Raw genomic sequence first — 144179 nt, forward strand, 5'->3', positions numbered from 1 at the left:
ACTTTTTTTTTTTCTCTTGTTTGGGGAAAAAAACTTTTTTTGCTCACTTTTCTGTGGACAGTCATAATGCTAAGGAGACTATTTAATTGTTTGCTGGTCATAAAGGAATCACTGAAAACCTTTATTCTCTTTAAAGTAAAATAGAAGTGTTTTTCTATCTAGAACTGAGCAGGTGGAAGAATAGAAATCCCAAGAATCAACGAGACTCTGATTTTTGGGGGTTTTTTTCCACCAACTCGATATTTGATCAGTAACATCACTGTTCCCCTTTTAATTCAGCAACATCTGAGATTTTGTTTGTTTTTCATAGTATTCACATGAAAGTACATGACTGCTTTTTGCTGTTAAAGGGGAACAGTCCTGTATTACTATCTTTTAACATTCCTTGTGGGGCCTGTGCCAGCTTTTTGTTAATACACTAGTATTTAATAATAAATAATTCTATTGCGATTTTATGGAAACATACACATTGAGACTAATAAATAACTGCATGTTGAATTGAAAAAGCAATTCCTTTTAGGATCTGCAATAGCTTTCACAGAAAATTAACATTTGCTGTACTGTGATGGGAGATATCCTTAAGGGATTGAACCTGTCTGACTTATTACATTCTTTTTTAATTCTTTTCTGTTTTCTTTTTTCCAGATTTTGTGTAATCAACGCAGGACTTGTATATCTTTACTTTAGCAGCTTCCAGCAAATAGATGAAGAAGAGTATGGAGGAACGTGGGAACTAACAAAAGAAGGATTCATGACTTCTTTTGCCCTGTTTTTGGTACTTGATATTTTTGTTCTTTCACATCTTTAAATTGTCTCTTATGCTTTAAAGCAGACGTTCCCAGTCATGGTTGTGGATGATTGGAGTTCACGCTCCTTGTTCTTGTTTCTTGTTCCTGTTTAATAAGAGGAATGTTTCAGCTTTCTGCAATCTCAGAAATTAATGTGTGTAGCTTTAACATAGTCAACAGCTACACAACCATTTCATTTGTATGTTTGTTATTAAATACTGTATATAATGTATGCTGTACACATACTGTATATGTATAATTTTAAGACATCTTTGACTGTGACACGCTACTCAGAATTTTTATTTTTGATGTTGTAAAGTTATTTATTGATGCTTTAGTCTCTTGCTTGTGTGTCAGCATCACTCTTATATGTTCAGGCCAGTAATTTCCTTTTTGTTCTGCCAAGAATGGTGATTGCCAGACATAATTCAGCTTTGTGAAGAGGCTTATAAACTTGGCTAGCATGATATTTCGCAGGACTCCCTTTTTTGTCTCCTGTTAGCACAGCCTCCGACTCTCTTGGGGATAGGTTTAGTGCTGAAAGGCTGTGACACAATAGTTCTCTTTGCTGTTCCAGAGTTCTGAGATAGTAGTACTTCATTCCCTAAGGAGGTAGCATCTGTTGGACACCTCAGACCTGGGGGCTTAATGGCTGTGGCTGGTGTGTATCTCCTGTCCTGCTGTTGTCTTCTGCTGTGACCCACCTGTCTCTTCCTTTCTGCACTAGAATATTCCCCCATTATCACTACTGGGTGCACATCCTCTCTTTAAGGAACATATGGTTGAACTGCTCATACTGTGGATGTTTAGACCAACTACAGACCACCTGTACTCCATTCTCAAGTTCAGCAGCTTTCATCTTGCATGTGTTTTTTTTTCCTTCTTCAAATGGCACCATGTTAATAAAATAAAAAAAAAAAAATTCTAAAATAATAGGACTTAATTTGTCTTGTGCATTTGTGTTTGTTCTGCTGTGGTCGGTTTAGTCTATGTAATGTAACAGGACTCCCATAGCAAGATGTTCAGAAGGTAATTTGATGTGCGGTGTTAAAATCATCGGTCAATAATGGCTTTTTCTTTTTAACAGTTTTCATGATTTCCAATAGAAACATTTGAAACGAGGCTCCTGATCTATACAACTGCCACCCTAAATTGATTTAGTATTCATTTATTTGCCTGCAGTGCAATTAATTTAATTATTTTAACAGTTGTACCAGGCTGATTGTAACTTGTAGTTGGCATGGAATTTTACCAATTCGACAAAGGCTGGCATGAGCCAATTAAGACCCTACATATTTATGTTAGGAAATCGCATAAGTTAGTAGCATGAGCAACTGGAGTATTTCTTTACAAAATTGTAAAGAACATTTTAAACATAAGTGATGTAAAGTTAAAACCTGATATTGAAATTAAACTGTCTATTCCTTCCTTTAAAAACAGCTAGAAGAAGTCAAGCAAAATGACACTAAAAAGATTACAATATGCAAGTTTTCGAAGCAACTCGGGGCCCCTACATCTTGCCTGAAGAAGAGGCCCAAGCTTCCTCGAAAGCTTGCATATTGTAATCTTTTTAGTTAGCCAACAAAAGGTGTCATTTTGCTTGACTTCTAATTGTATTCATAATGGCTAACACGTTACAACACCCTAGTACTCTAAAAGCAGCTGAAGTGTTAAGTCAAGGGCAACCTGCAAAGATGCCATCACCTCTCTTATAGCATTTCTGACTACAAGAACCTTATGATGGTGGTTTAGAGTGAGGGAAAGGATTTGTTCTACACAGAGGTTTTACTATTCAGCTTTGTGTATTGTTATGAATTATATACACCGAGATTGCTGGTCAAATTGGGTTCAGGTGGGACTGGAATGACATGGTGGGGATAAAACCAGGGCTGTGAAGTTGGAGTCGGAGACAATTTTGGGCACCGGGAGTCGGAGTCTGCAAAAATGTACTGACTCCGACTCCTAATAAATTTAAAAATCCACTAAGTTCAAATGTCCCATTTCACAAACAATAGTCATAATTAAGTACTTCTCTGATGTAAGAATAAAGCCCAGTGCATAGATAGTTGTGTTACTACTAGTGTGAATTTCAGCTGAGCTATTATACACCCTGACATTCACATATTGTAATCTGGATTATGGTACATTACAAAAGGTGTTTAATTTTATTTCAGATATAATGTGTTTAACATTTCATTTGAGTGTACACAAGTGTAATGATGTAGGTGGAGGTGTGTGCTGTGGCCTGATGTCTGCTCAGGAGTTCATCTCTTTTGTTTAAACTGGCTAATGCGGTAGAGAGTCGGCTTCCTAGCCAGTATTTTTGTGGTTAAATGACATGTATGTTACCTTCCTTCAATCAACATGAACAATACATTAGCATATTAAATACAGAGGAGTCGAAAGGTTTATCTACCGACTCCACAGCCCTGGATAAAACGAATCATAAAGAGCATTTTAAAATGTCTCCTGTAATAAGTTGCGAATGGTGGATGCACGGCTTTAAAACAGTTATAAGCAAAGGACCCTGTCTTACAGGTTTTAAGATGCTAAAAAATGGTCAAATTTGATTCTACAGTTCTTCCACCATTTGTAAAGTCCGTGCTACTAACAATCACTGAGCCAGCACTCCAAAAGCAGAATACATAGATGCATTCTTGATTTTTAAATCATTTATCTTTAGAGGGACTGTGTAAAGGAGTCATACTCTATGTAATGTATATTATGTATGGAAAAATGCAATATTTAGAAAATGTGTGACTTTTTGCTTCCTTTGTTTGCAGGTGGTCTGGATAATATTTTATACTGCAATTCATTATGACTGAGCAAATGAGACCCCCGCACTCCAACCCTCTCCATTCCGAAAAGAAGCACGGACAATGAAATCAGTGTGAGATGCAGAAAATGAGGACGTTAAAAATATTTTTCTTTTTTTGTACCCAACAGTATTGCAGCATATTGGACTGGGAAAGAGTGAAGAAAAACTGTGTTCTGGAGATGGCCTTTCTAGGCTGAATTTTAGCATTGTTTTTTTTTTTAAACAACGTCTATGAACCATAAACTTTTACAATAAGCCATGGAGTTTTTTAAATAACATAGCGTCTAACTTCAGAATTTTGCCTACATTTGTCCAGTTTCATACCTTATTAAGGAGTACTTATTTAGGGTATGATTTAATTTGAATATTAGTGTGATAACTGTACAATTTTCATTCAAAGACTTATTAAAACTATTATTTCTACATGTTAAGCTGTGAAAGTTGTCTTACTTCACATTTCTTCCTCCACTTTGATTAGCGGACTGCCTCGTCTGTTATGGATGGATGCCATTTAGAGCTGACAGCCAGGATCAGTGGGCTATGTGAGTACTCTTTCAAAACTCCTACAATGATAATTGCAGAAGTTACCATTTTTATGACACAATTAAAGGCTGAGAAAATATACAAGTACAACCGCAATTCCAAAAATGTTGGGATGCTGTGTAAAATGTACATAAGAGCAGAATGCAATGAGTGACAAATCTCGTAAACTCATATTTTGTTCACAATAGAACAAAGAAAACATATCGAGTGTTTAAACTGAGAAAAGGTACAATTTTAAGAAAATAATAAGGTCTTTTTGAATTTGATGGCAGCAACACATCTCAAATAAAGTTGGGGTAGGGCCTTGTTTGCTACTGTGTAGCATCTGCTCTTGTGTAACAACACTCCGTAAATGCCTGGGAACCGAGGAGACCAGTTGGTGGACGTTTGGGTGAGAAATGTTGTCCCGTTCTTGTCTGATTGTAGGATTCTAGCCGCTGAACAGTCCTGGTTGTCTTTGTCGTATTTTTCGTTTCATGTTGCGTCAAATGCTTTCAGTTGGTGTAAGGTCTGGACTGCAGGCAGGCCAGTTCACCACTTGGACTCTTCTACTACGAGGCCAGGCTGTTGTAATAAGATGCATTATGGGGTTTAGCATTGTCTTCCTGAAATATGTAAAGCCTTCACTGAAAAAGACGTCACCTGGATGGAAGTGTACGTTGGTGTAAAACCTGTATATACCTTTCAACATTGGCGGTGCCTTTCCAGATGTGCAAGCTGCCAATTCGATAGGCACCCCCAGATCATCAGAGATGCAGACTTGTGAACTGAGTGCTGATAACAAGTCAGATGGTCTGTCTCCTCTTTATTCTGGAGGTTGTGCTGTCCATGTTTTCCAAAAAGAATTTTGATTTGTTTGACCACAAAACAGTTTTCCACTTTGCCTCAGGCCATTTTAAATGACCTTTGGCTCGGAGAAGACGGTGGTGTTTCTGGATCCTGTTCACATATGGCTTCATCTTTGCACGATAGAACTTTGACTTGCATTTCTGGATGGCACGGTGAACTGTGTTGACAGACAGTGATATCTGGAAGTGCTCCCGAGCCCATGCAGTGATTTCCACGTCAGAATCGGCCGTCTGAAGGACATTAGTATCCAATGTTGGTTTTCAGCCTTGTTCCTTGCGCACAGATTTCCCCAGTTTCTCAGAGTCTTTTGATGATACTGTGTACTGTAGATGATGAGATATATTCAAAGCCTTCCAAATCTGACATTGACGAACATCATTATGAAATTGTTCCACAGTTTTTGCAGATTGGTGAACCTCTGCCCATCTTTACTTCTGAAAGACTGTGCCTCTCCAAAATGCTCATTGTATACCCCATCATGTCCCTGACCTGTTGCACAATGTCCCTCCAGCTGTTTCTTTTTGGTACCACTTACTTTTCCAGTGTTTTCTTGCCACCGTCCCATCCTTTCTGAGACACGTTGCTGCCGTCCAATTGAAAATGAAATAGTGAAACGTTTCACTTTCAGCATTGGATATGTTTTCTATGTTTTAATGTGAATAAAATAAGGGTTTGAGATTTGCAAATGATTGGATTCTGTTTTTACTTACAATTTACACAGCGTCCCAAATTTTTTGGATTTGGGGTTGTAGACAGAGAAAGTAAAGTGGATTTTTCTGTCCAACAGAAAAGAAATGAATACCATATTAGCCTAAGGGAAGAAATAATTACTTCTAACATGCATTTGTTACGTAAACTTTTAGTGTATGCAAATAAAGCAATGATGACATGAATAACTTGTACTAATGAATGACAACGATTTAGTAATTACAAATAAAACAAAAACTCATAAGTCAAGCCTTTGGGAATAGTTCAGTTAAATTAGAAAGTCATTTTAGAGATGAGTAGGTTTGATTATGTGGGCGTTATTTCAAGTTGTTGACAGAAGTGATCATTCTGTCATTGAGTTCTATTGTAAAATGTTCATTTATAGAAAGTGCACTTGTAAGAATCAGCAGCTAAATGGTAACAGAGCCATACATCCATTAAGTAAGATGCAGAGGCATCACCATAGCACAATGCAGAGCATCCCAAGTGCCTGAAGACTCCCCGTAAATTGGACCCTCATCTCTAAACGTCTGAACCTGGGGGAGCAGCACCTCTGGTACAGCAGCCCACTTGTCCTGCTGCTTGAGGTAAGTTAACTGTTAAAGGTTAAAAAACCCAAAAAGGCCTCCTCTAGAAATGAATGTAAGAGGAAAGGAATTGTGTAAGTGTCGCTCTGTAAGAAAACATTTGTTTACAGTATGTTACCCCAAAAACAATGCCATGGCTGCCCTATCTGTACAATTGGATTCAACATTTGCCTGCGGCTCTAATTTTAGGGTAAAGCTCCAGATCTGTACTCAATGACTGTCTGAAGCAGTTGATAGTTTTGCCTGGAGACTTGAAACAGATATTAACTTTTCAGGTGTGTCTTTCAAAAACGTTATGTTTAAGAAATCTCAACAGTGGTTAATGCATTTGGGTTATGACTGATGTTTAAAACTATCTATTTAATGTAGCCTGCTAACACGCAGAACTCTGTTCTATTACAACTATTTCTGAATACGACTCATTTTTACAAAAATGTAATGTGGAAGTGCTGAAAAATTTTAATCGGTTAAGTCCCTGAATGCACCTAAATGTTTAGCCATCTGTGCATTTTCTACTTTGTTTTATTATATATTTGACGCTTTTATTCAAGCAGTTTTAAAGTCCAGCATCTTAACCACCACACTGCCTGCGTTTGCAGGAAGCACTGGGTTAGAAATAATCAAAGGTAGAAAGTGTAGATTTATACAAGTAGCTAGCTGTGCTACCCATCTAAGACAGGCTGAAATCGAAGTAATCAACGTAGACCTCCGCATTGACATTTGTAGTGCATCCATCCATCCATTATCCAACCCACTATATCCTAACTACAGGGTCACGGGGGTCTGCTGGAGCCAATCCCAGCCAACACAAGGTGCAAGGCAGGAACAAATCCCGGGCAGGGCGCCAACCCACCGCAGATTTGTAGTGCATATGTCTCTAAAATGTGCCATTTAGGACAAGCAGTGTTAATGTTTGTGGTGCACCATCTGTTGGAATGACAAATGTAATGCATTTTATTGCTAAAAATGTTTAGCGACTGACTAGCACCGGGATAAACACACACACACACACAGAGACAGACACTTGTCCTTTCATTAAGCTGGACTGCTGATAAATACAAAAGGATATAAATCCTCTCCCCATTTCTAGCAGTGTTGCTGTGAGCAGTGCATAAATTGTGGAGGTTATGTTGTACACATAATCAAGACATCCATCCATCCATCATCCAACCCGCTATATCCTAACTACAGGGTCTCGGTGGGGGGTCTGCTGGAGCCAATCCCAGCCAACACAGGGCGCAAGGCAGGAAACAAACCCCGGGCAGGGCTCCAGCCCACCACATTATCAAGGCCTGGTAAATGCAATTATTTTGCATTAGTGGCACTTTTACCTACAGTATGAGTTCAATATTTTATACAATAATTTCAAGTACATTTCAAATAAAAATGCATAGTGTAAAATAATACCAAAACATTAAAAACAACGTAACATCATGTAAATCTCCTTCACACTATATAGGATGACCCATCCACTCCGAGACAGGCCAAGTGCCACCAGACACAGAGAAGGGGAAGGAAATAAGAAACTAAGTTTGAGAAATGAAAACCAAATACTGTCATTAAAAAGACATTAAAAGAACCTTGGGAACAGCTCCAACCACCAGGTGTATTTCTAAAATAAAGAGTGTTAGCCTTGATTTAAATACCAGAAATGGCGCAGCTTTTCTAATGTTGGTACGTAGAACATTCCACAGCTCAGGTGTCCCGTAGCTCATTTTTATTTATCCAGAGGGCGTAATATCCAGTAAGTAATACAACTCTGGAGTAGACCAAGCAGATAATATAACATGGAAAAGGGTATAGCCACATTCTAGCGTAAATGTAGCGATCCCGGTATGAAGATGGGTGTTACAAACTCGAGCCATGTTAGCCTTCTGACTACACTAATAGCAATCAGGCAAAGACATTGCTTTAAGGTTTCACTTAAAAATGATATTTATTTGCATCAAAATCCATGGCATTAAGTGAGAGAGGCCTTTGTATTGTGTCAGTTGCGCTCCTAGCAAGCACCCTTCACAGATGAAAGACAACTGAAAGGTGTCTTCTTTTACAGTAATTAACGGTTTCAGCTCTCTTGGCTAAAATGAGCTTATAACCGGGGACACTGCTGGTCTTGTTTTCATCTAACATTTTACAGTTTCTCAAAACTGAGCTCAGGGTTATTTTCCATAGCAGTCTAAAGCTGCCTAATCTATATATACCCTGTTTCACCTTTCATCTTTACACCGCACCCTTGTTCAACATGACAGCATGACTTTCACATCTACCTATCCATTATATAGCACCTTTCATTTCTATCTATTTATTATACAGTGCATTTCACCTCTATCTATATATTATATAGTGCCTTTCATATTTACATATGCATTATACGAGGTGTGGCAGAAAAGTAATGAGACTGGCAACACTGCAAACGATCTGGCAACGCTGCACTGTTGTCCTTGATAGAGCCCGTGTATCAGTACCCTCCCATAGCTCAGTGCGAGTTTCAACTCCTTCCGTTAACTACGTGATTTTTGTGACTGCTATTAGCGAAGTTGTGTTTTTGGTTGTGCGTCACACAAAATGGAACAGCGGAATTTGGAGCAACGTTGTGCCATTAAACGGCAAGTGTGACGTTTGAAAAGTTAAAACAGGCCTATGGGGAACATTCTTTATCCCGAGCTCAAGTTTTTCAGGGAGGCCTTCAACTTCGAAAACCAATGAAAACATCGAACGTGTGAACACTCTTGTGAGATCAGACCGTCGTTTAACATTAAGAATGTTGAGTGAACAATTCAATTTGAACAGATTTACCGTTCATCAAATTTTGACTGAACATTTGCACATGCGAAAGGTCTGTGCCAAAATGGTGCCGAAAAACTGCCCTCCCCATAACAGAATTTTTGACCTCAAAATGCATTCCTGTGGTTCCCCAGCCCCCTTATTCACCTGACCTCAGTCCATGTGACTTTTTTCTTTTTCCTAAACTGAAAAATGTCCTCAAAGGACGTCATTTCGGGACTTTAGAAAACATCCAAAAGAGTGTAACGGACATGCTGAAGACCATACCGGTTGAAGACTTCCAGCGCTGCTACCAACAGTGGGAACAACGTCTCCATCGGTGTGTAGCTGCCCAAGGAAACTACTTTGAAGGGGATAACATTGATGTTTGAAAAAACTAAAAACTTTGGTAAATAAAAAATCAGTCTCATTACTTTTCTGCCACACCTCGTACAGTATCTATCTATTATATAGATGTTATACTTTGGTATATTGTCATTTGTGTCTGCTTATCTGTGTATTATACAGCACTTTTCACATCTGTTATTTCAAGATCAAGCACTTCATTGTTATTGTGTAACAATGAAATTACTTTTTGTGACAGCCCCAAGGTGCATTTAAAGAAAAGTCAAATAATTCCAATATGTCATATACAGTGTTAAGTGATCAAGTAACCAGAGCAAATTATTATTGCTCAAAGTACAGCAGCATAAATTGTTATTGCACCTGTTAATGAATAGCCCATTACATATTATATATTGTATTACATTAGTATATTGCACGTTACCAATATAGCTTATTGCACATGTTCAATTAAAAATGATGTCAGACTGAGGAGATTCAGAGTTCAGAAAGTTTATGGCAGATGGGAAAAAGCTATTTATTAGTCTGTTTGTGTGTACTCGGATTGACCTGAAGCGTCTGCCTGACGGGAGGAGCTCAAACAAAGAATTTCCAGGATGAGTTTTGTCCTTGAGAATGTTTTTGGCCCTTCTCACACAGCGAGTCTTATACGAGAGTTCGAGGGATGGCAGTTCAGTCCCAATAATGGCCTCTGCTGTTTTTACGACCCGCTGCAGTTAACATCTGTCTATCCATCCATCCCTCCATAATAGTATAATGCATTTCACATCAATCTAGCTATCTGTCTATTCATCCATTATACAATGCCTTTCACATCTGTATCTATCCGTTGTGGTGAATGGAAGGAACTGCAGGTTGGGGCCAACCCATTTGCCCCCTTTTAATTTAAACAAACGAGCAAACAAAAAGTACACTCATGGCAGCAGCACTGTGGATAAAACAAAGGAGAATAAGGTTAGTGGCAGTGCCCCCTCTTGACCTGGGGTGGAAGTGCATACCTCAGAAGAGCACTGTTGCGCATGCGTGACACTATTATATAGTGCCTTTTACGTCTATCGTAACTCTAATGCTTTATGCAGGTTGATCATTCAGTTTTAAAATTTTTAATATACTTTTCAATCACTAGGGGGACTCTGCCCCCTGCTCACTTCGCTCGCCAACCCCCAGGTGGGCACAACACGATAGGCACTTCACAGCTCTGCCGCTTGCGTACGGGGAAGCCAGTGTACAATTTAAACAGATTTTTATTTATATGGGAATTGTTACATATGCAGAATAGTCCTAACTATTTTACATTACAGCGAGTAATTAACCATATTAAAAAATAGAAAAACGTAATAAATGGAAAGAAATTTGTTTCATGTTGTGTTGAGGTGTTCATTAAGTTGAACGTTTTTGTTCTGTTTGACTTTGAAACTAACACACAAATACTTTTTAAACTTACACTTTACTGTAATACTTAAGTTAAAACAATATTTGGAATTAACTTTTTGTCAATATCTCACTGAATTTTGATTCCATGTTTGGACTGTCATGAACATGTTTATAACTGCCCATGAGTGAATATCGTTTCTTTCTCTCTAATAAATAAACCGACTTTTCGAATGTTTGTCTCTGTGATTTGTTAATTGTCACAGCAAAAGCTATTCTATTGGGAAACTGTAAACGTTTTAATACAAATGGCATATCAAGATCTCCTTTGGTGTCTAACGTTCTCTGCGGAAGATGTACTACATTACCTTTCTTGTTGTGTCACCTGTTAAAATTTCACGTTAGAATTGTTCGGCCAATTTTGAATACAACTAACCTTGTCCTATTGCATAGCCCATCACTCATACATAAATTACACAATCGCATTACAATACATCCTTCTTTCAACAGTAATTTGTGCGGTGGAAGAGCAGACGATGTTAACGGTTGTAGATATTCTACAGGATATTGTAAGTTGATGTTTTCATCTTCCATCACCAACTGTTTCAGCATAGTCTATTGATACGCATTTTACCAATTTGCCGTGTAACCGATCGACAGTTTTTGCGTTTAATTCATTTGAGTTCAATGTTTCTCAGTGCTAGGATTGCCCGTGTAACTCATTTCTTCTGTTGATAAGATTTGGACATAATAAGTCTTCTTGTATTGGGAACTTAAAGTGAGGAAAATGTAAAAATTTATAAGAGCTGAGAGCGCAGGAACTGTGTCTGACAAAAGCATTCACACGAAGGAGAGGTGAGAGGACGGTGGGCGTGGGCTGTTAACCGGAAATGGTTGAGAGGAGGGTGGGACTTGAAAAATCTAATGGCAATAGTCTCCTCTCAAGATTGTCTTTTATAGTAGAGATATGAGTTTTACGTTTGTAATAATTTCCTTGTTATGGCTGGTCCGTTGGGATGGTGAAGTAGTTAGCACTGATGACGTACACACTGGGTTTTAAAGCGCTCTCCATGACTGCATTAGTTTTCCTCTCACATCTCTTAAGACATGACATATACATTATCGTTTTTGTCAGCTTTGTCAAGATGATACCAGCTTTGGTCTTTAGGAAGTTGCAGTTAATTTAAACAAACGTAGCGTGCCAACATCTCCATCTACAAGCTCTTGGGCTTCCCCTAGTTTGCAATTTCAAACGCTAGAGGGCGTTGTGAAGCCACGCGTTAAAATAGCAATGCGGCTACGTGGCCGCTCACGGAGTCATTGCCTTCAGTCCTGACTTGTACCTGATGGTGTCAGGGTTGGCTCTGGCTTACAATAAACAGGTTTGGAAAATGGGTGGCGTTGCATTAGACACAGAAAAGGGAATCAATCGATCGATAGTGTGTGTTTATGCATACATTCTTTTGATTACTTTCCCTCTGTTGCCCGCATGAGCCTAACTTGGTTGCAGCAGACACAGGGCAGGATTCAACATTGACACTGTGCCAGTTCATCGCAAAAGCTCACTCACTGGCATTCAGTCTTTTCAGTGTCGATTTGTAAAGAACCAACATGGCTTTTTTGGGAGAAAACTAGATTATCCAGGAAAAAAATACATCTATAACGGGCGAATATGCAGATCGCTGCCTTAATTTTAGGAAAATGGAATTCTGCCTGTTGTAGTCAGGGTGAGGGCCGGGCAGACTCATCTTTATTTTAGTTGAAAGTTTTCTCATTTGACTAACTACAGCAGTAAAAGCGTATTCGGGTCCACCTCAATCCTGCTCTATGTCGTCTGATCGTGCCGATCAATCCCGTGTGTTGTATTGGATGTTGATTTTTGTTGTATAAATCGTCTTGGGTAAAGCAAGTGCCTAGATAAATAATAATCTCATATATAAGGATAGTGTGTTTTTGTTCTTTGTACATTCCCACACTCTCGGTTCAAGCTCACGTGTCGGGAAGAGACAACAGACTTGTTGGGAATCCAGACTTTTGACGGGGATGGGGATTTTTGGTTTCCTTTTCCCGGATTTTGAGCCCTGAAATAAATGACTTTAATTGAGTTTGTCTCTGGAAGGGTAAAAACTCAGTAAGAAACGCCATTTATTGCAGTTGGACAGCTCTGTCTTAAAGTTACTAACCCGGGTGCTGCTCGTTATTATTAAAAACATTAAGCAGCCTGCCCAGCCCGGGGTTTGTTTCCTGCCTTGCGCCCTGTGTCGGCTGGGAATGACTCCAGCAGGCCCTGGCGACCCTGTAGTTAGGATATAGCGGGTTGGATAATGGATGGATGGATGGATGGATTAAGCAGCCTTTAAAGTCATTGAGGCATCTTGAATATTTAATGAAAGGAGGTTCATGTACTCTCTGGAAGACTGAAGGTATGCCGATCACGACTGCATTTGTCAAAGCAACTGCTGTTTTGTAATCGGCGATAAACCTAACTGAATATAAAATGTTTCTGTAAGGTACAGCATGCTTTCTGTTGGATCATTGCTGATGTATTTTAACAGTACAGTAATTTGAGAACTAAATCATAATTTGGCCAGCCTGACCATAAACGATTGCTTAAATTAAAAGAATGAATTCGTTGCGTTTATATCGTCTATAGCCTATCAACAAACAGTTTTCATTCTGATACATTTTTAACGCGAATGGAAAGCAGATTTTAGTATTTTACTTTAATAACTGAGACATGGATGAATGACAAACAGCTCTTCAGTTTTTCATTCTCACAACCAGAAAACTGAACTATGCGTCGCAGGAAGAATGGGAGTCCTCGGCGTCAGGCGTCCCACTTAACCGGCATGTCTTCGGATTGCAGGATGAAAACACAAAGTTGGTAATACCCGAATGGACACGGGCAAAATAACGAACAGTTTTAAGCCGTGCGCCATCAAAAAAAAAAAAAAAAAAAAACCATCGCCCCAATTACTTTTTTGTTTTCTGCAATTAATTTGATCTTGAACTCTGAAAACTAATGTGTTTTGTACAACAAATATGGAAATTAAACTTTTTCTAGAGACAAGATCGAGACAGATGATATAGTTGGGATTCACAAAATGGATGACATTTCTTCGGCGTTCAGTTTTACATTGTAGCCAAGACCGTATATAATTGTGTTAGCGAGTCAGAGAATGTATGCTGTTTACTCTAATTATAAATCAATAATTAAATCGCCCGCGATCTCCAACATGCCTACTGTAACAAACAAAATGATGTAATTCTTCCTTGAAAAATGGAAACACTTAACCATTTTCTTAAACAGGGTAAGTTTCAAATTGATGCTCTAACTCTAAACCCCTTACATCACAGAAAGAACAAAACATTACAGGTAAAAACCGATCTACAGGTGAAAAGGAGACGTCCAATAGAATGAGCAAACCTTGTTTGCGTATAAATTCAAACTCCGAACCAATCCGCTATGGTGATGCTGCCACGCCTGTTATGGCTCAGCCAATCGGGAAGCACTGCGGGGGTTTGAAACTCCCCGTGGTTGAACTTCTTTTCTTGTCGCCTGATCTTTCAGAACAATCGTTCTCCAGGTGGATTATGCAGCATGGCTTTGTCACAATGTCTGGATGATCTCCCCTTCGCCTCCAGTCGTTTTGTGCAGACGCAGCCTGACCCCGGTCCGCTGGAGCTCTACAGCGAAGCGCAGCGACTAGCTCTGGAGGAGTTGATCCTCGGGGGAAGAGAAAGCTTTTTGAATTTTTTGCAGAAAGAGCGCATCCCAAATTTCCTGTCGGAAAAGGAGATCACTGAGATCCAGTGCTCGGTGGAAACGCTCCCCGGGGAGGACGGCGTAGCGGAACGCTCCAGTGTCTGCTCTGTGGATTGCTCTTCGCTCACCTACTTCCCCGATCAGTCGGATGTAGAACCACCGCTGCTGGAGCTCGGCTGGCCGGCGTTCACGAGCAGCTCGTACCGCGGGGTGACCCGAGCCGTGACTCACTTTCAGCCGAGTTACGGGGAGCACATCTACAGCTGTAAGGAAGCAGTGAGGAGGCTGATCAGAAGCGCTAAGGAGGTGAGCGAAACGGTTTGTTTTACTGCGCGTGATTAGGGGGTCCGTGTGTAGACAGGCAGAGTAACAGAGGTGTAGAGACACATTGCAGGGTTTTATGAAAATACGGAAAGCAAATCTAGATACCTACATTAGAGGACCTCTGCTTCCTGCCCGATCAAAGATTACCGGTGCTATTTTACAGACTTGACATTACTGATCCCTTTGCACTGATGGTGGCCTGGTATGACAGTGCCATGTTTGGATGCTGCAAACACGAGAATAAGGCATTTCACGTCTGTAGGTTATGTGTCGTTTAAAAAATGTCATTTTTTTACAGGCGGTTTCTCATGACAAGCTCACCAGGGCTTTCTTGGGGCTGTGCTCCATAGCATTACAAACCGCAGGTAAAACGAGCTCGACGGTCGTCTCCTCCTTTGCACATGATGCAATGTTCCCTAGACTTTTGAGCAATTTTCCATTTATTTTTTGGAGTGGTACAGTAGGCATACGTGTAGAATGTATGTTAATTCATACATTATTTGTCACTAGACCCTGAACTAATTGCACGATGGCGATTTATCAATTAATAGTTGTGTTCTGCTTAATTCGTAGCTCATTCCTTTATCCCATCAGGTTTTACTACTCCTAATACACTTCCAGATTTTCTTTCCCAGCCCTCCCACCTCCTGCCCAATGACTCGCATGTGACTTGCACATTTTGATATTTTACAAAACTGAAATATTCGGCTGCAGGCCAAAAAGGAACAGGAAAGAGATCATGTGAGAACAAGTCCAATAATGAGAAAAATATTGTACGGGATTGTCCCCAGTTTCAAGTGTGCAGTGTCCCCACACAACTACCAGGTGTGTGATGAGTTGTGCAAATATGTGCGGTGAGTCTGCTGAGAAGTAGGACAGGAAAAGATGTGTGCCAAATACTTCAACTAAGAGGTGGTCTGATGTAGGGTGGTCTCCAGATCCTATGAGGAATATGTTTTAAGCACAGCCGAGGGGTTGCTGCCCTCCCATATAAGAAGAACCCACTTATTAGCAGTTACAGGATTTTATCTTTCATTTTATTAATTTCTTTTTTGATGTTTCAGTTTACTCCTTGACGAATGTGGCAACAAATGAATATGTCTTGAGGCTGAGTGGTTGTGGCGTGGGACACTAAAGCATGAGTTTACTGTTTCAGGCCCTATGACTTTCTTTCCAAGCGTCTCTTAACCTGCCTACCCTCCAGGGCAAGCATACATGTGAACAATTGAGCTATGACTCAGAACATGTACAGTACAGCACAACACAACAGCAAGCTGCTATAGAAATTGAGTTTTTGAAACAGTATTTATTTTTGTTCATCTCATCATGGACTAAGAGGGCGGCACAGTGGTCAGCACTGCTACATTATGGGATCCGCATGTTGTGCTAGAGTTCTGTGCCGAGTGCTGGCTCTGCAGATTTGCATGTTCTCCCCATGCCCGTGTACAGTTTTCTTCGAGTAATTTTGGTTGTGTTCCCACATCTCCAAAGAGCAAGTCTGAACTTTGTGTGACTTTGGAGTGTGTGTGTGTGTGTGTGTATGTGTGTGTGTGTCAGTGGAGTCCTATAATGGACTGGATAGGCTTCAGCCCCCTGTGGCCCCGATTGAACACCATTACTGTACCAGTGTTCTGTTAGTTGTAACTGCCTGTTGTTTGTCCTTAACCAGTCATTACATGTATTTATGCTTGTTTACCTCTCTTTCAATACTGTTTTACCTGTCTAATCAGATATAGAAATGTTGGCATATATGTGCAGAGGAATTAAATCCTTAAACCATCTGTGGTATTTATATCCTATAACTCCTCAAATAACATTTTGTTTGGGTCAGCAATCACTTTTTCCGTGGCCGTGTCAGGTTTCACCCCTGCAGTCAGTCGTCTTCGTCGTCTAATTATTATTACATTCATTTACACTTCACTGTGTGTCCTTGGTACCTGACAAACAAACACAGAATAAAGGGTGTCCTTTTAGATTTCATTTTCTGGCTGCATGCTTTCTTACAGCTTTAGTGGGACACAATGTCTAAACCTGTATTTCATTTGGCAGCTTATATTGTTTTGAAATTTTGCAGGTCTCCAATGAGACCACCTTTAGATTGCTACTTTGTCACCTCCCCTCCCCACCATCTGTGCAGGTCCAGACTCCAAACAGTGGTTACTGGACTTGCGAGGGAGAACCTTTTGTTCCACCACTGCTACTAATACTACCACAACTACTAGTAGTGTTTGCTGAATTGACCTCTCGGAGGACGGCTTCGTACTTTTTGTTTTTATCATTGATGAAGTGCGGCTTACTTAACAGTTTGTACTTTGGCATACAGTATGTCCGATTGAAAATCACAAGCACTTCAGATGCGCTGTCTGTGATCTTCGGTGACTTCCTTCTCCATATATCATACACGCAGAGACACATTTTCTGAGAGATTTTCTTTGGGCTTTTCTTGTGTGCTATTGTTCTGCCATCTTCTCCCATATATGAGCACCCCATATACTGTACACTCTCTGTGTTTATTCACATAGTTTAAGTGGCTAGGAGAGAAGAAGGTGTGATGATGTGAGGTTCATGTAGAAGCTTATTTAAGTGCCATTTGGATGGAATATCTTTTTTAAAAGAGATCTGGGTCAATAACCACAGCTACAGTAGTTAGTTACTCATTAACAGAACAAAAGTCCTGAATAAACCTGGCTTTAACCTAACATTCTCAGCCCACTTGATTAAGTTTATGGTCCTGACAACTGCAGCCTGGCAGCATTGGGCACAAGACAGCAACCAAACGTGGCATGTGGCCAATTTTAGAATCTCCAGTTATCCCGGTATTCAAGTCTTTGAAAGGAAACCTGGAGTGCCAACAATGTGCCTCCGCAAAGGCCTGGGTGTAGGTCATGAATTGAACCCGGGTGTGAGGTGTGCCCCCATCAGTTGAAACAAACCTAGTGCTTCATTTATATACTATGGGAGCTTTTGGAGTTTCACTTGTGATGTCTCACCTTCCCACTTTCGTTGTGTTCACGGAGACCCACCCATTCTTATCATCCAACTCGACCTCCTCCTTGACCACATTCCCTCCACCTCCATCTTGGTGCACATTTTTACCCAGTCAGCCTTTGCCTTTCATGCCATATCATCTCGGATCTTTCACTGTTCCTATCTGGGGGTCCTCACCCGTTTGTACAGTATATGATACATGATCACAAAGTGAGTTGGATGCCAACCTTCAAACATTAAACCTCAATTTTCAACTTTTACATTTTTAGGCATGTGACAACTGTGGATTTTAGACCACAATGCTGCTGGCTGAGAATGAAGATCATAAGGAAGAAGAAAGTTACAAATGATCCATCTTTTTCCATCCATTTTGTAATCCCTCCACCCCCAAAACCCCCCAGCTGCTCAAGCAGACAGACTAATGTAGTAGCTAAGGCGAAGGACTAAACGCCCCAAGGCTGCTGGTTCAGTTCCCATCTCTGCGTCACTGTGTGACCTTTTATACGTTACTTCATTTTCCTGTGTGCCAATTGTAAACAAATCTCTACATAAGAAATCTGACAAGCGAGAGGAGACCATTCAGTTCATCAAGCGTGTTTGTTCAGCTAATAGCCAAGCTGTCTCAGACACTTCTTAAAGGTGTCAAGGTTCCAGACAGAAGCTACGTGGCTTGGGAGTTTGTTCTTGATTCCCACAACTCTTTGCATAAAGAAGTGCATCTTGGTTTCATTTCCTCTTAATTTCTATCCGTGGACATTTGTAATGTGTACTGAAGTTGTAAGTCATCTTGGGTAAAGGTGTTGGCCAAGCAAAAGTATTACGAGAAGAAGAATAATCCAATTTGGGGTCGTATGGAGACCGAATCCTTTAGTTTAGTGTATATAACTATGCTTGTAATATAATGACGGTAACTGATAATATAAAAGCTGATTTCTCAAATTCTGCCAAAGGTTTTTAAGTAGTTGCAAAAAAGGAGTAAATGAACAGAAAAAAGTAGAGTGTGTATGAATCAATCGTTTTGCTTTGTATGTAAAAGTGAACCAGTTGATGAGCCACCAGTTACAAATGAACTTCTCTGCAGCATTTTGATTTCCAGTGTATGGTCTTCAGGATGCCAGAGTCAACTCTGGCCACACTGACAGCAGGTTAGGGGCCATAGCTAGGCAGAGTATCTGTTCACCCCTCTGTGCCAGCCTGCATGGATTTGCTGACAGCGTGTCAGTTTAGCTAAAGTCATGTCTTTCAACTGTGAGAGAAATTTGAAGGTCTTACACTTAAGAACATCAGGAGAGGTTATACTTTTGAAGCTGTAGGCACTCTGGCTGGGAAATCAATTGTGTTCTTGATGCTACCCCCTTGGCACTACACTGGGTTGAAAGCTTGCTTTCTGATCATTTTCATTTTCGACTAGAAAAACATTTGTCCAAAATTGGGGGGGTTTGAGGGAGTAAATTTAGTTAAAATTTATTAATTAAATTAATAGGTTTTTACCTGAGGAACCATCCTGTGGTGAGCAGCTAGTTGTGTGTGTGTGTGTGTGTGTGTGTCTTGCAGCAACCTCTGCGTCTGTTTGCCTGGCAGACTTTGGTGATCTGCTTCTTGTGCCTGTATGGAAGTAACTTCTCTGAGTGTCTCACTGACCTTCTTCTGTGAATGGCATGGCTCCCTCATTCTTGAAGCACATACAAAATAACACTCTCCTGCTTTTTAGTGTGTGGCTTCCTCTCATTATCAGAGCTTTGGACTTGATTGACCCAATATCTGTGTAAAGAAAAAAAATACATTAAAAAAAGGCAATTTAATTTTGGTAGCGCTGCTGCCTCGCAGCAAGGAGACCTGGTTCTGGTCTAAACCGCACCGAAATCGGAATAAAAGTTAAAGAATTGGAAGAAATTATGCATAAAATTAATGGAAAGTATTGTGCATGTACATACAGTAAATTGATAAATTCCACCCCGAAACTAAATCCTGCCTTCGGCCTGTATGAGACGCAGTTACTCAAGATGACATGGTATCGGCTTTGTTTTTAGATCTAGTGACTACGATGCGATTCCACGGCAATGCACGTATAACAGTAAACGCAAGCGGTTTCTGTGAGGCAGAGTTACTGAAGACTAAATGGTGTCGGCGTTGTGCTTTCATCTAGTGACCAAAAGCTCAAACAGTGAAGAAGTAGAAGTTGACTTCCGCGAAACGGAATTATGGTAGCGTTAAATGAACTAAATACTGATTCGAATAATAGGTTTTATTTATTCAGATGACAAAATTTCACACCGCACGAAATTTGGGAATCCACGTATTATTGTATTTAAACCGTTTCATTGGTTTTTGCTCACAACAGGCTTGTCATAAAGGGTTTTGCACAGATAAATTAAATTTCAGGGACCGCGTTGCGTACCACAGTTTGGGAACCACTGATCTAACCCAAGTCCATTTGATCTGGTTTATAACATTGTGAAAAAGAGTGAAGAGCTTTCACTGATCCCCAGGTACAACTTGTGTAAGGTGTTCATTTGATGTCTGAATTGCTGCTTTGAAGGTGTCCTGTTGTCTTTACACCCCCCCTTCTCCCTTTTAATACTGGAGTTAACAACGCTATGCTGAAGAAGTGTGGTTTACAATATGCTTCCTCTGGTTAAGGCTTAACATTGAGAATGTTTCCTACCTTCTACTGTAAATTGATTGTGAAAAAAAGTACGAGAAAGGTGAGGGCTATTCCACTTGTTAAAACTAACCACATTTTACTGGCTATTGTAGGTTATTGCGCTGGTTACAGACTCCTTTACTGACCTGGACGTCTTCAGGGATCTTCAGGAAGCCTGTATTAAGCGCCGAGTTCCTGTTTACATTCTCTTGGACCAATCCTGCACCCGCTCCTTCCTGCAGATGTGCAAGAACCTTGGGGTGCAACTGGATGAACTACAGGTATGGCCACTCGTCTTGGAGAAAGCTGGAGAAAAAGACAATATGTGTTCATATTTAGCATTTTTATATTGCTGCTATAATTTGTCATTCGTATGATGCTTAGAATTATGTTCTTGTGGGTTTAGGAAACATTTTGAGATGGAGTGTACAATGAAATCACATTGGCTTTGGCAGATTGAGGCAACTTGCATTCAGCAACATGAACCTGAATGGAAAAACTGTTTTTGTGTCTGGGTTTCTGATTAGAGAGGCACTATATGATATTCTACCTCTCATACGTCTTCCACATTTAGATACCAATTCCTTCTTTATTTCTTCTTCTTCTTCTTCTTTTCCATTCACTTTTAAGTTCAGAGGTCAGTTCCAGCCATAGGGATAACTTTTCCTCAATTCCCAAAAATGAAATCCAAGTTTTGTTTCTCTGTGTGTGTGTGTGTATCTATCTATCTATCTATCTATCTATCTCTCTCTCTCTCTCTCTCTCTCTCTCTCTCTCTCTCTCTCTCTCTCTCTCTCTCTCTCTATATATATATATATATATATATATATATATATATATATATATATATATATATATATATATATATATATATATATAATTTATTTTGGATGGCAATTTTCTTCTTGCTGCCCACCATGCTCCTATAAAATGGACACCTCATTCTATCACTGTGTAACTCTGTACCACTTAAATAAAAAATGGTGGAGTTCAGGGGTATATTTAAATAGTAACATCTAAAGGTCCATACTGCTAGAGTTATTTATTTCCCTTTCATGCATTAAAACAGATTGTCAGTAATGGTGGTAGGTAACTTGAGTCCAGTGCAGACAGCATTTCTTTGTCAAGCAGCCATGTTTGAACTTGTAGGCTTAAAGACACTCCTTTTATAAATAAACCACCATCCTTGATGATAAGATTACTTTGAACAGTTTCTGAGCTATACATGTTTAACTTGTTCCATTCAGATTTACTCACAAAGTGCAGTAGAATTTTTGAATTTCTGTTGCTCTTCTGTTACTACCTCACATTGGTTTCAGAGGGCAAAGCACTCCCTTTCAATATTTCAATTTCACCTCCGTGCAGTGCGGATATGACTCAGTTGCGGCAGGTGAATCACCGCTCATTTTTCAGAGCTAGTGAATGTATGGTGGCACAGTTGCACAACCACCTGGGTTGGAATCCTGGTGTGGTTTCTTCTTGTGCCATGCTTGCATGCAGTGTTTTCTGCCTAGAACTCCAATTTCCTGCCTTTTTTGCTGATTTGTGATTATAAACTGGCTCTCCATGTCTGAGTACTGGGATAAGCAGATTAAGATCATGACTAAGTTATTCTGCATTGACAAATCCATCCATTTAATCAAAGAAAACTGCTTTCTATTTTACAAGTCCCTGTTCATTGCAGAAATGTGTACAAAAGCTGAGAATATTTTATTCACAATCATATTCATACATACACACATCCAACAATCTACATTGTGATACTGCTTCTTATTTATGCACAGTTTAATGTTTTAAACTTTACCTATGCTAAATACATTTAAAAAACTCTCCCAACAAATATTATTTTTTTATTTGTTGCTTATTTCATGTACAGTACTTTGTAGTGACAGCTGAGGATACATTTTAATCTCCTGTTTTCATGAAGAATGGAAATAAACAAGTTAATGATGTAATGCAGTGGTTCCTAAACTTTTCTATGACCCGCAATCCTAGAAAATTTTTGATTTCTGTTCACACCCCTTGCAAAAGTAATATCCCACATTAAGTCCTGTTTCTAATTTTTGAACCGCATACAGTACTTTGGGTGAACAAAGTTAGCTCATGAAATAAGCTTTTAATATGGTGTGAAAAATGTAAAATCTAAATTAAGCAATTTACCTTTATAAATCTCAGTGTTGTAAATGTGCCCGCCATGAAGCACAGACACTTGATTGACGATCTAGAGGTTGGGGTAACCTGCAAAACATCAAGCACCGTGAGAAAATGACACACGATCAACGATTGATGGGTTTGGGGGATTGGAAACCCCCTAATAACACCTGCACTGCAATTCAAAAACAGATGTGCCACACAGTAAAAACTGCAATGCTACTGTCAGGACCACCAGCAGGAGAGAATGGGGCTGAGTGTGGGCAGCAGGTTTCGCATCCAAGTCAGTCCCCCTTATCCATCACGGGCAAAAATGTCAATTAAACCTCGAAATTGGTAACTTTCTTGGTCAAGCCTTGCTCAGAAATCATTACTAGACCTCACCCTTCTGTACAGATCATTGCAAGGTCCAAATTCTGTGTTCTCAAAGTTATTTGCCTTTATGAACCATAGCAAGGAACCCAGAATACACATCTTCTGCGGCTCATTCACGTGTGACAGTTGCATGTGCAATATGTAAAACTTTTTATATCTGGTACACTAACTAATAAATGACCTAAGATGGCACCCTGCAAGACACTGATTGCACCGTGATAAAGTCAAAAAACGCACGTCACTTAAATTGGTGAATTGTTATACAGCCTTCCTTTGGGCACCCCTTGTGTTACTTGTATTGCATAATCCATTAGTTACCCGAGTCTTGTATTACATCAGACTTTTTTTTTCTCTCATTTTGCATGAAAACACAAGATCAAAAATTTTTCTCAGCCTTCACTACAAACTATATGGAGTAAGTAACATATAAGGGAATATTCCACCCAAAAATTATATTTTTTAACACAAGCTTGTATTTTTTTTTTTTTTTAATAACCATGAAATATGGCATTTAGAATTTTATTATGATGCATAAAGGAGTTGAGCAGATTTTAAATGTCTTGTCAGGGAATTGAGCAGATCTTAAAGCCGCTCTTTATTAATAATAGTATGCTCCACTACAAATGTCCATATCTTTAGAGGACAATGAGTGTGCTCACTTCTATTACACAGACTGAGGTCATTCTTTAGGAAGCTGAAAGAAAATCCATTTAATAGCCATGGTTTTAGCTACTTCTAAAAAGACCAACATTGGCACAGACTCCCTAAAGCAGGGGTGCCCACACTTTTTCGGCTTGCGAGCTACTTTTAAAATGATATTTATATATAATACACACACACACACACACACTGTGTATACTTTAGACATAAAATCTATGTTGTCGTACTTTGCATAACTGAATAACCTAGCGCAATAACAATTCAATACATTTGCGGTCACTACAGTACAGTATTTGGATTTAATAATCTTCTTGTGGGAAAAGGCTGACTCTCATAAATAAGTAGAGCCGAATAATGAAGTCAAAGAGCTTTTGAATTCAGCCGAGTGAAAAATGACGGCTGTCCGATTAACTGCGATTTTAGTTCCCTCTCCTTTGTCTTTCTCAGATCGCTTTTCAGAAAGAAGTCAGTTTCGTAGTTTTTATGAACAGTTCGAAAGTGCCTTTCCACATTTTCCTTCTTTGGAATAGCAATGACAGATCAGACAAACGCACTTCGACTGTGACATTGCCAGAAAAAAAATCCTCTTCTAATTCCACATAAAGCCCATACCCTCCCCAAACATTTGTTTTTTAAATCCCTTATTTAGTCGATTATAAATTGGAAGGCTAACGAGATCACAGCCGGAGTTTTGCAGTAGCTCGCGCGTTTGACCAGTGTGTTAGAAGAGAAGAGATCAGACTGGTCGCACTGTATGTCAATCAAGTGGCAAATGCCATAGGGAGGATATATGACAGACTAACGTTTAAAAATATTTTTTTTTGAATGCAACGCGATCTACCGGTCGATCGCGATTGACTCATTGGGCACCCCTGCCCTAAAGTAAGCACTAAATTGATTGACTGAAGTTTCCAGTGTTGGTGTTTAGGTCTGTGGCTGCACGTGCACCTGCACAAAACCTCATTTGAGGCTACTCTCTTCGTGTGTGTGCACGTTCTCTGCAATGACTATCAAATTCCCCACAGCTGTCATTTTGCTCAAGGCTTTTTTGGCATGTAGGCTCAGGTGTATTCAGGGCTTTTCACTTCTAGGATTGGGGGCGCCTAATCATTAGTCAACAACTAGAAGATTCATCTGCTTGAGGATACATTCCTTTGTTTTATATGGAATAGTTTGGGCAGGAAACTGGGGGTGGAGAAATCCAATGGAGCATGTTCACAGTTTAGTCGCAAGTTTTATAATTTAAAAAACTTATTTTGTAAATGGAAAATGAATTTTTTCCAGTACACCAGATAGAGGTACTATATACTGTGTTACAACTATTTACATTTTGAATCTGCTTAATCCAGTTCACAGTCAAAAAGGATTACAGTCGGCTCCTGCTGTGTGATGAGCAAGGCTAGAATGATCACTGGACAGGACAAAGAGTCTCACAAGGGGCACAAGTGCGCAAACCCCCCACACCCACTCACACAACTACACTTTGGGAAGAAAAAAAGGGTAGCTAGGGAACATTCTCATGTGACCCCCTGACTGAGATATGAGCCCAGGACTCTGGAGGTGTAAGGCAGAAGTACTGGTCACTGTGCTACAGTGTTGGCACATATCGTAAGTATGCCCCTGGGGTGGTGGTGGTGGTGGTGCTTAGAGCTTCTTTGCAGATTGAATCGGGTAACAAGGAGACCGGACTAAAACACATGATGTATTGTAATGGACATATGCTGCCAATTCAACGAGAAATTGGCATTCTCTTAACCTAGAACTTGTTTCCTTAGTAAACTGTAAAATGGAACCTTTAGAAGTTTGGTGTACAGATGTTGACTGGATCTACAATTACAAATATGCTTGTCAAATCCATTTTGTTTTGTAATCTCCTCCGTTACTTTTCTTTTACTTTTAAAAGCAAATGAGAGTGCGGACCATAACCGGAGGTATTTACTACACTCGATCTGGAGCAAAGATTGTTGGGAAAGTTCACGAAAGATTCATGCTGATTGATGGCAACAGGGTGGCTACTGGATCTTACAGGTAATGTTGAGGAAAAATGTCTTCTGATGGTACTTCATATTGGATAAGCAAGGTGGCTAGATTGGAGGGATTCATTCCTTTGCAAGATGGTGTGTTTTATTAAAAACAAAACTAAGTACTGCCTACAAGTTTTCAACTAGTTTAGTTCATCGGAGGCTTGCCACTGTGGTAATCTATTCATATATGCATTCTCAAATCTGCCTAATCCAATTCGGGGTCATGGGGCACCGGATTCTATCCCAGTAGTACTTGGCACATGGCAGAAAACAGCCCCAAAAAGGGTGCCAGTACTAGGAGAAAAATCCAGCTGACACAGGGAGATCATACAAACTCTGCATGGACAAGAACAAAGTATAGCAACTCAAAACCTGGATGCTGGATCTGTAAGGCAGGAATACTAACTGTTGGCTGCCATGGCATGAGTGTTTCAGCTAACTCGTATTCTATTTTAAGATGAACTTGTTCCCTCATTACACATTCATTCAACAAATATATAAATAAAACATCTGCGTAGTAATGTTCTGAAATTTGGTCCACAAACATTTTGTAAGCATTTAAAAAATGCCTGCAGCTGCTAATACGCTGCCTTATCAGGAAGGTTGTTAATTACATATCATTTAGTGCAGATGTTCTTAGGGGTGTTTTACACTTGACGCTCACTGTGCTTATGTGCACGCATAATGGCTGCCACGTGTTCCCAGCTTTCTTTTGACGCGTCTTCCGAGTATGTCGCCAGGAATTAATGCGACACATGCACGAGTTTCAGTACCAGCAAAAGTATGAGTGGCCTGTGTGTTCAAAGTTTTGGCACGTGACGTCCGCATCATTGTTTACTATCAAAATGAGAAGGCAAGCTGCATTGCAGCTCCAACAGGATAAATCTGCTCTCGGTTCAGTGCAATGAAACAAATCATCAAACTTAAATGCTGACATGTGAATGTATTTATGGTGCTTTTCTCCATCCATTTCTCACATAAGCAATACAAGCATTGCATATTCCCCATCGCAGTGACGCAATACATTTTAAGGTTTCGCGTACCATCTTCTGTGTCGCTGTGGTCATCATTTTTTTTTTTTTTCTTTCTTGTAACAGCATCAGAATGCAAAGAATTTGTATCTTTAGCCTTTTTCTTACCTCAACTCGCAACACGGCAAAACTGGAAATTTTCTCACCGTGATGATTTTTTGCTTTGCCACCTGGTGGAATTCTCTAGATTTACTTAAAGTATGCACCCCATTATAGTGTGTGCACTGCTTGCGTAGCAGCAGTGTCCTCAAGTACACATGTCGCATAGTGTTAAGTATAACCCCCGTCTTAGATTTGGTCTTGGAAGATCACTTTAGCCGTAGGCGTTCTCTATAAACTAAGCCAGCTGTTAAATGGAGTCCTTTGTCAAATAACGCATTAACGGCAACAGGTTTTGCCTTTGTGTGTGTCCAGAAATTGCATTTATATTTACAAGGATGCAACAAAAGTTAGTCATGGGGATAAATTCATTGCTCTGATTTCCTCCCATATTAAAATGGTGGCACAGTCCTCCAGAGAACTGGGCGTGTATCCCTATTGGGTTGCCACAGCTGTGGAAGTTTTGTGGTTTCTCAGTCGTTGCTTGGGTTTACTTATTTTCCAAAGTACATCAGGCTCCTGGGATGACCTTGTGCGGCGTTGAATGAGTGTGCTAGTGTTCTCTTGAAGAAGGGCTTTTGGTGCCTTCCCCCTAGTGCATAAAATATTCTGTGGTAATTAGGAAGGTCCCATTAGTGCTCCAGTGCTGGTTAAACACTAAAATCTGAATCTGGTAATGTACAATTTCAATTCTCTTTCACTGGTTTAATAAATGCTATCGGAGAGCATACAAGTATTTTCAATAGACAAAATCCATCATGCACCAGTGTACAGTCTACAAATAAGATCCACACCACCTTGTACTTCTGACCAGCATCACACAGAACAGCCAATTTCATGACACAAGCCCAGCTCTGTGTGAAAAAGCAGAAACGGACATCTTGCTTGCTGTAACAGTACTGATGGGTAAAAGTAGAAAAGCTTACTGTAGAAATTTCATTTTGGATGTTTTAATTGTTCTATTTTTTATTTAATTGAGTAACATTTATGATGGGAGAACTTTTATTTCTTTGTCTTGGTGTGAAGTTCAGCTAAATGAAATGTCATTACCTAAAATGGCTATTTTATCATGCGGATTGTGGTGACTACATGTGAGCCAATTGGCCACCCAGTCGTAGATCAGCATTTCAGGTCTAGATAGTTAAAAGCACAACATTAAAAAAATGAATCCGGCCAAAATAAAATGAAACCTTTTCTGAATTGACATATGGACACATTTTCTCACAAAACCAGTAATGAGTGACTTTTATTACTGCATAACATGTTTTTAAAATGTATCTTCAGAGACCTCCACAGTTTTGAATTGGAGGCTTTCTGGGCTGAAAGAATAATTTGGGGGTCCATGGATCCCTGTACTTCCCTCATTGGCCCTCCACAGATGTATTCTAAATCGTTCATTTTTCTGTCCCTCGGTGTGTGTTTTGAAACGTTTTCTTGGTTTAAAATGTTGCTTACTAATGACACCTTGATTTTTGTCCGATCAAATGTAGTTGCTTCTATTTAGCACTCCTGGTTATTTGTACCTTTTGTCTGATGAATTATTAGTTATCTAACACTACAGAAAAGAACATATAAGAAGAAAAAAATGACTGTTTACATTTTATGGCAAAAGATATACCTATTACAAAACTAGACTGCACTATACATTGTACCTCTGTGCGTTTTATAGCTGGCAATTATTCTGGTACTCTGCTCATTCTCCCCTTATCCAGAAAACAAGTTAAGTTAATTGCTGAATCTATAGTGACCCCATATATGTGTAAATGAGTAAACAATGAGAAGGTCATATTGCCTTGTAACACTGATTTTTGCGTTAAATTTGAGTGAGAAGACAGCCAGGCCACTAACGGACTTCATGTGTGTCATCTAATTTGATTTTCCTCCTTTGTCTTTCTATCAGATTTACATGGAGTGATGGGCGGCTGAACAGCAGCAACTTACTTGAGCTATCTGGGCAAGTCTCGGAGCACTTTGATGAACAGTTTCGTATTTTATATGCCCAGTCCAAACCTCTCAGCCCCAAGTCTAATTCCAGCTTTCGCAACAGTGGTATTTACGAGCATCTTGTCAACAATACCCTGCCATTGCAAGATAAATTAAAAGGCAACCTTCTTTCAGTAGAAGTAAACAGACTGTGCAGTACACCCAACAGGGTCCCAATAAAGGCAACAACACCTGGTAAAGAAGCTGAGGAACTGCACCCAGCATGCAGTAGAGTATCAGAAGCTTCCACAATAGGAGAAGAATCCCCTAAAATCGATGACCTGCTTCAGGAACAGGATGGATTAGATGAGGTTCATTTAGGAGAAAATCGACAGTCTACTGAGGTGACCACCAATGCTGAAGTTAATGGTTCCAGCACTCCTTGCTGCAGTAATGTAGCGACAGTTGCAAGTAAATTGGAAAACACTTGCCATGCTTTCACTCAAACCAATACACTGATGGTAGAAATAGGTTGCCAGACTGATGTGAACATTAAAGAAAATATTTGTGAGTCCACTGCCACACAAAAGAGCCAGGGAAGCTCAGAGGGCTCCAATCCATCATCCTGTTCTTCCCAACCTTACAGAGCTGGGGGCTACAGCCATGCCATCACCAGGATATCTGAAACTTCTCTGGGACCGGATTCCTCCCTGAGAGTCTGTTTCAGAAAGTTAACCAAGGAGCGCCAGTACCACTACTCGAGCATCCGGTCTAAGCTGGACCACATGGTTTCTCTTTTGTCTCATCGCAGAGAGCTGGTGAACCTCACCTATCTGGCATTTAATCATGGACCCTACAAGCTTAAGAAGATGCAAGACCAAAATGCACAGCCATCATGGTTAAGAGATGCGTCACTGAGGCAGGGGCTTCTTGTGCAGACTTGTTTAAAGTAAAATGGATACATTTTAAATGTAACTTTCTAAACACTGAATCAATAACGCACTGTCATTTGAGATTTTAGTGCAAGCTGTGAGCTGAAAAGAGGTTAGAATTTGCTTGTTTAAAAATACCTGACTTTTTTTTTTTTTTCTTTAAATAAATTCTGAGCTTTCTGATTAGCCAGATTTGTAATGGAAGAGTAATGTTCTCAAATTTGGGGACAATGATATTTTGTAAAATGGGACACACAAGATGTTTTACATTCTTACGTGGCCTTCTTTGTTTAGGAGGATACACAATCCAGAGCTGTGTGTGTATGTCAGAACACTAAATAATAACAATTATGAAAGGAAATTTAACGTGCTGCATTCAGCTAGGATGGGGTTGAACAAAGCTATTCTTATCATGGTTGGGTTTTTTGAGTTTACAGCTCGTGGATTTCACAATCGAAACTATAAACCCTTTTTAGTGCACTTTTGTTTTAAGACATCACTTATCTTTGAAGCTTGTCCCAGTACAAGTACGAGTTGTCCATTAGCTGTTTTTAAATATTTTAACTGTCATCCCTCCAGAGTTTATTCTCGCGTTCAAAACTGAATCCTGCAACTCCACAGGAAGCGAGAATGCATTCAGTGCAGATTCTGAGAATGGGAAGGTAGCCTACATGTTCTTAAGTGATGTGCCTTGTTTGTGAAAAGCGAACCTTGTTTAATTCTGGTGCCATATGCGGAGTTGGTGTCTTGCCAACACAAACCTGACCTGGTTGGCTTTGATTTTTTTTTTTTTTTTGTATCATGACTTTTTCTCCTATTTTTTAAAATCTAATACAATTTTACTATTTTGCCATTTTTTTTTCTTTCAGATGTCTGGGTTTCCCTTCTTTTTATACTACAATCCCACCATACCAAACCTAATTTAATAAAAGAGATGATATTTACTTTTAATACTTGATTTCTTCCCAGCTTGTGCCTTGATAAATACAAATTTTAGAGGTGTTTCTGAACTTCTCAATGTATCAAGCTATTTTTGAGAAAGTCTATATATTTAATGAATATTACATCTTTTTGCTGTCAAAAATGTGCTGTATCACTGTAAAAGCACTCATCTTATTACTGTCACATGCAGCATGGGCTGCAATTAGTGTCTTTTATTTTGGGATATATATTTATAAATTACACGTGTTGCCTTAAAATTTATTTAGCGTTGAATATCTTTTTCTCTTTTTTTGTTTTTTTAATAAAACACAGTAGATATTTGTGTAACCATATGTACCTACAGAGTAGTGCTGCAAATGCCTTTTTAAATGTGTAAATATAAAATTAGCACACACGGTTTTTTTTTTTTTTTTAAATATGCTTTAAGTATTTAGAATTACTGGTTCAGGAAAATTTTACTTTCTATTTCATTTTCTGTATGTGCCTTTTTTTGTGCTTGGTTTTTCTATCACTGGGCAATCTGATTAATGGTGTTCATCTGGGTATGTATTGTAATTTAAATAAAAAAAATTAAAATGAGTACTTCAGTGTACAAATATTTTCAAATGGATGGGTGTTTATTTTTGTAACTTCTAAGTGAAAAATGTGCCAGGCCGTCATGAAGGAATATCATTTTTGTGTAGTTTTGCACAAATGACAAAGGTTTCGGTTTCTCTTCTTGGGGAGGCACAAGCTTACAGTACATGTAAACCTTCTCTCTTTGGAGTTTATTCTTTCAGGTGCTCTGGCTTTTCAGGGTTTGTCTTGTCATGGCCTATTGTTGAATTTAGAGACGCCAGCTGATATTGCTGGAATAACTCTAGCTCCCAGCACCTATCAATAATGGTTTAAGTGCATTCAAAAATGGAAACTCTTATTTTTGCTTTTCATAGTGACTGATATTTGTCAATGGGCATTGAATTTGCTCCAACATCAGCCTAACCATTTAAAATCTAAAACAAAATTCTTGCATTATTGACGTGTCTAATTAGTAAACCCCATGCTTCATCTTGCCACAGTTTATATTCATAGAGGCAACCTGCCTAATGAGAAGTACACATTTAACATCTATCCATCTATAGGGTGGTCTAGATCTAATGATGTAATTTTCATTACGCTATAACTTATTAAGTTTATTACACAGAAAATCCCGGACCATCAAGAAGTGTGCGAACTGACGACATGAAGAATCATCTTTGCACCGAACTGGAATCGTCCCCGCATAAATCAAAGTTATCCAGACAATCTGGATCTGCATAATTAGATATGGGCCACCCTTGTCTATCTATCTAATCAGGAGGATAACCCGAAAACAAACTAAGAGACTTGGCCATTGTTCTCGTGTCAGTATACGATCTAAACGCTCTTGTCAAGGTAACATTGCACCATAATGGTGCATTACATGATTGCTTGAAAGAAAATCGTAACTGTAATAGAGGGATTTATGCGTTAATACTTTGATCACATAGAACACACTATTTAATAATATGCTCAAACAAGTGAGAGAATTGTATTTCATTACAATTACAAAATAAAGTATTTCTTTTTATAAATGAATCAGGTAAGCTGTTTTCATTGTGAACATTTTACAGAGTGTCTCAGAAAACAATATACTACACATAGAAAATGACATTAATAAATGGGATGAGCATTGAATTGTGTTTCACTACAAATACATAATAAAGGATTTCTCTGTATAAATGAATCAGGTAGGCCTTTTTCGTTGTGAATAATTTTACAGAATGCTTCTGAAAACAACAGTATACTGCTACTACTTAAAGGAATTCATGGGGCATCTTTGGAATGCGTACAATTTTTACAAATATTGTAAAGGAACACAAAAATGAGAAAATAGCTAGCAGCTTTGTGTAATAATAATATATGATTTTATACCTATTTCTTAAAAGGTCCAGTAGACAATGACCCCATTGTGAAGAAGGTCACGCAGTGGTTAGCACTGCTGATTTCCTACTCCAAGGCCCTGGGTTTTCTTCTAGGTCTTTAAATGCCAGTGTGGAGTTTGCATGTGCTCTGTGTGTCAATGTGGGGTTTTCCCAGGTGCTCTGGCTTTCTCCCATATTCCAATGACGGGCCAGTTAGATTGATGGGTGAATTTAAATTGCCCCAATCTAACTGCGTGTCTTGCTATATATATTTTTTTCCCCCATTTATGGAATGTTAAGGCATTATAGAAAGCTACAATTCCACTATAGAGCTAGACAATAAATAAGCCCAGTAAGGTCTCTGCAAATCCAGCTAATTTGTATCATCAGCCAATTACGTTATTAACTAAATTTGTGTAAATTATCAATGTACACTGCTTAAAAAATGAAGGGAACACTTAATCATCTAACACCAAGTCAGTTAAGCTTTAGGTATATCAATCTGTCCAGTTAGCAAGCATAAGCATTTGTGAATGAACTTCACCTCTTTTGGTGCAAATGAAAGTGACAGCAGGTGCACTGGGGAGGTAAAAGCAAGGCAACCCCAAAAAGGGAATGGTTTTGCAGGTAGGGGCCACAGACAACTGCTCTCTCCTTATCCTTTCTGACCGATTCTCCTCTAGTTTTTCATTTTGCTAGTGTCCTTGTCACAACTGGTAGCATGAGGTGGTACCTGTAGCTGATTCAGGTTGCACAGGTAGTCCAGCTCCTCCAGGATGGCACATCCATATGTGCTGTTGCAAGAAGGTTTGCCCTGTTTCCCAGTACAGCCTTGACAGCATGGAATGGATACTAGGAGATGGGTTATTACATGAGTGGAGCTGGTATCTGCTCCTTTGTGTGTGGAGGAACAGGAGGAGCACAGCCAGACCCCTACAAAATGACCACCAGCTGGCTACTGTTGTGCATATTTCTGACCCAACTGGGTTCAAAATTAAACAGCCTTTGAGAGAAATGGGTCACACAAAAGTGCCTATTACTGTCTTGAGTGATGAGGGCAAAATTTACCTAACCAGGACAGAAAAAGGAAGGTCCATATATACAACTGCAAAAGACAACAAGTATAGGTTGCTTTTCTAGTCATCTTCCATCCAATGTCTATGTTCCCATTTGCCAATTTTTAACTCTTCTTTTCATTTTCTAATTTCAGATATAGCTTTTATCCCCTGCCTCTAAAGCCAGCATGCTAGAATTGTCTTTTCACTGTTGCGGATGACACTGTTATTTGGCATGTATTTAAGAAAGAAGTCAACTGAGGACCTGCAAGGCATTTTTTCCTCAAACTACAGACTCTGTTGTCTGAATCATGGCTATCAAATGAAAATGCCATTAACAGACATTTGGACATGAACTCTGCATATGCAGGCTTAAAAAGAAAAATATCCAAATAACAAAAAAGACTTTAAGACACCCACTAAAGCCACCTTACTAATCCACCTCCCCTTCCTCATTTTCTATATATTGTCTTTGATTCCCATACATCTAATCATTTTTCTCTGACAATACCTGGTAGGAATAAAATACAATAAAATTTTCAGATACATGATTCATTTTTCCTCTTTGTGGATTTCTTGCTATCAGTTTGAATCACAGATCATATCACAGACCTTTGCTTCTATATATACATATTGTGGAAAACCAGCCCCAGGCACACGCACAGAGACACAGGTGCCAAAATATGTTCTTTTATTTTCCTTTTGTACACACTGTCCTCAATTATGACTCAGTTTCTTCCTTCTTCTACTATTACCGACTTTACTCCTTCACACAAGTTCTGTGCTCCACCTCCCAAAAGCGGTCCAGGTGCCTTCTGAAGATCATCTGGCAGCACTTCCTGGTGTGGTGTAAGTGCTGCAGTCCAGGGCTCTGCCACTGTCCAGGTGCCCCAGCAGGGTTGAGCTTCTAAGCTCCCAATCCTGTGGCCACGATACAAACCAGGGGGGCTGTCCTCTCGTGTCCCGGGGGAGGTATCGTCTCTCTCCCGGTCCTTCTATAAAGGTGTCCCAATCGGGCAAAGGCCTCAGCCATTCGTCACAATATATATATGCAGTATATATTGTGGCACTCTGCCTGTCTGTGTCCAGGCCGACACGCTAATGTCACCCAACACACATTTATTTAAGTCCATGATTATGTAAAGTGCAGCAACCGCAAAAGTCTCCCAAAGTCCTGGCCACAACACACTGCCTTCCTTTCTTCAGGCCACCTCTTTGCCTCCTCCTAAGACTTCATCCTCTACACTCCCGACTCCAGCCATCACATGAAGGGAGGCGGCCCCTTTTATAGCACCCGGATGTGCTCCATGTGTGTTCCGGCAATCTCCCACCAACATGCCCCAGTGTGGCGGAAGTGGCGGCTGCAGCCCCGGAAGCACTCCGGGTGTCCTTGCTCCTCTTCCCCCCAGCACTTCTGGGTGTGGCAGAAGTGCTGAGGTCCAGGGCTCTAAAGGCACAGGGGCGCTGTGACGATGTGGGTTCTGGCTCCACACTCCCTTTGCATTTTGGGAACCCTTGAACCCAACACCGTCGATAATGTTGCCGAGTGAGCTAGTCAGTGAAGGCAAATTGACAATTGAGCAAGGGGTGTTGCAAAAAGTGCAATAGTGCTTTTATTAAAAGCAGTCAACAAAAACAGTGTTCAAATAAATAGTGCAGTTTCAATGTTCATTAAATAAATAATCCATAAAAAGAACATGTGGAGGTTAAAAATCAATAAAAAAAACAATCATTTAAAACGTGAGGTTAAATCTTCTTATGGAAGCAGTCTTTAAAACAATAACAAATCCGGTGCCTATTTTCTGTATGCGTCTCACCTGCTTATCCCGTATGGGCTTAGCAGCAGGCAAGACGCTCTCTGCAGCTGCCCTCCTGAAACACACGCACGAGACTGGAGACCTCCCGATCCCTGGCTCCGGTATGGCACTCATCCCAGTCCCGGAGAACTTGGTTTCCCACAACGCCAGGTCGCTCACGTTGGGATTCCCACCACCAAGTCTCCCGACTTCCCCTGCCTTTCAATGGCCTCTCTGCGGCCAGTCGCCTTCCCTGGTCACTCCCGCTACCTGATCGCCAGCGGAGCGACATCAACACAAACACGTGGGTGTCGGCCTAACACCCAGCTTCTACGCAGCTGTCCACGAGCGCTCATTCGCTCGCCCGTCCGCTCGCTCTTCGCGGCTCTCTCTCACCGACCTGCTTCCTCTACTGCTCCCGATAACCTCCGTCCTCTCATTTCCTTTCACTCTCCGATCGTTTCTCCCCTAAAACCGACTCGCGCTTCTTTTTAAAATGACGAGGGCCACAGCAGCTGCAGCATTAGCCACGGGACAATCATGAATGTGGGCAGTTCCTCACCTGTGCACTAGGTGAGAAACGCCCACACCCTACGGATCGCCCCGCGCCCACTATGGCTAACGTCCCTCGCTAAGCCGCGAGCACATTGATTATTTATTAAAAATGGCCTTTTGCTCAACGAGCTGTGGACCCATAACACCACAGGCGCCCCCTGGCGGTGACCATGGGCCCCTACAGGATAGAGCTTCAAAGCTCTGTACCCGTGGCCCCCAAAGGAACCAGGACGGTCGCCCCCACATGGTCTGGCAAAGGCGTAAGCTGTCCTCCTGGGCATCCCGGCGGGTCGCCACCCCAGCCATCTCTGACAATATACGTATATATTTTATATATATATATATATATATATATGTAGGCCAAGGTTTGTCATACGGTTTGTATATTTGTAGCTGGAAATCCACAAAGGGAGCAAATGAGTCACATATCTTAAAAAAGTTTTTTATTCCTAAGCTTTCGATTCCTACCAGGAATCATCATCAGAGAAAATGATTAGACTTACAAGAATCCAAGGCAATATACAGCAAATACGATTTAGGGGGGAGGGGGGTTTGGAGGGTGCTAGTCACAAAATCTTATTTATTATTTGCATATTCTTCTTTACATACACACACACATTCACACACACACACACACAGTGCCACTCAAAGCCCTTGGTGTCCAGAGCATGCACGCCTTCAGAAACACAAATGGTGTGCCTTTGTGTACCTATCATGGACATTATTATCATAATTCTATGATCCTGCCCACTTGATGCCCCTTAATCTTCATAAATGATAGTGCCCCTCAGATGACAGAGCCTTAGGTAGCTGTCTGGATTGTCTAATGAATTGGCAGGCTCTGTATATATATACAATATATATATATATATATACTGTATATATATATACAGTGTTGTGAAAAACTATTTGCCCCCTTCCTGATTTCTTATTCTTTTGCATGTTTGTCACACAAAATGTTTCTGATCATCAAACACATTTAACCATTAGTCAAATATAACACAAGTAAACACAAAATGCAGTTTTTAAATGATGGTTTTATTATTTAGGGAGAAAAAATCCAAACCTACATGGCCCTGTGTGAAAAAGTAATTGCCCCCTGAACCTAATAACTGGTTGGGCCACCCTTAGCAGCAATAACTGCAATCAAGCGTTTGTGATAACTTGCAATGAGTCTTTTACAGCGCTCTGGAGGAATTTTGGCCCACTCATCTCAATTGGATTCAGGTCAGGACTTTGACTAGGCCACTCCAAAGTCTTCATTTTGTTTTTCTTCAGCCATTCAGAGGTGGATTTGCTGGTGTGTTTTGGGTCATTGTCCTGTTGCAGCACCCAAGATCGCTTCAGCTTGAGTTGACGAACAGATGGCGGACATTCTCCTTCAGGATTTTTGGTAGACAGTAGAATTCATGGTTCCATCTATCACAGCAAGCCTTCCAGGTCCTGAAGCAGCAAAACAACCCCAGACCATCACACTACCACCACCATATTTTACTGTTGGTATGATGTTCTTTTCTGAAATGCTGTGTTCCTTTTACGCCAGATGTAACGGGACATTTGCCTTCCAAAAAGTTCAACTTTTGTCTCATCAGTCCACAAGGTATTTTCCCTAAAGTCTTGGCAATCATTGAGATGTTTCTTAGCAAAATTGAGACGAGCCCTAATGTTCTTTTTGCTTAACAGTGGTTTGCGTCTTGGAAATCTGCCATGCAGGCCGTTTTTGCCCAGTCTCTTTCTTATGGTGGAGTCGTGAACACTGACCTTAATTGAGGCAAGTGAGGCCTGCAGTTCTTTAGACATTGTCCTGGGGTTTTTTGTGACCTCTCGGATGAGTCGTCTCTGCGCTCTTGGGGTAATTTTGGTCGGCTGGCCACTCCTGGGAAGGTTCACCACTGTTCCATGTTTTTGCCATTTGTGGATAATGGCTCTCACTGTGGTTCGCTGGAGTCCCAAAGCTTTAGAAATGGCTTTATAACCTTTATCAGACTGATAGATCTCAGTTACTTCTGTTCTCATTTGTTCCTGAATTTCTTTGGATCTTGGCATGATGTCTAGCTTTTGAGGTGCTTTTGGTCTACTTCTCTGTGTCAGGCAGCTCCTATTTAAGTGATTTCTTGATTGAAACAGGTGTGGCAGTAATCAGGCCTGGGGTGGCTACGGAAATTGAACTCAGGTGTGATACACCACAGTTAGGTTATTTTTAACAAGGGGCAATTACTTTTTCACACAGGGCCATGTAGGTTTGGATTTTTTTCTCCCTAAATAATAAAAACCATCATTTAAAAACTGCATTTTGTGTTTACTTGTGTTATATTTGACTAATGGTTAAATGTGTTTGATGACCAGAAACATTTTGTGTGACAAACATGCAAAAGAATAAGAAATCAGGAAGGGGGCAAATAGTTTTTAACACCACTGTATACTAGCAAAATACCCACGCTTCGCAGCGGAGAAGTAGTGTGTTAAAGAAGTAATGAAAAAGAGAAGGAAACATTTTGAAAATAACGTAACATGATTGTCAATGTAATTGTTTTGTCACTGTTGTGAGTGATGAGTGTTGCTGTCATATATATATACACACATACACATATAAACATATATGTATACATATCCATACATATATACATATACACATATATATACATACACACATATATACATACATATATATATACATATCTACATATACACACATACATATACAAACACACATACAGACATACACACACATATATACACACAAATACATATATATATATATATATATATATATATATATATATATACATAGACACACATATATAAACATATATATACATATACATACATATCTACATATATACATATACACACACATACATTGGGGTGCGAGCAACTGTTGCTGGGGGTGCCAGAATCCATCAAGGAAGAAAAATGAAAAACATTATTTGTACAAAATCTTTATTTATTTATCCATTCCTAAATAATTAAATGGGCAGGCTATTTCGTATCAGTCCAATACGCTGCTTGTTAAAACGGATGACTCCCGCTCTTACGCGCAAGTCTGCGTGGATATTATGAACTATCGTATATGTTCAAGTTCTATTTCAATTTTAAATAGAAGGGATTTTTATTTAGTCGACAGAAATATCTTTGGTAGGAATGTAAGTTAAATGTAGGCATCATTGGATACATTTTTCTTCACCATAGAAATGTAAAGAGTAAATTCGCCTTACATTCCAACCAAAGATATTTGTGTCGACTAAATAGAACTTGAAAAGATATATTTTTTCGAATGTGATCGCGCAATTCAGATCGAGTTGACGCAGACTACATCGAGCCCGCGTGCTATTGTGGTTTCGCCTGCGTGCCTCAATAAGTCACCCACCCCTCGCTCTTACTTTTTACCGTTCATCTAATGATTACACTGAGTATGGCTTTACCAAAACAATCATTGATGGCGAATAAAGTATCCATTATTCATAAAGCTTCAAGTGGTGATCTGTCTTTCTGCGTTAACCGCATATTTTTTCATACGTCTCAAACCAAGGGGATGCGAGGGTAAAATGAATCGGGAAGTGCTGATATATATGTATGTGTGTGTATATATATGTATGTATATATATATATATATTGAAATAGTTTTACTGTGAAATAATGCAAAGAGTACGCAACACGTGTTTCGCCCTAATTTTGGGGTCATCAGGCGTACATACTCAGTGCACCCCCTCTCGGGAATCGAACCTCGGACGTCGGCGCTAGAGGCAAAGCCTCCTCCATTGCTTCACGGCGTGTGGTTTGTCTATTTGAGAGTATATATATATATATATATATATATATATATATATATATATACCAGCCGCAGCGGAGAAGTAGTGTGTTAAAAAAGCTAGAAAAAGAAAAGGGAACATTTTAAAAATAATGTAACATGACTGTCAATATACAGTATTTGTTTTGGGAGTGTTACTGAGTGTTGCTGTCATCAATGATTTGATTATCATTATTTCTTTCAATCAGGTTCGTATTTGTAGGATGTGTTGTGTTCAAGTTACATTCTGTGTTTGTCAATCGTTGTAAAGATGACAGGTTTCATTCATCGATTTGTTTCTTACTGCATCAATAAACAGCTCGTCTTCTTCTTTATCTGAGATGTGACACACTGCATGCATGGGTTTTTTTTTTACACTGTCTTCCTTTAGCGGGACATTGACTTTTTCCACCGTGTGCTTTGTTTCCGCAGTAGCTGCACTTATGAATATGCTTGTATGTGTCAGACGCTTCATATTTTTTGGCTGCCTTCTCAATTGTGTAATTCGGTTTTTGTTCAGCACTCTGTAGAACTGTTGCTTTTTGTCTGTGCACTGCGTCAGTTCACGTGAGCCGCTCGGTGTACATGCATCGAAGGTTCCCAGCTGTGCTGGTGCCATCTCGTGTGATGTCCACGGCTGTATGTAATGTCAGCTAAGACCCGGCACTTAAAAGTTTCTCTCGCAGTTTCGCTGAGTTTGTGCCAAACACAACCCTGACCATCTCATCTTCCTCTGCATAAGCACAGTCCTTCACCCGTGAATATTTAGCGGCAGTGTTTCTATTGGATTGCCGCTGACAGATGGCCTTATATGGGCAGGCACTAAATTACGTGGGAGGCGTAACTCCGCCTCCCACGGGCATCGAGCAGAAGTCTATTATAGTATATGGACCAAAAAATAGGTTCCAGTTATGACCATTACGCGTAGAATTTCGAAATGAAACCTGCCCAACTTTTGTAAGTAAGCTGTAAAGAATGAGCCTGCCAAATTTCAGCCTTCTACCTACACGGGAAGTTGGAGAATTAGTGATGAGTCAGTGAGTGAGTGAGTGAGTGAGTCAGTGAGGGCTTTGCCTTTTATTAGTATAGATATATATACTGTACTGTATATGTGTGTGTGTGTGCAGAATATATGCAATGTGCAGCTTTATTTTGGCGTCATCCTTTTGCATTGATTTCTTTGCCTGTTTCTCTGCTCTTTATAAACACCAATCGTAAAATGAGTGTATTGTCTTCACTTTTTACAGCCATCTGCTTTCTAGTGCATATAAGGAAGAACATTTTACACTCCTTCACAGCTAACATTCATCACTGTGCTGTCACAGTCTTAAGAAGAGATATTATTTAGAGGATACTACTGGTAGAAGACGTTTTCAGAAGAACTACACAAGTCTAGAGCTATCTGTGCCCAAAAGTTGGTGACAGTTGTGAGGGAAGTGGTTGTTCCCATTGAAGCCAAAGAGGTTGAGCTGAACAGGCCAAGGTCAGTCAATTGGCATTGGTACTTAGTGACAGCTGTCCAGTTACTGGATTCTGAATAATTCTGTTTCAACATCGTACTTTTCAGGTTTGTCTACAAAACATTCCCATTTTTTTTTCTTCTTAAAAACATTTCACTAGTGTTCCAAGGTTGGGCAGTTACACTAAACAGTATGCCATTTTGGTGAAAACAAAACGTTTGCAGGCTGTCTTATTACTCTGGGCAAGTTTTGTGAAAACTCTCCATTCATTTTCAAACCCATTCGTCTATCACTGGATATGCCAAACACTCCCATGGGACTCGTTTATAGCCACCGTACTTTTATTCTGTTGGGATGTGGAAGGAAACCATGCAAAAACCAGACAGACAGTGACTGAGTTAGGATGCAAACACTCTCTGCCAGAAGTGGCAGGCAGCTGTGTGAACTTACTTACCATCGTGTGAATTTCTGCGTTTGGCCCATTCGCATGAAGTCTGCTTGACTTCTGCAGCACTTAAACCGAATTAAGGGAGTTCTAAAACTAGATAACTTGACGTTTGTATAGTTAAATTAATTAAATTTCTCATGCACTCTGATCAACCACGGCGTGACAAAATAGCTTCTCACCTAAAACTACGTGGGTATTTTTTTACCTTTGAAGCAGATGTACAAAGACAAAACAACATCTGTCATTTCCAGTACTAGCACGGGGTCTGTTCTTCCGTTGACGTTTAAATAAAGTTGGTTTGGTTGTTATTTGTGTACAAGATGGCGGCTCCCGTATCTGCGTTCAAGTTTTGGAAGCCTGGTAAGATTATCATAGCACAGATGTAAAATTGCAGCAGTTACCTACATTTATTGGCGTATCGATTGTTCGGAAGATATTCCGAATCGTAATAGTTTTGTTCCCTTTCTTTGGACTCATCACGTGCTCGTGCTTTCGTTAATTTTTTGTGCACTACCTTGTGTTGTAGCAGCCGGTGCTGTTGAGGTTCATGTATTCTATGTTCAGATTGTCCTCAGGTTTTCTGCTGTTCTGACAGCTCCTTTGAGGTGCACTATCTAAAGTGATCTAACGTCTCTGACTACGGTAAAGTTAGCTTGACGTGCAACAGTCGAGTGACAGCTAAAGCTTCAGTCTTACCTCATATCCATGAAGAAACACGGGAAAATGCGAAATTATTTACAAGCGTTCTTGTCTTTTTTTTTTTTTTTATAAATACTGTGTATGAAAGTCACACAATATAAGAAATCGCCTTTAAAGCGCAGTGAACTGCTGAAGCTATAAGAAATATTCAAAGATCGACTTCAAAATACAGTATGACTAGTGAATGTATTCATAGCCTTTGTTTTTGCCAGTAGGTTACACAGGTCTGCAAAATTGTAAATAGTTATTTGCATTAAATAACAAAGTAAGCAATATTATTGGAATGTTGCCATCACGTCACATTTAAGTACAAAAATTGAAAAATTAACTAATTGCACTCTTTATTAACATTTACAATATTGTTCCAAGTCAACTTAAACAAAAATATTTAGCCGATCTATTATGTTCAAACATATACAAAGAAAAAAAACAATCCACATTAATTGACATACATATAACTTCTCCAGTTTGTGTCATATCTTAGATTTTGATCCAAAACTTTGTTTGGTGGTCCCTTGTTTGTACACTTGTGCTGATACGTCCCTATGAATCATCTGGCAGTTGTCTGCCACCATTCTGACTGCTGTCCCAACAGCCCTGGTACTTTCTTTCCATATCCTTGATAGCTTGAATGACTCTTTCACCCCACTCTTCACTCACCGCACCAAGTTTTTCTGGGAAAAATTCCAAATACGAATCCAAAAAGTGAACTTTGAGAATCCTGTAGCAACCCAGCTCCTTAAACATAACTAATGCATGTTTCACATTTTCTTTATAATTTGAATCTTTATTGTTGCGTAAAAACTGAATGATACCCAAGCCTTTCGTTCTAAGTTATTTATTGCACCATTAAATTATGCATCAGAAATCGGTTTTCTAATATCAGGTTCTTGCAAAAGTGCCCTCTTTCAATTTAGCCTCAGACAAACATGGAAACATTTGGAACATATACATAAAACAAGCTCTCATCTTTTGATTGAGCTTTGACAAACAGCTTCATTAAACCAAACTTAATATGAAGTGGTGGTAGCAGCACTTTATATGGATACAATCCAATTTATTTTTGTCTTGCCCAAAATCACACAAGAAGTGTCACAATGGGCTTTAATGGGCTCTGCCTTTTGAAAGCCCCCCAGCCTTGACTGTCTAAGAAGACAAGGAAAAACTCCCAAAAAAAGACCCCTTTTCAGGTAGGCTGGATGTGCAGTGGGTGTCAAAAAAAGGTAGCCAATACAATACACAGAACAGAACACAAGTAATCCTCAATACAATGTAATAGTGCAAGATGCAAGTGCAGATCCACTAAGTCAGGTCTGGTGACATTTTTGGTACAAAAGTTCAGCTTTTTTTCTAGTTGGCCAATCCTTCTGGAGAAAAATGTTTTTTTTTTAAATTTTTTTAATTCATCACCCAAAAATTTATAAAAATCACAAAAATTTGTTCAATGCAAACCTGTGATTGCTATAATTATTTTTTATAACTGTACTAAAACTATTGAAGGTAATACTAATAAATTTATGTGTGGTATTAAAACAGAATTTTTAAGTATCATTGTTTACAAGATCATTTTAATGGTTAAATCATGTCAGAAATTATTTGTCTTGATTGTAGCCTTTCCTAAAAATAAAATTTCGGTGAGATTAGTGGTAGCGCTGCTGCCTTGCAGTTAGGAGACCTGGGTTCGCTTCCCAGGTCCTCCCTGCGTGGAGTTTGCATGTTCTCCCCGTGTCTGCGTGGGTTTCCTCCGGGCGCTCCGGTTTCCTCCCACAATCCAAAGACATGCAGGTTAGGTGGATTGGTGATTCTAAAATTGGCCCGTGTGTGTGCTTGGTGTGTTTGTGTGTGTCCTGCGGTGGGTTGGCACCCTGCCCAGGATTGGTTCCTGCCTTGTGCCCTGTGTTGGCTGGGATTGGCTCCAGCAGACCCCCGTGACCCTGTATTCGGATTCAGCGGGTTAGAAGATGGATGGATGGATGTTTAGACTGCATTTGTTTTCTTTCATGCTTATATGGACACTTTTCATTGTATGTTTCTGCAACAGTGAGTGTTGATCTATTAGAATTGTAATTTTGTAGTCCAACAACAAATGCTATGTTGAGCAAAAAAAACTGTATTAGTGTGCAATTTGTAATATATAGTTGTGCACTTTGCTTTGCTGTATGTCATGTCAGTTCTAGGAATGTGATTTGATGAAAGTAAAAGAAATTTAATAAAAGAGTTTGTTAGCCTGTCTAAAATAATCATACATGTTGATGATCAAATAGATACAGCCATATACACAAAGATCACAAAGACTGAGATGTTTTATTATTTTACTGAAGCTTCATGTCTGTCACTGGTTTTGTTTTTATCTATCTATCTATCTATCTATCTATCTATCTATCTATCTATCTATCTATCTATCTATCTATCTATCTATCTATCTATCTATCTATCTATCTATCTATCTATCTGTGATACTGTAATAGAAGTTTTAATAGAATCAAGTTTGAAAAGTGCATTGGTGAATTAAATGTGCTTAAGTAGTACATCGGTAGTGCCTATCTATCTAATTTTGGTTTTGAACCCATGTACAATATTAAGGAGTGTGGGATGAAGCCTATCCTGGCAGCATTGGGTACAAGGCAGGAGTCGGCCAATTAACCTAACTTTTAATTCTCGGAATGTTTGAGGATAAATATATATTATTTCATATTGAAAAGAAAATTACAGTTATATATATTTAGCTTCTTTTTAATCCACCCAATGTGAAAACCTTAACATTTTTATTGTTGTGATTTTTACAGAAATAATGTTATGCTCTAGACAATATAACACTTGTTACTGTTTTTGGTATGCACTGCTTAGGTACTGAAGGTCCCGGTGTCCATCTTTCAGAAGAGCGAGAATTGCCAGGGGAGACTGGGGGGTCTCCTGTGATTTTTAATCCTAATGCAGCTTTGTCCATTGAGAAACAAAGACAGAAACTTCCTGTATTTCAGGTATGAATTCCTGATGATGAAATATGTGGGACAGTTTATGAGTTAACACTAAAATATTAAACAAGACATTAGACAAAAGCAAGGTAAAAAAAAATCTATAATACTGTAGGCCATTTATTTTGAAATTACTTTTTATTACTGTCACATAAATGTGATAACAATATGTTTCATGTATATTTTCATATCCTTTGCAGCATTTTTTGCTTTTGAAAAATGCATTTGTTTGTAAAGGTTTAGCACTTTATATCCATATGGTACTGTAAAAATATTTTTTCCCTTTCTGTTTTTTATCCACTTAACCTTTTTATTAAACACTTGATTTTGTATGAAGTTCTGGTTATAGTCATCATGAAATATACTCAGCAAAAAAAGAAACGTCCCTTTTTCAGGACTGTGTATTTCAACAATAATGTTTTAAAAATCCCAATAACTTTACAGATCTTCATTGTAAAGGGTTTAAACAATGTTTTCCATGCATGTTCAATTACCCATAATCCATTAATTAACATGCACCTGTGGAATGGTCGTTAAGACCTTAACAGCTTACAGAAAGTAGGCATTTAAGGTCACAGTTCTAAAAACGCAGGACACTAAAGAGACTTGTCTACCGACTGTGAAAAACACCCAAAGAAAGATGCCCAGGGTCCCTGCTCATCTGCGTGAACGTGCATTAGGCATGCTGCAGGGAGGCATGAGGACTGCTGATGTGGCTAGGGCAATAAATTGCCATGTCCGCACTGTGAGACGCCTAAGACAGCGCTACAGGGAGACAGGAAGGACAGATGATCATCCTCGCAGTGGAAGACCACGTGTAACAACACCTGCACAGGATCGGTACATCCGAATATCACACCTGCGTGACAGGTACAGGATGGCCACAACAACTGCCCAAGTCATACCAGGAACACACAATCCCTCCATCAGTGCTCAGACTGTCCGCAATAGGCTGAGAGAGGCTGGACTGAGGGCTTGTAGGCCTGTTGTAAGGCAGGTCCTTACCAGACATCACCAGCAACAACGCCGCCTATGGGCACAAACCCACCTTCGCTGGACCAGACAGGAGTGGCAAAAAGTGCTCTTCACTGATGAGTCACGGTTTTGTCTCACCAGGGGTGATGGACGGATTTGTATTTATCGTCGAAGGAATGAGCGTTACACCGAGGCCTGTACCCTGGAGCGGGATCGATTTGGATCGATGGCTAGGGCCATTCCCCCCAGAAATGTCCAGGAACTTGCAGGTGCCTTGGTGGACGAGTGGGCTAACATCTCACAGCAAGAACTGACAAATCTGGTCCAGTCCATGAGGAGGAGATGCACTGCAGTACTTCAAGCAGCTGGTGGCCACACCAGATACTGACTGGTACTTTTGATTTTGAGCCTCCCTTCATTCAGGGACACATTGTGAAACATTTTTAGTTTATGTCTTATGGTGTTGACTCTTTTACTGTTCATACAAATATTTACACATTAAGTTTACTGAAAGTAAAAACAGTTGAAAGTCAGAGGACGTTTCTTTTTTTGCTGAGTATATATCAAGAAAAATTCATTAAAGTGCACAGGGCACAAAATACTTTGCATAGCACGGATGAATAAGGTCCACCTTGAAAGACTAAAAATTGTACGTATTTAAATTTTACATTTTCACTTGTTAACATTTTTTAAAAGTAATGGTATGTATCTCCAGATTCCATGCATTTTTTAGGGTATGTATGTATGTATGCATGCAGTAGAAAAAGGTAGTATGTTAAAGTAATGGAGTACTGGGTTAACCAATCCAAGAGCCAATGACCAATACAAAGTTAGAAACTTTACCAGCTTAATCTTGCCACGCTACAATCTAACATGATGTTTGAAGACACTGAAACAAGTGTTCTCAGTCTGGATGATGTATAAAAAAATGAATTCAGCATCAAAGTAAAGTAGTGCTGCAGTAGGACATAGCTAAAGGATGTTCACTAGTTTATTTTTACAATGAGATTATGTATGATTTTCTGATTTCTTTTCCTTTGTATACATAATGTTTTGTAAACAAGACACAAAGCATGTGAATATAAACCATTTTTTCCAGAAATGTATTAAATAAGTACAGTAGATGTTATTTGAAATAACTTACACCATGTTTGTGCTTGGCAGCTGATGTGGTTTGCCTCTCATGAGCAATTAGATGTAAAAAATGTAATAACTTGTGATTGTTGAACTAACATATTGCTTGTTTCAATTATTCAGAAGAGTTTGTCTCATTATGGAAAGTTACATATGTAGAGTTCATTTTTATTATTTTATTTATTGCTTTTCTTTTAACAGCACAGAAACCACATCCTATATATGTTGGAGATCTATCAGACTGTTGTTATTGTTGGAGAAACAGGCTGTGGGAAAAGCACCCAGATTCCTCAGGTTTGTGTTTAAAAACAACCAACCAACCAACCATTTTCGAACTCGCTGAATCCGAATACAGGGTTCCCGGGGGTCTGCCGGAGCCAATCCCAGCCAACACAGGGCACAAGGCAGGAACCAATCCCTGGGCAGGGTGCCAACCCACCACAGGACACACACAAACACACCCACACACCAAGCACACACCAGGGCCAATTTAGAATCACCAATCCACCTAACCTGCATGTCTTTGAATTGTGGGAGGAAACCGGAGTGCCCGGAGGAAACCCACGCAGACACGGGGAGAACATGCAAACTCCACGCAGGGAGGACCCGGGAAGTGAACCCAGGTCTCCTAACTGCGAGGCAGCAGCGCTACCACTGCGCCACCGTGCCGCCCTGTTTAAAAACATCATTAGGTTATTAGTTCATTTATGTGTAGTACCATGTTTAACTATTAAGTTTCTTGCCCAGTTTTCAGGTAATACTGTATTTATCTCAGGCTTTCATCTGACACTTTCAACGAAGGGCTTACTTTTTTCATAAATTTGGCTTACTTTACATGTTTGCATAAAGGGAACAAAGCAGAGAGATTGATAAACTATAATAAAAATGGAGGTGAGGTAATTGTTTAAATATTTTAAACTGCTCTCAAATACCATACAGAGAGGTGAAGAACCAATAACTATGTCAAATGCCTTTGTCTTTGAGAGACATAAGTCAGATATTGAATTGATTTTTTACATACTCTGTAGCCATAGAATATTAACAATGGTACATACTTCACAGGGAGATTTGCTTAACAGAGCATTGCATCTCATGAATTATTGCTTAGGTGAGTTTTGTGTGCACTCTATGTTTTGAAATGTAACACTTACTGTAAGTGAATGTTACATTACATAACTTCTAGTCATAGGGTATTTCAGATTTGCTTACTAAAGTTGCGGATGTTGATGTCAGACCATGTTCATCAAATCGCTGTGTATGTCAAATTTGTTCTGCTTGCCTTTTTTTCTAACAACCAATAGCATGCAGCCTGGCGGAGCTGGTGTTATGCAAAGGGTTAGTTAACCGGTCTGCCTTTTTTCCATTCTGAGCTTCTCCTCTATTTGTGAGGTCCAAAAGATCTGTTTTGCTTATTCCTCGTTGCTGCATTGTATACATTGTACTTTCAGATAAGCAGTCAATAGTTGTCAGCTCTCATGCACACAAAGCCTACCCTATGACTAAAGACAAAATCAAACCTGTTTGATTTTCTCAGAGTGAGTTGATGAGCATGTCACATTGCATGATTGCCTTCACATGAGCATACCACCTAATATGACATGATCTTTAGCCACTCTAAAAAAACACCATCATCATAAAGGAATACTCTACCCTAAAATGACATATTATAATTTTAATGTTAGTTACCCCATGTAGTTTGTGGTGGTAGCTGAAACAATTTTAATCTCATGTTTCTGTGACAAATTACATATACTCACACTCAATGGGGCCTAGCTGTGACCTATTGTAGGCAATGGCAAACAATGTGAAAAATGCCCATGGGGGAAAAAAAAATTCTCAAGTAACTCATGTTGCATAATCCATATACCCTATATCATTCATACGGTCAAAACATGCAAAATATGTACATTTGTTTCCAAAACATCATTAACAGTTACTTCCTTAAAACTCCACATTGAATGTAAACAAGAAAGATGTCATTCCCAAAATGCTGTGTGTTTGAATTAAAAACCGGCTTCTTGACAAGTGCATGAGGGGGAGAAGCAGATCTTCAAATGAAATGCATTTACATAGTATTGGTAGGTAATAACTTGTATTGATACCAAAATCAATATTTTAGTACCAATCTTCATTTACACAGATTCTATTAAGTAAAGTTTATATAACATAATAAACTTCATGCAATCTTTAAATTTTCAAGTCCATTGTAAGATTTTAAATAAACAAATGCAATATTACCCATTTATAAAAAGAAGCGAGTACGCAGCGACATTTATCACTAACTCAAATACCTGAAATTACAAGTAGGTGCACCAGATCAGGTACATATGATATGAACATCATTAGAGAGGATCTTTTTACTTTGTTGGATACAAAGTATAGGAAAAGTTTTGTAATCATCCAAAGATTCGATGTCAATATTTTGATGAATCTCGATGTTTTAGACTCAAGTATTATAAAACATAGATTTCTATCAGCTTTTGGGGTATTTCCATTAACCAGAAGCGGTACTTTACCTTATATTCATACAGATGCAGAGTGCAATTTTTTTCAACTTTATTTTTATGATAATTGTTCAATATATTATTAATTTGATTTGATTTGTTGGTGATGGTTCTGTAATGTACATAATATAACAATATAATCATTGTCTTGTGGTTTACTCCTTCATCCATCCCCATATCTGAGTATACGAGAAAGGCTAAGGGAGACCACTCCTGATTTTTAATTTAAACCTCACACATTTAATTTGATTTGCTGTTTGCTGCTGAAGTGTATGTTATCACCATGCTAGACTGACAGAGTTCTTTGTGGCCTTTGGAAAGAGCATTATAGATGCCTGGGGGTTATTGAAGGGATTTAAAAAAAATAAATTAACTATTCTATTATAAGAAAAATCAGGTAGAAGAAAAGATTTCAAACCACTGTAAGTTCAGGCTGCGAGCCGAGCGCCAGATGCTGGAAGAAGTCTCCAAGAATCCCATATTTTTGTGACAAGACGTACACACTTAATTCTTACCACTGCTGATGTCAAAGTGCATGAATGGAGGCTGAACACGTTCGATCTACATGGGAGGTTTGTCAGGTGTAAATCTAGGCTATCCAGAAAAGACATCAGGGCAAGAGTAATGTTTGCCTATGAATACCTAGGCAAAGACCAGGACTTCTGGAACAATGCGCTCTGGACAGACTTATTTAGACACCATGCTTGAAGACACGTTTGGCAAAAACCAAAGATGGCGTTTAACCAGAAGGACCTGATATGAACCGTAAAGCATGGTTTGGAATATGTTATGGTTTGGGACAGGTTTGCTACATCATGGCCTAGGCAGCTCACCATCATAGAAGTCATTGAGAATTCTTCATTGTACCTGAGATTGCACAAAGATAATGTAAGACTGCTTGTCAAAAGATTGAAGCTCAATTGAAATTGAACCCTGCAACATAGCAATGGAAATTCAAATTAAATCACTAATAAATAGCTGATAAGAAAGAGCTGGAGAGATCCGGAATGGCCAAGTCAAAGCCTGGAGCTGGATCCCATCAAGATACTGTGAGTAGATTTGAAATGAGTTCTGCATGCAAGACACAGAGACTGGTATACAGTTATATAAAATGTCTACTTGAGTTTGTTTCTACTAAAGGGGGCAATACTAGCTATTCAAGCCAAGGGTGTATTTTTTTTTTTTAGTTTTTCATTGAATAAATTATTACAATGCAAAATTTTCGTTACTTTTTTCTTTCAATTACATCACCTTTATCTCAAAATGCTGTTTAATATCACATCTTGATATGTCTACATATATTAAAAAAAAAGAAAAACATTTTGAGAGGCATATGTACTTTTTCATATGACTGTACCTCTTTGTATTGGGAATGTGTTTGAAGTGGTAAGTTACTCAGTACTAAAAAAAAAAGAAAATTTCAGTTAATGTTGTGTATGGTGTAGCTGATCGATATGTATTGCACCTATAATTTCTATGAAATTGTAAGAATATATTTATCTCATTTCCAATATTAATTTAACAACAGTTAAAATAACACCAACTAGTAATTTAATGTACCAATATACCAAAGTCTATACAAAATACATTTAGAGATAAGTGTTTCTTATTTTGATAAAGGAGACTTTGTTAATGAAAATTGCACTTAACAGATTTTCTGTTTTTTTCAGTATCTACTAGAGGCAGGATGGGCAGCAGAAGGAAAGGTTGTGGGTATAACACAGCCAAGAAGAGTGGCTGCAGTTTCAGTGAGTGTTTCTTGACGCTGAGCACCTTTCATAGTTTTTGACTTTGAACCAGATTCATACAATGAATGATAGAGAGTAGTCCAAGAATAAGTTAGAATGAGAATGAATTCCTGATAATATTGCTCTTCAGAAAGGTCTCCAGCTCAACCTAGGTGTAAACAACCAAGAAAACATATTTCCAAAACATAATCATGTTGATGAGTGTTGTCTTTATGATTAAGGCAAGTTTCCAACCAAGGTAGAAGGCCAGTCTAGTTCATTTGGAGTTTTCAGTGATAAATATCTTTTTATTAGATCCATGGGTACTTTACTGCTGTCTCTGTAGTTAGTGCATGTAGAGTTATGGCCTGAAAAGAGATTAGTGTAGCTAATAATTATTAATCCAGAAGTCGGCTTTCTCTCAGATTGCTTGTGAAAATGAGCTTCTGTTAGTTTAAGCGACATAGTGATTTTCCTTTGTGCATCTTTGCAGATTTATAAATTGAAGATAATCTGAGGCCATTTTACCTTCTATGAAAATCAGAAGCTGTACAAAGTCAAGGTCGCACACAATGTTTGGTTGCTTTGCTTAATTGAGAAAAAGTCTGTCAGTTGCATTCTTTGGTTTGAAATGAAAAATTTCTTAATTGGTATATTTAATACCATGTTGTCAGCTGAGGTTTTAACTGCCAGAACATGACATCAATGAAAATGTACTTTTCAGAGCTTTTCATTTAAGTCCCTGCATGATTTGCAAAGCATGAATGTTTAACAGTTCCTCTCTTTGGTTAACTATGGCCAGCTTGACATAGACCCTTGAAATTTAGGTTACTGTTGTAACACTCTTCATACAGAATGATGCTGTTGTATTATTGTGGGATGAATGGGATTCACCATGTTGCATTATGGATTGACTTACTCTCGCACCTTAAATTTAGCACAAACAATACAACACACGTGCAGGCACTATCCACTGATTAAGAGTCATGCCCGCACAACTGATCACTCCTTAGTTCTTCACATAGGGATTCACTAGCTTTGTCCTGAGGAGCACACAGGTGCCTCTGGATGTATAGCGGCTGGAAGCTGATGGATTTTGATTAATGCCACTTACCAATGAATAATTTGGTATTCCCAACTGTTTTGCTCCTAGTTCGGTGACTCCCCTACCTCAGCACGCTCACCCAGTAAGAAAGAAACTGGTGGTCGTCCCATACCATGTGCCTTGTATCTACTTTATTACTTCGATCATTCAAGATGTGCAGGCAACATAATAATTATTAGCAACAGAAAAGAATCTAAATTACATTAATGATAGAAGATATAAATAAATAGTGAATAATAGCAAAGTCTGGATGTAAAGCATTGATAAATGTAACCTTTGCTTCAAAGTAGAAAACCGTAAACAATACTTTTTGTAAAGATATAAAAGCAGAAGGGTAGCAGTCGTCTATATTAGACATAGAGCTTCGTTTTGGGCGGCTTATTTAGATTCAGCAGTCCAACTGATATGTCCAGGTCGATACAGTGTTTTTGATGTAATGGAGTTTGTGTATCTTACTTTCTGACAGTCCAACCTTTACGCTAAAATAACCAGGTTGGATTTTGAACCTCATGATAGTATAATCTGCTAATTATTCTCCTGAATGACAGCTTGTCCCAAAAGCTTTCATCAGAAAGTATGTAAAAAACACTGTTTTTACAAGTGTTTATCTGTTTGTCATCCAGTTCCCTTGGGGGAAAAGGCGGCCCATCTGGTGTTTTAAGTTATAACTAGACAAAATACATAGGACTGAAAGAAAAACAGAAAACATATTGTCATAGTGCTGCACAACATTGCTCTGTATGAAATCATATATGAGTAAAGGTCCAGAGTTCAAATCAGTTCATCACAGTCTGTCTGAACATCCTGTAACCAATCGGATGGTAACTTTCTTTTAGTATAGTGCCTGCAGTCCCAAAATGACAGTTTTCCACTCCACAACAGCCATTGAGGCCAGATGTGTACAAAAATGATGCCTTTAATGAAAATAAATCATAAAAGATAATCCAAGGACGTGTTACCCACACACAATCAAGCACCCTCTTTACGAAGGAAAAAGAGAGAAATGGCTTTCCTGCTTGTTCACCTCACAAGTACACTAAAGTATTCTCTTTCTCTCCTTTGGCTCAAAGACACCTCTAGATTGAGGCTGTTTTAAACCACTTATTGAAGTCATTTCCGGCTGAGCAACAATACTGCTTCTCAGTATTAGAGACAGACCTCCTATTGCTACGTGGAAATCAAGCTAGAACTTTCGAGCAGAAAGTCTCTGGTGTTGCTAAATCTGTCTTCTTCTTTTCGCTGTTTCCATTTTGTTTTATTTCAATAATGTAAAAGAAAATATATTCTTTATTCTGCCTTTTTGCTATTTTAAGACTTTTCCTACAGAAAAACATAATGCTTGTGTAGCTTTGATTAAAACAAGAACAAAGTACTTGTTTAATTAATTCTGCTTTTTTGCTGGATAGATTTAATTATTTAAAGTCATGGCTAATACTGCATTCATTTCACTTATGCTAGATATAGCTGACTAGTTTAAGTAATTTAAGTGCAGTGTTCTTGGACTCAAAAGTAGTATTACAACATAATGTGTGGTGGAAAAAAACGTATGGCTTTGACTGTGCCTTATTTCGCCTTTTTCAGGTTGCTGGTCGTGTAGCCGAAGAGCGTGGAGCAATGCTGGGTCATGAGGTGGGATATACAATTCGGTTTGATGATTGCTCAGATCCTCAGGCTACACGTATTAAGGTAAATCTTTCTTAAAGTGTCAAGTTACAGATTTTAGCAGATAAGTTTTAAATAATGTGCACATTTTCTCAAGCTCATTTTTATGGTGTGTTACTGATACTAAAATATATTCAGGCGAGGCACTGCCTAAATTTGAATTTATTAAAAAATAAAAACAAACTGTAACATTTTGTGTATACTCCAGCTTCTGAAGTATATGTTGTTTTTGCATCAGCATTTTGTTTTCTATAGTAATGTTGCCTGTTACATAGCTGTTGTGTTTGCAACATTGTGAAAATTCTAGCCATTAGATTCAAGTATAATGTGCCAAGATATTAGTACAAGTAGTAAAAATGAGTAAGGAAGTTGTGGACGTTATAATACAGATAACTTGTAAATATATGAAAATATATAGTGCTTGAATTACAGTAGATTTTAGGGTGGCAAAGAGTAACAGTTACACACCAGAAAAGAAAACAAAAAGGACTGGCAAAACAAATGACATCACAGTTCTTCCCAATAGAGGTTTTGTCTTTGTTCATTGCCTTAGTATAAACTTAATCACTTCCACAATAAAATTTCAGCACCCATTATATACGGATCATTCTTAACAATACAAGTAACATTCTGTTTAAAGCTCTGCAATTCTTTTTTTAATTTAGTTTCTGACAGATGGTATGCTGGTTCGAGAGATGATGTCAGATCCTTTATTAAAGAAGTATAGGTAAGACAAGCTGTGCCTTATGATACAGTATGTAACTTTCATTTAATTTCACATTCCTTTTAGATGGTTTGTAGCTCTGTTAAAGATTGGTGGAGCTTTTTTGCTCTTAATTGTTATTTTTTCTTTGCTTTCACTTGTTAAGTTTAGCAGTATGATGATCAAGCAGAGCCAGTTAGAGATAGTTAAAAACACAAAATAAACACACAGTGGACGACAATACAACATAAGTGACAATAGATTTTAAAAGTAAACTTGCACCTGTATACATTGTATAGTTTATTAAAGTATCCTAGTCGGGCTATGTATGGTTGAATAGGACAACAACACTATTATATTACTAGAGACTTTCTCAGGGTTTTTCCCACAAGATTTCAGCAACTGAGAGCATAACTGAACTGGGATCAGGTAGGCTGATTTGTCTTTTGTTTTCAGTAAAATGAAATATGTTGTAGTATATTCTTGTTCATGGTGCATTCTGAAAGTATTCCGATAGCATCACTTTTTTCACAATTTATTATGTTGCAGTCCTATGCTAAAACCATTTAAATTCCTTATTTTCCTCATTAATCAACTCTCAGTACACCAGAATGAGAAGGTTAAAAGTGAATTTTAGTAATTGTTGCACATTTATTAAAAATAAAGTACTAAAAAATGTATCTCACCAAGGGAAGGAACCTGCCATTTATAGTGACATTAGTACAAATGTGGACATTGGTTCAAACTGAGTCAGCAGAACAAGTCAAAGGTACAGACGTGTCATGAGCAGATGAAATGTGAACTGTGATATCAGCAACCTTTTCTACAAAGAAACTATGAAAGTTGACTGGGATACATCAAGGCATGCAGGAACAATAGGATTAATTCAAAAATGAATGATGTATAGTTTGTACTTAGTTCTAGCATCCTTGACAGCATTCTGGTTATTTAACAGGCTATCCCTTAAAATATCAGAAGACACCTGAAGCTTATCTTTTTCCTCACTTAAGCTCAACTTATCTACATGATTGTCTAATGGCCTTAGTGGCATCATTTAACTAGATTTAGATATAGTGCTTCTAGTCTTCAGTGGAGCAGCAGAGTCTAAAAATGTTTACTAAGTGGAGTTAAACAAAAATAATAAGGCCTTCAGCACTGAGGTGAATGAGGGGCATAACAGTGAATTGTTTGACAGTAGTGGAGTTATTATTGCAAGAACAGCGAGCAGGGTGCACAAGGTCTAACAGCTTGTATGTAATGGGAAGAATTATAATGGACTAATGATCAGATAAACATATATATCGCATACTTCACTATTACAAACTTGAAATCCATAAGATAAATCAAAATCCCATGTGTGCTCATATTCTTGTGTAGGCAAATGCAATACAGAAAATAAAACCTAACATGTTCCTGCCTGGTTTGTAACTTTTACATTCTTTCATGTGTGTCGAGGTTTTTCTACAGGTACTTTAGCATGTAGGAGGAAAACCAAAGATTGCATAATTCTTTGACTGGGAACCCTAAATTGATTAAACATGAATGGCATGAACGTGCATCCCTGGCAATGGACTGATGCCTTGTAAAAAGCTGATTCATACTAGAAGAGGGTATATTAAGCTAGTCCATCTCTTGCTGATGGCACAGTGGTCACGTTGCTGCTTTGCACTAAGATAGATTGTGGGTTCGCTTCCTGGGTCCTCCCTGTGTGGGGAGTGCTTTGAGTAGTTAGAAAAGTGCTATATAAATGTAAAAAATTATTATTGTTGTCCTTCAGTACAAACATGAATGACTAACCGAGGCTGCCTATCTATATATATATATAATTCACTAAGGCAAGACAACCATGAAAAGCACGCCGGAAGGGGCGTGGATTCACTAAGCCGCCGACAAGTGAGACACCTATGGCGCACACAGGAAGGAGCCACGCCCACCAACTCCAAGACCATTGGATACGATGACAACTCGCAGGGCCACGCCCACCAACTCAGACGCGACGACACAGAAAAAATGGCGTCATTTATGTTCGTCTGTCGTAGCGGCCACATGCAGTGCAGGTCAGGTTAATGTCATGTACCTCCGAGCTACGTTGACTGTTCATAGAGGCATGTTTCCCGCGGAGGTGAATCGCCATATGCAGCGTGTGAAACGGTTTGCGAGGGGTATCCCATGGGATCCTTAAAACAATCCTTTAAAACTGAGGTTAAAGCACAATGCAGGAATCAGTCTTTAACAACCAATAAGCCCTGTGCCTCTGTTTCATTACCGTCTCACCTGCTTCACCGATGCAGGCCCTGCAACAGTCGAGACGCTCTGTCAGCAGCTGACCTTCTCTGTGCCTGACCGGTTCACACAGAGGCAGCGCAAGAGAAAGCCGTGCCAGAGACAGACAGAGGCACACACACAGGCAGCTGGTGGGCGGCTCTCCGTGAGTTTCTCTTGCGAGCGGATACATAACCAGGTGGTGTGTATGCTTCGAGAACGAGGCTGGACGTGGCTTGCGACCGGGCACATGAGCAGGCAGTGTGTATGCTTCGAGTGTGAGGGTGGACGCGACAGGACCATCTAGGAAAAATCATGTCGCGGATGTGATTCGCTGTATGCAGTGTGTAGAACAGTTTGCAAGGGGTGTCCCTTTGTCTTTCCAGAAGTGTTCAACCATCAATAAATAATTATGCGGCGTTTGTTATGCCGCGGGTTCACTATTGTGTTGTATTTTCCTCTCTCCAGAGTTCCATCTTTTCATTCACTTACTGTTGTATTCTCACACTAACCTGTTTTAGACAACGTGTCTTTCCAGAAGTGTTTACCATTCAATAAATAATTATGCATGAGATTGAGCGTGTGTCTAGGCGTGGGTAAGCCGTTGAACCCCATTCGGGCTGCAAACCGTGGAATTGCCACTAAGTGCGACTCATACGCTCCCACTGTTTTCGTCCCTACCCTTTGTACACACCCCCCTCCCACACGTTGACTGTTAATAGAGGCATGTTTCTCGCGGAGGTGAATCGCCATATGCAGCGTGTAAAACGGTTTGCGAGGGGTATCCCATGGGATCATTAAAACATTCCTTTACAACTGAGGTTAAAACTCAATGAAGTGAGCAGTCTTTAAAAAAGGAGTTTTCGGTTATGATGCACGACCGCATGCAGCATAGCAAAGTGTTGTACACACCACATACAGCAATTCGCATCCGCGACAAACATGCGTCTTCTTAGATGCTCCTGCACTTTGTTCACACCCCCCTCCCACCTCGCTACGCCGCACGGACGATTGTGTGTTGGTTCGTTCCGTGCATTGTTACAATGTTGCTTTTCTTGCTGATTTATTACATTACCGATTTTGCAAATGTTAAATTTTCTTCCTGTGCTTAAAAATGATTAAAAAACCGGCCTAATTATGCGCCGTATGGTACGCTGCGGGTTGGCTAGTTGTTCATATTAAGCATGTTGATTGTGTCTTCAGTCCATTTGTATACATCAGTCCATTTGTATACATCATGTTGCACAAATAACAATAAATACAGTATAAATATATAGTATAAATCTGTGAACATGATTTTTGGACAATTTCTGTACCTAGTTGAGAAAATTGTGATCTTCAGATTTAACAGTGAAACCATTACTGCCATTACAGGACTAAGATCTACCATCTTGAAATAGTTAATTCATTTTTCTCTTTTATGTGTTCTTTTGTGTCCTTATTTTCTTTGCTATGTGTCCTGTAGATGGCATTTCTCATTTCTTTTTATGTTTTTTATTTTTTATTATCTCTAGTGTTCTTATGCTTGATGAGGCACATGAAAGAACACTCTACACAGACATCAGTATAGGCCTCCTCAAGAAGGTTAGTTTGTATTCTGAAGTTTATTTTCTTCTACCTTCCTCTTACTGCCAAACACACATCTTGTCCACACTCATGGCATAGGTTTGTATGTTCAGTACAGAACTATAGTTACAGTGACTTATATACTTAAAGATTTAAAACTGGTAGTAATGTTGTGGAGCATGTCTTAACACATTTATTTGTTGCTGTTATGTTATTACAGTCATAAAGTGTTACTGAAACAAACTTAAAACATTCGGTATCAATTACTTTTCTTGCAGAGTGTATAATAAATTACAGACCACTATTCAGTTCAATGTATTGTGTTTTGTAGTCTTCACTGAGTACTGGCTCTTAGGGCTTGGACAAGCTTCCAGCTATAAGAAAAATAATGAAACTATACATCATTTATATGAACATACAAATTAGATTGAATATATGGTAAAACAAATCGCATTTCAATGTGATGAACAAAAACTGATGACAGCATAAGTCAATTAATATTATAATTGAGATATGATTATGCATGAGTTGCTTCCTTAATTTGAAAGACTGTGTTTGGGAATCCTTTCTGAATGACCTAGAGAACACTAATGTGCTCAGAAAACATAATACATGATTGTAATTCTGTTTGGGATGAATAAATAGGTTTATCATGTTGAAAATATAGCTTGGATTGCTTTTAACAGTTTTCAAAAATATTTATCTATTGAAATTTAAAAAATTTCCTTCCCAGATCCAAAAGAAACGTGATGACCTCCGACTGATTGTAGCTTCTGCTACATTGGATGCTGAGGTACGTACTTTGTTTCTTATTTGGCAGTGTTTCTTCAGAGTATTAATTTGAGTTTCAGGTACTTTATGGTGGCACTAAATATTAATCCTTATCATGTAAGACAGGTGTGGATTGGGGGGACAATACAGGATACAACTGTTCCTCCATAACAACTGTGTAATAAATCATAAGAGTATTATTGAAGCAATTAAACTGCTTACCCTTAATAGGAATATGATTTTAAAGCCGTCCAGTTCTGAAATGTTTGCTCAGTAACTGGTTAGCTTTAAGAACTATACATTCCATATTTTATATTACATGACACTTCCCTTAGTGGTCCTGTATTTCTTTTGCTAGGCATGATGAATAGTCTAGGGTCAGTGAAGCTCATTTCAGTTCTCAAAGTATTTCAATGGTTGAAAAACTAATGTTGTAATTTGAGGCTTCCTTGTACATTTGATATGAATATGAACTTCCCTTTGGGGATTAATAAAGTAAGTGTGTGTCTGTCTGTCTGTCTATCTATCTATCTATCTATCTATCTATCTATCTATCTATCTATCTATCTATCATTTATTTAACTACTGGTTTCATTGACTTGGGGCCTCATGTATAAAATGTTGCGTATGCTCGTTTCCATACTCACTTCGAGATGTGTAAAAACTAAACTTTTCATAAAGCTACACATATTTTCACGGCAACTTAACACTGTGCATATGCATGCTTCTGCTCGGTTTTGCAAACTGGTGGCACCCAGTGTCAAAGCAGTGCTACTGTTTCTGTGTGGTGTCCCTTTCTTTTTCAGATTTGCATCGATGATGCGGGATTTATCAAATACACCGAAATGAATTGCATATCGTTTACAATTGTTTAATTAATTATTGTTTAATTTAACAATATAATAGTGCACTGAATGGCCAAAGCATTCAAACTACCACAGCTGCTTTAGCGTTACTGGAAGATATCGCAAATGGAAGAATTAGAAGAGAGTGCGTATTTATAGATGATAATGACTGGCTTCTAAGTCGATTTTGATTTCCAAGAGCTATCCTCTTGGGGCTGCATGATGACTGGCGCTGGCTTTACAAAGGCTGACATTGAGAATTGTGTTCTACTTGCTCTTTTGCAAGTTCTGTCCACCCTCTGGTTTTTAGCCACAGGGGCTTTTCAGTGTGAACTTCCTGATCGATCTGGTATTTCAGTCATCACTGAATTGCACCATGCCAGCTGTATGGGATGGAATTATTCGCTTGTCATCCAGATCGATCAGATTTCTTTACAATGTGGTTGAATTGGCAAACATCAAAGCGCAAATTGCAGCATTGTCCAGTTTTTCCAAGTGTAATCAGAGTGGTCAACTGCACGCACATTGCAATGGCGCTGGACAAGCTGCATCAGCCAGGGATGAATCACCAAAAGAAAGAGCTGGCATTACATCATCTATAGCAGGAGATCCTATAAAACAGCAAGTCCACAGTTGCAGGTGCTTTTTTTCAGCATGTCTTCCAGTTTCCAAGTTCCTTTTTGATGGTGTAGGAAACCGTATTCATTAACACCTTGGCTTTCTTTCCAGTTTTTCTAAAATAAAGATGTACACTTTAAGGGTTATAATGATTTTGTTGTTAATTGCCTGTTTTCAGAATTATAAAAGAAATATACAGTGCAATACTGCCCAAGTAATGTTTCAGAGGATATAGATCAACACTTAGTTCCAACACTGCTTTTATACAGACAAAGGGTTTGTAAGTAATCAACAGAAGTTGTGACATCTGCAGGAAGTGTTTGAATCAACTGTAATAGACTTAATTAATTTCCATTACTGTAGAAAAGGTGTAGGTAGTTTACCTATTACTTGCTCCCTGAAAAAGGCCTTTTTGTATAACTGAAAAATATTTTTCAGTTTCTTTTAAACCTCTGGCAGTTTACTGGTTACCTTTGTACCATTTCAGGTTAATCATGGGGCTTGAACTGCTTACATTTCAATAAAAACTGGAAAGATGAAGGTGTTCCAAAAATTTTGTCCAGTAGTGTATATTGGTTCAAAAAGTTGTCATGGTCTAATACCGATAGAATGGGAGCCTAGCTACTTTGAGATTGACAATCAAAGTAAATGTTATTTTAGTATGAGTTGGAAAGTAATGTTAGAAATTACATTGTGTATATGGGCACAGAACTAATTCATCAGTCAATTTGCCATTTTGTTTATCTGTCAAAGCAAACTCACATTTCTCTATAAATACAAACTTGTTCATTTTGTGTTAAGGGAAAAATGTGGTGTAGGCTAAAATGCTTTATAATGCATTCTGAAAGGTAATCCCATGCAGAATGCGCTTAGTTCTTTGGTAAAGTGTTTTGCATCATTGATATTTTTGTTTCTGCACATGGTTCTAAAAGTATGCATACATAGTGCTTACATGCTATGTTTTCTTGAACTTGATAGTCAAAGTTGAATGTAGGTATCTAATTAATAATAATAATTATTGAAGTAATACTCCACCCAAAAATTATATTTTTTATGTTACTTGCCATGTGTAGTGGGTAGTGGTGGTTTAGAATAATTTTTAATCTAATGTTTTTGAGGGGAATGTACATTACAAAATTGAAACTGAATGGTGAGTGGTGACCACCTCTGGACAATGGCAAACTGTGAATAACGTCCATCTGAAAAAGAAACAAAAATTCTCATGTAACTTGTATCTTAAAATACAAGTGGGCATTTACGACTGAAGCCAGAAAACACTTCTGTGCACACAGAATGTAGTTGAAGCAGAAAACTTGGCAAATCTTTAAGTAGTATCTGGATGAAATATTGGGACAGCTTAGCTATTAGCTAAACAAACAGGCTCGATGGACTGAATGCTGTCCTCCAGTTTGCCAAATTTATTTTGTCCGTTAACGTTTTGTGTTCTCAGAACTTGCAAATTAAATGTATTTTTTTCTAAAACGCGAATTAATACTTCTGTAAAACTTAACGCAGAAGATAAATAGGAAAGACACATTTCTGCAATACTGTGTGTTTGACAGATTTCTTGACTCGTGAATGAGGTTGAAGGCAGATCTTCAAGTCAAACACCTAGTATTGTGGGAATTGCCTTTCCTGTTTGTCTCTTGAGCTGAATTTTTCAAAAATATTAAGAGAATGTTAGCAGAAAATACATGTATTGTGCAAATTCTGAGAATGCAAGTGGATAATGGAAATGTAGAAACGTGGAATTTAAGACTCAAGTTACATGGGATTTTTTTTTCTTTTTTTCACTGCTGGGTGCCATTCAGTTTGAATCTTTATGTACTTTTTCCACGAAAACTAAAGACAACATTTTTTCCCCAGTCGCTACTACAAACTGCATGGGATAAGTAACATATACATTATCTTTGGGTGTAGTGTTCCTTTAAAGTACATAATAATGTTACATGTAAGGTTAATTCTTCCTTAGAAAATACTGTGAAGTATTTATAGTAATAGATGAACTGCACTGCACTAATTAGCATGGTTGTTGCTCTCTAGATATATCAGATTAATTGCCACTGAATTTTTGCAGAATTTACAAAGTATTTTTAGCTGGTTTTACCATTTGCAGGTAAGTACAGTATAATGAAGATATGTTTCTTTGGTAATTTGAAGACATTAATTTTATTGTGTTATATTTTTATTTTATTGTCTCACAGTATTGTTTCCAGTGGCATATTTTCTGTAGTACTGAAGTATATCATGTATGAGTAATTTTGATAGGAAGCCAACAAGCATAGCATTTGTATAATCGGGTAGTAAAATTAGGGGTTTCGCTCAATATTTTGATTTAGTCTTTTCAACAGAACCTGAATAGTTTCATTACAAATGTCAGACGGGTAAAAGCTGATGTAATTCATGCAACTACACACATTTTTGGCCATTTTGCATCTTCATCTGCTTTGCAGTCATTGTCACTCCGGCACAATTTTAGTGGCTGGCAATTAATAATTCCAGATTTATTCGCCTTCTGTATGGAGTCTGCATGCTAACCCTCTCTTTGTTCAGGATCTTGTGATCTTTCCCAATCTAAATATGTAATATTAGGTTGAATGGCATCCTTGAGTTTTCCTGTGTTGGCAAAATGGTTAATTGCTGTCCTTTGAAGAGCTAAATCATGCTTTATTGCGTGCAGGAATTAGAAAAGCAAAAACCAGGAAATGAGTCGATAGATGGGGTTGCTTTTACTTTGCTTGTAGTTTCTAACTGAATAAGAAAAGGTGAACTTTAAGTACAGTATATACAAAATTATTCCTTTATATGCAACTTGTGATTTTTTTTCATTTGTTGTGTGATGAGACGTTACAGTCTTGTACCCAATATCCTCTTTAATAAAACCCTTGTGTGCGTCCAGGTGTCCGTGTGTGTGTCTTCTGGTGAAGTGCGCATGCGCGGGGCCACATGGCACGTGTTCAGTCTCTTCCTGTGCATTCCCTGTGTGTGCAGAGAGGGAGACACACACAGGTGCGTGGGCGCGCGCGCGAGACAGACACACACGCGCACACGAGACACACACACACACACACGAGACAGACACACACAGGCGCGAGAGAGAGAGAGACACACACACACACACAGGCCTGCGCGTGCATTATGCCAATGTTACTTTTCTTGGTTGTTTATTAAATTACGGATTTTTCAAATGTTCTTTTTTTCCCCTGTGTTTAAAACTATTTAGTTTTTCTATTACGCTGTGCATTCAATGGTATAATTAACTATATTTGTGCTTAAAAACTTAAAAAAACATATTTACATGCAGTTCATACAGTCTGGAACGGATTAATTATATTTACATACAATCCTATGGGAGAAATTACTTCAGTTCACAACCAAATCGGGTTACGACCAGAGTTTTGGATTGAATTATGGTCGTAAACTGAGGTTTCACTGTATTACTGTCAGACAAAATTGCAGGCATTTTATGGAAATACAAACCAGTATTACTGAGAGAGAAAATTAAAGGCACACAATACAGTGACACATATTACAGCCACATACAAGGTCCCTTGCCATTTAATATAGACTGTTCCTACTAATGTTTATGCACTACTGTTCTAGCGCCCGTTATTGTAATGGGCTTAATGTCTAGTAATATAATAATGCAACATCATTTACTTTCCGACAGACATTACTTGTCAGTTAAGTGAAATAAAAGATATGTTTCTATATGCTTTTAAGATTAACATACCTTTTTAGAGTAGTTTTTCTGTTGGAATGTTCAGTTAATTAAATGATGAAAATCTTGGAAGTGTATCTATCCATCCACCCATCCTCAAACCCACTTAATGGAGTTCAGGATTGTAGGTGCCTGAACCTGTCCTGACTACAGTAGTTTTGTCAAAATATTCTGTACCATATTTAGTTTAGTGTATTGCAGTCACCTGGTAAGGTAAGAGTATGAATATAAATGAACCTTGTGCATTTCTCTTTCTTGCCAAAATAGAAATTTAAAGAATTTTACAATCAGAATGAGTCTGGAGATCCAAGTAAGGATACCTGTGGAATACTTACTGTAGAAGGGCGAACCCATCGTGTGGATATCTTTTACTCCATGAGGTACAGAATTTTTAGATTAACATTGCAAACTGAAGTTATATTTTGTAAGATATATTAGTCTTAAGAGACTAGGTGTGATTGCACATAATGTGATTTTCAGAAATGTACTTATTATCTCAAGAAAAAACATTCTGGGCTTAAGCTTGTCATTTTTATCTTATAGTCTTTAATTATAGCAATGTGAAGCTAAATGCATAGTGTAAGTACTTTAAAGTAAATCAGTAAAGCAGCATGGAGTGAAGGACTATATTTCTATGTTCATACTTTCAGTCCATTCCCAGACTACGTCAAGGCTTCAGTGGACACAGTGATGAAAATTCATGAGAGTGATGAAAGGGGGGACATCCTTGTTTTTCTTACTGGACAGGTATAAATGTGACCTAGTACGGAAGACTTATTTGCATTTCTTTTTACATATAGATTTTTATGCATTTGATACTTGTTTCACTGTTCCTGTACTGTATATTAATCATTCTGCTTATATCTTACAATTCTGAAAAATCATCATCTGCATGATTTTAGTTTTTTTATTTTAGTTTACATATTAGAAGCTGTTTCTTAATATTATCATAAAAGAAACATCAAATGTCATAAGGCTATTATTAGTAGTGATACAAGAAATAAAAATGTACTATTTGGTCATCTTACATTTAGTACCAAAAGCATGAAGAAAGCTGTTCAAAACACAGTTAACGATTTACTTTTAAATCTTTGAAGTCTCTCTACTTTTAAGTCTCTCTGAGAACTCAGACATGGTAGAGCCATTTGACAAGAATAGGTGAGCATTCATATTTATACGACCATCCCAACTTTAAAACCAGCTGCATTTATCCTTTGCATCCCTCTCCACTGAACTCTCAAAGCAGCACGCACTTTTAAGTTATGGATGACCCAAGTAGGAAATGTTTTTCATTTACATGAGATAATGGTAGATTAAGAATAAGATGTTAAGAAACACAGGATGCAGAGTTGTATATTGGGTGAACCACATATTTTATATATACAGTATGTATTCCATTATTCAAAGGCAATGTTTTTAGATACATGTGAATTCTGAAAGGTAAATTTTAGATAGAAACGGAGCAGAGCATGTAAAATGATTAATAGCATATACTGTACACCGTAAAATAGGACAGCTTGCATTTTTTCATTTACTTTATAATTTTGAGAATGGTGTATTTCAGTTGTTTATGTGCTTAATAATCTACCTAATACTGTAATTATAGGAAATATAAATTCTTTTCCCTTACTATCATTCATTGATGCTGCATTTTATTGTGCCCTTAATATGTTCATTATTATATATGGTATAAAAACATTTCACTGATTTCTTTAACTTGAAAGGTACCCTTTTTTTTTTCTCTTTACAGGAAGAAGTAGAGGGGGTGGCAACCATGTTGAGAGAGCAGGCCCGGGCACTGTCACGCTCGGGTATGAAAACACACCTGCGTGTTTTGCCTATGTATGCTGGGTTGCCATATTCTGAACAGATGAAAGTTTTTGAGAGGGTTCCCCCTACTGTCCGCAAAGTGGGTTCCCTTTTCTATAGCATTTTCACCAAATGCTGCCTTTTCAGTTATTTCATTGTTATTATTAATTTAAAAATCTACATATTTTTGGCAAAATAACAGAAAGCTATTATTAAGAGTTCAGTTATTCTTTCTGTGTGAGTGTTTCACAGCACATTGAAACAAATGATGAAATAATACGTTAAAATACACACTCTTGTATGTTTTTTGCATTGTAATTTTTTAGTTAGGGCATATTTTCCATACCCCTTTTATCTGCATGGGTTTTCTCCGGGTGCTCTTTTTTCCTCCTACAGTCCAAAGACTAAATTGGCTTGTGTGTGTGTGTTCACCCTGCAATGGCGTCCTGTTCAGGGTTTAGTCCTGCCTTGTGTCCTATGCTAGCTGGGATAGGCTCCCACCCCACACCAGGGATGGTTTAAATCATTCTTGATTGTTAACCAAAAAATTCAAACAGCTAACCCTAATTATCCTTTAAACTGGAATAATTTCACTGTATGCTTCAACATGGTAATGACTTCTCCAGGCCTGAGTTATTATTTACTTTGCACACCATACCAATGAAATTAATACTCAAGTATGGTTTATATATTGCTGTAAAAAGCCAAATTTCTCCCTGAGGACAACTACAGTTCTATCCATCCATCCATCCATTAATCCTTAAAAACATATGGCAGATTAGAAGTGAGCAATAATTATTAATTCCATGTTTGATTGTCATGCTTTATAGAGACTACTAGCATCTTGTGTACCAGATTTGTGTGTTTATGTAGAGATGGGCAATACAGGTAAATTTTTAAAAGAAGGTGCAGTGACTTAAGAATCTATCCAGATACCCCAGAAAAGCACAAAGTCTCTATGTGTCATGATTTTATATCTAAAATTGAAAATAACTTTGATATTCTACATATTTTTACTTGCACTAATATATGCTAAAATTGATGATGATAATTTATGCCTCCAGGTTTTATTTTCATTAAAAATAAAAGCTCAATTCAGTAATAATTAAATTAGATTAGTTTTGTTTTTGAAAATGCTATTCAGTTGGAAATATATTTGTTTTTAGCCATTGCTATTTTATTATTTTTTTTTTAATATTTGCTACATTTAACTATAAATGGTTCTCTTCAAAACTAATTTCAGCATTTGTTCTTGCATAAAGGTCTTTCAGCATATGTGTTTACAGCATGAGGAATTTGTGTAGTTACATAAATATTAGTTTCAATAATTTGCTTGTAAAGCATCCCGTACTGTAATTGTAATCATTACCAGAATAATGAATACATTGTTAATGTTGATTATTTTGCTTTTTTTATTTTAAGTCAATAAAAATATTACTTGTGATAGGTTTTTATGAAATCTTTGCAAGTTTACATTAAACTAACTACATGCAAAACAAGAGACAACAGGGGCAGGGTGCCAGTCCATTGCAGGGACCACTTATTATAGATAAATTGGTGTCCTGCTCAGAGGTATTTTTTCCTTGTGTCTTTTGTTACTATGATCCTTTATTAGACAGAAATGGGTTCACACAAGGGGTGTGTTAACACAGTTAAGCATTTGATGATAAAGTCAAAGAAAAGAAAACAAAGCAGTTTGCAGATGCTGCTCATTTTTGTTGTCTTTGCACTCTCCAAATAGATAACTGTAAGACTCAATTTGATTAATCTCCTTTTCTTATTATAGGTAATTGTTGCCACAAATATTGCAGAGACCTCCATTACTGTAAATGGCATTGTATTTGTTGTTGACTGTGGCTTTGTAAAGCTAAGAGCGTACAACCCAAAAACTACTATCGAGTCCCTAGTAGTTGTTCCTGTCTCCCAGGCTTCAGCTAATCAGAGAGCGGGAAGAGCGGGACGGAACCGTTCTGGGAAATGCTTCAGGCTTTACTCTGGTAAGCAGCTTAATTTTAATACATAACAGCATGTTTTATTTTTCACTAGGAGGCACCGTGTAGTGTATTGTGTCCTTATTTTTTTTCTTAAACTCTCCATCTACAACAGTACATCAACTTTCATCAACATCCTCCTCACCAGTCAGTTAAAAAAGTACAGTGTTGCTATTAAGGCAGCACATTTAAATTATTTAACCAGTGTTGCTTACTGTGACTTGGTCATAATTTGGCCACCACTGCAGTAAAGTAAACCTTAAGGCTTGTTTGTTTAGTTCATTTGTGAACCTGAGTATTTTAAGAGACAAAGCACAAAGAAATGTTTCGGGGGATCCACCCTGTATATTGACAGTTTAACTTGTAAAGAAATAAAGCTGCGTGATACTCCGCCGAGTACTGCTTTAGAACTGAGTCACATTCAGGACTGACTGCAGAGCAAAGGTGGTGGGTTTTTATAATTGAGGGGAAGGAAGAGGCGGGTCATCTGGAGGAGAGGCAGAAGTGAGGCCGTCAAGAGGCGTGGTCTGGAACCGGAAGAGAGTTAGGCTTTACTGCCCCTGTGAGAATGGGAGAAGAGGTGTTAGTACACTTGATTACCCTCTGTCTTTCATTTCGGTGTTTGCTAGGCACCCCTGCTGCCTCCCATGTACATGTGTGTGACAGTATATTACTTAACCTCCAATCTATACTAATAAAAGGCAAAGCCCTCACTGACTGACTGACTCACTGACTGACTGACTCATCACTAATTCTCCAACTTCCCGTGTAAGTAGAAGGCTGAAATTTGTCAGGCTCATTCCTTACAGCTTACCTACAAAAGTTAGGCAGGTTTCATTTCGAAATTTTACGCGTAACGGTCATAACTGGAACCTACTTATGTACATATATATGGCCATAGCCTGCAGCTGGTTGCCGTGTGAGGCGGAGTTGCGTCCCTCATCGTCACACCTCCCACATAATTGAGTGCCTGCCCATACCCAGAGAACAAGCAAGAGCTCCAAAGAGCGCTGAACAAAAAACGCATTACACAATTGAGAAGGCAGCAAAAGAATATGAAGCGAGTAACGCATACAAGCATATTCATAAGTGCAGCTACTGCGGAAACAAAGCACGGTGTAAACCTTAAGTTTAAATTAAGTTCATAGACACGCTGCCGCTGGCGTTTGTCATGCCTATGACGAATACGATATTTGCGAGATACAAGTTTAATAAGAAGACACAGGGTATAAACGAGACTTTTGATCACTTTGTAACGGAGTTAAAATTGCTGTAACAGAGTTAAAATTGCTGGTGAAGGACTGTGCTTATGCAAACGAATAGGAAAGCAAGGTGTAAAGCTTAACTTTAAATTAAGTTCATAGACACGCTGCCTCTGTCGTTTGTCATGCCTAAGACGAATACGATATTCGCGAGATACAAATTTAATGAGAGGACGCAGGGTATAAACAAGACTTTTGATCACTTTGTAACGGAGGTAAAATTGCTGATGAAGCACTGTGCTTATGCAAACGAAGATGAGATGGTCAGGGATAGAATAGTGTTTGGCACAAACTCAGCAAAAGTGCGAGAGAAACTTTTAAGTGCCGGGTCTGAGCTAACATTAAATAAAGCCGTGGACATCGCAAGATTGCACGAGATAGCACAAGCACAACTGAGAACCTTCGATGCATGTACTCCGAGCGGCTCACGTGAACTGACTGTGAACGCAGTACGCACACAAAAAGCAAGACCTCCAAAGAGCGCTGAACAAAAACGCATTACACAATTGAGAAGGCAGCAAAAGAATATGAAGCGTGTGACGCATACAAGCATATTCATAAGTGCAGCTACTGCGAAAACAAAGCACATGGTGGAAAAAGTCAATGTCCAGCTAAAGGAAGACAGTGTAAAAAATGTGGTAAATTGAACCACTTCGCTAAAGTTTGCAGGACTGGGAAAGGTAAACCCATGCATGCAGTGTGTGATGTCTCAGATAAAGAGGAAGACAAGCTGTTTATTGATGCAGTAAGAAAGGAACAACCCTCTGAATCTGAACATGCCTTTGTAAACATATCAATAGGAAAGCAAGGTGTAAAGCTTAAGTTTAAATTAAGTTCATAGACACGCTGCCGCAAAAAATTCGCAGGCAAATCCACAACTTAATACCGGGAATACCTGTTAAACATCTTAGATTCATGAGTAGCGATTTGGGTAGTGAACACTTCGACTGAAACCTGTTATCTTTACAACGGTTGACAAACACGGAATATAACTTGAACACAACACATCCTCCAAATACGAACCTGATTGAAAGAAATAATGATAATCAAATCCTTGATGACAGTCACAAAACAATTACATTGACAATCATGTTACGTTGTTTTTAAAATGTTTCCTTTTCTTTTTCATAACTTCTCTGCTGCGAAGTGCGAGTATTTTGCTAGTTATAAATAAAAACAAAAAATTGTGAACAATGGTAATGCTTGTCTGGTAAGCTGCCTTAGAAAAAGTCTTCTGCCAAGTATATACAGTAGCTCTGAATTTTCATTCACTAGAATAACACTTTTTTTCTGAACTTAAAGACAAGTAACTTTCATACATTCACAGTTTCACTTCATTAAACCAGTTATTTAATGACATAAGTAAAAGATACATCACCTATGTGGGATTACTTAATAAATCGATATTTTTTTTGGTTTGACACAAAAATATTTATATATGAAAGTACTAGGGGCCTTCGCTCGCCAACCCATGCCTGCAATATGTGCGGTTGTAAAGAGTGGGGCTGAACGCACCCCAAGGAGACGTGGCCGCTCCTCCAGAACCCCTCTTAAACTGTGATACAATGGGAAACAAATATTTTTTTTTTTTTTTAAACCTCCTCTTTGCTTGATCAGCTGCTGGCTTGCTACTGCTGCTACCATGCCGCATGATCTGCATCTTGTGCGGCGCTTCAAATATTTAAAAGCCTGTACAGCAGCTGTCCTTTTGTCTCACTGCCTTGTCTCTCTTCTCCCCCAGACATCCTCAAACACTATCCTATCTCTTTTCACTGTTCCGTTATTTCACTGAGTAATATTTTCCGTTTGTTTGTGCTAATGCGATCTTTGCTATCATTTTTTTGAGACTTTCGAATTTTCCTGCTTCCATCATTTTTAACCTGCTCTGCATGTGTACTGCGACAACGTTTTTGAATTCTTTACGACATTCTACTTTGTCATCTACTCTTTGTCTTTCTCCGGCCCCGGGCATGCTTAAATCTCTTGGCACAAAGTCTAGTCTCACAGAACGTGAATGCATCTCTAAGAAAGTTACGTCTCGTCCCAAGTTTTTTTTATATAATAGAAAGATGTTTAAGTAAACTCAATATAAGCATTATTTAAGCAAATGCTGTGATTACAGCAAACTTGCATTTCCTTCATAATACTCTTACCCCCTCATAGAATGATACCTAAAAAGAATTTGTATTATTCCTTTCATAAATTTCTAAAACTGAGGTGTAAACATTCTGTATTTGACATTTGATGGTTTCAAAGAATATTTTTTCTGTGGCTCTTTGAAGTTGGGAATGGTGTGCTTAGTTGACATGGTGCACTTGGATATCTTTTGGCTTTTTCATTTCACTGATCATAACTTTTCATTGTCCACACAAGCAGTTATGTGTTTTGCGAGCCTTAGTTTGCCAAGCCTCTACTAAATATAACATACTGTTTTGTTCCATTAGTGGAAAATAAGTCTGAACATTCTTGTGCAGCACCAAAGTTTGTGCTGGCTAAATTTGCATTTTTTGCATTTCATATTTATTACTCATGTATGTTATCTCATTATTTCATTAGGCATACAATTTGCATAAATTTCCACAGCTCAGTTGACATTCATAAGAATCCTCACCTATTCAGATAGCTAGATACTTTATTAATCCCAAAGGGAAATTCACATACTCCAGCAGCAGCATACTGATAAAAAACAAACAAAAAAAACAATATTAAATTAAAGAGTGATAAAAATGCAGGTATAACAGACAATAACTTTGTATAATGTTAACGTTTATAACCAAACCCCCCGGTGGAAATGAAGAGTCGCATGGTGTTTGGGAGGAACGATCTCTTCAGTCTGTCAGTGGAGCAGGACAGTGGCAGCAGTCTGTCGCTGAAGCTGCTCCTCTGTTTGGAGATGATACTGTTCAGTGGATGCGGTGGATTCTCCATGATTGACAGAAGCCTGCTCAGTGCCCGTCAAACTGTCCAGCTCTGTGCCTACAATAGAGCCTGCCTTCCTCACCAATTTGTCCAGGCGTGAGGCGTCCCTCTTCTTTTTGCTGCCTCCCCAGCACACCACCGCGTATAAGAGGGTGCTCGCAACAACCCTCTGATAGAACATCTGCAGCATCTTATTGCAGATGTTGAAGGACGCCAGACTTCTAAGGAAGTATAGTCGGCTCTGTCCTCTCTTGCGCAGAGCATCAGTATTGGCAATCCAGTCCAATTTATCATGAAGCTGCACTCCCAGGTATTTATAGATCTGTACCCTCTGCACACAGTTACCTCTGATGATAACGGGGTCTTAAAATCCACCACCAGCTCCTTGGTTTTGCTGGTGTTCAGGTGTAGGTGGTTTGCGTCGCACCATTTAACAAAGTCCTTGATTAGTTTCCTGTACTCCTCCTCCTGCCCACTCCTGATGCAGCCCATGATAGCAGTGTCATCTGCGAACTTTTGCACGTGGCAGGACTTAGAGTTGTATTGGAAGTCCGATGTATAAAGGCTGAACAGGACCAGAGAAAGTACAGTCCCCTGCGGTGCTCCTTTGTTGCTGACCACAATGTCAGACCTGCAGTTCCTGAGACACACATAATGAGGTCTGTCTGTAAGTTCACAATTCATGCCACCAGGTATGAATCTACTCCCATCTCTGTCAGCTTGTCCCTAAGGAGCCAAGGTTGGATGGTGTTGAAGGCGCTAAAGAAGTCCAGAAACATAATTCTTACAGCACCACTGCCTTTGTCCAAGTGGTAGAGAGATCGGTGTAGCATATAGATGATGGCATCCTTCGTTCCCACCTTCTCCTGGTATGTGAACTGCAGAGGGTCGAGGGCGTGGCTGACCTGTGGCCTCTGGTGGTGAAGAAGCGGCCGCTCCATGGTCTTCATCACATGTGACGTCAGAGCGACAGGCCGGTAGTCATTCAGCTCACTAGGACGTGATACCCATGGGACTGGGGGAATGCAAGATGTTTTCCAAAGCCTCGGGACTCTCCCCTGTTCCAGGCTCAGGTTGAAGGCACACTGTAAAGGACTCCCCAGCTCCAACGCACAGGCCTTCAGCAGTTGTGGCGATACTCCATCTGGACCCACTGCTTTGCTGGCATGAAGTCTCCTCAGCTCTCTGCTTACCTGGGCTGCAGTAATTATTCACTTTATGTGTGAAGTTTTGCTTGATGTCCTTGTGTCTGTCTGTTTTTTTGTTGAGTAGTCTGGCTTACACCCACATCTCAAAGACTCATCTGTTAGGCTGGCTGATAACTTTAACTTGGTTCAAGTGTTCAAATTCCATGGATTGGCATGAAGTTCATGGTTGATTCCTGCCATGTACCTGTCTCTGCTGAAATAGGATGCAGTTCCCAATAACAATGAAGTGAACTTGGCAAGTTTGGAAAATGAATACTTAAGCTTGCTGCTTTTTTCTGTGGTATTTGTGTCTGTATTGTTTAGAGCAAGTGCACCGCTGATTTAGTACTTAATGTTTCAAGTGAGCAGAAGAGAGACTATGTTTATGTGTGTAATAACTTTTACAGTTAACGCAGTCTTTACATTTTCTGGTCTGTTCTTAACACAGTACTCCTTACATGCAGACACACAATATGTGTGATAAATGAAGCAGGCCAGGTAAAACTATGAAATTGTGAAAGAATGTGTATACCAAAAGATGAGTGTTCACATAAAAAAGCGATTTCACATTAAAATAATGAAACACACATTTATTACTATATTTAATGTGGCAACTTAATAGTATAGACATTTAAATTAGAAGGAGATAGTAAACACCTCTGTAGTTGGATGTTGCACAGACACTGTTACAGCAGTAACACTTTTTCAGAGTTTTCAGACGTTTATATCAAGAATAAGAAAGTTGGAGAAGTTTGATGGCAAACAAAACAACACCTAACTGGGTTTTATTTACCAGCACTGTGCTAAATGGTTAAAAGTGAGGGAATGCTTTAAGTTCTCTTGTGAACTAATATGGTGTATAATAGACTGGACTATTCCAACATTTTGAATTGTTTTGTATTGTAAAAAGATATTACTATTCTAGTTTTTTTTTTTTTGCTAAATAAAAGTTGGTTGATGGTACATTTAACCACTGGATGGCAGCATTTCTAACAGTTACATTTAATTTAGTTTTAGAGCCTCAGTGGTAAAATTATAGAGCACCTTTCTTGTTTGCTGAAACAAACTCAATACATGTTTAATGTAATCTAATAAATGCCAATCTAGATTATATCACTATGTGAAGTGACAGCATGACTTTTTGATCGCAGGCTGCAATATTTTTTTTTTTCAATTTTTCTTTTGTGCAGAAGAATCCTTTGAGAAGCTTCCTCCTTCCACAGTACCTGAGATGCAGCGTGCTAATCTGGCTCCTGTCATACTACAACTAAAGGCCCTGGGGATTGACAATGTGCTGAGGTTCAGCTTCCTCTCTGTAAGGCTTAAATTTATGATTTTTATGTTAACAGGCAAATTGCATAATTATTGGGTTATAGATCTTGCACTTTCATAACCCTAATCTTTTGGGGACTCAGACCAATTGAAGTATTGAATAACCTAGATTGTGAAGTGCTTTGAGCTTATGTTTACCGTGAATGACTACATAAAAAGTAAAGACTAATTGAATGGTTTTTGGAAGGAACAGTGCTAGTCCTATTGCCTTGCAAAAAGGAGACTTGTCCACGTATTGCTCCTGCTTTGCACCTGATGATTGCTGGGTTAGGCATCAGTTTCCCTGCCACCCTGTCCTGGATAAGCAGGTTGCAAAAATGGATAGATAGAATAATAGTTGTTTGATAAATTATTTTTATTTTAAATATGACTGGCATAGCATGGTAGCAGAATACTAAGTACCTTACAACTTCAGGACCATTATGTTTTATCTGTACCTGGCCTTCATATGGATTTTGCCCATACGTCTTAAGATTTTCTCTGGATATTCCAGTTTATTGTCACATTCCAAAGACATTCAGTGTAAATGTATGCATTACAGTTGTCAAATTATGCAAAAATATGTGTCTGAATACTCCTATTAAAAATCAGTAAATATTCAAATATACAACCCTGTTTCCAAAAAGGTTGGGATACTGTGTAAAATGTAAATAATAGTAGAAGGTGAGGATTTGCAAATCATTTAAAGCCATATTTATTTATAAATAAAACAAAGATAACATATCAGATGTTGAAGCTGACAAAGTTTATTGTTTTATGAAAAGTATATGCTCGTTTTGACTTTACTGCCAGCAACTCGTTTTAAAAAGGTTGGGACATGGGCAACAGAACACTGTAAATGTTGTGTAATGTGAAAAAAAAACACCTAATTGAACATCTCACAACTAATAAAGTTCATTGGCAACAGGTCAGAAACAAGACTGGGTATAAAATGTGCATCCCACCTCTCAGAAATAAAGATGGGGATGGATTCACCCCTCTGTAAAAGACTGCATGGGCAAATAGTGCAGTTATTTATGAATACTGTTCTTCAATGTAAAAGGCCTTTCTTATTTTAACAAGACAAACAGTTTGGCAAACACTTTTATAAACAACTTAAAAATTTGGCTACTAAATAAAAAAAAAAATGCATCAAACTTTTAAAAGAAATCGCAAGAAAAGTAGAGTATGGTTTAAAAAAAGAAGTTTTTTTTTTTAAAACGACGAGTTAGTAAATTGGGGTGCCAATCTAATGCTACATTGCATTTCTAGTTGTCAAAGAATAACGTACAGGATTAAATTAAATGGGAACTTTTCCAACTTTACAGATTCAGCAAAAATATAACACACATAACCTTAATACTTATTTTTCATTACACCTTTGTTTTAAAAGTTGTGTCAAACCAGCCGTCTCCAAAACAGATATGATCATTGGGGTACCTAATTATGCTTCCAAAAATTGAAAATGCTGTTTAAAATATCAAGGCAACACTTTAGTTTAGGTACTGCAAAAATGAAAAATTACTCTTGTATAACAAGACCATAACAAAGGCTTCTTTTGGTGTTCATTATGCTTATACAACTTCTGTTAATACATTATTCATCTTTGTGCCGTATGGCTTAATAACACCCTATGCTATGCTGATAAAATTACTTGTTAATATGAAGGATTTTCACAGGTTTTATAATTAAGAATACAATATCAAAAGACATGTCTCACCCAAGCCACCTCTGACCATTCCAAAGTGAAGATGTTTTAGTAGATCACATTGCATAGATGAATAACCACTTTGCTGATGCTTTGGGTTTTTAACACCAGAAGAAACCTTTGTAAAGGTCTTGTTATGTAAGAATAAATGAGTACAAGATACATCTAAAATGTTACCGATAGCAATTTTAAAGCCTTTTATATATTAATAAAAGTAAAATCAGAAATATGAGTTATCTCCCATTATGTTTAATGAGAAAGAAAACCAGCTTTTGTTGGCTATAATAAATGCAACAGCAAGTCACAGATCTCAGGTTCAAGAGTGAAGCAGAAACAGGATCAAAATAAAATGTATACTTTCAGTTCCCTTTAGAAGTATTAACAGTTTGTGGTTAGTACACCCATTAACCCAACAGCAGAGCAGTGCAGTAGGTACATCTGTCTGTTTTATAAATATTGACTAACCGTTAAAAATGATAACAATGCTGATTGTGAAAGGGATGTGCAAAACACCATCAAAATACAGATTTATTGCAGCTTAATGTGTCTGGAGTAACATAAGGAAGAAATTATTACAAGAAAAAATAAAGGACCATTCTCCTACAATCGAGTGTCAGTGTTTGGAAATCTGGAACAAACTAGCGAATCATGAAGTCGAAGCAGACACCTTGACATAATTTAAGAAGTATCTGGATGAGATAATGGGACAGCTTAGCTATTAGACCAAGCTTGACCAAACAAACACGCTTGATGGACTGAGTGGTCTCCTTTTGTTTGTCAAATTTCTTACGTTCTTATCTTCCAGCCTCCTCCAGCCCAATCCATGGTGCAGGCACTGGAACTGCTGTATGCGCTTGGAGGTAAGTACCTCTCCTTAATTTACAAGAAGAAAATAACATTCACAGTCATGCTTCTGTTGAATTAAGTAGTAGAAGATCCTCGACAAACCTGTTATGGTCACACATCATTTATACCAGAAAGAAATGAAGAAATGGCTCGTTTTTGTTCCTCTGGATTTCCTGTCAATTAAATATTTTTTTGTAAAATGTATTGTGCATACAGTGCAACTTCAAAGGACATTTGCAATTTAGCATTATATAGAAAACTTGTGATGACTCATTAACATGGTTGTTTCACCTATCATATGTATACGGTATAAGGATCATCAATGGTTACAAGATTTCATAAGGTGATATTAATACAAAGTGAAATGGTTCAAGGGCAATAAAATAGGTAAGATTTGACATCAACCATAAATATCAGTAAAAACACTATTTGTCTTAGTATAGTTTAATACATAAAAAGTTATATTTGGATACACTGAAGCTCCCAAGCTTAGAACTTGCCTAATAACTTCCTTAGTTACAGCTGTGACTTTATGCTGTGGTTATCACAGCTGATGTAAGTAAACCTTTGTGTCAGATCTCTGTATTTTTGTGCTTAGAGAAGTGGTTTTGAATTGAATGACACAGTTGAGTAATATTGATGTGCATTTGTGTAATAAACTAAATAAGGCTTCTTTGTCTTCACAGGCTTAGATGAACAGGGTCAACTGACTGAGCCTTTGGGGTTCCGCATGGCTGAGTTTCCCCTGAGCCCCATGTTTGCTAAAATGCTGCTGGAATCAGGTTGGCATGATCATCATCTGCTAAATAACAACTCTCCTTTCAGTCATCACTCACTTAATTCAGCACAGGGAAAATATATTTTATTATATATATTCAAATACAGATGCTAGTAGTATAGGTTCTAGGCCTCCACTGACCATTGATTGGGTTAAGTGGGTTTGAGAATGTTAAGCTACTTTTCACTCCTGTGTAACACTTGAACTAGAGATAGAAATGTCAAACCTACTTTTTTTCCAATAATCACAAGGTAAACATTAGTAGGCTTAAACATTTATTAATAATATATTGAAATATTTGCTGGCATATTTGTGTATTTGGTGGCAGATAAAATTATAAAAAAAAAAAACTTGTAATCATTGACAGTTGCAACCTCTGAATTGAAACACTTACGATGATGTTTGTTTAATTTAATAACTCATAATGAATTTTTAATTCTAGGATTCTTTTTAATAATTTCAAAATAATAGATTTTTTGTCTTTTGATTATTTGGCACAGATATCCACTCAAAATTATTGTCTTTAAAAATATCTTTAAGTATATCTTTGAAAATGACGAATGTGTTATGCCACACACGTTCTCTTCACATCACAAGCCAGAATGTGGTGTTTTTCTTTCATGGAGGCAGCTAGTCTGAGAGTAGTATGAACTGTAAAGTTTTCTACAGATACTGTATTGAACAGAATTACGCAAATAATGAAATTAGATTTAAGTATGGTCAAAATCACCTTCTTCGTTTTCATGTCTTCCCACTTCTATGTGGGGCTGATTTGCCTGTTCGGCTCTCGCCACACAGCTTGGTCCTTCACCTCCCTCCCAGTCACACCCTTTTCCTTCAAATTGTCTTTTACTTTATCCATCCACTTCTGTTTCAGCCTCCTTTGCTTTCTCTTTGCCATACTTACATTACCATCAGCCTTTTGCCCACATACTCATTGTCACAAAAGTCATAGTCCTTCAGCCTACTTTCCTGTACATTTTTAGATATCCCTTCTACTTTTGTTGTATCTCTGATTGTCTTTTTTCTTATTTTGTCCTTTTTTCTAACTCCACACATCTATCTCAACATTCTCATATCTCCCCCATCCAGCTTCTTCTCCTGTGCTTCATTTACTGCACGTGTCTCAAGTCCATATATCATTGTTGGTCTTACCACTGTCTTAAAAAACTTGTGTTTTAAGCTTTGCCTTAATTTTTGGATTGCACAATACTCATGGTACCCATTTCCAGATGTCATATCCACATTGCACTCTGTGAGTTATCTTTGCATCTTCCATCTTGGTCTACCATTCTAATCCTAATATTTAAATGTATCCACTTGTATAAATAGTGCTACCTGCAGGCTAACCTCTGAACTCTGATTATAATTAAACCTCAGATATTTTGTTTTCTTACTATTTCTCTTTGATTCTCTGTCCTCCAAAGCCCTTCTCTATTCTTCTGACATCCTCTCCAGTTCCTCCTTTCTGATTCCATATAACACAATCTCATTAGCAAAAAGCAGGCACCATGATTCAACAGAACAATTGAAAGAGTTGAGCGACTAAGATACCAAGTGCAGACCGACACTAACTTGTCTGTTAATACTAACTGTGCTTGTAACCTGGGTCCTCACTCTGTTGTACCACCAGACCCCTTGACGTGGCACTCCATCATAAGCCTTCTCCAAATCACCAAAACCCCTTATGCAAGCCTTTCTGTTTTCCTTGATGCTTCTGTATGAGCTGTCTTAATGCAAAGACTGCATCAGCTGTTCCTCTGTCTGAAAACCAATCTGCTCCTTCCCTGTGGTGGTCTATGACATCAACCTTATCCCTCCATATTTTCCACAATCCTGAATATCTCCCTTCTTCTTATAAATGGGTACAATCACACTTTTCCTCCTATCCTGTGATATTTTCTCCTGTTTATAAATCTTCTGAACTAGATCCCACAACATATATGCTTCCTTTTTGCCTACATTTTTCCAGACTTCTACTAGTATTTTATCCAGTCCTGTTACCTTTCCATTCTTTATTTTATTTTCAGTGCCTCCCTCCCTCTTCATTCTTGGCAGTAGCCCTTCATTTGGGGATCCAACCCCAACTACTTCTCCTGGATTTTCTTCATTCAATAGGCCATCTGTTGTGTGCCTAACCAGATCAGTAGCAGATCAGTACATCCTCAGAAAGGCTGCATTGTTTTCACACAGCTGTCCTAACCACAGTTTATATTGACAATAAGTAGTGCCACTATTGACTGAAGAATTCATGTGGAAAATGGCAGAGTTATGTTGATTTTGGTAATGGTCAATTTACCCAGTAGCCACATACAAAATGCAATTAATGAGCAAAATAAAAAAAATAGGGTCAGAAATATTTTAATGTCGATACTAATAGGACATATGTACTTTAGATGCACTACATTACATTTTCAACCTGCACCTATGTAAATGGTTCTCACATACTGATCCAACTCTAAGTGTGATTTCAAATTATACTTTTACTATCTAATATTCTGAATACAGAAATAGGGATTTCACATTTTTATGTTTTAAAAGTAGGATCAAAAATGTGTACAATAGAAAAATACATTTTCAGTTTACAAAGACTATACAGAGCCAAAATTGAATCAAATTAAATTAATGTTTGCCATTAATTAATGTTTGGTCTTTAATTACCAAAGTTAAAATGAACTCACTAGAAGCACATGTTGCTGGAATTCATATCACGGCCAAGCTTGACTTTTTCTTCCCCATAGATTAAAGAAACTATTATCAGTTTACTCAGTAGGCAATAATTAAAGTAATGTGGAGTAAACCAGGCTTAAATGATTTGAATAACAATACAAATAAGATGTAGAATATGTTCCAACAGTGTTAAGATAAGCAAACAGGGTCCTACATTATTTATGATTATATAAACTTGCATTTCAGGGAATTTCGGGTGTTCTGAGGAGATGTTGTCTATTGCTGCAATGATGCAAATCCAGAATATACTGTTGATTCCCCCCAATCAGAAGAAAGCAGCTGTAAGTGATCAGACTATGCTGTTTAATGTCCTCTTCACTCATGTGATCTGGTAAATTACTGCAGTCTGGAAGGCTTTACTGTGATTTGATTATTAACCCATACCAGTGTAAATCCTTGAACACATATCCCACGTAAGGGAGAAGAGGACTGTGAAAGTTGTACAAGAAATTCAAGAGATCACCCATGCTGTGTTTTTTATTTGCTAAAAAAAGGCCTAAGCAGCAATGCTTGATTTATTTTAAAAATAATAATTTATTATGTTGCACAGAATATTCAAATCATGAAGATTCATCTGAGACACAGACAATGGCAAGAATTGGAAATTGAAAAGAAAAAAAAAACCCAGCAAAGACAGATGTGGACAGCAGAGATTCAAACATGTATGCTGATGCATTTTTACTGCTTTTGAAAGCTGCGTAAACGTCAGCTTCTAGACACGTGCTCTGCTCACCACAATTTCACCACCGCTGCCCTGATAGTACAGCATGCCATTTCCTCCACTGATGACACACAGCGGCAGTGAAGAAGGTGGTGTATGTCTGTGACTGATGGTACCTGGGCTTAATAATTTCTTTCTTGCTTGGATGGAAGGAGGGTGGCTCCCTTATTTCAACATCCATGTAACTTTCTGACATTTCTGAACAACCCAGTAACTAAACATCCACAGAATGTAATCAAGATAGTAACTCTGGTCTCCTTGAAATGGTTCTCTTGCATAAATACCAGCATATCTGTATGAGAATACATGCTTCATCTGGATATTTTTCCACATGCATCTGGGATTTGTACAAAGTTTTAAGGAGAGCTTTGCCAGGTTGACTTTTGTGATTCCTGATACATTCACCCGACTGTGGAATTAATTCCTAAGATAGCCTATACAGTATATGCACAAGGGGTTCCTGTTTGTGTGTTTCTGTTCCTGTCAGGCTATGAACACATAACTGAATTACAAACTCATATTTTCTCTTAAGATTTACATTTTCCTCACTATTTCTCCTAGGCCATTGAACATAGGAAATTTTCAGTTAAAGAAGGTGACCACCTCACCATGTTAAATATCTATGAAGCATTTGTAAAGGTATGAAAAACATTAATCGCTCATAAATGTTCATTTCTAAATTAATAATGTGATGCTTTGATTTAGCAAAGTAATTCTTTATGCATGTTGCTTTCATAGAATAACAAAAGCTCTCAGTGGTGTAAGGAACGATTCCTAAACTATAAGGGTCTACAGCGAGCTGTAACTGTCAGAGAGCAGCTACAGAGAATGCTAGCCAAGTTCAAAGTGCCCAAGACATCTAGTGAAGGTAACATTCTTCATTTGTTACTGCTGAATGTGAAAGAATGCCAAGGTCAAAGTGCCAGTCAATTAGATATGCAATGTTGATTTTTAATTCTGTTTTAGTGATAAAGCTGTCTTGGCTTAGATATTTTACTATTTTATCTTCTTTATGTCATCTTTTAATTAATCTATATGCTCATAATAAACAAATTAAGACACATTTAGTAACTGTGAGATAGTTGCATTTTTCAGAAATCGATTTGCTAGTGATGTGTTGGACAACTATCCCCCTTGGATACTTAGGCCAGCAGGCTCATCTTCTGACAAAGTCACTGTCAGAATTTGTGTGGTTTTCTAGCCCATCCGTATAAAAGCCTATTACATCACCCTCCTACCTCACCCCAGCCAAAGTGGTATGTCATAGGCAGCCTCTTAAATTGCCGTCTTGGATATTATGCCTAGGGGCTGCCTGCATTGTCCTACACTAGAGACCAGCCATGGTCAGTACGTTCTGCATAGACTGCTACAGCAGGTGCTTTAGTTCACTGCGATAAAAACATGAAGCAGGATGGACAATTGCTTTGATTGATTTGCAAAACTGTGTTAAGTAAATGTGGTAGAACATGTATTAATGGTCTTCAGTTTTCTATAGTTGTGACCTTCAGATACGTTTTTGAAATGTTCTTTAAGGTCTTCGGTTACACGTTGGGTAACACAAGTGTTTATGTATGCCAACAGCTAAGTGGCTTACTATGTGTATTGTTACATTCTTCTGTAGTGGAGATTAGTGGTAACTGGAAATCTAAAAATAAAAAAAACATTTGCAAATAATGATTCTGTGCTCTCTATAGTAAGAATGGGTAATTGCAAAGCTTCTTTGTGTTTATTAAAAGTGACACCTGCATCTCATACAGCACTGTGAAAACATTGTGAGCATTTTCTTATATTTTCTTTTTCTTGTTTCTTAACTTAAACTGTCAAATGTATGCCATCAATCAGTTTGTCATTAACTTAAAAATAACCACAACAGAAAGTGTGTTATAGTAGAAGACTAGAACAAACTTTATAAACTCAATGGCAAAGTGGACCATGCTGCTTCTTCATGGACCTAGCCTGATGGATGTGAATCCCAAGCCTGGCCATTTTCCATATGGAGTCAGCATATTCTCCAGTGTCTGAATGGGTTTTCTTTTCATTGCCTCATAGAGTTGCAAGATTAGGTTCATTGGCAGTCTGGTGTAATGATTAAGGCTTTGGACTTCAAACCCTGAGAGTTGTGGGTTCAAATCCCGCTACTGACACTGTGTGACCAAGAGCAAGTCACTTGACCTGCCTGTGCTCCTACGGGAAAACCAAAAGACGTGTAACCAATTGCAGCATAAATGTTGTAAGTCACCTTGGATAAAAGCGTCAGCCAAATAAATGAATGGAAATGGAAGTTGGAATTACAAATTGGCCCTGTTTTGTCTGGGTGAATGGGCCCAGAAAGTGGATTGGTGCCCTGTTTGGGTAATTTCTGGCCTGGCAGGATTGACTCTGGCCCTCTGTGACCCTGAAATGTATTAAACTGGTTTGAGAATATTATAATGAATCTCTTTATAATTTTATTCACTGTATTTTAATTACCCCTATTATCCATTCTTCAGGTGATCCAGATGTCATCCTGCGCTGTATTGTTTCTGGTTTTTTTGCTAATGCAGCTAGACTTCACTTCACAGGTACCTATAGGTGAGTGTTTTTGGACTTATATATATATATATGGGTGGTTACCTACCAGGTAGTGCTTGTAGTTGGTCAGCAAGTCGGCTAACGTCCGCCACAGTGCCCTCTTTCAGTTGCGAGAAGCAGCACACAAGCGTTACCTGGTAGGTAACCACCCACACAGTCAGACTGTGATTCAGACTACAAATGCCTTGAATGTAATTACCCCGACCTACATACTGTCAAATAAACGAACCACACGCCGTGGCGCAACGTGAGAAGCTTCGCCTCTTAAGCTGATGCCCAAGGTTTGATTCCTGAGAGGGAGTGCAGTGAGTGTGTACGCCTGATGAGCTCAGAATTAGTGTGAAACACGTGTCGCGTACTCTTTGCATTATTTGAGGGTAAAAAACTATTTCAACCATTCTATGATCTGCTTCTCGCAACTGAAGGACGGCACCGTGGCGGACGTTAGCCGACTTGCTGACCAACCACAAGCGTTACCTGGTAGGTAACCACCCACACAGTCAGATTGTGATTCAGACTACGAATGCCTTGAATATAATATAATATTAATATATATATAGTTTTTCTATCATTATAACTTTTCAAGTATTGTTGATATAATTTACAAATTACTAGTGACAAAAACTTGTAAGTGGTTTGTGATAAATGGTTAGAAGGTTCCTGTTTTTATCATTTCAAGGACACTTCATGATGACCATGAGCTGCACATACATCCGACTTCAGTCCTGTATGCAGAGAAACCACCAAAATGGTACGCTTTTGTTTGTTTTTTGCTACACTAGGATTAAATCAAAACATTTAGTATGAAAAGTATTATTAATGCTCAATTACTGTCACAGCAGCACCAGTAAATTCAGTAAACCAAATTAAATAGGAGAATGCTATTGTGGAATGTAGTGTTGTCAAAAACTGGGTGTATTTGGATTTGGCTGTTTCGCCAACAGCTTCAGAGATCTAGCTGCTTGTTAACTGGGAATCAACCATTACTTTCTGTCCCTCTCACCTGCAGATTTTTTCTCGGTAGTTGCTACTCATTTGCTTATGGGTCTTCAGCCTGGACGGGTGAACTCACTGCCTCTCTAGATTATTTCGCTTGACTGCTATTAAACAAAAACAAAACATACTTCTGTTGTCCTTTTTGATAATAATAGCAAGCAATTCAGAGACCAAATCAAAAAGAGCAAATACCTAAACAGAATCTGAAAACAGGTAGAGTGTAGCAATAAAATTGCTAACACTAGAAAATAAATTCAAAAATGACTTTACAAAACAGGGGCTCAAAAGAGGGCCAGTTGCAAAGCTGAGATAACATAATACTCGAGTGACGCACCTTTCCAACACCCCTAATTTATGTTCCCTGTGCTTCCCCTCCACTTCGTGAATGCAGTGAAATGGCCAGTGCATAATAAACAGGATGAGAAGGGCCAGGGGTTCTACACAAGCATTAAGGACCACCTAGCCCATCTCGGTAACATGGATAAGAAGGAAATGGGGAAACAGAGAATTGACCGCTAGTCCCATTTCTCCCAACTTTTGACATCTTGCCTCCCTACGTGAGGCTAAGGCCCAGCTCTTTAGAGTTCATAGTACAAAGTGCATCAGAAATGAACAGGCCTGCCTTCCAACAGTGTAATAAGGAAAAGTTAGTAGAAAAGACATTTTTAAGTCACTGTTTTCTTATAAATAAAGAACACAGCAAAGTTAAGACAATGGAATATTCTAGCACTTTAGTATTAATAACAGTATAAATACTCCCAGCAGGAATTAATGAATAATTGTGTTAACTGAAATAGTACAATTACTAGTAGTCTGCAACAACAGCTGTTCTTCCCCAGAGAAAAGAACTCTGCAATAATAAAATGACTTTAATAAAGCCTTTATCTACAAAATAGCGCTTCTTGATCACGTGACAGTTTTTATGAAGATATATAGACTTCTGAACTTCGTAGCATCAACTGATCGTGTAAAGTGTGCTTTACAATGTCATGAGATTTACTAGAGTGTACAAATAAGCACTTTCAACAGAGAATTTAATACAAATGGAGAAAAAAAATAACAATGTGTGAACTCCCTTCAGGGACTTTGGTTTTCTCACACCATCTAATGATACAACATCAAGTTGATGTACAACTCTTAGTTATCCCTTGCTTGTGGCTGAGTACGTGAGTTTGCTCAGGGATTGACAGCTACACACACATATTTGATTCCTACCATTTGCCTAATGCTGCCAACACCTGCAGTCCCATTCGATGGCTGTCATCCCAGTACCCACTGGGGCGCTATGAGCCGGACCTCCATTGTCCTGCCACCTGACTTCAGTCTAGCAGGAACCCTGGAGCACTCAATTGCTGCTGCTCCTATGGAGTGCTCGGTGGGAGTAATACAACCCTGGAGCACAACACCTCTCGCTCATCTGCAGGCCCACCAACTGCTCTGCCTTTCTTCTGCCACACTGGCTTGTAATCCCAACACTTTTTCTCACGAACCTTCTCTGTCCTGCTTGGACTCCTTTTATCCACTTTCATGGACTCCAGACAAATTACTCCGTAACACCTTAGAGCCGCCCCGCCACACTGTCACCTTCACCTTTCCTGCTGCGCTCTGTTTATTTATTTTTTCAAATACCCAGTGCCATGGTCTCCTGTCATGACAGAGCTCTAACGTCCTTTTGAGCCTGTGTTAGATGAAGTGTTCTCTGAGAACATATTCATTGATGACAGATTGGGAATTACACTGACAAAGTGACTTGTAAGTCATTTTAGAACTGAAAGTGTGCTGTCATGATGTGCCAGATCATTGAACTGAATGTAACAATCATTGCCATTGCCTGGTTCTAAACATTTGATGCTGTATCCTGTTTATCTAGCTTGAGGCAGTGGTAAAGTTCTTGCTTTGGGACTGTTGTATGTTCTTGAGCTGATTAACCATTGGCGTCTATAATGCATCAGAGGCTGGCTAGCTAGCCGTTGTATATGTTCAGAATTTGGTAGAAGTATCTAAAATGAGTTCAGGTTGTGAAGGATTGTAGCCAGCTGCTACATTGGAGTAAACTGAACAAGCCCCACGGTTACAGATGGAACCTGACCCCAGCTGTTACATTCAGTTGTTATTTTAAGGATTTATTAAACACATTATGTTGCTGTGTAGGTAGGTGAAAGTAGTCCCTTAGAAGACTTCATATCTTAAACCATCTTGGACCCAGTGGGTGAGTTTAGTTTGATAAGACAATAAAGCTTATCACCTGCTTACATCGATCAGGTCGGTAGCCTGTGCTGCATGTTTTGTAGTCTCTAGGAATGCCTGTAAGCTAAAGGATTTGTCTGAACACATGTAAGACCGCCGAGGGCTGACCTTGTTGCATTCTTGTAGGTGGCAAACAGATCTTCTTACAGCTGTAACAACATCCGCGGACTGCTCAGCTTTAATGTTAGAACATAAACCTACAGAATATAAAACTGTCACAGATTCAAAAAATAAAAATCTTATATTAGTGACTTGTAAATATTGATCCAAAAAGACTTAACTTGAAAGAAATCCTGCTTGTTGTTCTCACTGATTGGAAAAAGATAAAGCACAGTTTGGAATGACCATTGTCTGATTGTTATTCAGGGTTGTCTTTAATGAAATAATTCAGACTTCCCAGTACTTCATGCGAGATGTGACCGTGGTGGAGTCATCCTGGCTGGTAGAATTAGCACCACACTACTACCAAGAAGGAACGGTAGGAACTCTTCATCTTCTGGGGTTTGCCTTTGGTGATACCTACACTTGCTAAGTAGCAACAGTGGAAAACTGGATCAGTAGTAATTTAATGACTGAACTTGTAAGAAATAAAAGCTGATAGATTGTGAGAAGTTAGGTTTTTTGTTTTTACTTAATAATATTTCTTATTGACGTAACTTGTAAATAGATTTTTTTTTCTTTTGTTCAGCACTTGTCATTTGCCAACAAGAAAGCTAAAATGACCTGAGTTGCCTTGGCTGAAACCAATACCATCTCTTGGTGAAAAGGAGTTGTGTCTGAATGACCATCAATGGGATGTCGTAGTGGTATCATCTAGAAGATGCTGAAAGTCCAAAAAGCAACAACTCATCTGTGTAAACTGGCAAACCAAGGACTATTCTTTCCTCCTTGCTGCAAACTTGAATGATTGTTAAGGATTTTGAATTTACCAAAAGTATTTGCAGTTTGTGCAAGTCTGCTGATTTTTTGTAACAAAGTCTTTTATTCTTCTGTGAAGAATTTTATTGGTAATGTCTGTGAAGAAAAATAAATTTCTTGTGAAATTATGGGGACCTTGATCCTTCCGTCTTCCCTTCACTTAGCATCATTTTTTCTGCTTACTCTGTGTTGCCTTTGCTTATGAATGAAATAGGTACGCTTGGCGGCAAGTACAGAAGAAGTAAAATTATGATGTTTAAATACCTTGAATCTCCGTCTTTGGAATTGCAATGTCTCTGCTATGCCAATTGGTATGGGATGAGTAAAAGCAGTGTTAATGTTTGTAATACTCCATCTGTTGGAATGAAAAATGCAATGCATTTTATTTTTGGCAAGAACTCCAAATATTAACACTGGGGTCTACATTGATTACTTAGAATTCAGCTCATCTTAGATGGGTAGCACAGCTAGTTTTGTCATTTTTGTCCGATGAACATTTTCCAGGAGGTTGTGACAGAGAATGGGAGATGGACCTTTAAACGTTGTTTTCAGTCACATGTTGCTCGGTACCTCAAAACCAGGCTTTCTCTAGCAAGATGTACAGTTAAAAATGATATTGTTATGGAAAGGTAGTGGGGTTTCTGCCAGTAAGAAAAAGGCTAAAAACTCAGTTTGGATTGCTGTGCTTCAATACCAGCTTTCCATTTTTCATATTGATTTCTTTTTTTTTTGTTGTCTACATTGTGACAATCTTAATGTAAAGTTGTTAACACAATTTTGACAGTTCGTTATTCTTCAGATTAACTTAATGGTCTGTTTAAATGCAGAGTTTTAAGGTGCATGTACTGTATGTCAGTCAGAGTATATAATCTGCTCAGAGTGTGTTTTATTCATATTTAACTTTCATTTAAATTAATGTAATTTCATTTTAATATGTAATACTTATAGTTAATCTTTTTTACTTTGTTTTTGGTTTCTAGTAGGCTGAGTGCTGGAGCTCCCCTCACTCCATTTATTTAAAGATTTTGAGAAGAGGAATCTTAAGGTGTGTTTTTTTTTTTTTTATTAAGCAGGTGCATTTACAGCAAAAAGGGAAAAAAAAAAAAAGATACTGTGAGCACGTGTGCCGAAACTTGAACAACAAGTGCGATACTGAGTGTCTGTAAACTGCAGGCCCAATACCTGTAAGTAGGACAGCCATAGTTAAAGCAGAGCTTTATGAGACTGGAGTCAGATAGACGGTGGAAGGGCGCTTTAAAATACAGGAGCCCAGATTAATGAAACATTGAATTAATCGGCAGATTCAATTGTGTTTTGCTTTGTTATACGCTTTATCACTGAAAGTGAAAGAATATCCATCCATCCATTTTCAAACCCGCTGAATCCGAATACAGGGTCACGGGGGTCTGCTGGAGCCAATCCCAGCCAACACAGGGCACAAGGCAGGAACCAATCCTGGGCAGGGTGCCAACCCACCGCAGGACACACACAAACACACCCACACACCAAGCACACACTAGGGCCAATTTAGAATCGCCAATCCACCTAACCTGCATGTCTTTGGATTGTGGGAGGAAACCCACACAGACACGGGGAGAACATGCAAACTCCCAGGAGGACCCGGGAAGCGAACCCGGGTCTCCTAACTGCGAGGCAGCAGCGCTACCACTGCGCCACCGTGTTGCCGTGAAAGAATATGTGCAGCCTAATTTTAAAGCTGTAATGATGGAGCCATCAAACCCTAGGGAGACCCTGTGCCTCTGTCACTGAACTATTTTGCTGCTCAGAGTCGAATCTCCTTTACATTTCATTTACAATGGCACATCTGAAACACATGCGTTCCCTTTTGTTTTGTGTTGTGACGCAATAAACTGCAAAGACAGACACCATTAAATCCAGTCATGTTTTGTTTTTTCAGTTCTGCAATTTTTATTCCTACCTACTTTTTGAAATAATTGCCTAAATTGTGTACCAAGTCTTGTTTCAAGATTATGAGGGCAAAAAACAGCTAACTATAGTGGCACATTTCTGGGTTCTGCAAGTACTAGTCAAGGCTAAGTGATCAGTAATGGGTTTGAGGAGCGTTCACTTGGCCAACATGACCACTTTAAGCACCAAGTTGTGAAGAAAATCCAAAAGGCACTTTGAAGGGCGTAGTGTACAATGGCTGCTTTTCCTGGGCCAGACTACTTGTGCTTACGTTACAGAGTATGGAGAAGGCCTGTAGTTGAGATACTGTTGCTTGGTCCTTTTAAGGCACTGCTGGCTCCGAGAGTAGCAATCACTTGCATCCTTTAATGAGCCCTAACCCTCGTTTTAGAAGAAATGCTTCCACAATCAGTGGCATTTACCTAAACACCACTTTACACGATTTAGTAAATGACTTGCTAAGTGAGTCACAGAACTTCACCCTGCCCATTTAGTTCTTGTTTTTTTAATATGTATTTGCATATAATGTGAAAAGTACCTGCTGCAGGAGGCCATGTCTGTCTGTCCGTCCAACCACATGAATCAGTGTGGCTCCTAGTGGGCTAATTTTGTTGAAACCTGGTGGGTTTATTCTTCAAAGAAAATGTGTGAGGACAGTTCAGTTTCCATTGAGATGTCTTAAACAGCACACTGTACACATTTTTGAGATTTCTAAATCTCCCATTGGGAAGCATTGGTGACTTTGCAAACTTGATTTTAAAGCAGAGAACCATTCTGTAAATATAACTCTAATTAGATTACTGCTTCAGTGTTACCTTGAGAGCAGATGCTTCAACTTGTGTATTTTTTTTATATTATTTCTTTTACTTTTTCAGCAGTCACTTCTGACAGCAAAACATCTGCAGTTGTGCTCACTAAAGCTAAAAAAAAACAAACCCTGGGGCAGGACATGGGGGTGGGATAATGTGCATTATCATATCAGATATGCATGATATTAGATGTGTATTGATTTACTCAAGTTGCTAATAACGCTTCTCTTCCTGTAAGTACTGTCCCTCACTATATCAGAATGCAGCTGTAGGTCTCCACCAGTCTGCCCTCCCTCACTCGGCTCTGCAGTGTCCATCTTACAGTGGTGTGAAAAACTATTTGCCCCCTTCCTGATTTCTTATTCTTTTGCATGTTTGTCACACAAAATGTTTCTGATCGTCAAACACATTTAACCATTAGTCAAATATAACACAAGTAAACACAAAATGCAATTTTTAAATGATGTTTTTTATTATTTAGGGAGAAAAAAAAAATCCAAACCTACATGGCCCTGTGTGAAAAAGTAATTGCCCCCTTGTTAAAAAATAACCTAACTGTGGTGTATCACACCTGAGTTCAATTTCCGTAGCCACCCCCAGGCCTGATTACTGCCACACCTGTTTCAATCAAGAAATCACTTAAATAGGAGCTGCCTGACACAGAGAAGTTGACCAAAAGCACCTCAAAAGCTAGACATCATGCCAAGATCCAAAGAAATTCAGGAACAAATGAGAACAGAAGTAATTGAGATCTATCAGTTTGGTAAAGGTTATAAAGCCATTTCTAAAGCTTTGGGACTCCAGTGAACCACAGTGAGAGCCATTATCCACAAATGGCAAAAACATGGAACAGTGGTGAACCTTCCCAGGAGTGGCCGGCCGACCAAAATTACCCCAAGAGCGCAGAGACGACTCATCTGAGAGGTCACAAAAGACCCCAGGACAATGTCTAAAGAACTGCAGAACTCACTTGCCTCAATTAAGGTCAGTGTTCACGACTCCACCATAAGAAAGAGACTGGGCAAAACGGCCTGCATGGCAGATTTCCAAGACGCAAACCACTGTTAAGCAAAAAGAACATTAGGGCTCGTCTCAATTTTGCTAAGAAACATCTCAATGATTGCCAAGACTTTTGGGAAAATACCTTGTGGACTGATGAGACAAAAGTTGAACTTTTGGAAGGCAAATGTCCGTTACATCTGGCGTAAAAGGAACACAGCATTTCAGAAAAAGAACATCATACCAACAGTAAAATATGGTGGTGGTAGTGTGATGGTCTGGGGTTGTTTTGCTGCTTCAGGAACTGGAAGGCTTGCTGTGATAGATGGAACCATGAATTCTACTGTCTACCAAAAAATCCTGAAGGAGAATGTCCGGCCATCTGTTCGTCAACTCAAGCTGAAGCGATCTTGGGTGCTGCAACAGGACAATGACCCAAAACACACCAGCTAATCCACCTCTGAATGGCTGAAGAAAAACAAAATGAAGACTTTGGAGTGGCCTAGTCAAAGTCCTGACCTGAATCCAATTGAGATGCTATGGCATGACCTTAAAAAGGCGGTTCATGCTAGAAAACCCTCAAATAAAGCTGAATTACAACAATTCTGCAAAGATGAGTGGGACAAAATTCCTCCAGAGCGCTGTAAAAGACTCATTGCAAGTTATCGCAAACGCTTGATTGCAGTTATTGCTGCTAAGGGTTGCCTAACCAGTTATTAGGTTCGGGGGCAATTACTTTTTCACACAGGGCCATGTAGGTTTGGATTTGTTTTTCTCCCTAAATAATAAAAACCATCATTTAAAAACTGCATTTTGTGTTTTCTTGTGTTATATTTGACTAATGGTTAAATGTGTTTGATGATCAGAAACATTTTGTGACAAACATGCAAATGAATAAGAAATCAGGAAGGGGGCAAATAGTTTTTCACACCACTGTATGTGAATTTCACTCACAGCAGCTCATGGCAAATCAAAGTGGGTAAGGAACATGATGCTCACGTCTGTAAAGGTAAAGAAATTATAGCAACTTATGTAGAAATGTATGAATGATTACTCAGTGACACTTTACACTCCGTGACTAAATGTGTACTCAGAATGGCTGCATTAGCTAAAGTTTTTAATGATTCAGTATTTCTCCAGCCCTATAATACATTGCAAAGAGTCACACTGCTTCCAAAACAAGTCAGGCAGCACATCAGTCAACAATTTTACGTTGAGAGTTCAGTGCAGATTTTAAATCTCCATCGGTTACCTCTTTTAAAAGTTGTAAGTGTTAAGAAGTACAGGTAGCCACAGACCCTCCACATTCAACAATAGCACGTTGATCTTTTCAGTACTTGAGTTGGAATCTGCTGTCCAGAACAGTAACTTCAGCTACATGTCACTCTTAAATGGTATTAAAAACAAACACTGTTTTATGTACACTGTTAGTCCATGTAATTATGTATATTCTATTATCACTTATTTTTGAATAGGACTCACTGTTACAAAATTGTGACAAACTTCAAAGTGACCAGATGAGTTTAAAATGACACTTTCAAACAAGCTAACCAAGTGTACAAATGCACCTGAATGTTACACCATATGTACTTTTTTTTTGTAAATATGGTCTCCAAGAACACAGTTAGTGAGGAGGTGGAAAGTAGACACAAAAAATTAGTGAAGTGGCCTGTCACAGACTCTCACCGCTCTGTCATGACGACAGGCAATGTGCAAGTTTAATGACTTTCAATAAAGTAAAGCATAAATCAAATGTAGAATTGTCTGTATGCTCATCTGTTCCTACATGTCTTACTTGATGGAGTTAGTGATTACAGTGTTAATGACACCCGCAACCTGGGGTCAAACCTCAGCCCTCAGGGCTACCACAAAGCAGCACACAAACATGGCCTAGTATGCTGATCTAAAGGAGCAGAACAGTACACAAAAATAAAAGCTGGGGCGCAGCACAGGACAGAAAGCAGTTAGAGTTGTGTACTCGCCACAGCGCCATCCATTTTGGATAGGATGCAGTTGACAGAGTTCTTGGCATTATTTTGAATGACTCTTGGTCTCTGCTCTGTTTTGGGTGTTTCTCTGTATTTTTAGTTAATATTTCTTAGGGTTGCAACAACTAATCAATGTAATAAATTAGAATTTTACTATTCTGTCTATTTAGCATTGAACCCACTTGATCCAATTCATGGTAGTTCAAAGTCATAGTCTAACCTGTAGCTTCAAGCACAATGCAGGCAACAGGCCTAGACGCCATGCCAGTCCCCAAGTGACCCATCACACACAGGATGTGGGAGGAAAAAGGGCTTACCTGGCCAAAACCTGCATAGACACGTGGAGAGCATGCAGACTCCACATAAGACAATGGCTGGTCAGGATTCAGAGTTAGTCTTCAGGAGATGTGCTCCAGTAGTGCCAACCACCATACCACACCTGATTAACTGTTAGAAAATAAAAATACAGAGAAACACCCAAAACAGAGCAGAGACCAAGAGTCATTCAAAACAATGCCAAGAACTCTGTCAACTGCATCCTATCCAAAATGGATGGCGCTGTGGCGAGTACACAACTCTAATTGCTTTCTGTCCTGTGCTGCGCCCCAGCTTTTATTTTTGTGTACTGTTCTGCTCCTTTAGATCAGCATACTAGGCCATGTTTGTGTGCTGCTTTGTGGTAGCCCTGAGGGCTGAGGTTTGACCCCAGGTTGCGGGTGTCATTAACACTGTAATCACTAACTCCATCAAGTAAGACATGTAGGAACAGATGAGCATACAGACAATTCTACATTTGATTTATGCTTTACTTTATTGAAAGTCATTAAACTTGCACATTGCCTGTCGTCATGACAGAGCGGTGAGAGTCTGTGACAGGCCACTTCACTAATTTTTTGTGTCTACTTTCCACCTCCTCACTAACTGTGTTCTTGGAGACCATATTTACAAAAAAAAAAAAAATGCACATATGGTGTAACATTCAGGTGCATTTGTACACTTGGTTAGCTTGTTTGAAAGTGTCATTTTAAACTCATCTGGTCACTTTGAAGTTTGTCACAATTTTGTAACAGTGAGTCCTATTCAAAAATAAGTGATAATAGAATATACATAATTACATGGACTAACAGTGTACATAAAACAGTGTTTGTTTTTAATACCATTTTAGAGTGACATGTAGCTAAAGTTACTGTTCTGGACAGCAGATTCCAACTCAAGTACTGAAAAGATCAACGTGCTATTGTTGAATGTGGAGGGTCTGTGGCTACCTGTACTTCTTAACACTTACAACTTTTAAAAGAGGTAACCGATGGAGATTTAAAATCTGCACTGAACTCTCAACGTAAAATTGTTGACTGATGTGCTGCCTGACTTGTTTTGGAAGCAGTGTGACTCTTTGCAATGTATTATAGGGCTGGAGAAATACTGAATCATTAAAAACTTTAGCTAATGCAGCCATTCTGAGTACACATTTAGTCACGGAGTGTAAAGTGTCACTGTGTAATCATTCATACATTTCTACATAAGTTGCTATAATTTCTTTACCTTTACAGACGTGAGCATCATGTTCCTTACCCACTTTGATTTGCCATGAGCTGCTGTGAGTGAAATTCACATACAGTGGTGTGAAAAACGATTTGCCCCCTTCCTGATTTCTTATTCTTTTGCATGTTTGTCACACAAAATGTTTCTGATCATCAAACACATTTAACCATTAGTCAAATATAACACAAGTAAACACAAAATGCAGTTTTTAAATGATGGTTTTTATTATTTAGGAGAAAAAATCCAAACCTACATGGCCCTGTGTGAAAAAGTAATTGCCCCCTGAACCTAATAACTGGTTGGGCCACCCTTAGCAGCAATAACTGCAATCAAGCGTTTGTGATAACTTGCAATGAGTCTTTTACAGCGCTCTGGAGGAATTTTGGCCCACTCATCTTTGCAGAATTGTTGTAATTCAGCTTTATTTGAGGGTTTTCTAGCATGAACCACCTTTTTAAGGTCATGCCATAGCATCTCAATTGGATTCAGGTCAGGACTTTGACTAGGCCACTCCAAAGTCTTCATTTTGTTTTTCTTCAGCCATTCAGAGGTGGATTTGCTGGTGTGTTTTGGGTCATTGTCCTGTTGCAGCACCCAAGATCGCTTCAGCTTGAGTTGACGAACACCTTCAGAAATGGCTTTATAACCTTTACCAGACTGATAGATCTCAATTACTTCTGTTCTCATTTGTTCCTGAATTTCTTTGGATCTTGGCATGATGTCTAGCTTTTGAGGTGCTTTTGGTCTACTTCTCTGTGTCAGGCAGCTCCTATTTAAGTGATTTCTTGATTGAAACAGGTGTGGCAGTAATCAGGCCTGGGGGTGGCTACAAAAATTGAACTCAGGTGTGATACACCACAGTTAGGTTATTTTTTAACAAGGGGGCAATTACTTTTTCACACAGGGCCATGTAGGTTTGGATTTTTTTTTCTCCCTAAATAATAAAAACTATCATTTAAAAACTGCATTTTGTGTTATATTTGACTAATGGTTAAATGTGTTTGATGATCAGAAACATTTTGTGTGACAAACATGCAAAAGAATAAGAAATCAGGAAGGGGGCAAATAGTTTTTCACACCACTGTACAAATAGTGAGGAACGACGCTGAAAGTACACATAGCACCAAGAGTCGGGAAACATTTTAAAATTACTGTATTCAATTACCGATCTTTCACATGTACCTTGGCTAGTATATATTACATAAAATATGCTGATCTTGATGAGAAAGAAAATGTAAAAATTAGAAAACAACAATCTGCCAGTCTGACTTTTTTAAACTATACACAAAGTTTACATGATGCTGACAACAGTATAAAACGTACAAACTATGCAAATATAACATTTCAGCTATGTTAAACAGTACATTAAATTAATGTTATAAGAAATTCTCCTTTCTACAATTCTGAAGGCAGGTTGATAAGACGTACTGTTGCCTTACCAAGTTGATATTAACTGCTACACTCCCTTTTCTTGATCCCCAGTCTGCTATTTCTTAACACACAGTATTTTGTTCAAAGAAGTACACAACTCTTCAGTCACAAAAGATTTATTTTGGTGTTGGACATGAACAATTTAACAACAAAAGCCACATTTTTATTAAACAAGTCCTCCTCTACCACCAAAACGATACTACATTCGTTTCTTGACTTGGCTACATTTAAGCAGACATTTCACAACTGTAATATTCCATTGATATTTCCGGCTCAGACAGATCCGATTTCATTATTCTATTTACACACCATTTTCTAACCTTACTCCTTCTGCTGCTTTGGCTTCAGGCCTGTGTGGACGCGCTGGTGGGATTTCAAGTGTACGGACTGTGTGAAGCCTCTGCCACATTCTTCACAGTGATACGGAGTCTCTCCCGTGTGAATTCGCTGATGTTTCTTTAAGGTCCCAGACTGACTGAAGCTCTTGCTGCATACATTGCAGGAATAAGGAGTTTCACCTGTATGTACCCTCTTGTGCGTTTTGAGGCCTCCTAAATAACTGAAACTCTTTCCACACTCTGTGCAGTGATACGGAGTTTCTCCGGTGTGAGTCCTCTGGTGTATTTTATACGTGTCAGCTCTTTTGAACCTCTTCCCACAAACCGTGCAATGATAGGGGGTCTCACCGGTGTGGATACGCTGGTGTTTTCGAAGATGTACAGATTGATTGAAGCGCTTTCCACACACTGTGCAGTGGTATGGTGTTTCACCAGTGTGAATCCGCTGATGTTTTGTAAGATCCCCAGACTGCATGAAGCTCTTGTCACACTCTGTGCAGTGGTATGGGGTCTCCCCTGTATGGATACGCTCATGCTTCTTTAGGTCCCCAGACTGGCTAAAACTTTTTTTGCAAATGCTACACTGATGGGCAGGTTCACCAGAGTGAATTCTCTGGTGCTCCTTCAAATACCAAAACTGGCTGAAGCTTTTTCCACACTCATTACACATGTGTGGCGCAGTCTGTTTCATGTGAATTTTTTGGTGCTTTTTTAAGCTGCTGGAATGACTGAAGTTTCCTCCACACTGCCCACACTTGTATGGAGATACGCCATTATGAGCCTGTTGGTGAATAGTTAGCATTTCCAGTTTGGTAAAACTCTTACCACACTCAGTACACACATAGGAGATCTCATCTAACTCCTTTTTCTCCTCCTTTATATAAACAAGTGTGTATTCTGAAAGATTTTCTGTCTCTTCATCAGAGCAGTGTTCAAGTAGCTCTTCTTTTATTAGGATAGAGGCCATCTTCTGTCAAAAATAAAGATGATGTAATTTTGTTAGTAACTGTGATGATTCTTACTTTTAGTGAAAGACCTGATCCACAGTACATTACAACATACATTTCCTGAATTCTATGTTTTAATGCTTCTATGTGAGAATCACATACTTAATACTGAACTTCAACTTTAATAAAGATACCCACTCACATTATCCAACCCACTGAAAAAAAATTTAAGTTGTGGGGCTTAGAAGTTGTGTTGGCAGCACCCAATGCAGAATGGGGTAGCAATCTTCACAAAGTCCAATCTTGCACAACACCACTCTTTCATTGGACTAATTAAATTAAGGTTTTAGTGAATGAAAGACATAATATTTAACTTAATCCTTAACTACTCATGCTGATGTATTTTGTACACCAATCTCAGTTATTTTTGCCCTACGTCCTTTTACTTGAACGTACCAGCAGCATCCGCCATCTGTCCTCAGCTTGATTCACTACACAAGTACAGTGTTGTAATGGTTTCCCTCCAGTGTCACAAGTTCCATATGGTGCATTTGGTACACCGTGTATGTATAGTTTGTTGCATGCATTTTCCTTTGTAGAGAGATTTTTAATAAAATGGATCAGTCCCTTGATGACGATAGAATGAGGGTAATACTACTGGAAGAAAATTCATCTGAAGAAGTAGGAAGCGATGGAGATGATATTGAAGAGAGGGTCGACAATGAAAACGATCATAATACAGATTCAGAAACTGAAATTTGCCAAGACAATATGCATGCTGGCACAAATGTGGACTCTGGAAGCTCTGAAGTATATGATTTGCAAAGATAAGGTAACTAAGCGGTGCAAAATTCTTTGTGTCAGCAACTTTGCCAAAACTTTCATGCAAAATATTATGAAGACTTTTCCTGGTCCAATCAACAATGCCAGGCTCGTAAAAGACAAAGTACAAGCTTTTCAAATGCTAATTTCTGATGAAATGATTGAGGAGATCGTTCAGTACACCAACATCAATATTGCAAGTGTACAGTCAAAGTATCAAAGAAAGAGATGTGAGAAACGTTACAAAAACTGAAATCATGCCAATTCTTGGCCTTTTTGATTTTTATCAGGGATGAAAAGGGCTAGCTGCACCAATTTTCTTGAACTGTGTGGGGCACAGAAGTGGAATAGAAATTTTTGAGCACGCGTGACCTATAATCATTTTCTCTTCCTGTTGTCAGCGATACAGTTTGATGACAAAAGCACAAGAAATCAGAGGAAAGAAACAGATAAGCTGGCTGCCATCTGGTTTATTCTTGATGAATATGTAAAAAAAATTGCAAGTCCACTACTGCCTTAGTGAGATCGTCACAATCAATGAAATGATGGTGCCTTCTCGAGGGCGTTGCGGCTTTACACAGTACATGCCAAACAATCCGGCAAAGTATGGTATCATAATCATTGCTCTTTGTGACGCCTAATCATTTTTTTACTAGAAACTAGAAGTGTACTGCAGTAAACAACCAAACAGACCATACAATTTCTCCAGTGGTCCTTCTGGCCAATTGAAAGGCACCTGCTGTAACCTAACCACAGTTAAATAATGTCACTGTTGAAAAATGCTTCTTGGCCAAATACAGGGGATGCCAAAATGAAGTACCACACTTCTCAAGGTCATAGCGTGAGGTAGAGGCAGCCGAGTAGGTTGGGGTGGGGGTCCTTTGATAGGCAATCCTTTGTAGTTTTCAGTCAGCAACATGCCTTCGTCCAGTGCGCACCATACTTTCGCTGTCGAAGCGTTCTTCAAAAACAAGGAATCCATCATCACTACGCGACAAGCCTTCCAAACGCACTTCAGTATTCCTCCTAACGGTGACGTCCCAAATCGGAAAACAATTCTTCAGTGGGTGGCTAAATGTAGACAGACAGGTACAACATTGAACAGAAAATCTCCAGACCGTCCTCGGACTGTACGAACAGCTGAAAACATCCAAGCTGTAAGGGCATCAATTTTGCAGTCTCCTGGACGTTCAGCACACACGTCTTTGAGGAGGATTTTGCATGAGAACCTTAATTTCCGTCCATAAAAAATGATGGTAGTGCAGGAACTCACAGAGAGACTGGGAGAGCCATAGAGAGTTGTGCGCAAACATTCTGCAAACTGTTCATCGGAATGCCATTGTTATGTGCAGCAACGAGGCACATTTCCATTTGAATGGTGTAAATAAGCAAAACTTTCACTATTGGGACGAAACCAACCCTTGTGAACTTCATCAGAGACGCACAGGGGGGCGTATTACAGTTTGGTGCGCCATTGCACAATTTGGCATTGTAGGCCCTTACTTTTTGGAGAAAGAGAGCGCAACAGTCACCGTCACCTCAGAACATTACATTGAGATGCTAGAGAACTTTTTGCCACCCCAACTGGAAGAAACAGATGTGGTGGATGCCTGGTTTCAACAGGATGGAACAACAGCTCATATGGCACAGAGATCCATGCAAGTTTTGCAGGAAATGTTTCCGGGTAAGCCTATCTCCTTGTGTGTCGATGTCGGGTGGCCTTCATGTTCACCTGATCTCACTCCCTGCGATTTCTTCTTGTGGGGCTATCTCACATCGACCTCAAAACCGTAAAGCCCTCAAGGACGATGTTCGCCACAAAACTGCCGCTATTCCTCTTCAAATGGCCAAATGAATCTTGCGAGTATTCAGAAATCATCTTGAAGAGTATATCGCTAATGATGGGCACCACCTTGAAGACATCATTTTTAAAACACAGTGAAACAAATCTATTTTGAATACCCTTTTTTGTTGTAATGAAATGTATTTTTTATCTTGTAGCGTTTTTATAGAATAAAAGTTTGAAATGTGGCACTTCTTTTTGGCTCACACTGTATAAAACACAACAATAAAAGAACAATTCTGATCCTCCTCCAGTTTGAAGTTTGAAAACGGTGTCACCTGTGTGGAAGAGCTAAAAACAGAGCGACAATGAGATGTTCTTCATGCTATTACCTCGTCTGCAAAGAACATACAACAACTGAAGTGAAATGTGATACATGTGCAAATCCTGCAGTGGATGAAAGTGTGACTGCTGACGAATGAGCACTGGAGAAGTGGATCAGGTTTATTTTCAGATAGTCCTAGACTGTGTCATACTATTCTGTAATTTGGTATTAAAGTACATTAAAAACATGTACAATTTAATATTTTTGCAGAATTTTTATTACAACCTCACAGCGTGAATATAAATAGCCATTTTAACACTGGTGCATAAAGTACACCGCACAAGTACTTTAGAGAGATGGTGTGAGTAGTTAAGTGTTCGTCATTCTTCAGCTTATTATTGTAATACTTACTTGGAAGGTGACAGTTACATGTACATATAAAACATAGTACCAAGTATATATTAGGGGACAGAGGAAGACTCTGCTATTGACCTTTTTCCTCAGTAGATAAAATACAACAAAATAAAAAAAAATATGGAATTAATCCAGTTCAGGGTGGCGGAGGACAGGAGCCTATTCTGACTAGGAACTAACCCTAGAAAGGTCCATCAAGGAACCCAAGCAGATATGAAAGAACATGCAAACTTCACACAAAAAAGGTGCAAAGATTGAAACACGAACTTGAATGTCATACCTTCCAGTAAGATTTTGGCACATACAGCAGCTGTCAAGGGTGGCGCAATGGTTAGTGCTGCTGCTGCTGCCGCCGCACAGCTTGTAAGACCCAGTTACTATTCCTAGGCCAGTCATTTTCTTTTTGGAATTTGCATGTTTTTACAATGTCCAGGTGGTTTTTCTTCTGGGTACTCCGATTTCCTCCCACATTCCAAAAACACGTTCTAACTTATCCAACATCCAAAAGCAGGCCTAGTATAAGTGTGTAACCCGCAAGATACTGCTGTACTTTTGGCAAGTCACAATCCTGTCCTGGGAAAAAAACATGCATGTGCACCGGTATCACACAGCACCCTGTGTTAAAAAACAAACTCACTCAAGTACATCACAGTTTTACACTGTAACAGAAGATTGTAGTGAGAAATTTCTACATTTAATGTACGTGTGTCTTCTTTTAGTATTAACAGTGAAGTAGATGTTGTACGTGTGTGTACTATGCTCTTTTACTGAATGAGTTTGTGTTTGGATGCGTGTTCAGCAATCCAAGTCATGTGATGTTTTCCATTTTCAGGACTCAGTTTAGAGCCAAGTATATATTCTACTCACACATTCAGCATTCACTTCTGTACGAGATCCATCACGTTTATTTGCATTTTCAGTTTAAGTAGCTAACTTTAGTCGTCTAAATACATTTAACCTACAGCATGTCCATCTATGCCTTTTCTATACACCATTGATTTTTTTTTTGTATTCATCTTCCCTGTATAGAAGTTTAGGATCACAGAGTGGTTAGCGTGGTAACCTCATGGATCCAGAGTTCGCAGTTTAAGGCCTATGTGGAGTCTGCATGGTGGTTTCTTTACGTATGTCTATTAGTTTCATTGCGTAAGAGGACCCTGCAAATGGGTGTTGTCCTATCTAATGCAGCCAGTATAGGCTCGGGATGTGGTCACCAACAATCTTGAGTTGGATTAAGTGGGTTTGAAAATGTACTGTTACACGTTTGTACAAAATTTACCCTTAAAAAGTTTCCACCTGTGCCCTTGTTCTTGTTGAACTCATTTTAAAGTAACAATCTCGATCCACTGGACTAATTCCCATCATAATTTTAAACACTTTACGCATATCATCTTTAAGTCAGCTTTTGCTTAAACCGGTAAAGCTCAGCCCTTTTTCCTCATAATTCATCCCCTGTAGCCCTGGATTCAGCCTAGTCGCTCTTCTCTGGACCTTTTCTAGCACTGCTATGTCCTTTTTGTACCCTGGAGACCAAAACTGCAGACAGTACTCAAGATGAGGCCTCACCAGTGCATTATAAAGGCTGAGCAGAACCTCCTGTGACTTGTACTCCACACGTCAGGGCGCTACATGACCTAACATTTTTGAACCTTCTTAATGGCTTCTGAACACTGTCTGGTAGTTGATAGCGACTAGTCCACTACGACTCTTAAGTCTTTCTCATAAGGTGTACTTTTAATTTTCAGACATCTTATTGTGTACTGAAATCAAACATTTTTACTTGCTACATGTATACTTTACATTTACGTACATTAAATTTCATATGCCACAAATCTGACAAAGTCCCTCTGCAATAACTCAATGAGTTCTAGATTATCTGCCAATCCACCAAGCTTCACTAGTTTATCATTAATGTCATTTTAGAATAAGCATGCCAACCAAGCCTGTGCTTGACTTTCTTATTATATTATCTGCTCTGTTATATTTTCAAAGTTAAGATTTTTTTTGTCTCTCTCTCTTAGGCTGGGTTGGGGAAGTGAAAAATCTTGTTTTGCTTTTTTTCTATTTTATTTGTTTTCTATGCATTGACTTTGAAGTAAATGGCTGTCACTGTAACATAATTTGTTTGATTAAGTAGTATACCATTTTGTTGCTCAATGTTTTGAAAACAACATTAAAATTTATGAAGAAAAAAAGACACTATTTGAGAAGGACAAATGGTGTGCAGTAGTGACTTCAAACTAAGGCCACATGAATGACATTTACAAACACATGCAGGCTCACCGATATCTCATTCTAAGAAGTGAAACATTACCTCTTATACCAGGGGCACCTGTTCCACAGCAGTTGGGCCCAAATAGTCGAGGGTTCTTTTTACATTGGCAAATGTTCTAGTAGTTTCTTTTGGGGTAACCTGTAGCAGTAAAACATAGCATCACTTTTGTAAGCTGTTAGGAGTATTTTTAGTTTATGTACAGGACACTTCAGAAATGAACATGTTGAGAAAACAATGCTTCAAAGGCAGGGCTGCGGAGTCGCTACACAAAACCTTGGACTCGGACTCCCCCATTGATAATTAGACGGATATACTTACTATGTTGACTGAAAGCACACAGCATACGAGGCATTTCATCACTGCCAATATGAATCATCAGGCTACTTTTTAGCACCCTAACTTTGCTAGAGTTTGGATTTAAAGGCTCTTTTAAATTATTTATTTAAGAAGTTAAAATAATTGAAAAGCATAAGACAAAACTTCAAAAATAAAGAAACTACATTTTTATAAAAGGCTGGATGAAAACATTAGTCTTGAGAAAATATATATGAAATCAAATACCTATTACAATTTTCATTTAGTTGGAGTCTGTACATTTTTATTGACTCCAACTCCACAATTCTGACTCCAGAGCCCTGCTTAAAAGAAAGTAAAACCTGTATTTCTTTATCCACAAACTATACAGTGGGATGCAAAAGTTTGGGCAACCTTGTTAATAGTCATTATTTTCCTGTATAAATCGTTGGTTGTTATGATAAAAAATGTCAGTTAAATATATCATATAGGAGACACACACAGTGACATTTGAGAAGTGAAATGAAGTTTATTGGATTTACAGAAAGTGTGCCACAATTGTTCAAACAAAATCAGGCAGGTGCATACATTTGGGCACCGTTGTCATTTTATTGATTCCACAACTTTTAGAACTAATTATTGGAACTCCAATTGGCTTGGTAAGCTCAGTGACCCCTGACCTACATACACAGGTGAATCCTATAATGAGAAGAGTATTTAAGGGGGTCAATTGTAAGTTTCCCTCCTCCTTTAATTTTCTTTGAAGAGTAGCAACATGGGGGTCACAAAACAACTCTCAAATGACCTGAAGACAAAGATTGTTCACCATCATGGTTTAGGGAAGGATACAGAAAGCTGTCCCAGAGATTTAAGCTGTCTGTTTCCACAGTTAGGAACATATTGAGGAAATGGAAGACCACAGGCTCAGTTCAAGTTAAGGCTCGAAGTGGCAGACCAAGAAGATTTCGGATAGACAGAAGCGACGAATGGTGAGAACAGTCAGAGTCAACCCACAGACCAGCACCAAAGACCTACAACATCATCTTGCAGCAGATGGAGTCACTGTGCATCGTTCAACCATTCGGCGCACTTTACACAAGGAGATGCTGTATGCGAGAGTGATGCAGAGGAAGCCTTTTCTCCGCCCACAGAACAAACAGAGCCGCTCGAGGTCTGCTCAAGCACATTTGGACAAGCCAGCTTCATTTTGGAATAAGGTGCTGTGGACTGATGAAACTAAAATTGAGTTATTTGGGTATAACAAGGGCGTTATGCATGGAGGAAAAAGAACACAGCATTCCAAGAAAAACACCTGCTACCTACAGTAAAATATGGTGGTGGTTCCATCATGCTGTGGGGCTGTGTGGCCAGTGCAGGGACTGGGAATCTTGTCAAAGTTGAGGGACGCATGGATTCCACTCAGTATCAGCAGATTCTGGAGACCAATGTCCAGGAATCAGTGACAAAGCTGAAGCTGCCGGGCTGGATCTTTCAACAAGACAACGACCGAAACACTGCTCAAAATCCACTAAGGCATTCATGCAGAGGAACAAGTACAACGTTCTGGAATGGCCATCTCAGTCCCCAGACCTGATATAATTGAAAATCTGTGGTGTGAGTTAAAGAGAGCTGTCCATGCTCGGAAGCCATCAAACCTGAATGAACTAGAGATGTTTTGTAAAGAGGAATGGTCCAAAATACCTTCAACCACAATCCAGACTCTCATTGGAACCTACAGGAAGCGTTTAGAGGCTGTAATTTCTGCAAAAGGCGGATCTACTAAATATTGATTTCATTTCTTTTTTGTGGTGCCCAAATTTATGCACCTGCCTGATTTTGTTTGAACAATTATTGCACACTTTCTGTAAATCCAATAAACTTCATTTCACTTCTCAAATATCACTGTGTGCGTCTCCTATATGATATATTTAACTGACATTTTATATCGTAACATCCAACGATTTATACAGGAAAATAATGACTATTAACAAGGTTGCCCAAACTTTTGCATCCCACTGTAAATTGGCAATGAAACCACATTTGGATTACTGTAGATAAGTCTTAGCTTCACAACACAAAAAGAAGAAAAACGTATATAAAGAGTAGACCAATGCTTCCTTGTGCACAGATTGGAAAATCAATCCAAACCTTTAGAAATATCAAAGTAGAGGTGATTCAAAACAAGGACAGCAGGCACCTGCGGCTCAGTATGTTACTGTAACTAAGGTCAATCCACCCACCTACACTCGCTTCTACTGTTAACTTACTGGTGACCAAACAAGTACGTGACTTTAGAAGTCTGCCTGTTCACCCATTGTTGTTTTGGGGGTGGAGGCAAAAATAGTGCAAGAATAAAAATAACTTGGAAACTAACTTAGATACCAATTTTAACTGGAATGCAAATTCAAAATAAATAGCCTATAAATGCAATTCTCCTCCATAAACTCAAACTATTTCAAGCAGACAAAGAGCTCATGTTTTCCTTTTATCGCAGTTTGATCCAGTCTGTGATCACTTTCAGTTTCATTGCCTGGTCTGAGAAACCAAAATTGAACAAAAGCTCCAGCCGATTACTAAGCATGCAGCTAAATGTATTGTGGCTGATTTAGATGACTTGGCAAGTGTGTGTCAGAGGACAATGCTAAAGAAATGGAAATCATCTCAACTGATGACAGACATCCATTACATGTAGAACTTTACTTCAGTAAATCAGGACAGATGGTCACTTTGAAAATGCCACACAAATCGCTCCAGATATTCATTTCTTCCTAGAACCATACAACTATTTAATACGGAATATCAGAGAAAATAGTAGCAGTCTGATACTGTATGCATCCTGTAACCATTTCTCTGTAAATATGCACAATCAAACTGCCTTATCTTAGCCTGTCTTGTCTCTGTTTTGTTTCATTTCTTTCGGTCTTGTTATCAGATGCAACCAAGAAGGCAAACTTTACGTTTCGTAGTGTAAACATAACTAAATAAAGCAACCTTCAATCTTGGTGCACAACAGAAACCAAAGCTTGACAGTTTGCTACTTGGAGCTAACAAAGGTTTTAACTTAAATAAATGCAATTAACAGATTTCCTTAAATAATGATAGCATGCAGCCCACTGCTACTTGATCAAAACGTCCTCAAGACAGCAGATCTCTGGTCAGCTGGATGAAATCACAGCCTGCGGTGCGCATCCATGCGTTACGTTCGCCTTAAATTCTAAGTTTGCCAAAATTTCATTTTTTGTATTAGATGGTCGGCTTGCCGTGTCATTTTTTTTGTCCCAGATCTTTTCGCAGAATGTATATACCCAGTTAACTTTGGAAATTCGGCGCCTCTCCAACAGCACGGAGTGGAGGGCAGGAATGAATCCCGGACGGGGCTCTAAATGCAATGCCGCCGACATTTGGCTTTTATACATCTCCTATACAGATTAGTGACTCTCGGTTTTTAAACAGACCTTCGCCATGAAATAATACTATTAGAACCAGGAGGCCCCATCAATATCACACACAAACTGCGGTACTGAGACCCCCCCACCCGCTCATATTGCCCACCTGTACTTGTGGCTCGGGCGCTCTTTTTTCTCAGCAATTATCCAGTTTGTATTATTAGGTAAGTTTCGCTGCACTTGCAAATATTAGCTTGAAAAGGATATAAATAAAGAGAAGCACATTCCATCAACTGCTTCCAAGCATCCCATCTTCTTGCTGTCGGATTCGCTGACTTTCCTTCTCTCGTCGTTAGCGACCAGCGGAGCTTACGTGCGCCCCCTGCTGTACGGAGGACGTCATGAAACAAGCCGACGCTGACGATGAAGGCAGCCCGATACAATTGTCAGCAAGCGCGACCACTCTTGTCGAAGGAAGAGTTTTACTGCACTTCGCTGCTTTTTAGTTGAAGTATTAAAATCAATTTAACATCAAAGCAGCAGGCACAGCGGTAACAAAAACGATCAAGAAGAAAGGAACGGTTATTAGGCAGCGCAACTTTATCATTAATAACAAGATTGTGTGGAATATTTTAGGCCTAGAAATTAGCAATAACTGCATGCATCTTATATAGAAAAGGCACAACAAATTCAAATTAAGATAAAATAAAAATCTGCCCAATTTGAAATTTGAAGCAGACAGTGTCTTTAGTTCAGTTGCCGCGTTAGATAGATAGATAGATAGACACATACAGTACAGGGTGGTCCAGATCTAATTATGCAGATCCGGATCGTCTGGATGACGTTGATGTATGCGGGGACAATTCCAGTTCGGCGCAAAGACGATTCTTCATGTCGTCAGTTCGTACACTTCTCGATGGTCCGGGATTTTTCAGGTGATTTTTCTTTGTAATAAACTTGTTATAGCGTTATAAAAAATTGCATAATTAGATCTGGACCACCCTATACATACATACATACAGGAGGAAATTTGACTTTTTACAGAAGGCCCTTAAAGTAATAAATACATAAATCTAAACATCCACACTATAGTCTGAATACACACCAGAATGACTAACAAGGAAGAACATTAAAAAGAAAACTTCTATCACCTACAGACACCAGTGAACAACAACAACATTTATTTATATAGCACATTTTCATACAAACAGTAGCTCAAAGTGCTTTACATAATAAAGAATAGAAAAATAAAAGACACAATAAGAAAACAAAATAAGTCAACAATAATTAACAGAGAATAAGAGTAAGGTCCGATGGCCAGGGTGGACAGAAAAAACAAACAAAAAAAAAAACTCCAGACGGCTGGAGAAAAAAATAAAATATGCAGGGATTCCAGACCATGAGACCACCCAGTCCCCTCTGGGCATTCTACCTAACATAAATGAAACAGTCCTCTTTGGATTTAGGATTCTCACGGAAGGGCTTGATGATGATGATGGTCACGTAGACCTCTGGCTTTTAGTCCATCAATGTTGGAGTATCATGATGCTTTGAGTAGGTGGAGGTGGCACAGGCCGCCACCATAAAGAAACCAGAAAAAGAAACAGAAGAGAGAGTAGGGGTCAGTACGGATTTTAGAGCCACCATGAATAGTTATTATGAAGAATTGAACATACAGATTATCAGGATTAAGTTAAAGTGAAGTGAAGTGAAGACCTAGCTGAAGATCTGTGATAGTTTGAACTCACAAGTCCTCCTGTATGGAAGTGAGGTGTGGGACTCAATAACATACCCGGACTACAGATGTGTGTGAGCAGTCCCCTGGAGACCCTACATGTCCTACAGCTGCACAGGAGCACCACCAACAATGGCTGGAGGGATGAACACAATCCAAAAGAGACCACTAAAATACTAGCACCACCTGCGAAACAGCATCCCAGACTCCCACTGCTTCTTTCCACAATAGAGTTAGGAGTCAAATATGAAACGGTATGCAACTGCCTCCATGTTACACTCCCTCAGAACACTGAGTCACGTTAATGTCATGGAAAATACTGCACACATCAGTATTAGCAAAGCTGCAGATGAAAACAAAACACAATACATCAACCAATGGTGACAGGAAAATAAACTACATAGAATGCTACTGGAACCTGAAGCGGGACTACACCTTGGCACCATACCTCATCACAATAAAAGACTCCAAGGACTGGCAGATACTGAGCCAGTACAGGCTGAGCGGCCACAGCCTGACGGTACAAAAGTGGCCATCAACATCAAACACAGAGAACAAGGATAGAGAGACAGTGCCAGCGGTGCGACTTAGGAGAGGTGGAAGATGAACAGGACTTCCTACTGCAGTCAGTGCCCAAATTACAGATTAGTTCAGAGACTCCAGCTTCACCAGATTGTTAGAAGTGATCCCAGAGTTCCCAGCAATGGACAACGGAAGAAAACGACTATTCATCTGGAAGAGGATGCCTAGATAGCAGAGAAGGCAGCCTGCTGGGGACTGAGAGAAGAATATAAAGTGGGTCCAAAACAGCACAAATGCTCCATGCATGGCTAGTTTTTCTTTTTTATTTACCATATTATTATTTCCTTGTACAATCTTCATTACTCCTCAGTATCTTTTATTCCCTTATCTTTATATCTTATTCTTGTTAGAAATGTAATTGTTTCTGTTTTGGCAAAAAAATGTTTATATTTGTCATGTTAATAAAAAATACTTTGATTTGAATGACACAGACAGGTGTGTAAGGTATTTGGTGACACTAATGTGTGATTGTGAGTGTGCTCTACAGTGGACAGGGGTCAGTCCAGGCCTCTGGAACTAAAACTTTAACTAAGCTGTGAACTTCAAATTTGAAATTTGCAGTGGGTAGCGCTGCTGCCTCGCAGTTAGGAGACCCAGGTTGCTTCCCGGGTCCTCCCTGCGTGGAGTTTGCATGTTCTCCCCGTGTCTGTGTGGGTTTCCTCCCACAGTCCAAAGACATGCAGGTTAGGTGCATTGGCGATCCTAAATTGTCCCTAGTGTGTGGGCTGGCACCCTGCCCGGGGTTTGTTTCCTGCCTTGTGTTGGCAGGGATTGGCTCCAGCAGACCCCCGTGATCCTGTCTTAGGATATAGTGGGTTGGATAATGACTGACTGAATATTTGTAGGTTAATGTTTATTATTTAACAATGTAACTATTATAAATTGCAGCTTTACGTACCTTTTTTGTGAGTTCTTCGAAGCATTTTGGGGACTTTTTATTCCCCAGAATCTGAATATATTATTACTTATTGGTGGCTTGGTTATAGTTCTATAAATTTATGTGGGCCATTTTCATGTCATTTGTGCCCCCATCATTAAGAAGCTTCCTGCATTGTTAGGGGTGTGTCCATGGAGGTTGTGACCTTTGTCAACGATGCTAAAAGTTTAAAAGGCCATCCAAAAAGTTCACTTCTAATCTGAGTGTGGATTCAAAACATTACCTCTCTCTGAGCCTTTAAATCTTCAATTTATTTTTTGATTCACTGGCTTTTCACTTGTGCTTCCTTTTTCAGACTCGATTTCTGCCTCACATTTTGTGTATATTTGCCATATTCCTGTATTCTCTTAGCTAATTTTCCCACTTTTGACTTTAAATTTTATGGCACGGTGGCGCAGTGGTAGCACTGCTGCCTTGCAGTTAGGAGACCCGGGTTTGCTTCCTGGGTCCTCCCTGTGTGGAGTTTGCATGTTCTCCCCGTATCTGCGTGGGTTTCCTCCCACAGTCCAAAGACATGCAGGTTAGGTGCATTGGTGATCCTAAATTGTCCCGGGTGTATGTGTGCCCTACAGTGCCTGGGGTTTGTTTCCTGCCTTGTGCCCTGTGTTGGCTGGGATTGGCTCCAGCAGAGCCCCGTGACCCTGTCATTAGGATATAGCAAGTTAGATAATGGCTCTATCTATCTAGAAATAATTTAGTTATTCTCCATTGTGCATAGCAGGATGGCATCTTCTAATTACTGGCAGATGACTTAGGGAAGACAAGAGTACTGAAACAGAGGCTCTCTATGGTGCCTCCTCAGAGAGGTCCACTAGAAGAAGGCCCAGTGGCAGAGCCCAGATGGCTGGAGAGATGATATCACTTGAGAACGTTTTGGAGTTACATAGGAATACCTCAATATGTTGCTAACAGTCTGCCCAGTGTAGCAAATGAGTGAGGGATCTCTCTTTCATGGCCCACCCAGGTACACCAAATAAATGTTGGAAATGGTGCATGGATGTGATAAAATGACTTGATTGATTAACATTAATCAATTAGTTCATTAATGATCAGCTTTGCCTTCAGCAACTCCAGTAATTAATTAATGAGAAGTCAAGCAAGATGACACCTGCTACTACAGTAATTAATTGAATAATCTGGAAAGAGAGAAGTTGGGAACACGTGCTGATTACAGCGTGTTTCTGCACCCACCATACAACAAATCCCCAGATTGGGACTTGAGTGCAGTGGGTGACACCTCAGCACCTTTTTTTTATGGTGGCCAGAGTGCCAATCCTGCCACCAACCCCCTAAGTTTTCCCTGTAAGTTGAAAGACCTGCTTGGAGGGCTGGATGCAGAATAATGTCATACCCAGGATGAAGCAATTGCAGGTTGAGGGATTTGCTCAAGGACCCAACAAAGTAGTCACTTCTAGTGTTTACAGGATTTGAAACTCGCAACCTTCCAGATCGTGCAGATCTTTTACCTCAGAGCCGCCACTCCAACTGGAAAGGCTTCCATTTTATTTTCCTTACCTTTCTCCAGCAGGAGATTCAATTCCTTAGATCAGGGGTGTCGAAGTCCAGTCCTGGAGGGCCGCAGTGGCTGCAGGTTTTCATTCTAATCACCTTCTTAATTAGTGACCAGTTTTTGATGCTAATTAACTTCTTTAGCCTTAGCTTTAATTAGCTTTTCTCAGGCCCCTTAGTTGTTTTTTCCTTAATTAGCAGCCGGACAGTAATGAGACATAAAACAAGCAGGACATGACCAGCTCACCTGTACCCATCAAACAAAATCTGAAAATAAAGATGAAGGTCTCAGTAAGGTTGATCCCTCAGGTTACCAAAACATTTTAGGAGTTCTTAGAAAAAAACAGGTTTGGAAATGTCTGCTGTGGCAAAAAGAGAGCAGCAACAAGCCATGGAGTTGAATAACGGGTTTAATTAACAACAAGAATCAGCTTCTCATTAAGGAACTGGTTGGAGTTTGAAGCCCCAATTTAGCTGGTCATCTCTTGGCTCGTTTCATGTCTCATTTCTGTTTGGCTGTCATTTAATGAAGAAAAGAATCAATTCAGAAGACTTAATCCTTAAAAACAGGGCTACTAAAATAGAGGGAAAAGAAGTTAATTAGCAGTGAAAACTGGACACTGATTAGGAAAAGGGTGAGAAAGAAAACCTGCACCCACTGCGGCCCTCCAGGCTTGGAGTTTGACACTTGTGCCTTAGACTTCCACCAAGGTAACAGAAGCACACTTGTTTCAAGAAGCAGATTAAAAACAGTTTATCGATAAACACAAGGATTATAAAAATATGATAACTGCATATATATATTATATCGATATAGAAGACATGGCACAATACAGAGGAGAAGCCAAACATCTAACACAGAAGTGTCTAGCTGTTTACTGGCTATTTAGAGTTCTGATTTATCTTGCTGCAGGTAAACAGTTTTATCATCCCAAGGCTGTAAGGATGATGTCCGATGTTGTGTGGAGTTTTTTGTTGTTGTTGCTCCAGGTTCAAGTGGAGGACTCTTCTGGTGTTGGAGTGCAATCTTGGTTTTTACGACATGGCCATTTGTCTACAGTGTGTTGTGATGTTGCCTTCCTGAGCTTATCGTTAGGCTCTTTGCCATGTCATCTGCAACATCATAGGGAAAGGTGGCACAAGAGTGTAGTCACTGAGGTTACCTTTTTGAAGCTGTGGCTCCTACCCAGTCTTCTGAGACTGGACTTAGTCATTGGTACAGAGCTTGGCCTGGCAGAGTGGATGTTAGTTGAGGGTGTCCAGCACTAAGGCACTGTGTAGTGTAGTATCCCGGCCAAAGAAAGTTTGTCACCTTTCGACTCCACAGAGAGTGGGTGGCTTGTCATCCTAAGCAGAACAGATCATCAGAGAGACAGAAGAGATATCGGCAGATAGTTCTGAAGGAAGGTGTAACTTCTAGTGATTGGATCAAAGTCCCTTTCTGCTTATAAGTGTCTCATTTTGTCCATCACATCCAGACACGGTTTTCTCTTTGTTCACAAGCCTAAAATTAATGTCCATTTGGGTTCCTTTTTGTCTGAAGGAGTCTCTGCAGAGATGTCGGCTCAACATGGATTTAACACGTCTGTTATCGGATGAAGTAGAGAGCCGACCAAATTGATGGCAGAGCTGCAGTTCAGCCATTCATTTTTGTGTTAACTCACTTTATCCTACACCAGCACAGCATGTTTCCACCATTATCTTTACCATGACCAGAGCGTAGATCATAAACTGAAACATTTTATTTAGAAAAATGTACACACAAATGTAGCACGGGAGATTAGTGTCTATCCAAAAGGGTCACCAGTTCACCCATTGAAAAATCAGTAAAAATTAAGTTTTCATTTCGTTGCCCTCCCTCCATATCCAAACACCCACCCCAAGATGACATTCTAGTAACACCAGTGTCGCACAGTTTATAGGTTTCTGGGGTCATTATTGTCATGTGTACAGAGTACAGTGAAATTCTTACTTGCATGTGCTAAACAAAATGCAACACGGTGCCACTTTCCAATGCCATGATTAGTCTGTGGAGTTACCTTACCTTGAAACTTCTGTCTTCCTTATCTGAAAAAATCACAAAACACTTTTGACATAACCTAGTAGCATAACAGCGTTAACTACGCACATAATACATCATTCATTTAGTCGTCTTTTACTTTTGTAGTATCACGGCGGTACAGCATTTTTTAAAGGAAAGTACCATCAGGTTCTCTGCTCAAGAATGGAGGTCAAAGCTGGCGTCCAAATTTTTTGTCCTCTAGGCCTAGTTATGTAAAATGTGATTTACATAATTTTGACAAATAATTCATAAAGTTCCGAAGTAAAAATTCTAAATTTTGAAAATTGTGGCTTTACTTATCCTACAAGTTGTGTAACAGCTCTCAGGATTCAGTTTTGCTTTGCATGTCCTACTGATAGCTTGCTAAAACAATTTTTACATATTTTGCATCTTCTTCTTCTTCTTCATTTAGCATCTAAGGCCTTGGTCACCCACAACTAAAATACTTCATTGATACTAGATACTGACGTACAGTAAGTGCGACATTTTTTGTTGAAATATGTTTTCATTTTTTCAAAACCTGACAAGAACAATAGCATGTTCACTGCCATATCAATGTGTTCTGTAGTATTGTACACATATGTATGCTTTGCCTGATGGGGTCTCACTGTTGTAACGTGTTGCAGTGTGCTAACCACTCTCCAATGCCATGATCACTGAGTAGAACTGCCTTATCTGGAAACTTCTGTCCTCCTTACCTGAAAAATCTCAGAACACAAATAAAGTCAGTGTGAGAGCTTGTGGGCAGTTTTCACTTAAATTTACTTCTAGTTAAAGATTTCTTGAACTAAATTATTACAAACTCAAGGTGTGTCTGCCATGATCTTTGATCTGTCTCTCAGGCTTCCCATTCCACGCCCATCTAAAGAGTCACTTTGTTTGTTACTTCCTGCTCCCAATTCTAAACTCAGTGTAGCACTGGTAACCTTTCAGATACTGCTGAGTTTCAGTTCTGAGCCACATCCAGTCATTATGTCCAGAGTTGACGTTACCTACAGAACCACCAGGCAATGCTTCCCTCTACTGATCCCACCAGTACTACAACATGTCTGAGCTCTAATCTACCCTTAAAGGCAAGGGTTTCCAGGACAGCTTCTGAGCTGACGGATAGGTCCCATATGCACCAGACTACTGGTGCCACCAACTGGTCTGGAGTACTTTAACAGGCATTCTGTCAGGTCCACATGGATGTTTCATCTGTCTTAGAACACCTTTGCCCAATTGTATCAAATGTCTCTGAGAAGGAAAACTACCCTAACTGACTCAAAAACCTCAGAGTGATGCAAATTTGGGCCTACTCTTAGGTGTTTGAGTAAAAGCATTTAGCAATTTGCCTAATTTAGGAAATGACTCCCATCTTCACCAGGATTTAGGAGAAGTCATGATTTTTTCTGTCTTGCTAGGACTGCCAGAAGATGGCATTCAGACAGAGTTCAGCATCCACATCCTGGGAAAGGGGAAATGTTTTGTGACCACTGGACAACAATGAACTCATAAAAAGATATTGATTTGACAGAGATTAAATAATATTTGTAACATATCTTGTATATTACATGATCGATCCATCTACATGGAGAAGTTATGTGATCTCAGCCAAAATAAAAGTGTTCTCTGGCCACAGGGAAAATGCAGCTTTGCAAAAGTGATGATCTGTGTAAGTCACTACTAACCATTTCCTGAATTTTGCATCATCCTTTGAATGTCTTTACAACGTGTGAGGTTATAAGCAGATTTTTACATTTACCCAAGACTTCACACAAGTTCATATTAAAACAAGGTTTATTCACGCAAGTCGGCATGCACATAAAGATCTTTTGCCCAAGTGTGGACGAGCACGCATATGTGAGCCGCAAGAAAAATCACAGTGTCAACACACATACAAGGTCAGACCCAAAGGTTTTTAGGCAACTGTAATAAAACACAGATAACTTCTTATATGGACATAATTTATTTTTATTCTTCAAAATACATTCCTCCTTGATCAATACACTTGTTTGCATGTTCCTTCAACTTTTTCAGGCCCTCCAGGAAAGCAGTTTTTGAAACGATGTTAAGCTTCCTTGTATTTGCATACTGAATCTCCTCCATTGTTTGAAAATGCCTGTCGTTTGGTGGCCAGACCGTCAACGAAACACCATGTTTCATCACTGGCAATGATATTTTCTCAAAAACGTTCATCTTGTCCCATTAAAAGAAGATCCTGGCAGTAAACAACACATTCTTGTTTCTGCTCTGTGGTCAATACGTGAGGAACAAATCCTGCAGATCTTTCTTTTTCCCAAGACTTTGGTTACAATCTGGTGAACTGTCTCCTTACCAATATTCATCCATCCATCCATTATCCAACCTGCTATATCCTAACTATAGGGTCACGGGGGTCTGCTAGAGCCAACATAGGGTGCAAGGCAGGAAACAAACCCCGGGCAGGGCGCCAGTCCACCGCAGTTACCAATATTCAAATGATCTGCAATCATTTGGAGAGTAGTACGACGGCACATGAAGCATAGTACTACGTAGTTACAGGGGTAATGCACAGTAGTCTTTTACAGCAACTCATCTAAACACTTTTGGGTCACACCTTGTATTACCCTGAAGGCAAGTGGGGCAGGAGGATGGGTGATTGACAGTGAAATGTCACCCAGGTACACTGAGCTTTATACTCCACCAACCCCTGGAATGTTCGTATTATACAGGGTGACACAGAAAAATGGGAACTTTTGAAATGCGTAGTGGCAGCCATGTATAGTTGGCAGCACAGCGGAACAGGGACCTTGAGCTGTAAACAATCTCCCCATTTAGTAATTTAGTAATCAATTGCAAGGCAATCAATGGCAGCTGTGCGAGAATTGTTCGGTAACCGTGTCATCTCAAGATTCGGTGACATTCCCTGGCCCTCAAGATCACCGGATTTGTCCGTTTGTGATTTTTTCTTGTGGGGCTAACCTTAAGAGTTGGGTCTACACGACTCGGCCAAGGACACTGAAGGAATTGAAACAAAGAGTTCAAGACGAAATTCGTGGTATCCCAGCTGAGATGTTGCAGTGATCAATGGGGAACCTCAACAGCAGATTGGAAGAATGCATACGTACAAGAGGACGCCATCTACAGGATGTAATTTTCAGACATTGATAATATGGATTACATAAAAGGCAAGTTGTAGTGGTTTAATTGCTGTCATTAAAATTTTTTGTTGGATTTCTTCTATTTTTTTTGAGTTTTTCAAAAGTTCCCATTTTTCTGTGTCACCCTGTACTTTACAAAACCCAGAAGGCTCAGGAATGCGGGGAAATAGATTCTCCTTGAAGTACAGCTGTGGATCTTTCACTGTTAAATACAGATGTCCGTATCCAGCTTTACTCGCATTCGATTTGTGTCTCTTGATCTTTCCGTTTCAGTGCTCATCACAGTAATATTCCTGATGTTGTTTCCATCAAGTTTCAACAATTATGTGCAGCTTAGCGCAGTATCCTACTTTGTTATGTTTTCCTTCTTTTTCTTCTTCTACTTTGAATATTATTATCTTTGTGATGGAACATTAGCATTAGTCTCGAAAAACTACAAAATGTCATTATGAGTGGCCATTACTGGCAATAGGTGTGTAACAATGAATATCACAAGACATTGCGAAGGTTTGGGGCAGCCACCTGTATAATTGTTCCCGGCTGCAAAACTTCTTAATAATCAGATCCATGTTCACACTATTCAGTCCAAAACAGAACTAACTCAATATTAATAAGATGGAGGCTTTAAAGGCCATTACAGGAAGTGATGTCATCAGGACCGGAACAAGAAGTGATGTCGTTGGCTGCCGGGCGGGATTTCCCTAGAATGGTCTGTAAGAGATTGAGAGGGAGAATTAGTGCACTTTGCCACTCCATGGTCCGGGGTGGAATTACATGTATTCGAGCCCTTTAGTTGCCTCCTAAACACGCGTGTGTGACAGGTGTCATAAAATTGTGACGTCATTCATTCTCAGATGTGGCTTCCTAGTCCTTGCTGGGACTGGGAGAAGGAGTCTTCATAACTACTACTCTGGTGTAGGACATACTCTTAGTGTCCTGCCAAGACAATTCTGTGCAATTCTGGGACGCTAGATAAGTACGGACACAGCCCTCTTCTTTAGCATTGACAACATCTTGTGGATATTAAAATTAGGATACTGTCTGAATTTGATATTTAAATTTCACAATACTTTCAAGAAGAAACAAATATTATGTTGGATTCAAGATTTAGGTTCCTCAAGTAGTAATACACTGCGGTGGGTTGGCACCCTGCCCAGGATTGGTTCCTGCCTTGTGCCCTGTGTTGGCTGGGATTGGCTTCAGCAGACCCCCTGACCCTCGGATTCAGCAGGTTGGAAAATGGATGGATGGAAGTAGTAATACAAGGCTCAGTTCATTTGTTCTAGAGGTGTGCCATTTATCTATATTAGATTTATAAATTGCCAAAAATGTCACCTAATGTCCAGTTTCCACGTAAAGTCTGATTTCCAAGTGTAGCCTAATGCAAGACATTCTGCAAGTGATAGCATCATAAACTCAGAACAGTAATGTCTCCAGCGTGGAACAAGAAATCCAACTACATGATACTTAAGGCTGATAACAATGAGCACAGTGGCTTGTCTGCTTGCTGAAACTGCTGCCTAATGACCGGTGGACTGTACCAACGAAAAGTGAACTCGAGTTGACTGGTGCAACACGTCATCACCAAACTGTGTACAATGTGCTTTAACACTTGAAGTTCAGCACATCTTGAACATGCAGAAGCTACAGGAAGGTCTCCAAGTTATTAAATGTCGGTGTTAGGACTTCATCCACCTACCTTCCTGCCATCTTCTAAGTAAAAGAGCAGTGATGGCCTTTTTCTGCTCACAGATTCCTCTCTGTTGTAGAAGTTTCACAATCACCCACTTTGTGTCAACATTAGGGCTCCTAAAGTAAAATGAAAATATGGCAAAGGGGAACTGTGTCTTCCTTAAAGCGAACATTGCAACACTTCAAGATAGGGAACTCTTTTTTTATCCCTTCCTTAAATCAATGCAAGTTGTTTTCTAAATTTTCAAAAAAATATAACAAAATAATGAAACAGACACTCCCTAAAACATACTTTATAGCCCAACTTAATGTCATAAAAATGAGACATAAACAGATAAAAGTTTGGGGCAGCCACCCGTATAATATGGTATCCCAGCTGCAAAGTAATTTTTTATCAAATAAACAGCACTGATGTTCATACAACTGAGTCCAGAACAAGACTGAGGGAAAAGGGAAAAAGGGCAAGACAGGAAGTGAGGTCATAGGGATCGGGCCCATGTTCTTCAATCATTGGATCACACCCGGACGTGACATCACAGGGGCCGGAGCTGGTAAGGTCTACTTCCATTGGCTCGGTCCCAGAAGTGACGTCAAGAGGGCCAGGTGGAATCTCCTGGGAATGGTCTACAGGAAAGGGAGAAAAAGAGTCGGTGCACTCTGCCACATCCCGGCATGCCTCAGAACTGCCTTCACTCAAGCCCTTTAGCTGCCTCCCATGCGCACGTGTGTGACATTAGAAAAAAAAAACAAAGGAGTCCAGTGATTGACAGGACCACTTTAAAAGGCAGATACAGTAACTCACTCATAAGAAAGTCAAGGAAGAGAGAATTTAAAAAGTGCCATTTTTATTGTGAGTAAAATACAGGGGAGGCAGACAAAATGTAAAGGATAACCTAAGTGAAATGAAACCCCAATGCCATTCTGGACCTCCTCACATGGGTCTCAAACCCTTATTTGGTTATCAGGTGGGTAGATCATCTCCTTCTCTACACAATCCTTTTCCATGCCTCTTTCTCATCCTGTTGGTGTTATGAAATAGGAGTCCCAGGGCATGTTGGCAAGTTCCAAAAAGCACTTCCAAAAATATCCATTTAGAGGGGGATATACCACCAAACCCCGGATAGATAAAAGGGCAAACCAAAATCTTTATAAATAAAAAAGGCATAATTTTCACAAAATGCTCTGTCACAAAGTGAAGCCGCATAAAGCACAACAGCCATAAAGGATTTGCCTGAAACATGAGGCAATCCAAGGTGGACACAGTCACAATACAGAAATCACACAGTGAAGTCACAAACCTGAGCACAAAGAGCACCAATCCTGAGATATTAAAATTCATAAGCACAGAAAAAAAAAAACCACAAGAATGCACCAGAACTCCCTAGCACATTTGAAATGAACTGCCGGGAATGATGGGAGGCCCACCAGATTTAGACAGTTCTTAGGGGTGATTGGCAGGTGGCCCCCACTCCTTGAAGGACCACCCACAAAACACACAGAACACAGCCCAGGCAGCTTACTTACATATACACAAGTAAAAAACAAAGAATCATACAAGCAATTAACAAAAGTAACATTAACATACTGTATATAAAGGAAACTAAAATGAACAAAACGATCCTAAAACATGAATTTGACCCCCAGCTGGTGTTTGGGGGGGCGCGACCCTGGCTGAAACACAACAGCTGGAGAGACTTCACCCCAAACTGGGTGTATGCTTTGGCTCTCTCTTCCAGCTAGCTTGAACCATTGGTTACCTGTGACAATAACCTGGAACTCCGTCTGTTCAGCGGTCTTCATGCCTGTTCCATTATGTCGACAAACTTATGTTGCCCCTTATTAAATGGATGACAGAATAGTGGCATCATCCTCTCTGACTTGCCATTTAATGGACAAAATGCCCCCATTTTTCCATACAAATGGCAATGTGTTGTCACCTGTTGGCTTAGGAGTCCTACAACACTTTTGTTAGCCCAACATATTTACACTTAGACGCCCCCCTCACCCTCTCTTTTTCTGCAAAGGTTCTACTGATCTTCTGCGGTACCACATCTTAGAATGTGCACTGCCCTCTAGTGGTCCATATGTTTCTTCAGTAGCATGACAGGTTGATTTTTCATTGCCTTTGGGGTCTCTCTGTCATGGAACTTTCCCATTTTAGTAGAACCTGTAATCTAGAAAGTCCCCCAGAAGTGAGCTTTTGTCCTGACTCACCTCCTGATTGTAGCTTTAGGGCATCTTGAGAATTGTTGGCCCTTTGTCACTTCTCTGGTTTAAATGGCTCTTTTTAACTACTGGAAAAGCAGACGACAACTCCTTCCAATGACTGCCGGTGTCTCTACACCTGTGAAAACAAGACCGTGAAACCATTTGCTTCAAGGCAGTGCTCTTCCATTTTTCCCTATGGAGATCATGTGCTGCCTCCTGGTGGTCTAGAGGTGTAGGGCTTGTCTTCCGCTTGTCCTGCGTGAACTTGTTCTCTTCTCTGGAGGGTTAGGCATCTTACGATTCAGTCAGGAGTTCTGCCCTCTCGTGTCTTGGAGAATATTACAAATTTCCACCCAGGATCCCACTCACTGTTTCTTGCTCTGATGCCCTCAGATAACATAAGGCACTCCAGACTCTCCACATTGGCACACACTTTCTGTCAGGCCCTTAGCTGGTCTTACTTGTTGCATGTCTATCCTTAAAGGATAAATTCAGTATTTTTCAAGTCAAATGTATTCTTTCTCAATAATGGTATTAATTTGACACATAAAATTGCACTCTAGAGTAAGGCATTTTTCACCATTTTTAAAAATAACTAAAGTAAAGCAAAATTACACCTTATACTGGCCGAACAGATTACAATTTGCTGGCTTTTGAGGCAGCTCATGCACCTTCTTCAGGTGACTTGTAATTTGTAATTGTACAATATGTTATTGTAAAAGATGTCATTTTGCGTGACTTCTCATTGCATCCATTATGACAAACACTGTATAACTCCCTACTACTACCAAAATAACGAGCCTACTCTTGTGTTGTGTAATGGAGCTAATGGGTACCAGGGTCCAAATATGTCCAAAGGTCCAATTTAAGACAACATGTCTGCTATGTTTCTTAGGCATGCTTGTGACATCAAAAGTAACCTGGAAGTAATACATTTTATCACAGCTTCTTGGTACAGTTTTCTTGAGGTAAGGATACCTTTCTTGCTCGCTTATCTGCTCACAGTGAGCATCATGGGTAGAGTTCTGATAACCACCCCAACACTCAGCTACAGTATATTCTACTTTTGCATCTTTTCAGTTTCTTCAGCGGTTATATTCTGCCACAGCTTGTAACAGGAGACAGATGTGTGCTCAAATCATATACCTGAAATTATTTTTTCATAAATAGCATCTACCTTCCACTTACTACATTCTGTGTGGTTATTTTACATTGGCTGTGGAGGAAGATTCAGGCTAAGTGGCCACATCATAAAAGTGCACATTGCATTTTGTACAAAATAACACAAATTCTGAACTGAACTGATACCACTGCATTGTCTCTCTATTATATAAAAAATCCATGGACGAGATGTACATTTTTTCAGAGAGATACTTTCAAGTCCCGCAAGACGAGACTTTGTGCCAAGAGATTTAACGACATCCGGGGCCGGAAATAAAAGACAAAGAGTAGATGACAAAATAGAACGTCATAAACAATTCAGAAATGTTGGTGCGATACACAGGCAGAGCAGGCTGGAGATAATGGAAGTACGAAAATTCTAAAGTCTCAAAAAATTGATAGTAAAGATCGCATTAGTGCAAGCAAACAGAAATTATTACTCGGTGAAATGACAGAACAGCCAAAAGAGCTTGAATATATTATTTGGATTTAAACTTTAAGTCGGAGACTTGTAGATTGTCTAATTTGTGTTGCCATCAGGGAGCAGTAATGTTTCTCCCTAATGAAGAGGCGTATCCGCAAGAATTAAAAGATTTGTCGTTTGGTGAAAGTGAAATTCACATACATGAGCAATAGGGACATGAAGTGGCTGGTGCGTAGCATAGGCCCAGGGGTAGGCGAGCGAAGTGAGCAGGGGGTGAAACCCCCTAGTATTTTTCATAAAAGTCTTAGATTTTTTTAAAGAGCCAAGCCACCTGCATGCCACCATTTTCTATGACGTGTAATGTGCACATACAATAAAAAAATATATTCAGATTATGAAAAAGCAGGAGAGTGATACAGAGAAGACCGAAGCAACTCAAATGAATAATAGAATTTTTTATTGCATGGTGAGACACTCTTGCTGAGGATACGGTAATAAAAAATTAGGACAATGTATCTGAGTAAAAATTCACTGACACAATCAATCCATTAATGCACCGGGAGAATGAACAAACTCCATGCAGAATCTGGTCCTGTGAGGCAGGAAGAACAGATCGGCACTACCCCTCTGCCTATGCTAAAAGATCAAACTTACTAAATCGCAGCTGATTAAAGCTAAATGTCTGCCTATAATGCCAGAACACACAGGGCATGCTGGGAAATAGCAAAAGAAGAAAGTGCAAAGCATCTGCTCAGATACAAGGGAAACAAAAAAGATATTCCCGCTGTGCCCAAGGCTCTGACTTCAAACAATGAGCCAGTCCCACAGCTCCGTTTCGGGGCACTGCTGATATGCGCCCCCAAGATTGCCACTCTCTCATTTCAGTTATCTATCGTTTATTTGCATATTGCCAGTTTATGGCTTGCTTGTTGCATTTTATTTGTGGTATTTTTTTTGTCTGTATCTTTTTTTTGTTTGGGGTATGGTGGCGTGATGGTTATCACTGTCTAAGACCACATATCTGGCTACAATAAATGGTCCAAAATAGTTGGAAAACGTCTCCCTAGCCCTTAAGGACATGTAAAAGACCATCGCCCCGTTCTAATCCGCTGAAAGCAAATTCACTTCCCTCTTCCCCTTTGACTTCAATGCATTTCATGGAGTTTGGCAGAGTTTGAATATCTTTTGAGGAAAAATTAAGTCAGTGGTTTTGCTCATCACTAGTGAAGAAATAACCCTAACTTGAAAAACATCAAACTTTATCAGCCTTTTTCCAACTGGACAAACTCTCAAGGCATCTCAGAGTCAAATTCTTGCAATATACAATGTGTAATATTACAACTTTATTCTAAAGGGTTCATGTGAAAATTGTAGCTATTTTACTTATGCGTTTTAATTTGGACAAAGCAGTTTTATGTAATAGATGTAAGTAAATTTCAACTAAAATTAAACATTTATGTATTTGGAAGGGCGGCACGGTGGCGCAGTGGGTAGCACTGCTGCCTCGCAGTTAGGAGCCCTGGGTTCACTTCCCGGGTCCTTCCTGTGTGGAGTTTGCATCTTCTCCCTGTGTCTGCGTGGGTTTCCTCCCACAGTCCAAATACATGCCGGTTTAGGTGCATTGGCGATTCTAAATTGTCCCGTGTGGGTGCCCTGCGGTGGGCTGGCACCCTACCTGGGGTTTGTTTCCTGCCTTGCACCCTGTGTCCAGCAGACCCCGTGACCCTGTACTTAGGATATAGCGGGTTGGATAATGGATGGATGGATGTATTTGGAAAGTAAGGCAAGAAACAAAATACAGAAGGGTGCACAAACTGGATTGGCCTGCAGGTGTCAGCATTGCACTGTCATTCTCTCATCTGCCTTTGCAAGAGTGACTCGGTCCGATTTGAAATACACACGGGCCAACGTGAATGTGTATGCAAACAAAATGATGAGTAAATTAGTTTAGGCTTGATACGACTCATTCCAAAACAAGTTGAAATGTACTTATGTTTGCCTAGCGGGTAAGATGTCGGACTCTAACTCTTCAGGCTCAGGTTCAGTCCCTTCTCGTCTATGAGCAAGTCGCCTAAACTACAGAAATATTGGAACTTGAGCTTTATAATTTACTTTGAATGAAAGTGTTGTTTAAATAAATACATGTGTATTTGTATTAATTAACTGACTAAATTACAATAGTGCTTACAGTGCCCTAAGCTTTATAATAAAAATAGACAATTTATTGGAAAATCTATTGACTCTCAATACGAACAAGGAAAAAAAAAACCAATTTTTAACTGCTGTATGAAAAATTCACTTAAAATGCAAGTTGCAGTCCACCCACTCTTCTCCTCTACCTGCGTATACTGAGGTCAGCATGGCAGAGAGTCAGAACCAGCTATGAATGGGATGCCAACAAGGCCCACAGCATACCAGTTTAGTGTAGCCAGTCAAGCTGACATCATCACTTTGTATTGTGGGAGCTACTTGAGACATTCCATGTAAACATTTAGGAGGCATCTGTGTCACATTGTAAGAACATAAGAGATATGACAAAAGAAAGGAGACTATTCAGTCCATCAAGCTTGTTTAATTGGCTCAGGGGTTCCTAACCTGTGGTGCCTGCATCTCCTGGCGGTGCGACAAAGAGGAAAGCTGCATCACGATTTGCCAAAACTGAGTGAGGTGCGTTATTCGTCTTTACCATAGTGCAGTTGGTGTCTTGCAATGAGGTTATTTATTACTTCGTGTTCCTCTTCTATGTTATGAAAAGAATCATCCATTGCACTTGAAATTGTCAATTGAATAAGCCACAGAAATGTGATTTCTCACGAGTTCCTTGCTGCAATCAGAGCATTCCTAAAGGTGAATAACTTTTTTGAGAACATGGAAATAAGACCTTGTAGTGATCCATCGAGAAGGGTGAGTTCTAGAATTATTTTTCGTGCAAGCCCTGATCATGAAGTGTCACTGATTTTGAGGTTTCATTGAGATTGTTGCCAGGGGGGACAAAAACAACAACATTTATTTATATAGCACATTTTCATACACACAGTAGCTCAAAGTGCTTTACAAAATGAAGAATAGAAAAATAGAAGACACAATAAAAAATAAAAATAAGTCAACATTAATTAACATAGAATAAGTAAGGTCCAGACGGCTGGAGAAAAAAGATAAAATCTGCAGGGATTCCAGACCACGAGACCACCCAGTCCCCTCTGGGGGGATTGAATTGGATGCAACAGCTGCTTCTTACTTTCACCCCATCTCTCCTGCGGTAGTATTTGAGTATTTGAACTGCAGTACAGGTGTTATCGGGGGGCAAAGCTCGTCGACAGTGCGCCGGCACCCAAAGCTCCTTAGGGTTCTCCAGTCCCCCAAACCAATCGATCGTTGATTTCTCTATGGTGCTAAAATACTTTGTGGGATACCCCATCCCCAGATCATCATTTGAATGTCTAAGCTTCATGGGGGATACATTTACAGGATTATTGAGATTTATAAAGGTATATTGCTCAATTTATATTTAAATTTTATGCAAGTTAAAAGCTTATTTTTGAGTACAATTTGTTCACAGTACTCTATGTGGTTCAATTTGTGGTTCAAAAATGAGAACTTTGGCTTCTTCATCTTCAAGTGTGATATTCATTTTGTAGGGAATGAGAACATAAATAAACATTTCTAGGGTTGCAGGGCTTAGAAAAGGTCAAGAGCCAGTGCCTTAGCTGATAGCTAAGCTGTCCCAATGTCTCAGCCAGATACTTCTTAAAGGCTGTCGAGGTATTGTGGTAACACGCGTGCCAGGCATTACCAAATTACAGGAAAGTCTGAAGTATAGTGTAAAGACGAGTTATACTGAGCAAACAGAGGCACTTACCTTTTCAAACAGACAAAGTGCAGGGGGAGCACTTCTGCAAGGATTTTAACCTTGGCTTTGTCAGGATCATACTGTGTAACACTGGCATTGGAGTGAGCGCGTATCCAGGATTGGCCCGATGGACGACACACGTACCTTGTCAAAAAGGTGAACTTCTCCATAGCCAAAGTTTAGAAGCATGGAGAGTTTTAGTTCAGGCATGCATGCATTAGTTTTGAGAAGGGGATCCCAAGGTAAAACCCTGAGGTAAAGGTATAAAAACGTGACTTACTGTACTTTAGTATCTTTAGAGGGAATATCGCCTTGTCCGGTGGGGGTGTGCTTGTGCTCGCTGACGCCATGTCTTTTAATACATGCCTTGCAGAAATTTAGCAAAGCATGTATGCAGAATGCACCGGCATCAGTCGCTATTGGAGAAAGAGAGCGGGCTGACACAGGTTTGGCTGAATGGGTGGTAATAAAAGGCACTTTCTGCCTCTGGGGGTCGTGTCATTTGACTCAGTCGTAGGGTGAGTATGTTTGGTGTAGCTGATTGTCAAAGTGTACCAAGCAGAGCGGCTTGTGCTTTATTCTGTATATGTTTTCATTTTTCTATATAAATACATAGAGATCTCTCCTAGTAGTATTATTTTGGTGGTGGTATTGACATAGTAAGGGTTTGTGGTGCACTTTTTGTCTTTTTGGTATATTCCCCATTTTTTTGTCTTTGTAAATGTTTTTAGGATTTATTTCAAGGGCTATATTTTGCATAGTTTCTTCCTAAACATATTTCCTTTATTTAGGATGACTATAATTTTTGTGTCTATACATTTTTGTCCTGGATTATTTTTATTTTGGGACTGCAAAAAAACCACTGTAAATGATATTCACTATTTTTTGATCGGGACACTGCTTTTTGTGTTTTTGTGTACCTGTAAATAAAGCCCAATTTGTTTTATGGGAAATATACCATCTGTTTGTGTCGGTGTCACCATGTCTGCCATCTCTCAAGTCTGATCCCTATCGGTCCTGAACTACACGACACCCAAAGTATAGTCTGGTGCCAACCTTGCCACTACATGGGGTGTCACGGCTATCTGGTTTAACTTTGAGTCTTGGTGATGTTTCCAGATTTCGTCAGCACTTTGCTACCTGGCTTTAATCCTACATATACTTCTCCTTAATTTCTACTGGAGCCTGAACTTTCGAGAGTTCTCTAGGAACTCAAAAATGATCTGAAACGGAGAAATAAACAATTACACATATAAAGAAATCTATTGTCATCTATTGTTGGAGCCACCTAATCCAATTCAAGTTGGCAGGAATCACCTAGCAGAATCAGCTTACATGGGGTACTAACACCTATGTTTTTGAGTTAAAAAGCCGTGCAGATACAGTACAATAAAAATGTGGCCTGATTCATGAAGAAAGCTCCAAATCCAAACCAGAAATGCAAGATTGAAAAATAACTTGTTCTCCATAACGGAAGATTCTTTTAGTGTATAGTGAGTGTCATCAATCACAACATGAAAAAAGCAAGGTTGGCAAAAACAAATAAATAAAAACAGGACAGAACAAATGGTGTGATTCAAAAATATGAAAATAACTGCAGAAAAGCAAACAATGGAACTCCTGCTATGGCTTCAGGTAAATTATGAGGAGTTCATGCCAAGCCCACTACAAGTCACACCACTCTAAGAAAATGGACCCATAACCTATCAGTTAAGAGTGCCTTGGTGGAGCAGAGAAAATGAGTGACTTTGCTTGCTTAGATAGCCATGTTTCCAGAAAGCCAAGAGGAGGCAGGGGTTGCGTAGCAGAACACACGGAGCAGATGTGATATAATAGGAGAATGAAACAGGAGAATGAGAGGAGGGTGGTGACACCATAGAAGAAGGTTAAGGCAGGTAATTTACCAAAGGCTTGTGCTAACTGTGTGATGTCATTGTGTGTTCATGATACCAATTTATACTCACCTTTCCCTGGCATTATCAATGTGACTGTCATATTCCCTCAGGTTCTGCCTTTTAGAGCAATTAGGCACAGAGGACATACAGTATGAAAGTGTGAAGTAAAGAAAGTTGTTCGTGGTCAAGCTTAGTGATTGATTCAGTAAAGTGCGATGGACAGATATAGGACTATAGTGCCAAGGTGCAAATATGGCAAGTTCAAAGGACTTAATGCAGTGGTGGGCCCCCCTATGGGGGCGCAAAGTAACTTAAAGGGGGGGGGCGCAAAAATGTGAAAAATCAAAAATATGAAAAAAAACATCCGTTGAAATCAAAACAAATTAACTTAAACTACATTCTGATACTAGAACAATAAATATAGAGTTAGATAAATGTCGATAAAAGTTAACTAGGTATAATAAAATATGCACCTACATTTAAAAAAAATGTTAGGGGTGGCGCGATTAAAACTGTTATGAAAACTCGGGTGGCAAATACTTAAAGGTTGAGAAACGCTGGCCTAAGTGCATTTAAATTTAAAGACTATCAAATGAACAGTACTCTAGGCAGAAGAAAGACAAGTCTCACGCAGCGAGTCAGTAGAAACACGCCTCAAAATCAAAACAGAAGCCAAAGTCAATAGCCAAATATTTTGTCACTGACTGGTTAGCCTTTCTGTAACAGCTCTCACAAAATGTTATTTTATTCTATTTTAGACTCAAATCTATGACACTTAGAGGAGTGTGCAATCATTTTTAAATAGCAAATCATGTGACTACCAAAAGGTGATTTGGTTACAACAATACGTCCACAGCCATGGCAAACATATCACAAAATAGCAGCACCCTTGAGAAAAGCAAACACAAAATGCAGCTGCAATGACATCAGTTGACAAGAAGTAATGATAAAAATTAATAGAAGCAACACAAATTATACCAAATATGCAAAAAGAAAAAAAAAATGCAGACAGAGTCTACATGCTGAAGAGGGTCAGATAAATGAGTTCAGTAGCTGATTGCTCCAAAATCAAAGAGCCAGTAAACATGTAATCAAAAACATAGGTTAACAGGTCAAAAATCAGCAGAGCTGAGCAGAAAACAAAAATTCACACATGAGCATCAGTAGGCTTTGCACCCTAGGAACCAAGTTACTAAACTATTATATAACATTTCAGTAATTATTGACTGCTCTGATGATGATATTTCTGATCATAAAATAAGTCATCACGATACCAATTGATGAGAAGAACTCATAATTAACAGCAGAATCATTGTATTTGCCTTCATTCTAGAGAAATTATCAAAAATTCATTTGAAGTTTCCTCTAGAGTGTCTCTTTCTCTTGCACGATTTGCCTCAAGAACTAATCAGTACATCATCATCTCATAACAGGCTCAAGTTTCGATTTTGGTATTTTTTCATCCAGCCGTTTAAGCTCTAGAGTCTAGACCGTCATTAAGAAACTGTGACAAACAGACAGACACTCACCTGTTCTCGAGATATCGATGTTTTTGGTATCAGCTGACCCTAAAACGAGAGATCAAAATTTTTGACTGATTTAAAGCTTTCCCTCCTACCCCATAGACAATAGGTTATAATGGGGGAAGACACAAAGCAAAAAAAATGTTGAATGGATTAAAACATAAAAAAGCCCTAAGGTAAAGGTCATGATCAAGGGTTATAAGAATAAGACAAAAGGCCTAAAACACAAACAAATTTATTTCTAGGTTAATAATATCTACGAAGTAACAGAAAGCCAGTGTCTTAAAAGCAATTCCATATGATGGACATATGATTACAGTTGTCAGGCAACTGCAAATAGCTGATATAGATAAGGACATTGCAACAGGGGTATGGAAGGGTGGAAAAAAGTGTAATAACATTGTAATGATATGTTTCTTTTACAACAATGATGGGACTGAGTGATCCTATCGATAAAAAATAAACGACTTCAGCAAGATTGTAATGAGACTATAGAGACTGGTGCTTGAATGTGATGATCTCATTCAGATGCACCGTCTTTCATGAAAGAACCAATTTGACACTGAGATTCATAATCAGCGAGCTGCCAAGGGAGGCTATAACTGCTGCTGTCAATGTTTTATGACACACTTCTTTTGTGTAACACCATTGGACACCCTTTCTGAATTGTATCTGATATCACATAGTTATTTCTGCTTTCCCTGCTGTCAGATTTAATGATCAGCATGTGAATGCTGCCATTAAAAGCAGTTTGGATTCCCCGTCAACCCACTAAAGTTGTTTTCTCCTGCACCTCATTGTTTTGGCAGCTTTTTGTTGTGCAGGCTTCACCATGGCTCAGCTGAGTTCAGATTTATGACATCAATTTGGTGGCTAACCATTAACAGGGAGACTGTGGCAACACTAAACATGTGTGCCTAGAAAATCACTCACTTACGACTGTCTTTTAATTCCACATAAAATAGCTTATAAATTATGTAGACCAAGTGCTGAGCCATATCAGAGGCATTGTTTAATAATTATAGTTTGGACCTGTTGATTGGTCACATGGCCATGTTCATGGGAAAATGAGAAAACAGAAAAATTACGGTTCATGTGTTGTTTTAAGGCAATTGCCACCAACGGACAATGAACAAAATGTGGCTCTAGACTGCTACCTTGCTTAAATGAAGGTGGTTGTATGATACTTTGTCTGTCTTCTGCCTGAGACTTGCATGTTCTTGTCTTCCATCTCAGTTTATGTGGATGGCGATTTCAAGGTGGTTTCGAATGCTGTTCTGAAGGTTCAAACTACTGAGGTATGGCAATAGGGATCAGATATCATATTTGAAAGGGCTGTATACTGTTACAAGGAGGGGATTCTCTGGCAGAGATTTTTGCATGATTTCATTGGGACCAAAATATTCAAAATAATTTGCATATTGAATACATAAACACAAAGAAGGAATGAGGAAAAGCAGAATTCATAATTAGAAAATAAACAAAGACCAAATTATGTAGCGTGTCTGTACCTGCTTCACAGAAGTCAGTTCCTGTCTACCCGATGGTGCAGCTTTACCTCAGCATACCACAAAGATCAACATTTCCTCACATGTCTTGTTTCTTTCTATTCTGGTCACTCTCCTTCCTGCCAGTGGGCCCTGGCCCTAACTCACCTTCTCACTTTAGGATCATAGGGTCTTTATCTCTCCTCCAGCCTGTCCTCTTAAATGTGGAACCTGCTCCTTGTCCTTACACCCTTGGTATTCTGTCAACAAACTGACGAACATTTGAGAGTGAGCCAGGAGACAGACCTATAAAGAGAAAAAAAGGCCAAAACCGCAAGAACAAACAACAAACACAAACAAAAAAGCCAAAAATAAGAGACAAAATTTGTGGTCAAAATTGTGTTAGCCTAAAGGTTAGAACCAGAAAGACTAAATCAAAACAATTTTTCGGGAAAATGACATTTGGGACAAGGGTTATGAATATGGAACTCAGATAAGTAAATGAACTTTCAGCCAACCTTCTAACACGTTGTGTCAATTACCTTCAGGTCAGAACCTATGAGAACACACCCCTAGACATTGCCCTAACAAATGATGTCCGAAATGGTGATGACTGCTTAGACAACCAAAATGGCAGCCAAACGACTCAAACAATTATTAAAGTATGTGGTAAAATAAACATCAGAATTGAGTTCAGAACCAAAAAAAAAAAACCTCAAAACTAGTGCTGATCATTCAAAATGATTTCAGATAAATAGATAAAAAATATTTAAAGATACCAAATCATAACACCTGGGACCATGAGGTGCTTTCTATCACCTGAGGCTCTTGAATCCAAGGTGAACGTTTCCTTTTTCCACCCAGGTTTCACTTCAGCATCTATGTCCTGTGGAGTCTGGTCTGCCGCCCATCCAGGTCACCTGGCACATATGCAGAGCTTACTGCCATTTAGTGCTGCCTTCTTTCTACCCTGGACTTCCCTCACTCTCTCGCCCAGGTTCTTCCTGGACTCTACTCTCACCATGTGCCAACCTTTCCTGTTGGACAATCTCTTCTCTGACAATTCACCCATCATAAATTAATATATTAGGTCATACTGGGCAGTAGATGTTAGCTGGTAGCTTATACAAAGAGACATAATTCTGAGTTCTGGCAACTGGGCCATGATATTCTGTAACTTAAGACTAATTCTCAGATGCTGGGTGCAGGCATCAAATTGTTGGAAAGTTATTTAAAAATGATCATTCCTAATCTCGACTCTGAATTCTTCTTGAAGAGCTCAGTGCACTGGAAACTGACTGCATGCGACACATTGTTCAGTACCAAAATCCTACTGCTGAATGGAAATATAAAGAAACAAGTCACTGAGCACTGCACCTTGGCAGGATATGAAACCCAGATAGCTGAGTGATTATCACATGAAGCTGGTGCCACAGAATATAAATATTTGAGTTTAAATTTCATGGAGTGGCTATCACCAATGAGCACAACAAATTTCATCTCTCACCAAGTACATTCACCAGCGCGTCTACTTCCTCAGATGTCTGGGGACAACTCACAATACCTCATTTGTACTCATGAATTGTGAAGTCCATCCTCACTGGGTAGATCATATCCTGGTATGGCGCCTAGTCAGCAGAAAATCATAAAGCACTGCAGAAGGTGGTGGAGGCGGCACAGAATATTACGGGCACCCAGCTGCCTTCTGCTCAGGACATATTCAACACTTAGAAAGGCAAGCAGGGTAATTAAAAATCTGAGCCATCCTGCACAACCGCTTTTCTCACTCTTACCATCTGGCAGATGATAAAAGGCCCACTGGCACTCACACCAGAAGGTTCGAGGACATACCCACAATTTATAAGGTGACTGAACAGTCAATCATAAGAATTCAAATATCGTTATATAACAAATATGAAAAAAGTGTCACACATGTGTGAATGGGAGGCAGCTGAGTGGACTGAAAGAAGGTAATTCCATGCCAGGCCAGGGGGTGGCGTGGTGCGCTAAACTTTCCTCTGTAGAACACATACGGGAAAACCTGCCTCATTTCTCTGTAACCACATCACGTCCGGCCCTCAAAAGACATCACTTCTGGTCCCAGCACCGTCATGAAACATCACTTCTGGTCCTGGCCTCCAAGATGACATCATTTTGACTTAAGGAGGCAGTTCAACTCGAGAACTTGACCTGCACACTTCTGTGTTTATTTAAACCATTGCAGCCAGGTATAATATATGGGTGGCTGCCCCAAATCTTTCTGTGTGTCTGAGGGTAATTCATTTTACAACAGATAATACATTTTGTATAGGCTGTATATAATTGTATATTGTATATACTGTATGTTGCAAACTTAGCAAGCTTTTTTCATTTATGTACTTATTTTTGTGTATTACATTTTTGTCAGTTGCTCTATTTACACTTGATTTGATTTGACTTGATGCTAAATAGCAGAGCAGTGATTTGTGGATCTTTAGAGGCCTGGGTAGAAAGTCAACAAAACCGTGAAATGATATCTAGAGAGTGATATAATGTTAAGGAGGGCCAATAGGAATGCAAACTTTAGAGCTAGAGGAAGAGTGGGAGAAGGATTGTATGTGCTGTGTAAAACATTTTTTTAAGTTCTTATATTTTAAACAGCTGGGTTCACACATAACTTACTACAGAAAGAGAACATGTAATATGTGGAGAATGATAGGATTTGTTAATGAGACCTGTTCATAGAGGACTGCAGGTTAAGCCAGTGTCACATCATGCAACTTCTTATCATGAGGTATGTCAGATTTGCCGATCACACATACTCATTTTGTTGTCAAATCGCAGCCCATGTCGTATTTTCTAATTGGGTGCCAATCTTCCAGCACAGTCAGGCTCACCACCTTTTCTGACGTCCTATAGCATGTTGCTTGATGGAACCAGAGCTGTGTGAAGAGTCAACAGCCGAAGCAATTCTTTTTTTCTTTCTGTTATGAAATGTAAGCTAAGAAACATCAGACTAGCTCTCTTCTGTTTCTAAGGTCCACGGCCTCCATGCTACCTGACAGAGGGCCCGTACTGGACTAGCATTGTGTAAACGGTTAATGGCTGTGGTTTGCTTGGCTGCTGTCTTGGCCCTTTCAATAAAATACAAGACTTCATACAGAAGAGATCCTCTTCTATTTGTGAGGTTCATAAAAAGCATGTCCCTTTATTCCCTATCGCTAAACTCTAGGGTGAGCATTCATTGGCTGTCTGCTCTCCAGCATACACAGCCTGCACCCCTGACTAAACAGAAAATCAAACCTGCTTGATTTTATTATTGCTAGTCACAGACTAGTTAGTTTCAGTCGTTGCGTCTGCCACATTAGACGATTGATCATCAAATGTGACAAAGTCTTTAAACGGAGAGTGAGCTTTTAGAGGGTAAGTGTCACATTCAGCATAGAGCCAATGGAGATGTTTGACTTTTTCAGGATGCACGAATGGACAAAGTGGATGCAGCGGTTCCAGCTCTTTCCCGAGATAAACAACTTGCACAGGTTTATGGAATAGAATTAAGTTAAAACTCGTATGTCTTGTATGGTGGATGAAACTGATAATGTGTTGAGAGGCATAAATCACATTGAAAAGGAACATAAAAAGAATAGCAAAGTTAGAGAATTCTATAACTCCTTTTTACTTTCAGGTGAATGGAAGTTTGGTGATGGGGTCAAACATTTGATATCGAGTTAAGTTCAGATTCTGATTCTGATTCTACAATGTTCAAAACACTGAGAAAACATGATTGTAGAACGGTGGCTGTATGAGTGTTGTGGAAAATCAAAACTGATTTTCATGTCTTAAAATTGCAATTTTCATCAGAAAATAATGCATTTCTATAAATTGTATAAAGCTCCTGGATAACTGCATCCAAGCAAAGATTGATCATTTTAGAGCAAGTAGCTTTCATGATATCCACCCTGAACTTTGAGAACTACATACAATAACTTCTCAAAAAATGGGCCTTTCTTCTTCAAACCAGTTGGATGATGTTTGCTTTGTTACAGGCTTCAGGGCTGTTGTCTTTGGTTCAGTACTTACCTCCATATTATTCAAAAAGTCTTTGACCTGCGTAAGGGATTCTTGCAATCTGCTCTGTTAAGTGATGGCACCAGGTCTATTGATTTGAGAATCATCATTTTTTTTTAAATATACGTACAAGCATACACGCACATGCATGTGCACATATGCACACTTAGACACAAACAGTCACAAAGAAGTTTAGAAGTAAAGACAGCAGACAGCTTGTTTGCCCCACCAGAACACATACTGGATGTTGAAGAGCAAGAGGCTGACAAACTGAGCCATCCCGGTGTCTATCTGGGCAGTTTTTTTACTTCACTTGACCCGATGTGTTTAATTTCAAATGAAATATTATTGATGTTGTTTATTTGATTCAGTGTCCTGTTCATTTTACTCTATATTTATTTTTATGCATTATAAATATTGTATACGTTAATGTAATCGATTGTATATTATTGTGCAGGACATTCAGTTATATTGTATTGCAAAATCTTTTATTGTCTGATATCACCATTTACAAAGAAGTGGTGTATCGACCATTTTTGATGAACAGTGCAGTATATGAAAGAGCACAATTTAACATGTGATGGCAGGAGGAAAACAAAAACACAGGAATCATTTTGTCAGTGCCCTGCATGCCCTTACCATGACGGGTCTTTGCACAGCAGTTAATTAGTTGTGGGGCAAGCAGATACCAGACTGCCTAAACACACGCACGTGGTTCAATGATGATGTAGCTTATGAAAATGTAATTAACATGCAAAGGCTGGCAGGGGAAGTAAAATGGCAGCAAAACAGTTTGCATTATGGCACAGTGAAGTGTGTGCTGTAGATAATGTGACTGCTAGTGTAGTTGGGGCTAAGACTAAAACTTTGAAGCTGTACATTTAAGTGTCACAAGTGTGCTATATTGCTCTTTCTCCCAAAATGCTAGTAGCTCTAACAACAAAGTGAGGGAGAAAGGCCATGTGATTTGTGTCATACACGTCATTTAAAAAGGGTGAAGGATGTGAAAGAATTTTTAATGAATTACAATAGCGAGTGGCACTCCATTGGTGACAGGCATTCATGCCATGGTGTAGTGTTCTGGAGTTTCTTGCACCATAATCTGGCATCCCCTTGACTGATGCCCTTTGCCCAGACACCTTACCTCTCCCACATTGGAAGGACCTGACAAGTCTTCATTGGGAACAGCCAAGATTCCCAGAAGTCATGAAATGAGATGAAGTTATGTGTTTTTCATTAAGTTAACTATTGCTTTTGAGCTACTATTTGATATGTTTTTGTTATTTTAATTGGTTTCATATGTGATTGTATATTGATGTTCTGTCTCTTTAAATGTATGCTCCATTTTCTTTGTGGATGGAACCCAAAGAGTTGGGGCCACATGTCAATCTCCATTTAAGAATTGCCCCTAGTCTCATAAAGGATGTGGAGACAGGTAGTTCAGTTCAGTGGGAATCATTGTCAAGTCTTTTGGAGCTGTGCGTGTTGTAGTTTATGGTAGTTTCTTGGGTTTTTGCTGTCTTTGAACACTGATTACTGGACTGTGCTTTTTGGAAATTCTTCACTGTTTGGCAAATCCTCTAATGCTCTGTAGAACTTTTGCTCCATTATTTGATGCTGGCCAAATCAATCCTATGTTTGCTCAACTTTACACACGGTTTGTGGATACTCTCCTCTAGTGAGGGCATTTTGAGAAAATGTAAAGACATATAATGTTATTCTAGGGCTAACATTACCTTTAGGCTTGAAATTTGAGTAGGGATTGGCCCAGGAGGATGAGGTTTACTCCAGATAGGCATTGAAGGCCTGGCCTGGCCAGTGAAGTTTTTATGATGCATTATTATGACCAGACCAGGATTCCAATCTCATGTACTTCATGTTGCTGGTGCTTGTGGTAGAACCCAGCTTATCTGTCTTGTGCTCTCCCTAACCTTTCTTCCACTTGCTTTCTAAGCAGCTTTATTAATACCAAATTATTATATATTTTAGAATCTGGGTCGGAAGGTCATATTAGGTATTCTGATTGATCCTTTACTTGTCTGCCAAGAGTGAGTAGTGCACGGATTTCACCAGTTCTTTGGTGCTCCACAGAGGTAATGGTGAAACAAAGAGATGACAGCCATTTGTACCATTCCTGGTGACACTTTCCCATGATGAGGCCAACATTGCTTTTAGGGTTCAATGCACTCTCTTGATGAATTTAGTATGGGGATGGTAGATGAAAGTTAGTTTGTTTTGCACTCCCCACTTCTCTTAACATTCTTCCATCTCCATGTTGGCCATGCATTTAGGAACTCCCCAATCAGGTAAACACAGCACACAGCCTTGCAGTCTTTGCATGGGTAAAGCAATGAGAGTAACCCATATTGTAAAATAATCTACCACCACCATCAGAGATATTTTCGTAGACCTAAGTCCCATAAGATCGATGTCTAATAATTCTCTCGGTATGACCATGGTCATTTACTGCAAATGTCCCACAGATGCCCTAGATAGATTCTTGTACTGTATGCAGGTTAAGCAGGCCCTCACACAGCACCATATATCATGGCATACTGTTGGCCACCAGGGCACCTCCAAAATCTTCTTACTTCCAAGACATACCCCAAATGGGCTGTTATGAAAAAAATGAAGAAAAATAGGAGAAACTCAGGAATGTGAGTTTCTGGACCTACCATTTGGTATTTACATTCCCTTAATTTAGAAGGAAGACAGTGATATAACACTCCTTGAATCGTTTTATAATGCAGGTGCTCTAGTTCAGTCTCAGGTTTACATAAAGAAATGTGTGTCAAACACCGCTCAGAAATATCCACATATACACTGGGGAAAAAGATCTCTCAATTAATATATCAGAAAAGGAGTGGAAAATAGCAATGCAGAGAATTCACTCGAGCTCCATATGCGCAAAGCATACAATTATACAACTCAAAATTATATATCGAGCACATCTGTCTCGACTAAAACTCTCCAAAATGTTTCCAGGGCATGATCCAACCTGCGAACGTTGCAACCAAGTCCCAGCCTCAACAGGTCACATGTTCTGGGCCTGCACCAAATTAACATTATTCTGGACAAAAATTTTTAAGTGCCTTTCAGACAGCGTTGGACTCACAATCCCTCCTAACCCATTAACAGCTGTGTTTGGGGTTCTTCCAGAGGGGCTTAAAGTGGAGAAAGACAAACAAAATGTGATGGCATTCACTACACTTTTGGCACGCAGACTTATTTTGCTAAACTGGAAGAACCCAAACTCTCCTCTTTTAAGTCAGTGGGAAACCGATGTGTTATATTATTTGAAATTGGAAAAAATCTAATACTCAATTGGAGGATCCATATAGACTTTTTTCAAAACATGGCAGGATCTTATCAGTAATATTTTAAAAATAAGTTCATGAAGCATAGAGAATTTATTAATTTAGGTATGTTTAAAAGCTGTAAAATTTGTATGCCGTTTGGCTTGCTCTTTCTCTCTCAGGGGTGGGAATCGATCTGTTCTTAACTCAGTTTTTCTTTTTGTAAAAACTTGATTGCTTTGTATGGAGTGCAATAAAATTAATTAAAAAAAAAAAAGAAATATCCATATAAGGAACATTCTAATGAACCTCATATATATGTAATCACGATGCTGCAGAAGTTCATTGGCTGGTAGAGCAGCTCCCTCCTAACGCTGGCTGTGTTTTGCACCTGGAAGTGTAAGATCATGTGCAGCATTATAGCCCTTCTCTGCTGCATTCCGGGGGTTCAGGGAAAGTTGTCTGAGTAGGTAGCTGCTACTACCTGGCACATGTAAGGACATGATTGCTATTACAATGAATAGTATAGGCCATATCAAAAACTGAGGGTTCAGCCAGTTACTTTGCCGACAACCCAACCATCACGTACAACACCATCACATCTGTCAAACTACTTTGCCTCAAAAGAAATAAATTATAGAGTAACCCAGGCCATGGAGACACAACGTTTCTCAGCCTCATTTTGGCATCACAGATGAGTTGTGCATTTATGGAATGTCAATACTCACAGTTAACAAAAGCAGCTTCATTCTTGCTAGGTTCCCTTATTGCATCATGAGTTCAGTAAATTTCTCTGATTCCGTTAACAAAATAGACACTGATTTAAATTGCCTTTTCATATTGACAAAAATATGTTATGTTTTATGGATGTGCACCCACACCACACAAAAAATTTGATGTAGTGCCTCACTGGTCAGTTAAAAGCTTCCAGCACAGCAGGCATGACGGAGTGAAGCTTGGCTGTAATGTTCCTGACATATTGGCCATTTTCCTGAGAACTGACAATAGGTGGCCAGTATAAATTGATGACAAACCATAAAAGATCTTTAGTGCAAATGTGCAGCACTGACCACGATTAAAGGAAAACTAAAATACAGACAATACATCATATTCACTTTTGAAATGTAATGTGTTTGTCACATCTACACACATAATAATGACAGCTTGGTGGTACGAATTTCAATGTGTGTGAGTCGTCCTTTAGCTACAAAAGTAATCTTACATCTTGCCTGAAGAAGGGGCCTGAGTTGCCTCGAAAACATTCATATTGTAATCTTTTTAGTTAGCCAATAAAAGGTGTCATTTTGCTTGACTTCTCACTTCATCCATAATGGCTAACACGTTACACCACCCTACTATTTTAAGTAAGAAAAGACATCATAGTCCATTGCATGATTCAAAAATACAAGGAAGGACCCAACATTTCCAAGAATTGGTAAATTTCATGGGAGTAAGGTGTAGTTCTAGAATATACTGCTAGGTGCCATATGCCTACAAGTGTGTTTAATCATTCAGCTGACTGTCATCATGCCATGCTCCCACAGATGCTCAATTGTGGGGAATTTGGGGGCCAAGTCAATATCTTGAACACTTTGTCATGTTCCTCAAATCATTCTTGAACAACTGTTGCAGTGTGACAGGGCACATCATCCTTCTGAAAGAGGCCACTGCCATCAGGGAATACCATTGCCATGATGGGGTTTATGTGATCTGCAATAATTTTTAGGCAAGTGGTACGTGTGAAAGCAACATCTTCATGAATGTAGTCAGACTTTCTTCTGTCCAGTTGGGAACAGAAATCCTTATCCAGCAGGTAGGCAAATACATTGGAAGGACAGGGGGAGACAACAGCACACAGCCTGCTAGCATCCTTGGGCTTTGGGTTCCCTTCGGATACCCACAGGGCATGATGGGAGTTGGAGTCCCAAAGTATAGCTCTGCTGGGTTCTGTGAATACTGCCGTGGGCTCTCCAGGAAGATACAGTCCTTACTTCATGGGACTTCCATTTGACCCAGAGGTACTTCCAAGAGACCATTTTCTAGCCACGGAAGTACTCCAGAGCCAAGAATAAAAGGAGCTCCTTTGCTTTGCCCAGGAAGTCAACGTCGGGAAGCAGAGGACAAACCTCTTAGGACAAGTGGAAGGAGAGGGAAATAATTATGTACTAATGGTGCTTTTGATTCTGTGACTGTGCTTACCTGCATATTTTAGTCTACCACTATTTTGGGCATTAGCTGTTGAACCCATGGTTGTGAGGAGTTTGATTGTGTCTGGGCTTTGGGGCTCGGAAGTGTCCCCAACTGGTTACTATAAAGAAATTATCAAAAAAGATCACTCCACACTGCGGTGGGCTGGCGTCCTGCCTGGGGTTTGTTTCCTGACTGGCACCCTGTGTTGGCTGGGATTGGCTCCAGTGGACCCCCATGACCCTGTAGTTAGGATATAGCGGGTTGGATAATGGATAGACGGATGGATCACTCCACATCTTACACGGCTGCTTTACCCAATATCATTTGACAGTGGTTTTACATCACTTTGGAGAAATGTTTAATCATCGTTATTGTATTACATATTACAACCTTCAGGTGAAATATGCTTCACTACACTGTAGCTCCAGCACTTTCAGTACCCTTATCCCACACCAGCAGACCCTTGACAAAAGATGGTAGAACATGCCTGGGAGTCGAGTTCTAGTCTGATTTACCTATCAGTTAACATAATTCAAATGACTGAGTGCAGGACTCTGCCAGCTGGGTATACAATAAATGAAACTAACTTGCAGAACTGGTTGCAGAAATGACACATTGATACAGTAATCAGATGCTGTATGTGGGCACAGACCTTAATTCAGTTGGCCCCATTCTTTCCAAGTTTGTGTTTATACTCTATTGTAGGATAACAGGGTCCTACTTAAACTGACTTCTGAATGACAGTATACTGAATCGAATGAAACATGAGAAAAGATAAGGAAAATAACACCTCCTAGGGCTATTTGCCAGTTTTAGTGGTGTTAAGTTCAGTGTGAAGGTCAGACTGCCCAGAGAATCCACTAAGGTGCAGACATTTTAAAAACCCGCAAGAAGAATGTGATCCAGTTCAAAAAATGAGCTGCAGTGTTAACATGTGAGCAAAGGGTTAAACAAGGCCTTTTGTCTGCACTCGTTGGCGTAGAGTTACTGTGAGCTAATCGATCGCAGCATTGAAAGGAAATGTAAATACTCTTCCCCCGGCAGTATGAAGTAGCGGCACTGACTTCCTCGCTTAGCTCTCCAATCGGTCTGAGAGGCGGAAAACGCTTCTTCATTGTCCCCTTGGGAAATAGACAAGAGAATCTCAGCCTGGGGAGAGTGTATCAGAGTTTCAATTACCCCTGTGCTGTGGAGGTTCTCGCCGCAGAGTGGGCTGCACAGGGGGCTGGCTGAGGATGCAGTTGGTAAAGATTACACTCTTTTCCAGGATGCACTGAATGGGTAGCAGTACCTCAGCTTTTCTCTTTCCTTTCTCTTTCTCAGGAATTGATAGGCCACCACTTCTCTTTCTTGTCCTTCATTTATTATTAAGGGCACCTTAGATTTCCTTCATTAAAAAAGATAACAGTGGGATTGAAGTAGCCTATCCATTCATTTTCAGTCCTACAGGAGCCTAAGAGCGGCCCTTTTCTAAATGTTGAAGACCTTGGCCCTGGCCCGGCCCTGGCCCTAGCTCTCCACTTTTTACTCTCAGTGATGGATGACTTGCCTCAGTTTGTAAAACAATGGTTTGAAACAGCAGAAGGAATGGAATGTCCTCATAGTGATATTTCCATCAGCTGGGATTGTGCTCTAAAAATTCTGCCATTGGCTGGCAGCAGTCACCACCATAAATATCCATCCATCCATTGTCTAACCCGCTGAATCCGAATACAGGGTCACGGGGGTCCGCAGGAGCCAATCCCAGCCAACACAGGGCACAAGGCAGGAACCAATCCTAGGCAGGGTGCCAACCCACCGCAGGACCCATAAATATCATATTAGAAATGAAAAACTTGGACATCTTGAATTCTGAGGGAGTGGCCAATGTCAAAGAAAAAAGACCTCATTTCACAAACTCTGATAGCCAAAATTAGAAAGAATTAGAATTAACTGTGAGGGCAGTATAAAATCCGGGCCCTGCCTCAAAGTTGCTGGAACACTTCTTTTGTTTTTTTGTTTATACCTTTAGAGAGCTCAGGACCATCATCTGTGTCCAGCACATGGCCTCACAAGCTCGGCTGTTCATAGGCAATTTTATTTCATCAAGCATTTTTATTTGCTCCTCACTCTTCACTCCAAAAGGGAAACTTGATGCAAGGGCAGTAGAGGAGCAATTATGAGGGATACAGGGCTGTCTACTGTAAAAACAAACTTAAGAGTAGCTCTTAAAAGGTCTTTAGCACATCAAATTGGAACATAGTG

General features: G+C 39.2%; 4 protein-coding genes across 5 annotated transcripts in view; 3 read left to right on the forward strand and 1 right to left on the reverse strand.

Annotated features, from left to right (window-relative positions):
- The window catches only part of rab5if (RAB5 interacting factor), a 6121-nt gene extending 2303 nt beyond the window's left edge, over positions 1-3818 (forward strand). Inside the window, exons 3-4 of the mRNA XM_039735507.1 lie at positions 646-775; positions 3572-3818. Coding sequence (XP_039591441.1) covers positions 646-775; positions 3572-3613 — 172 coding nt within the window. The 3' untranslated portion in view covers positions 3614-3818. The remainder of the gene's footprint in view (positions 1-645; positions 776-3571) is intronic.
- Positions 3819-14297: 10479 nt separating this feature from the next.
- fam83d (family with sequence similarity 83 member D) lies at positions 14298-31255 on the forward strand. Its single transcript, XM_039735519.1, has 4 exons — positions 14298-14862; positions 20626-20793; positions 25602-25726; positions 28753-31255. The coding sequence occupies exons 1-4, from the start codon at positions 14392-14394 to the stop codon at positions 29726-29728; spliced, it is 1740 nt and encodes a 579-aa protein (XP_039591453.1). The 5' UTR covers positions 14298-14391; the 3' UTR covers positions 29729-31255.
- Positions 31256-41982: 10727 nt separating this feature from the next.
- On the forward strand, positions 41983-89073 carry dhx35 (DEAH-box helicase 35). Of its 2 annotated transcripts, XM_039735059.1 has the most exons (22): positions 41983-42032; positions 45219-45352; positions 47657-47749; positions 51630-51707; positions 54373-54477; positions 55119-55180; positions 58933-59002; positions 59718-59777; positions 65207-65319; positions 65590-65686; positions 66690-66848; positions 68535-68745; positions 75298-75422; positions 77932-77986; positions 78659-78754; positions 81667-81761; positions 82763-82840; positions 82940-83069; positions 84691-84772; positions 85452-85523; positions 88382-88493; positions 88704-89073. In XM_039735059.1, the coding sequence occupies exons 1-22, from the start codon at positions 41993-41995 to the stop codon at positions 88740-88742; spliced, it is 2106 nt and encodes a 701-aa protein (XP_039590993.1). In that variant the 5' UTR covers positions 41983-41992; the 3' UTR covers positions 88743-89073. The 2 variants fall into 2 exon arrangements, with proteins under 2 accessions (XP_039590993.1, XP_039590992.1); XM_039735058.1 differs by having other exon boundaries at positions 88382-89073.
- An 8264-nt stretch (positions 89074-97337) lies between these two features.
- LOC120514889 (zinc finger protein 2 homolog) lies at positions 97338-108589 on the reverse strand. The gene is made up of 3 exons (XM_039735521.1): positions 108382-108589; positions 104575-104673; positions 97338-98939 (listed from the first exon to the last, which is right to left on the reverse strand). Exon 3 carries the CDS (start codon positions 98934-98936, stop codon positions 97953-97955), a length of 984 nt encoding a protein of 327 aa, XP_039591455.1. The 5' UTR covers positions 98937-98939; positions 104575-104673; positions 108382-108589; the 3' UTR covers positions 97338-97952.
- Between the last annotated feature and the right edge of the window lie 35590 nt (positions 108590-144179).

Source organism: Polypterus senegalus, chromosome 14 (assembly GCF_016835505.1).
Source record: "Polypterus senegalus isolate Bchr_013 chromosome 14, ASM1683550v1, whole genome shotgun sequence".
NCBI lineage: Eukaryota > Metazoa > Chordata > Cladistia > Polypteriformes > Polypteridae > Polypterus > Polypterus senegalus.

Excerpts from the sequence above, each read along its gene's own strand:
- fam83d (XM_039735519.1), top strand. The coding sequence starts at position 14,392 with ATGGCTTTGTCACAATGTCTGGATGATCTCCCCTTCGCCTCCAGTCGT. Across the intron at positions 14,863-20,625 it reads TGATCAGAAGCGCTAAGGAG|GTTATTGCGCTGGTTACAGA; the intron begins GTGAGCGAAACG and ends TGGCTATTGTAG. Across the intron at positions 20,794-25,601 it reads TGCAACTGGATGAACTACAG|CAAATGAGAGTGCGGACCAT; the intron begins GTATGGCCACTC and ends TACTTTTAAAAG.
- dhx35 (XM_039735058.1), top strand. The coding sequence starts at position 41,993 with ATGGCGGCTCCCGTATCTGCGTTCAAGTTTTGGAAGCCTG. Across the intron at positions 59,778-65,206 it reads CTGCTACATTGGATGCTGAG|AAATTTAAAGAATTTTACAA; the intron begins GTACGTACTTTG and ends TTGCCAAAATAG. Across the intron at positions 84,773-85,451 it reads CACTTCACAGGTACCTATAG|GACACTTCATGATGACCATG; the intron begins GTGAGTGTTTTT and ends TATCATTTCAAG.
- LOC120514889 (XM_039735521.1), bottom strand. The coding sequence starts at position 98,936 with ATGGCCTCTATCCTAATAAAAGAAGAGCTACTTGAACACTGCTCTGAT.